General features: G+C 34.9%; 14 protein-coding genes and 6 pseudogenes across 25 annotated transcripts in view; 9 read left to right on the top strand and 11 right to left on the bottom strand.

The window, feature by feature from the left end:
- LOC120141916 overlaps positions 1-392 on the bottom strand; it is a 2,231-nt pseudogene extending 1,839 nt beyond the window's left edge.
- LOC120141960 (phosphoribulokinase, chloroplastic-like) overlaps positions 1-19,413 on the top strand; it is a 21,465-nt gene extending 2,052 nt beyond the window's left edge. Inside the window, exons 2-7 of the mRNA XM_039156722.1 lie at positions 14,559-14,563; positions 17,550-18,119; positions 18,274-18,358; positions 18,455-18,539; positions 18,648-18,892; positions 18,973-19,413. Of these exons, the coding sequence (XP_039012653.1) occupies positions 17,563-18,119; positions 18,274-18,358; positions 18,455-18,539; positions 18,648-18,892; positions 18,973-19,224 (1,224 nt within the window). The 5' untranslated portion in view covers positions 14,559-14,563; positions 17,550-17,562 and the 3' untranslated portion in view covers positions 19,225-19,413. The remainder of the gene's footprint in view (positions 1-14,558; positions 14,564-17,549; positions 18,120-18,273; positions 18,359-18,454; positions 18,540-18,647; positions 18,893-18,972) is intronic.
- LOC120141959 (cytochrome P450 76T24-like) lies at positions 9,692-13,208 on the top strand. 2 transcript variants are annotated; one of them, XM_039156719.1, is made up of 4 exons: positions 9,692-10,583; positions 10,663-11,265; positions 12,227-12,236; positions 13,180-13,208. In XM_039156719.1, exons 1-2 carry the CDS (start codon positions 9,711-9,713, stop codon positions 11,260-11,262), a joined length of 1,473 nt encoding a protein of 490 aa, XP_039012650.1. In that variant the 5' UTR covers positions 9,692-9,710; the 3' UTR covers positions 11,263-11,265; positions 12,227-12,236; positions 13,180-13,208. The 2 variants fall into 2 exon arrangements, with proteins under 2 accessions (XP_039012650.1, XP_039012652.1); XM_039156721.1 differs by lacking the exons at positions 12,227-12,236; positions 13,180-13,208 and having other exon boundaries at positions 10,663-11,273.
- On the top strand, positions 13,745-15,370 carry LOC120141958 (annotated as a pseudogene).
- Positions 19,414-20,069: 656 nt separating the features above from the next.
- Positions 20,070-21,078, bottom strand: LOC120141930 (annotated as a pseudogene).
- Positions 21,079-23,040: 1,962 nt separating this feature from the next.
- On the top strand, positions 23,041-25,639 carry LOC120141931 (protein CWC15 homolog A-like). 3 transcript variants are annotated; one of them, XM_039156688.1, is made up of 10 exons: positions 23,041-23,142; positions 23,195-23,210; positions 23,335-23,352; positions 23,552-23,710; positions 24,188-24,294; positions 24,418-24,459; positions 24,539-24,626; positions 24,904-25,000; positions 25,140-25,240; positions 25,349-25,639. In XM_039156688.1, the coding sequence occupies exons 4-10, from the start codon at positions 23,580-23,582 to the stop codon at positions 25,470-25,472; spliced, it is 690 nt and encodes a 229-aa protein (XP_039012619.1). In that variant the 5' UTR covers positions 23,041-23,142; positions 23,195-23,210; positions 23,335-23,352; positions 23,552-23,579; the 3' UTR covers positions 25,473-25,639. The 3 variants fall into 3 exon arrangements, with proteins under 3 accessions (XP_039012619.1, XP_039012620.1, XP_039012621.1); XM_039156689.1 differs by lacking the exon at positions 23,335-23,352 and having other exon boundaries at positions 23,195-23,224; positions 23,561-23,710; XM_039156690.1 differs by lacking the exons at positions 23,041-23,142; positions 23,335-23,352 and having other exon boundaries at positions 23,575-23,710.
- A 972-nt stretch (positions 25,640-26,611) lies between these two features.
- LOC120141962 (CSC1-like protein At1g32090) lies at positions 26,612-32,618 on the bottom strand. Its single transcript, XM_039156724.1, has 11 exons — positions 32,216-32,618; positions 31,020-31,172; positions 30,804-30,939; positions 30,590-30,691; positions 30,329-30,448; positions 30,120-30,200; positions 29,635-29,975; positions 28,875-29,120; positions 27,820-28,144; positions 27,385-27,618; positions 26,612-27,235 (listed from the first exon to the last, which is right to left on the bottom strand). Exons 1-11 carry the CDS (start codon positions 32,527-32,529, stop codon positions 26,855-26,857), a joined length of 2,433 nt encoding a protein of 810 aa, XP_039012655.1. The 5' UTR covers positions 32,530-32,618; the 3' UTR covers positions 26,612-26,854.
- Positions 32,619-37,547: 4,929 nt separating this feature from the next.
- On the bottom strand, positions 37,548-38,202 carry LOC120141915 (uncharacterized mitochondrial protein AtMg00810-like). The gene is made up of 2 exons (XM_039156675.1): positions 37,897-38,202; positions 37,548-37,673 (listed from the first exon to the last, which is right to left on the bottom strand). Exons 1-2 carry the CDS (start codon positions 38,200-38,202, stop codon positions 37,548-37,550), a joined length of 432 nt encoding a protein of 143 aa, XP_039012606.1.
- A 4,856-nt stretch (positions 38,203-43,058) lies between these two features.
- On the top strand, positions 43,059-57,864 carry LOC120141966 (callose synthase 5-like). The gene is made up of 43 exons (XM_039156731.1): positions 43,059-43,260; positions 43,397-43,497; positions 43,741-43,862; positions 43,964-44,060; positions 44,176-44,286; positions 45,915-46,043; positions 46,148-46,240; positions 46,444-46,535; positions 46,656-46,782; positions 46,918-47,055; positions 47,141-47,217; positions 47,302-47,374; positions 47,421-47,558; positions 47,630-47,744; positions 48,219-48,547; positions 49,008-49,060; positions 49,171-49,231; positions 49,323-49,404; positions 49,489-49,535; positions 49,630-49,716; positions 50,275-50,397; positions 50,493-50,591; positions 50,697-50,777; positions 50,852-51,012; positions 51,169-51,292; positions 51,398-51,492; positions 51,611-51,728; positions 51,853-52,004; positions 52,275-52,384; positions 52,678-52,800; positions 52,939-53,007; positions 53,405-53,594; positions 53,676-53,787; positions 53,878-53,997; positions 54,082-54,197; positions 54,320-54,403; positions 54,777-54,889; positions 54,969-55,198; positions 55,450-56,217; positions 56,801-56,986; positions 57,299-57,530; positions 57,629-57,686; positions 57,775-57,864. Exons 1-41 carry the CDS (start codon positions 43,077-43,079, stop codon positions 57,527-57,529), a joined length of 5,661 nt encoding a protein of 1,886 aa, XP_039012662.1. The 5' UTR covers positions 43,059-43,076; the 3' UTR covers position 57,530; positions 57,629-57,686; positions 57,775-57,864.
- Positions 57,865-58,120: 256 nt separating this feature from the next.
- On the bottom strand, positions 58,121-60,834 carry LOC120141902 (annotated as a pseudogene).
- A 956-nt stretch (positions 60,835-61,790) lies between these two features.
- Positions 61,791-71,510, bottom strand: LOC120141900 (putative disease resistance protein At4g19050). 3 transcript variants are annotated; one of them, XM_039156664.1, is made up of 4 exons: positions 71,420-71,510; positions 70,978-71,251; positions 62,269-63,346; positions 61,791-62,160 (listed from the first exon to the last, which is right to left on the bottom strand). In XM_039156664.1, exons 2-3 carry the CDS (start codon positions 71,237-71,239, stop codon positions 62,271-62,273), a joined length of 1,338 nt encoding a protein of 445 aa, XP_039012595.1. In that variant the 5' UTR covers positions 71,240-71,251; positions 71,420-71,510; the 3' UTR covers positions 61,791-62,160; positions 62,269-62,270. The 3 variants fall into 3 exon arrangements, with proteins under 3 accessions (XP_039012595.1, XP_039012596.1, XP_039012598.1); XM_039156665.1 differs by lacking the exons at positions 70,978-71,251; positions 71,420-71,510 and adding exons at positions 63,440-63,571; positions 63,952-64,072; XM_039156667.1 differs by lacking the exons at positions 70,978-71,251; positions 71,420-71,510 and adding an exon at positions 67,157-68,338 and having other exon boundaries at positions 62,269-62,301.
- A 2,071-nt stretch (positions 71,511-73,581) lies between these two features.
- Positions 73,582-75,986, top strand: LOC120141899. 3 transcript variants are annotated; one of them, XM_039156662.1, is made up of 2 exons: positions 73,582-73,653; positions 73,753-75,986. In XM_039156662.1, the coding sequence occupies exon 2, from the start codon at positions 74,113-74,115 to the stop codon at positions 75,550-75,552; it is 1,440 nt and encodes a 479-aa protein (XP_039012593.1). In that variant the 5' UTR covers positions 73,582-73,653; positions 73,753-74,112; the 3' UTR covers positions 75,553-75,986. The 3 variants fall into 3 exon arrangements, with proteins under 3 accessions (XP_039012593.1, XP_039012594.1, XP_039012592.1); XM_039156663.1 differs by having other exon boundaries at positions 73,607-73,653; positions 73,809-75,986; XM_039156661.1 differs by having other exon boundaries at positions 73,610-73,653; positions 73,739-75,986.
- Positions 75,987-77,963: 1,977 nt separating this feature from the next.
- On the top strand, positions 77,964-78,694 carry LOC120141901. Its single transcript, XM_039156668.1, has 3 exons — positions 77,964-78,257; positions 78,375-78,470; positions 78,552-78,694. The coding sequence occupies exons 1-3, from the start codon at positions 77,973-77,975 to the stop codon at positions 78,687-78,689; spliced, it is 519 nt and encodes a 172-aa protein (XP_039012599.1). The 5' UTR covers positions 77,964-77,972; the 3' UTR covers positions 78,690-78,694.
- Positions 78,695-90,416: 11,722 nt separating this feature from the next.
- Positions 90,417-95,034, top strand: LOC120141938 (protein BREVIS RADIX-like). The gene is made up of 7 exons (XM_039156699.1): positions 90,417-90,821; positions 90,965-91,087; positions 91,666-91,834; positions 93,678-94,072; positions 94,176-94,305; positions 94,385-94,680; positions 94,774-95,034. The coding sequence occupies exons 3-7, from the start codon at positions 91,718-91,720 to the stop codon at positions 94,850-94,852; spliced, it is 1,017 nt and encodes a 338-aa protein (XP_039012630.1). The 5' UTR covers positions 90,417-90,821; positions 90,965-91,087; positions 91,666-91,717; the 3' UTR covers positions 94,853-95,034.
- A 3,331-nt stretch (positions 95,035-98,365) lies between these two features.
- LOC120141939 (protein BREVIS RADIX-like) lies at positions 98,366-101,738 on the top strand. Its single transcript, XM_039156701.1, is given in 7 exon segments — positions 98,366-98,503; positions 100,316-100,710; positions 100,794-100,923; positions 101,002-101,134; positions 101,137-101,280; positions 101,283-101,307; positions 101,405-101,738. Coding segments are annotated over 7 exon segments (1,023 nt in total). The 5' UTR covers positions 98,366-98,386; the 3' UTR covers positions 101,484-101,738.
- Positions 101,739-102,107: 369 nt separating this feature from the next.
- LOC120141936 lies at positions 102,108-107,885 on the bottom strand (annotated as a pseudogene).
- Positions 107,886-115,913: 8,028 nt separating this feature from the next.
- On the bottom strand, positions 115,914-119,694 carry LOC120141935 (probable methyltransferase PMT21). Its single transcript, XM_039156693.1, is given in 9 exon segments — positions 115,914-116,363; positions 116,484-116,561; positions 116,678-117,350; positions 117,507-117,717; positions 117,888-118,083; positions 118,183-118,294; positions 118,297-118,330; positions 118,414-118,722; positions 119,673-119,694. Coding segments are annotated over 8 exon segments (1,815 nt in total). The 5' UTR covers positions 118,702-118,722; positions 119,673-119,694; the 3' UTR covers positions 115,914-116,140.
- A 5,845-nt stretch (positions 119,695-125,539) lies between these two features.
- Positions 125,540-128,074, bottom strand: LOC120141937. Of its 5 annotated transcripts, none has more exons than XM_039156695.1 (5): positions 127,914-128,074; positions 127,223-127,389; positions 126,799-127,089; positions 125,972-126,384; positions 125,540-125,851 (listed from the first exon to the last, which is right to left on the bottom strand). In XM_039156695.1, exons 2-5 carry the CDS (start codon positions 127,361-127,363, stop codon positions 125,608-125,610), a joined length of 1,089 nt encoding a protein of 362 aa, XP_039012626.1. In that variant the 5' UTR covers positions 127,364-127,389; positions 127,914-128,074; the 3' UTR covers positions 125,540-125,607. The 5 variants fall into 5 exon arrangements, with proteins under 5 accessions (XP_039012626.1, XP_039012625.1, XP_039012627.1 ...); XM_039156694.1 differs by having other exon boundaries at positions 127,223-127,385; positions 127,914-128,073; XM_039156696.1 differs by lacking the exon at positions 127,914-128,074 and adding an exon at positions 127,518-127,534.
- Positions 128,075-129,320: 1,246 nt separating this feature from the next.
- Positions 129,321-133,128, bottom strand: LOC120141914 (annotated as a pseudogene).
- Positions 133,129-135,899: 2,771 nt separating this feature from the next.
- On the bottom strand, positions 135,900-137,761 carry LOC120141934 (probable carotenoid cleavage dioxygenase 4, chloroplastic). The gene is given in 2 exon segments (XM_039156691.1): positions 135,900-136,684; positions 136,687-137,761. Coding segments are annotated over 2 exon segments (1,845 nt in total). The 5' UTR covers positions 137,747-137,761.
- Positions 137,762-142,334: the final 4,573 nt, after the last annotated feature.

Below are 142,334 nucleotides of genomic sequence, written 5' to 3'. Positions count from 1 at the left end.
CCGATGCTGGGCTTTCAAGTTTTTTCGTGAAACAACAAATATTGTGTAGAAAAGCATCAATCTTGTCACCATAGTCGTTGACAAGGTCGAGCTTGTATTCATCCAGGATATCTTCAGTATCGTAAGCAATCTCTCTCAGTTGCTGAACCCATACCTTGAGTTCTTGGTTACTCTCCCCCGCTGAGTCTGCAACTCGGAGGGTTGCCTTCAAGCTCTGCAACTCGTCCTTGATGTACTCTAAACCTTCGGGGATCCCTTGCAAAAGCTCCACCTCATTTTGCAGAAAAGATGCGAGTTTTTCAAGGAGAAATGATACTGCAATTTCAGCCATAGTCAAGCTTCATAATAGATTAGTTTTAGCACCTTGGGAAAATAATAATAAAAAAACTGAATTGTTTAAGATGATTTATGAGTTGAAAACCCCTTCATTTATACTAGTTTGGGATAGAATTTTCCGCCGCTGGAAAAAAGATTTGAAAGAAAGTTCAAACAAATTAGCGTACGTGCAGTAAAACATATGCTTGTGTACACGATTTCCAGACGCTATGGCCACTTTCACGGCAAATACTTGGAAATAGTTACGCAGTAACTCAAAATTTTTAATTTCAAGTATATGAAGAATTCCAATTGTAGAGGTTTTTCTACACGTCTAACTATACGATTCAGTTAATTTTTTTATTAAAAGTGATAAATTTTATTAAAATAGATTTATTAATGTTATTTATTTTTTTTGGAGAAAAATATATTGTTATTAACAGAAAATAGCGTCAGTTATAATGATATGAGTTAAACACGAAGGATAATCATAAGTAAAAGACGCTATAGAGGATGTGGAAGAAGCAAATTGAGCTAATGTGTGAGCCGCGCCATGAGCTGAGCGACGAATCAAGTGAATGCCATATCCGGGATAGAATCGAGGATGTCTCTGGCTTCCGCCAATGGGAATTAGAGTATAGATAAATTCGAGTGATGATGCAGCAACTGATTAACCACGTTGGACGAGTCACTCCGAGAATATTATGCTTATGACCCAACTCGACTGCAAGCTACAACCCGAAGCAAACTGCCTTGGCCTCTATAAAACCAGCATCACGAGGTCCTTCAATGCACATTGCCCTGCCAGCGAGCACAAAGCCATCAGAATCTCACACAATAGCGCCCATCGCTGGTACTCCGGAATGAAGCGGACATGCCCCATCAACATTAACTTTGACCACACCCGAAGAAGGCTTGCACCTGTGTGAAGAATGAATGGTGGTGAGAGAAGCAGTCGTGATGGCGTCAGTGAACTTGGAAGCATGTTCAAAAGCTAACTGCAAAGCCTTGCAAGATGTCACGAGATGCCAACATGGTAAAACGGGATACATGCACATGAATATTACGCCTATACCAAATCTGAGAGATGAGAATCAAGAGGGCAGTAAATGTCACTGAATCCAAGAGAGCCAAGAGTGATTCAAGCCATGCCCCATAACAAGTGAAAGCCCCTGCAACTATAAAGAATGAAAGCTCGGCCATGGAGAAAATCGGTTGCACCTCTAGATAGTCCCTTAGTGCATGCATCATTGTTTCCTCCGCAACTCCACATAAGCTACAACGTCCATAAGAAATATTAGCGAGAGAAAAAGACGACAACCCACTGAAAATGCCTCATGGGAAGTGATAACTCTCCTACAGAGTCATCATTTAAAGCCTTTTACTTAGGTTAAGCTTGCACTTTAATATTTTTAGAATCATATTTAGATTAATGTTAAGATATTTTGCATAATTTACATATTAAGAGCGAGTTGGTATCACACTTTTCATGCTCTTCTTCAACCCTTCATCATCCTCCATTAATTCCAAAAAAAAAAGAAGCTTCATTTTACACTTCTTCCGCCGCAACCATGGCAGCGTAATTACCATCGGGGAGAGTAACTATAGAACGTGGAGCACTGCAATCGTGAGAGCGGTGACTGGAGATCAATTGGGTGTCTTCGTGAGCGATTTGTTTTGAGACTGAGAGGGAGAAAACTCTTTGTTTAAGTTGATTGTTTTAAACTTATGATGATGTTCAACGTGGATGATCTTTGATGATATATATTTTATGGAATGCATGTTTATTTAGTTTTGTTTTAATAACTTGATTGGTGTGACAAGAACTTAATTTTTGGGTTTGTTTTTAGAGATAAAAACTGTCAGTAATGCGTTGAGAAACGAATTACAATATAAATAGTGTATCAATGTTACGTGAGCATCGTGTAGCATAGAGAGATCTGTGTTACCTGATTGTTGTAGCATTATCGGTAAGCATAGTTAGTAGGTATATAGAGATGTATACATGCTTTGTATGTCGTGGTGAATATTTGGAGAAAATGATAATTTGCTTGATTGATGTTTGACACATTAAATTGGTTACGGTAGCATTGTTAAAACTTATGTGATTGTTTAACATTTTTATTCTTTGTTTCCATCAATCCAATGCTCCATTAATGATTATTACAATCTCTGTCATCTCTATCTAGTTTACAATTTCTTTGTTATAACATTGTTATCACAACACCTACACACTTCTTAATATATTGTTATTAAGCAATTCTGATTGTATCACTAGTCTTTCGGAGATTCGACACTCGATACATTGATTTGTGTCCACTTTTAGTACTTGATTCGATAGTGTGCACTTATGCTTATTGCCATTACATCATTTATAGCATCAGGTAGGCCTTCATCTGAATAGTCGGCACGTGGTAGGGTGCAAAAACGAGAGAGAGTGCCACATGGGTGAAACTGGCGTAAAAGTACTGTGTTGTCGAGAAAGCCATTGATATCCCGATCGAACAGAATAAGAAGCCGATGAGTTCCCGCTTCATACCAAAGCATCAAAAGAAACAGCTAATATCAGACAATTCAATATGGCATTTGCATCGGCAGTAGAGAAAACATGGCAGACACGTCAACATCCCAGCAAGACTCGTAGGGTACCGTGAAATCAAATCACCCACTCGAACGGGAGCAACAGTGTTCAACATAAAAGTCTTGAAGGGCCACTAGAAAGAAGTCACCCAATGTTCACTATGAATTTGAACAGTTCTATCAATACCCACTCACCAACGAAGTCCGAGTGTGAATTCTTGTATAGCAGTGAATATACTTCGCCATATAAAGGAAGTACGATAATCGAGATTGGCATTAAGGATGTCGCCGGATGGGAAGTATTTTGCAGCAAGAATGAGAGAGAACATATTATTTTGATCAACATGTTAACAACATGTGTCGACCGTCAATCAATTAATGACTTCCATCCAACATAGATTATTTTGATCAAAAATTAAAATATTTTAAAAATAAGAACCAAATGGATTATTTAGATCAACATTAGAGACTAATTTTATCATTATGTCTTAACTTTTGTCATTTTTATACGGTAAATAAAATTTAAATTTACTAACAGAATATTAAATTATTTACTTTAGATAAACATTTTATTGTTTTTCTTTACCAAACATTTTAAAAGATTATGCCAAGTATTTGTAGTGTTCTTCGGTCTACCGGTAGTCCGGTACCGTTTTAAATTTGGTTACTATATATTAATGGCCACTAATTAATATATGTTTGAGTAATTTCTTTTTCATTATTAATTTTAAAACGTTAAAATTACCATCACTAATGTTATTGATTTATATCGAAATAGTCACTTAATTATCGATATTTATTATCGGAATAATAAAAGTTGAATATAACATGTTAAATGTACCTATTTAATAAGTTTATTCCATGTTATCCCTTATTGCCATTATCTCCACTCACCAACATTCAATTGCGCCTCAACCCTCATATTCACACCACCTTTTCAATCATTGTACTCCAAAATCAAAACCACCATTCTCAAATCTCAAATGGATTTTCTGTACAAACTTAACCATCTCAGCCATCCCCATCACCATCGATTATAGACATTATCACAACCAATCATCAAAACTTCATCAACCTGGTCGCCACATTAACACACAAAATGCAGTTCTTAACCTTTATCACCATTTCATCTGAAATTTCATCTTTTACTCATCACCGATTTCATTAAATGATCACTAAGCTCAAACCTTAACTATAACGATCAAATCATTTCCAATAATAAAATCTCAAAGACATCATGCACCGGTAGAAGAAAATCATATGCGACAATCAATTCAAATAAGGATTGATAAGTTGTCGAAGCCTTAAAAAAAATTATGCTCAAAATGAATTTTGTAGTAGTGATAAACAGAGTCGAATCCACATAGTGATGTTAGATTAATTTTAGTTCTAATATATTATATCCAACACATATTTTGACCTGTAAAATACAAAGTTTAACAAAAGATATAGACCTATAGATAATTTAACTAGATCGCTAAAATATAGGATAACTAATACGAAATATATGCAAATTAATGACTTGTCAATGATCAATGGTAAATAAATTCAAATCAAAGGAGAAAAAGATGAAATAGTAGAAGAAGAAAAGAGACTCATCTTTCCCAGGTTATTGATAATATCAGGCCACAATAATTTGTTATAATTTCTTTAAAAAAAACTAGAACTCTAACTATGACATAATATAAATCAAAATGAAAATAGAGCTTATAGACCGATATATTAGTAAGGTCCTATGAATACATATGCACACTAATGTAAATAAGGTGTACTATAAATAAAGTGTTGGCACTCCTCTAAAATGATCATAATCTACTAATGAACGAACGGTTAAACTTTACAAACTTAGTAATATATTTTCACTCTGTTATACTTCATACAGTTCATAAATAAAGAGCAATGAGTCTACATATATATAATTATGCATAGGTGTAGCATGTTTTCCAACATTCCTTATGAACCATACATTATTGTCATTATTCATAATCTAGTCCTTGTTTCTAGGACTTGTTCACACATTACTTTCAGTAGCAATGAGTTACTTGGTATCATCTAGTAATTAGGTAGTTGTTAATCAATAATAACAATCAGTCTTATATCAGTACTCACTACTCACGATACTGTCAATCATACAGCTAGTTCGTATGTGTGTACGATCATAACAATAATTGTAGACTATATAAAATCACCAACCCATCAAGTATTACAAATAGCTATAGTAATAAATGAAATTGACACCTGGTATCACTAAACAGTCAGGTTGTGCAATCATGAAACAATCTTTCATTATACGCGATCACACACGTACATAATTGTCTATAAGTCACACAGATCGATATTTTTCTTTTAAGTCAATCAATATACCATAACTACACAATTACATCCATTATTATTCAATCACAAGAAAAAGTATTTTCTCACAAGTTTTTGTGTGATTTATTTGCAATCATAGTTAATTTTTCCTCAGAACCTTAAACAAAGGCATATTAATCCTTTACCAGTTTATGTTCCTTAATAATATCGTGTAGATGATAAGAGTTTTTATGAAGGAAAAATAGTGTGTTTTCTTCTATATTCACTTAAAATTATTGTTTACAATATTGGTCTTCATAAAAAAAAATTAAGGTTTAATGTAAAAATAAATGTCCAGATTATACCTAAAGTTAACTTTAGTTGCACCTAAAGAATTTTTCGTTAAAAATAGGTGTCTAACGTTTCTAACGTTACACTTTTAGATGCTTGGTCTGTTAACACCGTTAAATCCGATCGTTAAGTGACACGTGTTAAGCATATAAAATTTCAAAAAAAAATAAATTTTTTAAATTTTTATAAGTCTGATATGTGTCACTTGACAGTCAAATTTAACGACATGTACCTAAAAGTGTAGCGTCAAAAATATTAGACACCTATTTTTAACGAAAAATTCTTTAGGCACCTAAAGTTAACTTTAAGTGTAATTTGGACACTTATTTTTACATTAATCCAAAGATTATATACATAGTGTTTAACTATAGTTATGACTACTCTAAATGTTATTTTTATCTACACTTAGAATAAGATTTAAATAAAAATACATTACTAAAAGACAAATATAAACTTAATCTTCTACCAATCACACACACGTCTACAACCTACGTATTCATCATACACTTATGAAGTATGCACTCAAATTGTGAGGAAGTTGTGACCTTTTCATTCTCATAAGAGAAATCGTATCATCTTACTCTTAATGGCATTTTAGGTATTTAATACTTAAGGAATTTCTATTATTTCCAATACATAGGGTTTTCATAACCCATTAATGAGTCCCAAAGACATCTTATACATCTCATCAAATTAAATTAAATTTTTAATTAACACAGATTAATTATATGAAAGACATGTTCTAAATATTTTTCATCACCTGACAATGAAAGTTTAAACATTGCTATAATTATTGATGTTCAAACCTAAAATCTCTAGAGTAACAATCCTTCGTTTAACCACAGGAATTATTTGGTTTGTGTCAAATCTTTTAATTTAATCATTAAGCTCGTAAATATATTTTCGTAATTTACACTTGAAAAGACATTTTAGTAAGGTTACCCGTCATGAGCATTTAGTGCATTTTAAAGATACAACTCTCATAAATAAATAAATAAATAAAACGGTGTATGCGTAATAAAACCACAACTCTTCTCATCTTATTTTGAAAACTATTTGGGTAAAATATAGTAATTTTTGTATACAGATATTTATTATGTGCAGCCTTGTGTGTCTGTTTTTTGTTGGTACACGCAGCACCTAACTTTTCTTTTATTTGATACTAACATTTATGTGTAGCGTGGTATTTAATTTTCAAGGGTACACATAGTACCTAACTTTTCTTTCAAGGGTACAATTACACATACAGTATATAATATATATTTTTTATGTAGTTTAGGTTATTTAACTGTTATTCTTTCATGAAATTAAATATTTAAGTTTTTTCTGCATTATTAAATATCTAATATGTACTTAATTATACGTATTTAATTTTGATTGGTTTATAAATATAATTTTAATACGATTTAATTAAAGAAAAATTATATTTAGCCAACTACTTTTTTGTTGATGAGGAGCTTTCAGCGGTCAAGAAGAGTTCCGGTCCTGTTACGCACTGTACTTTTCGTTGACCCGCAACAACTTAGTTGCGACAATTTGGGCACTGGGTTGCGAGGTCTTTCGTTCACTTAAGTTTTTTGTTTTTTAACCAAAAAGGAATTTTGAAAATAAACGTTAACCTAAAACGATGTTTGATTTTTATGTTTTCATTTTCACCTTTTTTTTACTAATTATTGACTTCTACACAATTTACTAATGTTAAATTGAGTCTAATGAGCATAACAGGAGAATGAATGGTTGCGTACATAATAATTTACTAATTTTCTAAAATATTTATTATTATTTTATTGGCGGCTACGGATTTTAAGATGTGTATTATATGTTATCTTCGAGAATTTACCAAAAGTAAAAGATATTATTTAATGAGTAAAATTGGATTTTAATTTAAAAAAATCAATTGTTTTGCTGCAGAGGGCTTGACCCGCTCCAAATTAGTTGCTGACAGTTGGGTTGCGTTGTCATCTGTTTACTGACTTTTTTTTTCTTTTTTTTTTTTTACCAAAAAAGAAATTGAAAATCAACGTCAAGCTAAAACGATGTGTGAGTTTCTTTTTTCATTTTCACCTATTTTAACTGATTATTGACTTCTACACAATTTACTGATGTTAGATTAAGTTAAATGAGAGAAAGAGGAGAACGACTGAATGTGTATATAATAATTTATTCTTTTTCTATAAATATATATTATTGTTTTTTTTGATGTCCGCGGATCCCAAGATGTGTATTATATGTTATCTTCAAGTGTACTAAAAGCATGGTTTCAAACCGGATCGGTTAGTAAATCGGTCATGTTATCGGTTTATTGGTTCAATCGGTTGAATCGGTCTGACCGGTCGAAAGAACCGGACGACGATATAATTATTTAAAAAATTAAATAAAAATACCAAAAATATTTAATAAAAAATAATATTTTATATCACAAGTCATATTCAAAGCAAGTCATAACATATATAAGTTAAAAACCATAAAATCAAGTGAAACAAAATGATTCAAATTAACTATAACATAACATTAAGGTAAAATATTAAATAATAAATATAATTATATAACTAATTAAAAAATAAATTTGGGGTTAAAAAATCATAACAAATTATATAACTATAATTATAACTATTTTTTCACTTCAATCAAGTTCGAATTTTAGGCTTCAATCGAGCTTCTAATTTTTTTTTTGAGTTCAAGTTTCAATATTATATTTCGAGTTTGAGTTGAAATTGATAATTTTTAGCTTGTGAGTTTGAGTTGAGTTGAGCTTACTTTTAAAGTTTTCAAGTTCGAGTCGAGCTCAACAATACTCGAGTTCGACTTGGCTCGTTTAACAAACGACGTTGTTTGGTTTAATTTTTTTAAAAAAACAAAAACAAAAAACCCGGTTTTTCCTGGTTTTCAGCCGATCCGGTTTGAACGGTTCAGCGGTTCTGACCTGTTCACTAATAGCGGTTCAACCGGTTTAGATTAAATCAGACTAAACAACGATTCCCGGTTGAACCAGCCGATCCGGTCCAGTTTTCAAAACAGAAACTAAAAGTCAAGATGTTATCATATAATCTAGAGTTTTTTTTTTTTTGAATTGTTCTATTCGAATTGTTCAAATTAATCTAAATTTATAAATTTTAATAATTAAAAAATTGAGAATTGAAATGATATTATTTTGATCGATAATTAAGAATCTGATTGTTTAATAATTTTATTAATGTTTTTTTAACTTTTTTTTGTTTTAAATCTATTTTTAATCGAATTGGAACGGCATGCTCTTCAACCAAAGTAAAATACTTATGTAATTTTGATTCTAATTTTTTTATAATAATCTCTTCTTCTTTGCAATTTAGCACTTCAACTTTATATCACTTCCATATTTCTTTTGTTCATCATTCATTTTAAATTTATTTTTAAAATTTTGAATCACATACTCTTCTACCGCTTTAGAAAAATTAAGTAACTTTAATATTTTTTGACAATTTTTTTTTTAAATTTAATCTCTCAATTTTATATATTTTTTAATTTAGTCTTCCGACTATAACTTTTTACAAAATATTTCTTCTTGTCAATTGTTTCATTTCTTTATACTCCAATCAATATTTTATCTTTAAAATTTATTTTTTAAAACATTATAAATATATTAAATTATTTTTAGATAGTATTTGATTCATTAATAATACATCTTACGCATATGAAAATGAGTAAGAATATATATATATATATTGTGTGTGTGAATATTTTATATGATTATAAAATTGTTTAAATTGGAATCAATTGGTCTAGTGAAATAATACAATAGACCCCTTAAGTAAGGTCAGAAGTTTAAATTCCGACGTTTGTGAATGAAGTAGATTGGATTGAGAGGGTCGTCCTTGCTTCTATAGTACTCGATCTTGATTTTTCAATTAATAAATCAAAAACTAGTGATTATACCAAGAAAATAATATCATAATATTATAAATAATTATATTTAAATTTAAACAAAAATTTAAACAAATATATTTTATTAAATTCAAATTTTATAAATTTAATTTTACTTAAAACTTTAAATAATAATAATTAATGTAATTAATTCTAGATATTTTAAATAAGAATAGTTATTATCATAAAGGTTTGTCATTTTTTCTTAAGAACGAACGTGGCTACTTAAAGGCCTTGATTATACACATTTCCAAAGCAAAACAAAAACAAACATGGAGCTCTACACCATCATATTGTTTTGCATCTCATTTTTCCTCCTCTTTCTCCGTCGCTCCTCCGCCGCCCACCGCCTCCCTCCGGGCCCTTTCAACTTCCCTATATTAGGCTCCCTCCACCGCCTAGGCTCTCACCCTAACCAATCCCTCTTTGAGCTAGCTAAAACCTACGGCCCCCTTATGACTCTCCGCCTAGGTTATGTCACCACCGTCGTCGTCTCTTCCGCTGAAATCGCCAAACAAGTCCTCCTAACACACGATGAGACCTTCTCCGACCACACTGTTCCCGATGCCGTCGCTTCCCAGCCTAACCACGAGTCAACCCTTGCATGGGCAGTCGGCGATGGAAGGTGGCGCAACCGTCGGAGAATATGCAACACCCAGTTGTTCACTGTGCAGAGACTCAACTCGCTTCAACACCTGCGTCACCAGAAAGTGCAGCAACTCATCGAACACATCAACAAGCAACGTGTTTCCGGATCCCAAGTCAATATAGGGCAACTCACTTTCGCTACGGCATTGAACTTGATTTCCAGTACTATATTTTCAACGGATATCGTGGACCCTGATTTCAGCACGGCGCAAGAGTTTAAAGAATTGGTTTGGCGTATCATGGAGTATTCAGCGAAACCGAACTCGTCGGATTATTTTCCGATGTTGAAAAGGTTTGATTGGCAAGGAATAAGGAAGCATATAAGGCAGTCTTATTTGAGATTGCATGTGATATTTGACGTGATGATCGAAGAAAGAATGGAAGTTAGAGCTTCAGATTCCATGACCAGAAATGGCGATTTCTTGGATGTTCTTCTTGATCAATGCGAAGAGAACGAGTCCTACTTCACTCGCCAAAATATCAATCCTTTGATCTTGGTAACAATTTTGCTTACTCTTCGAATTTTTTTTTAAAATATATAATTTCATCAGCTAAGAAACAAATACTATTAAACAGGACTTATTCATTGCTGGAAGTGATACATCTGCACTAACAACAGAATGGGCGATGGCAGAGCTCCTTAGAAAACCTGAAGTCCTAAAAGAAACAAAAAGAGAAGTCATGGAAGTCATTGGAACCGAAAGAGCTGTGCACGAATCAGACATCGATAAACTCCCATATCTTCAAGCTGTCGTCAAAGAAACAATGCGCCTCCATCCTGTGGCTCCACTTCTCCTACCTTACAAAGTCAAAAAGGATGTGGAAATATGCGGCTACAATATACCAAAGAACGCTCAGCTTCTGGTGAATGCATGGGGTATTGGCCGAGACCCCAAGTACTGGACTGACCCTCTCTCGTTTCGTCCTGAAAGATTCCTTGATTCGAGCTTAGATTTCAGAGGTCGTGATTTCGAGTATATACCATTCGGAGCTGGTCGAAGGATATGCTCGGGCATGCCTCTTGCGGTTCGTATGGTGCATTTGATGTTAGCATCTATGGTCCATTCATTTGATTGGAAACTTCCTCCTGGAATCAATCCACAAGACTTGGACATGCAAGAACAGTTTGGTACTACTCTCAGGAAAGCTGTACCACTTTGTGTTGTTCCTATTTAGTTTGTAGTATACACAAAACGAGTTAAACTTTTGGTTGTTTTTCTTTACCGAACGTATTACAAGTTTATGCCAAGCTTTGGCAGTGTTCTACGTTCTACCGGTACCATTTTAAGTTTGGTTAAATCATATTAATGACTATATTGTATATTTGAGTAAATTTCTTTTTACATTATTAGTTAAAGTTAAAATTACAGTTATTACTAGTATTGATTTATATCAAAATATTATATAACTGTTAATATTTTTTTATATGAACAATAAAAATATAATGTGACATGTTAAATATCCTTATTTAACAATTTGTTCCTCGTAGGCCCTCGATACCATTATCCCCACTCACTAACATTCAAATGAGTCTCACCGCCCATCAATCACACCACCTTATTCAATCATTGTACCCCACAATCACCAAATCACTCTTTAAATGAATTAGTTCTATATATTTAATCATCACATCGATCACCAATATATCTATTGTCAACAATCAATCATCAAAATTTCATCAAATTCACACATTAACACACAATACGCATTCTTCAACTTCCATCAGCATGTCATCTGAAATTCCAGTCCTCATTCATCACTAATTTCATTAAATGATCATCACGCTCAAAACCCTAATTATAGCGTTCTTCAATACTAAAATCTCAAGCACATAATGCACTAGTAGAAGAAAATCAAATGCAACAATCAATCTAAATAAGAATCAATAGTAAATAAATCCAAATCAAAGGAAAGACACTCGTCTTTGTCATCGACAATCTCGAGTCACAGTGATTTATTATAAGATTCAAAAAGTCAATTGATTATAGAAGTCGCAAGGACTGATATAGCTTAAATCCAAATTAATTCAACATCCATTTATGGATATCCGACGAAGTTTGATCCAAGATTTTGATTTTTATTTCATAAAGTTTGAATTTTTCTTTGAAAAATCTGAACTAGAGAGAGAAAAGAAAAGAAGTTTGGTATAATTATTAATTGAAGAATAGTGAGTGGTTACCAACTACCATAGTTTTAGTAAAATGTTATTTGGGTTTTTCATTTATAAGCCCAAAAGAAATGGCTTATGTTTTTGCATATTAATTTTTACAAAATTCAATTCATATAATTTTTTTTTGCATGGTTTTCAGAACCGGACCGGTTAGCGAACCGGTCATGCTATAGATTTACTGGTTCAACCGGTCTGACCGGTAGGAAGAACCGGACGACGTAATGATTATTTAAAAAATTAAATAAAAATACTAAAAATATTTAATAAAAAATAATTTTTTATATCACAAATCATATTCAAAGCAAGTCATAACATATATAAGTTAAAAACCATAAAATTAAGTGAAACAAAATGATTCAAATTAACTACAACATAATAATTAAGGTAAAACATATTAAATAATAAATATAATTATATAACTATAATTAAAAAATAAATTTGGGGCTAAAAAATCATAACAAAATAATATTGTTTGGTTTATTTTTTTTTTAAAACAATCTCATATGACTAAGAAACATAGAAGAGCATCCCAAAAGTCTAAAGAGTAAAAATATGAGAACAAAACAATCCCACATGGCTAAGAAACATAGAAGAACATCCCAACTAACTTCTATAAATAATAGAGATAATTTGACATTCAAAATCATGGAGCCTTTTGGTGAGCATTGAATGAATTATTCTTTCACTTCAATCAAGCTTGAATTTTAGGCTTCAATCGAGCTTTTAAATTTTTTTTGAGTTCAAGCCTTTTTGAGTTCAAGTTTCAATATTATATTTCGAGTTCGAGTTGAACTTGATAATTTTTAGCTCGTGTGTTTGAGTCAAGTTGAGCTTACTTTTAAAGTTTTCAAGTTCGAGTCGAGTTCAGCAATACTCGAGTTCAACTTGGCTCGTTTAACAAACAACGTCATTTGGTTTAATTTAAAAAAAAAAACAAAATTGGTAGTTTTTTTCGGTTTTCAGCCGGTCTGGTTTGAATGGTTCAGCGGTTCCGGCTGGTTCACTAATAGCGGTTCAATCGGTGTATATTGAACTGGACTAGACAGCGGTTCCCGGTTGAACCGGCCGGTTCGGTCCGGTTTTCAAAACAATGATTTTTTGTTCCACTAAATGTTACTTTAGTTTGTTTTTTTTATAATTAAAACAGTTAAAAAATAAAAGTTATTTTTAATAAAATTATATATATGTCCTAAATATGTAGAACCAACTACGCTCGACAATGGTTGGTATATCTTATTTATTATTAAGCTTGCTTAGCTACTATTCTAACTCTTGAATGGTTGACACATATTTTACTTGTCATTGCTGGAAATAATAATAATAATAATAATACAAAGCTTCTCAAAGATTTTTTTATGTAATTATTAGTATATAATTTATTAATCGATTAATTTAAATTAAATATTTTATAGATTTATTATCGGAATGATTTTTCTAATCTAATTTATTCTATACGATGAGTTCTCACTTTTTAATGAATATATTAGCAGCTACATCCCCTGGCTTTAACCTTAATCGAAATGGAAGTATACATATTCTTGTTTTGCATCGTCATCTTCTTCCTACTTTTCGAGCCCTTGTTCGGCCGTTCCAAGACAGGTCCGATCGGCCTACCCATACTCGGCTCCATCAATCGCCTAGGTCGTCATCCAAACCAGTCCCTCGCCGAGCTTGCCAAGATCCATGGCCCCATTATGACTCTCCGCCTAGGCTCCATCACAACTATCGTACTCTCGTCCCCTGCAATGGCTAAACAAGTCCTCCAAACTCATGCACAGCCCTTTTCCGACCGCCCGGTTCCCGATGCCATTGCTTCCATGCACAACCTCAAAGCCTCCTTGGTATGGGGTCCTAGTGACGACCATCGGTGGCGTAAACTCCGGGGATTATGCAGCACCCAGTTGTTCGGTGCACAAAAACTCAACTCTCTGCAATTCCTACGATACCAAAAAGTAGAACAACTTATTCAACATATCAAAAACCATTGTCTTTCGAATTCCCAAGTTAATGTAGGTGAAGTCGTTTTCGCTACTACTTTGAACTTGATTTTCAGTACCATGTTTTCGATGGATATCATTGACCCGGAATTTAGCACGGCTCAGGAGTTCAAAGATTTGGTGTGGAAGATTGTGGAGAGCGCTGGGAAACCGAATTTATCAGATTATTTTCCGGTGCTCAAGAGGTTTGACTTGCAGGGAGTGAGGAAGCTTGCAATGATGCATTATGATAGGATGCATGAGATATTTGACGAGATGATTGATAAACGAATGAAGGGTAGAGCATCATCAAATCCAAGCTCCAGGAACGGTGATTTCCTGGATGTGCTTCTTGATCAATGGGATGAAAACGGGTCTTTTATCAATCGTGAGACGATCAAACCTTTGATCCAGGTGAATATCATATCTACAAACTTTTCTTGGTAAAATATTTGTACCTGAACTTTTAACAACAGCTGCTAAATTTTACATGTAAAGTCTTCACTCTCGCGCTTTGGCAGAACTTGTTCATTGCTGGAAGTGAGACATCGGCAGCAACTACAGAGTGGGCAATGGCGGAGCTTCTTCGAAATCCCTAGGTTATGCAAAAGGCAAGGAAGGAACTCATCGAAGTTATCGGCACGGAAAGAACCGTTAAAGAATCACACATCAATGAACTCCCATATCTCCAAGCTGTTGTAAAAGAAACCCTACGGCTCCACCAAGCAGCCCCTCTCCTCTTACCTTACAAAGAAGAAATGATGTAGAAATCACTTGTTGCACCATACCAAAGGGCGCTCATGTTTTAGTCAATATCTAGGCTATGAACCGAAACCCCAAATATTGGAACCATCCCCTTGAATTTTCCCCAGAAAGGTTCATCGGCTCGAAAATAGATTATAAAGATGGAGCCTTTGAATATATACTGTTTGGAGCTGGGAGAAGGCTGTGCCTTGGGCTGCCACTTGCAACTCGGATGGTGCACTTGATGTTGGCTTCCATGATCTCATTTGACTGGGAACTTCCTCAAGGAATCAACCCAGAAGATCTGGACATGCAAGAACAATTTGGTATGACTTTGAAGAAAGCTGTGCCGCTTTGTGCTATCCCTGTCGATAGAAAATTTGATTAATTATTAATCAATGATGGATCAAAGGGGTTTGCGGGACAATAATCTCATAGGATTTTATAAATTTATCTTCTAATATATTTGCCCATGTAATAAACGTATTGTCACGCAGAGAGCTGGTTCATAAACACTACTCTACCACAAAATTGTCGACCAAACAAGCTTACCAAATTAACCTTTTTTTGTCTTTCGTTTTCCTATATTAAATATGACTCTTCCTTGCTTAAGGGATTGAAATTTATTAATCAAACAAAACAAAGGGAATTAAAACCTTCCAAAATGTATTCTACCCAATGGGAGACAGTCCATTTAATCAACTGAAATACTGGGTTCAACCCATAATTTTCAAACCCATAGATGCGTTGGAAAATGGACTGGATAGTAATTTAGGCCCAATCATATTTTCCATTAAATAATTGATTTGTTTTAGGGTATATTACAAGTTTCCATCACTCAATATTTTCTTATTCCTATTTTGCTGACTAAAGTTTATAATTTTGTAATTTAATCACTAACTTGTCAACCAGAGTTTTAGAGTTCATTTTAATGATTTTGGTATAAAGGGCGACAGGGATGCTGGTTTTGCATGGAATATTTCTATGATGCGGGAGAAACCCCATGGTCCCACAAAACAAAAGAACTTTATGAACCGTCCAATGTACGGCTGTTTAATCCGTTAAAACGATCGAATTGAATTAATCAAATTTTTTTTCTTTAACCGTTAATTGAATCAATTTTTTTTGAAATTATTAATCAAACCGAGTAAATTTTGATTAATTTGGTTAATTTTCGAATTAACCGAATTTTTTTAAAATTTTCTAATTTATATAAAAATTGTATATTTTTTAATTAAAAAAAAGTTTACAATTAATTTAAATAATATATAATTATAAAATAAAAATGTTATATGAATTTTTTTAATTAATTATTATTGATTTAAGTTTAAAAGTTATTAGATATTAAATTATTAATTGAGTTTTAAATGGTTTGGGTTGAGTCCATATGTTATATATAATATATTTAAAATTTAATTTCGGTTAATTCAGTTAATTAACGGTTAACCAAATTCTAGAAAATTTATTAATCGTTCCTCGAACGAACTAATTCGATGGCCGACCGAATTAACCAAACTAATTCAGTTCGATCGGTTAATTCGGTTAAAACCGAAAAATGAACACTCCTAGTCCAAAGAATGAATTTGGCTAATGAAATATATTTGAGTTAAAAAAATTAAATTGATGAGTCATATTTCATAATTTTAATTTTTTTAAGTCTAATTGAGTTGTTTGAGTTACTGCTTAAATTTAATTATAAATATTTATAATATTATTATACTATTTGATTATAATTTAAATAATTTTTTATAACTATAATATATATTTTCATATGTGATATAAATATATCATATAAAATGAGGGGTATAACTCAAATTTGAAAAATAATAAACTATTTACTATAAATTTCAAGTTATTTGAATTTATATATAATTTGACTCGAATTAAAAAAATTGAGTCAAATTAAGTTTATAAAATTATGAGTCGAATAAATTTAAACTAATTTATTTTAATCAAATTAAAAAAATAATTTTTTAGTAAAATCGAATTTTAATCATCTCTGTTGCCAAGTGCACAGTCTCCGGGTAACCTCCATCACTCTACACCCCAAACCCCCCATCGTCTTTAACCAGCCACCCTTTTTATGCCACGTGACATGACATTATCCTAACTAAAACAAATAACCACCAAGCTTCTCCATGCCCTCATCTCATGAACAAATCTTCTAATCATTTTCCATAGCTAAAGTATCCTGAATAGTCTCACTTTCTGCTAAGGAGAAATGAATTTTGGAAATGACCCTTCTCTCCACTACCAATTGATTCAAGTCCATTCATGTCCCTTTCATTCTCGCCTTATTATCTCCTTCAAACTTTGTCCAAAACTAGGGGCAGTTAAAGGAACTCACAAACAAAAGACACCTCAGCTTTTGCCATTGCTTAAGCACTCAGCACTCACTGCCATCTGTTTTCTTCAACCTTTTTCTTCTCATTTGTGTTCCAATTTTTTCTTTGGAAATCAGAAGGAGACAAGAGGACAAACTCGTTTTCATGCGGTCTTTTTTATTACCATGTAACTACCAGTTTAGCATTCTTGTCTAAAAGAGTTCTCTAAATTTCTCTTTTCCGGTGGAGAGAGCTGAAAACAATGGCGGTTTCAACTGTATACACCGCCCAATCTGTCAACTCAACGCGTTCAATCTCCAAACCAGCGAAAACCTATTTGGGTTTCCACCAAAAGCAAGTGGTTTTCTACAGGAGAACCGGCAAGATAGGCAGCAGCAGCAGCGGTTCATGTGTGATAGCATGCAGAGCTGGTGATTCACATACTGTGGTGATTGGGTTGGCTGCAGACTCGGGATGCGGGAAGAGTACCTTCATGAGGAGGCTAACGAGCGTGTTTGGTGGCGCGGCTGAGCCACCAAAGGGAGGCAACCCTGACTCGAACACACTCATTAGCGACATGACCACTGTGATATGCTTAGATGATTATCATTCGCTCGACAGAACTGGGAGGAAGGAGAAGGGAGTCACTGCACTTGACCCAAGAGCCAACGACTTTGACCTCATGTATGAGCAAGTTAAAGCTCTCAAGAAAGGAGTTGCTGTCGACAAGCCTATCTACAACCATGTTACAGGTCTCTTGGATCCTCCTGAGCTTATTAAACCTCCTAAGATCCTTGTGATCGAAGGACTGCACCCCATGTAAGTTGATTCAGTTTTAATCAAAAGAGAAAAGAGATGCATGTTACAGTATTACGAGTCTTATTTTTAATTATTTTAAGTATATTTTAATAGTTTTTTTTTATCTCTTTTACTAGTATTTATTCGAAATGCCCACCTTTGTCCTAATATATAGGTACGATGAGCGTGTGAGGGATCTCTTGGACTTCAGTATCTATTTGGACATCAGCAGTGAGGTCAAATTTGCATGGAAAATACAGGTGATAAATTTTGTATGCTAATGTAATAATGTTCTGCAAATTCAATGCCTGGATTTTGTTCATTAGCGTGATCTGACTTTGTTGAAAACGTTGCAGAGGGACATGGCTGAGAGGGGACACAGCCTTGAAAGCATTAAAGCCAGTATTGAAGCCAGGAAACCCGATTTCGATGCATATATCGGTAAAAAAAAATACTAGCCTGTCAATATCTGTGTTCCAAGTGCTTGAGCTGGTGTAAACTTTGTCAATGTCTTGTTTTGTTACATCATTTTCTATTTGGTGGATGCAGATCCTCAGAAGCAATATGCTGATGCAGTGATCGAAGTGCTTCCGACTCAGCTCATTCCAGACGACAATGAAGGGAAGGTTTTGAGAGTGAGGTTGATCATGAAAGAAGGGGTGGAGCATTTCAGTCCAGTTTACCTCTTTGATGAAGGCTCAACCATCTCATGGATACCGTGCGGAAGGAAGCTCACTTGCTCTTACCCTGGCATCAAATTCCACTATGGCCCTGACTCGTACTTCGGCAACGAGGTATCACTACATTCCTTCTTCATATTCTAGTTACCCGGCTGTTCTCAACGGAATTTCATAGCTTCATTGCTTGTCTTTAGGTTTCCATTCTGGAGATGGACGGCCAATTTGACAGATTAGATGAGCTTATTTATATTGAAAGCCATTTGAGCAACCTCTCTACCAAGTTCTATGGAGAAGTCACCCAGCAAATGTTGAAGCATGCTGATTTCCCGGGAAGTAACAATGGAACCGGCCTCTTCCAAACTATTGTCGGATTGAAGATAAGAGATCTCTACGAGCAAATTACCTCCAGCGAAACTGCAGCTCCCCGGGAAGCAACAAAAGCCTAAGATTATTAGAGATTCCTCATACATTGGTCTAGACCTTGTGTTCGAAACAAATTATCCTCTTTCAAGTTTCATTCGAGTGTTGGGCTGTTGTTTCTATCATAAGAACTGAGTATGATCCTATGTATTTACTTTCTGTTGTAATGCAGTGGAGATCTGTGATATAGAGAAACAAAACCAGAGTTCGATTTCCCCCTTTTTCTTGTTGTATGTAACCATTTATGATGTTATGATCTTGATTTTGGCCATAGAAACATGGCCAGTGTGACGTTTACCTTGAATTTGGTGTAACCTTTTTAACAAATTATTCAATATGCCAAAAAGAAGAACCTGATAGAACTTATATAGCATTGAAATCTTCTGCAACATGATGTCAGGTATACAAACTGAAAGTTCCCTCAATCTTCTGTAAACTTTACACTTGGAAGGGAAGTAACAAGGCTTTAAATTCTTTAAAACTTTCTTGGAAGAAACGATTTCAACGGAGCATCTCTTGCGAAAATAATGTATAGATAAACGCATCAAAAACATAAAAGCATGGCAGATAGATAAACTAAGATAGCTCTTCCTACATCTATGATTGACCTTCGCCACATTTAACATCTAAACTTTTGCATGTCATATGTATTTGAACTGTTCGTTAGACCTCAGGTGAACAGAGCACCTAATATATACCTAATGCCGTGTCCGGTACCTGATTTCCTGAGAAAACTGTCGTGTCCAGTACCTGATTCTTCTAATATATACCTAATGCCGTACCATGTAATGGAAAAGGAGAAAAAATGCAATGAAGTTACTTAGGAGAAGGAAATAATATCCACGCAAGTTATTTTAACAGCATCGGGCTGCCAAATGCTAAGGAGCATCCGATTCTAAGCTTTTGCCAAAGAAAGTCAGAGAAACTATATTTACAATCCGACCTTTCAGACCATCGCTAGGAAATAGCAGTAAAGTACATTCAAACTAGAAAGCAGAGCATGTATATATTTGAAAATACTAAATATCATACCCAGCTACCAGCCATCTGTATCGTTATTTGATTGTAACCAACTTGTTTGCACCATGCCTACCCCAGTGGTCTTTCAAGTCAACAGGATGAGAAAGATCATAACCTTCAGCTGCAAGTCTCAGTAGAAGTTTGAAATATGCTCCCTTGGTCATTTTTCTCCCAGCCACACGAGCACCCGGCCTGGTGGGACTCATAGGAACAGGGCATTCTGATATATTAATGGTACAACACGAGGATTGCCAACCACTGGCACCCCACTTGTAGCACACTCTTGCAACATCTGTACAAAAGCAAATGGGGGAAGGCACCCCGGAGAAATCAAATTTTGTTCCATCAAGATCGAAGTCAAGATTTTTCTTCTCACGTTTGGCTTCCGGAATGTTTGGTCCCTTCGCTTTCTTAGGAACAGAAGGTTTCTTCAATAGCTGCTTTGGCCCCAGAACCTTGGATGCTATTTGATTAGAGCCCTTCACAGCAGACTTCTGTTTCCCGACCTGTGTGGTTTTAGTCTCCCAATCACTTTTGTTCCCTGATTAAGCTGTGGGAGAAATGGTACGGATTGGAGAAACAACAAGAGCAGGTTCATGACGGATTCAAGTTCGTTGCAGAGAACTCAAGCCAGGTTTGGATGTAGTGTTGTAATGATAAAGCAATGAAAAAGGTGAACCGGTTGATCCTATTTCGGTTTCGGGCATCATGTTTTCATCGGAAAAGGACCTCATCTTCATAGCTATTAGGCTATTACTTGATCCTGCAGCAAAACATTAACAAAAACAAAATTCTAATAGACAAATGAGAATTTTCTTTGATTATCTCAAGACAATAAACGGTTTTCAAGCGTTCAAGAAGCAAAAAACCATAGCTGCACACCGAAAATATCACCGTAGCACATACTGACCACAACTCTTTGACTTGCATGCATAAACATACAGTACATCTTTTGAAAAGGAAACTATGAAAGTAAAAGGATTTTAAGATATCAATAAGTGCAAGAAACTGAAGAACAAAAAGTCAAAAGCACATTACATCCTAATAAGTTATCTCATCTTCAGTAAATGGCTAACCGGAACAGAATTTAGCAAAACTATCGAGGTAAAACGTTAGAGACAAGTTTTAAACAAACTAATAAAGAAGATTCCATGCAAACCCCATCTTAAAACAAGCAAATAAAAGGCAAAAGCCAGACCGCATTGAGATGAAACAACCCTAAACTTTATATATTAACAAAAACACATTTGAGGAAAAGCATCAAATCAAAGCAATCGTAAAAGAAAGAAACAACTGATAACATATTGCATAATCCCATATCTCAGCCTGTAAAATCCAAGGCAAAGAAAAAACAGATTTAGAGTAACTTTTTATAACGACTAACAACAGTAAAGAAAGAAACCCGTCAAGGAAAATATGGTACTAAGCACTAAAAACTGGGGGGAACTATTTATTCAGGACTGGAAGCAACTTACAAGCTTGGTAAGATCTAGGTTAGATAGTTCAAGGCAAGTTTCTGAGGTGAAAGACAGAGCAAAAAACTATTTCCAGAAGAAAGTTTCCACTTGTAATAATTAAAGGTTTCTCAGTCTGTCTAAGCAGTGACAGTGAGCAACCAAAAGCATGATAACTGAACTTGCTGCCTTTTCCATCTGTGCCTAAATATTTGATAAAATATTCGTTTTTCTTTAATTTATTGCACGAGTTTCCACTTGTAATAGTTAAAAGTTTTCACTCGAAAGACTATAAACATGTTAAGTTGTTAACATTAGCATAATATCGTAAGGATAAGTTATCATATCCACTCAAATTAATCCACTAACATATGCAGATAACAAATTAAGCATGGATTAACTGCATTTTATGGGCTCCGAACCATAAATTTTCATCTTACCAACTCCCAAATGTGAAATGTATGCAAAGGCAAATACTGCAACATCTGCAGAGAGTGCAGAGCAAATATTTGGATGAAAAACCATTTTCACATCAGATGGCAACCTGAAAACCAGAAGAATAAAATTAGTAAAACTTTGTTCAAGAAAAACCTTGTTCATATGTTTTTGCTGTAAAGAGGGAAATGAAACTTTACCCCGAACAGGTCATGTAGAATAGAACGGAGGAGGCGAGTAGGGAAGGGAGGCATGTTCAAGCAGTTGTCCCCAATACTGTAGGATAAAATATTGAACTAACAAATGATACTACTCGAAGTCGATAATTCTATAGAAGAAAAGGAGGAAGGTTTTGACATCGGCTAAGTATCTGTCATTTCTGTTTTCATAATATTTCTCACATCAGTAGCTGTAAAACCCGCCACACAAAGTGAAGCTAACCATCCTCCCCCTGCAGTAGAATGAAACAAATTTAAATTCCTGCAACAGTAAATATTAAAACGCTCTGATAGAATTCAATAACCAATGCCAAACCGAGGATTGAAACACTGAACAGTATATATCAATGAAATATATGATGTTCTAACTCAGCAAAATGGTAATGATGCAAAAGCATTATGTTATGCAAGCTGTGAATTTGTGACATGTATTGTCATCTTATTGTATGATATTAATTTATTTTAAAAAATAATTTGTGAGCATGTTGACTTAACTTTCATTAACATGTGGGCGTTTCACACCACCCATCGTTAATGGTTTAATGGTCGAATAACCAAAATGAGAGTGACTCCAATTAAAGTTTTCAATTTTTGTGACCAAAATAAAATATATCTAAAGGTTTAGTGACTACTATTGTAGTTTAACCTAAATTTATTTAAAAAAACTGTTAATAACTATGTTGTTATCTACTTTTCAAAGAGCAAAGTCTGCCGCAGAGTTTTTCATCAAATTGATAGCATCGAATTCTTTGATTCAAATAGCAAGGACATCAGCTTCGGGATTTTCAATTCAAGTTCGGCTTCACTAACGCGCGCCGATCACCCAGACACGAAGCATCTAGGTCACCGCGCCGCTGCTTTTGGTCGCTTCTAACCTTCAAACCGGTAAGTTTTTCTTGCCCAAACTCTTCTAGTTACAGGCATGTAACAGTCTATTCAACCATGCCTTAAATCGGAAGCTCTTTGCTTCGGGGATTGCTTTTATAGAAGTATAGATATGTTAAATTAGGCAGATTCTGGTTATTTGGTATGCATCTATTCATCCTATGAATATTAGGGTTTCTGTACTTGTTCCGATATGATAAAACTTTATAAATCGAACCAATTCTCCAAGTTATTTAGCTCTTTCTTCTTATTCCAAATTGTAAATTTTGAAGAAAAAAATACTTCTTTCTTAGATACCCAGAAGTTCTTTTTTCCGAATATTTTGCATTGGTCCTTATAAGTTTATATGTTTAATATTTTGAAGAAAACATGACAACTGCTGCTAGACCAACATGGCAACCTGCCAAAGGTGGGAATGAACAAGGCGGTACTCGCATTTTCGGGCCATCTCAGAAGTATTCGTCGAGAGACCTTGCAGCTCATACTACTCTAAAGCCTAGGTGATTCTTTTGTAGCTTCTCTATATTTTATATGATTGTTTTCATATGCATTAGGGTGTCAATGGCCCAAGAGTAAAATTCAGGGTATCAGAACATGTTTCTGTTATTTTGTTAGTTTTGTTTTTGTTCTTAATTGAATGTATGATGTATGCAGATAGAGGGTAATCATTCTGGCTGAAACTAAATCTTGTTTGTTCATTGAGTAGTTACTGTTATCCTGGTCTTGTTTGTTCATTGAGTAGTTACGAGTATAATCTAACTTTTCTTAGTTTCATGTATTTGAAAAATATTTGGAGGTCATATTGGCATACCTGTTTTTTAGGCGCAAGTGTCAGACATAGGTATTTCAAGAAGAAGGGAAAGTTGGAGCGACATAGTTCAAAATCCTACTTCTAGGCATTAAGAGGTGTCTTGTAGCTCTACTTATGATATAAATGAGATTACTTATCGGTTTGTTTTGCACGTGTGATAATGCAGAAAGGATGGGCAAGACACCCGGGATGAGTTGCAGAAGAGAAATCTCCATGATGAGCTTGAAGAGCGTGAACGGAGACATTTCTCATCAAAAGATAAGTCCTATAATGGTAAAGAGGGGAACATTTTAGCAACGCTTCTTTGTTTATTTGCATGAATTCTTGTCTTCTATATTTATGGTCGCCATAAATTTGCTACCATTTTGTTCTTAATATGTGAGTATATTTTTGTAGATGATAGAGATCATAGGAAGGGGAACCATCTTCTTTTGGAAGGTAAATTGTCAGCTGGCCTATTTATTATTGAATCAGTGAGCTCTCAAAGCACTTTACTAACTGTGTATGTGACTTGTAGGGGGGAAAAGGGAGACTGAAGATCGAATTGTTCCACGCAGTGTTGACGCTGATGATTCTGATGTGGATTTCAACAATGATGATGAAAGGTTCTATTTGCTGCCTCTATATTTTTATGCTAGTACAATTTGTCTCTGATGATTGAAATCTTTTAAATTTTTTGGATCATTTAGAAGGCTTGCCGTAACATGAGGTATATAGTTTGATGCTTCGTCTTACTGAAGTCAATAGAATGCTAGTACAATTGTGAAAAACTTGTAGTTACGTTGCGTGTGCAATCTATAAAAGAATTATCCTTTTTGTTTTGGTAACTTTTGGATATTGCTGCGTTTCTACTTTTCTTAAATATCTCAATTTTTTTCTTAGTGATGACGACGATGATGATGATGAGGATGACGGAGAAGCTCTAATGGCTGAGCTTGAACGAATAAGGAAAGAGAAGGCTGAGGAGAAACTTCGTCAGGTAAACTCTATACAATAGTTTCATTGCTAATTACTCTAGAGGTTCTATGCTGTTGGATATCTTCTTGATTTTACATCTATAGAATGTATTATTTAAAATATTTCATCAATAACGAAAGAAATGCCTTATGTTTGTGCAGGAAAAGCTAGAGCAAGAAGACCGGCTAAAAGCCAAAGAGGCTGAGCTTCTTCGGGGAAATCCACTACTGAATAACCAAACATCTTTCGGTGTAAAAAGAAGGTACCTTGCATGAGATATCAGAACCTCCCCTGCCGCGGTGTTATTTAACTAAAGCCTGACCTTGCGAATGGGCTTAGTTCTTTCTTGATATTTGTTTATGTGGTTTAGGTGGGACGATGATGTGGTCTTCAAGAACCAGGCCCGTGGTGAAACCAAGCCTCAAAAGCGCTTCATTAATGATACCATAAGGAATGACTTCCACAGGAAATTCCTGCTGAAATACATGAAGTAATGCACTTGAACGCTCAAGTAATTCGTGGATCAAGTCAAACTTACCGTTCTTAAGTAGTGTGCACTTTTAGTGGATTTGATGATGATTTATCTTTCCTAGATTCTGTGATTATGTGTGTTAAACCTGTGTCTCCTAATGCTTATGGAAATGAAATATGATTTCTTGAATTGGTTTAGGTCTTGCTGAAAGATCCCGGCTTTGTTAAATTTGTTATACTCTTCGCCAGTTCTATCTCAAAATCCAATAGCGAGAGGCTCATATAACTTAAAGACGTGGTGTAAATATATTAGGCTTGTAGTGATTTCCGTCCGATTATCATAGTTCTATATCTAACCTAATCACAGGATAATTATATGGTCATCAAATACTCGAGGCATATAACAAAGCATCCCATTGAGATAAAAGAGAGATCTTACCTCATGCTTCCATAAGATAATTTACTAATGGACAATGGCTCTTCATTCAAATCAAAAGAGGTGAATCATAAATCGAGAATTTGACCATCTTTTTTTTTTGTCATAACTTTTGTAATTCACTCACTTCACCCGCTGTACAACATTTTATACATCAACATTGGTTTAGTGAGTGTATATTTTTGTAATGGTGTATATCCTCGTTTAAGGGTATTCCATGTTTTCATATGTATTGGGTGTTTTATTTAATGAAATATGAGGTATTTTTTTCTTCCTTTCAATGTTCGTTAACATACTTTAGTATGTGGACGAATACGAAGAGAGTTTTTAATGAGAACTTCCAACTTTTATCAAAAAAAAATTCCAATTCCAAGAAGGTATCAACTCAAGAAGATTAAGATGACCACTTGCAAGTCTCAGTCCAACTCAAGTTGATATTAGATAAACGTAAGCACTGTTGGAGGGTGTGAAGATGTAGAAGAGAGCCCACAACACTGACATACAAGCATTATAATGAAAAAAAGTAGGGATGCCAGTGGAATGAGTATCATGAGAATATATCACTTCACATCTAATTGGGCAGGGATACGTACATGTTTCACATGTGGTAGGTCGATGATGAGATAAAAATTAGACCCGTTAAGGGTGGTGAGATAAACGTGAATATGACTTATAAACATTATAAATAAAAGGACTAAATTTTAAAAATCCAAAGAGTACAAGGACTGGAGGCATAATTAGACCTAATGGTTTCTGCTGCTGTAGAGCAATACATTTTACATTGACAAATCAATAATGTACGAACAAACGAGAAAAGGAAATCATGGACTCTGTAACTCCACTAGTAAACTATCAAAAATTACAACCAGAGGGGAAGTTCATATCTAGGAAAAGAAAATGACTCCATCATCAATGCCTAGTCCTTGGTGGTAAGTAGAAATCTCACAAACTGGTAACACTTTCTAAGCATTAGTCCCTTGAGGTCCATGGTTCTGCTTCGTAATGGTATCCATAATGGGGAGGGGAAGAGAGGTTATACTCGTATTGGGATGCGATTCCATGGAGATAGACGTCTTGCGGTGGGGAGGTGGGTTGATAGCTATGGTGAGGCGGAGATGAGTGACGATGTACATGATGCGGCGGGGAGGAGGAACTGAAATCTTCTCTAGTTTGGGCAGTTTCAGCATTAGTTTGGTGTCTGTCAACTCTAACTTTATCAACTCTGACCTCTACCATCTCCTCTTCCTCAAAAGTTCGGAATATCGGGTGCAAGTATGCGTCAGCTAAGAAAGCTTTTAAGTTTATATCAGGTTCTGTGGTCCGATCCATCAAGTCCTTTGCCATTGCTTCCTGCGAAAAGATGATAAAAGAACATCCATTCGATTATTGGAAAATATCATAGAAGTATAAGTACTGCATGGACAAGGAATGTCCAACTTGTTTACTATAACAATAGGTGTCAATAGAATCGAGTCAGCTACTCGCTCGAATCAACTTACCTCCAGTGGATACTTTCTGAATGCGGGTTCAAAGCGGCTTTTGCAATATTTATGGAAGGATAAGGTCAATACGGGTAAGATAACAAGAAGGGGAGTTGAATTGGCAGCCTTTTTTGTACTGAGAAGGCCCAGCAATAGAAGTTGAGAGATCAATAAGCTTGCTATTATGCGGCTGTGCACATGTGGCCAGAATGCAGCACCGCTCTCATACCGGGGATTGTAGACGTTAATTATCTGCATATGAACAAATGGAAAATGAGATTATTAAACTTATGATAATACAACAGAAGATCTACAACTAACATGATTTGCTAAACAATCTTCATATTAATCAACTAACTTTATCTCTCCTGAGAGTAAGGTTTTATCAGTTATGACCTGTGACTGAGTATCCTAATGAGTGAATAAATATAAAAGCATGGTTCATGAACCAACCTGATGACGGTAAACCAGGTAGGCAAAGGCAAAGAAGACTAATATGAAAGGAAGAAGGATGGGAGTAACCACAGCATACACAATTCCCAAAAGGAAGTACAGTTGGAGACTCGGGAGAGTTTCCGGATAGTCCACACTGCCCGGGTCCATTGCCTTTTCCCTGTCTCGTTCAGTCTTCACCAGAAACATGTTCTTGAGATGAAAAATAACCAATGGTTTAAGTCGGAGAATTTCACCAGCTATACCAGCCCATCCATCAACCATTATATATGTAATAAAAAAAGTGGCCTTCATCGGAATCGACACCCCTATGGTTCTAGGGATCCTGCAATAGAGTAAAAAAAGCAGAACTTTTGATAAGACATTTTCAATGCTATACACTAAAGATCACCCAAAATTTGCACTTGACGATTCAAAATATGTCCCCCAAGCAGGATGAAAGGTGACTTAACCTAAATATTGTGGTATGCTAAATTTACATGCTAGTACTATACTCACAACTAGTTCCCAGGGACCAACACTCTTTGCCGTCTTCCCAGTTAACTATTGTTCATTGCTATGCTGATGTTTGCAGCTTCATAAGCTGTTGGCCTCAGGTGGAGCCAAATTTAATTTAGCAGTGGATGTGAGTTGCACTTGTTTCGGTATCTTTAAAGGTCTCAAGGACTGCAGTATGTTACGGATTACTACTCCTTCCGTAGGCATCTCGTCCTAGCCTACTGAGGTCGTCCATTGCAGCATCTCAAGCAGCGCTATTTCAGCATCTTGAGAGGCTCCATTTACTAACCTTATAGGGTACTATAGACAGTCAAAGCACTGAAGCAGAAAAGGAACCGTTTATAGTTTTATATCAGTCAGACCTTTTTTAAGGACCATTATCGTGGGATTCCATCTAAGTTTCTATATATAGCAGGCATTCATTCGAAGATTCCTGTTCCTCTCTTCGTCTAGATCTCATGTTTCAGTAAAAGAAATTAGCAATTTAAGACGGTTCTCTAACATCTTAAGATAATAATTACAAGAAAAAAATTAAAGAGAGTTGAAAGGAACGTTACTGGGTCGGTGGTTGGTGAAGGAAAGAGTGCAATTGCTGAAAAGCTGTTCCAGTCACTATACTCCCCAAGAACACATTCACCAACATAAAATAATAGTACTTTGCTGATGCTCTTCGTTCAAGAGTTGATATAGCCATATGTCCCTCGATCTTGGACATGATCATCAAAATTGTAGGCAGTATATACAAAAAGATTTTAAGAGCGAGACCCGGAAGGAAACCTTGCAAGAAAGATTTGATGAAGCCCCTACATATTATTTTCATGTAACACTTTGTGAGTATACAAAATCAAGTTACAAAGTTTCAAGATACTAAACATTCTTTGATTACATAATATTAAGTCTGAAAGTTGCTAAAATGGTATAATATCATCGCGGGAAAGTCTCCCGAGTTGAAGAGACTGTAAAATTTTAAAAGGGAATAAACTAGCAACCTTCCAAATACAGAAATATTACTTAGAATGATTTACAATGACTTTTCTCTGCATGTAATTCAGACAGCTAAAAATGAAAACAATAACAATGTGGCACCCTGAATCCAATATGGCAAGAAAGAAAAGATTACCTCCCCAGTTTGTTGCTTACAGAACAGTGTATATAGAACATAAACAATCATTTTCTAAGTGATCTAAAGTAATAGGAATGAAAGCAAGCACTATTCTAACATTAATTTTGGGGAAAAAATGTTTAGAGCATCTAAATATAAATGCATATAGGTAAATCACAATTGTTGAATCTATAAGCTAAGAATTGATAACTTACAGTTCTATAACTGGCCTAAGGAAAGGAGCAACTCTTTCAAGACCCTCTAAATTTGCAAGAGATTGCACAAAAGCGATGGGTATCATGTAGAAAAATACCAAGGCAAATACTGATATTGATATTATTGTTTTCCGAATGGTCAATGAGACAAATGGTATAGCTAGATTTCGCCAATAAACATCACGGGGTTCTGGAGCCCAATCTGTCAACCATAGTGTAGGATTTTTGCTTTGTTGCGTCTGTGCACAAACAGCAGCCCCCCAACGTGATTTGAATGATACAAAAGCAACAGGAAGGATAGATTTGGAGTCATTGAGAACCTTCTGGCGCTCTAGTTCCATCTGAGACAGTTAAAAACGATGCAATAGACAGACTATCAGAGCCATCCAAAGGTCCAGAAAAGCTCGGAAAGAAAATAAGTAAAAACAATATTTGGAACATTTAAATACTGAATGTATTGGAATGAAACAGCAGCAGGAGCTTACTTGTTTATCAAATTCTTTTATCTGTTGTTTGTAGAAATCAATGGAATTGACATTTTCACCCCATAGCCCAAGAAAACCTATCTGAAAGTAGAAAGCATTCAAGGAAGAAAATGAATAGGTCCATGAAATATTGGATGAATCGTTAAGTAAAACCATAAAAATAGAGCTTACAACTTCTGCCACTACCATGGTATATAAGCATAAACTACCTTTTTAGTTGGTCTCTTCTCCGGATGTCTTTCAAATTTCAATTGGTGATAGTCCAGCCAATTTTGAAGCCTCTCTCGTTTCCTCACCAGTCTAGCGAATTTGTTTGCATTATATACCGCCTGCTTATCATAATGCCGGAATATAAAGCCACATAAAGCCCCACAAGAAAGGACATGGACGTTCTACATGTATATTATGCATTTGAAACTCTGATTCTAATTAAAAGCATAAGAAAATCTTACGCAAAAGGAGTTGATTACCTGGTGACAAAGATAAGTATCAGGGTGATTGGTTTTAAAGAAGTGATCCAGAGAATCTGCTATTGTGCGACCTGAAATCTGTGGCACGTTCCTCACAGCTACCTGCAAAATTCACCAAATTTTCAATCCTCAAATATTAATGGTAAAGGTTGCTTCTCAACTTTAAATATGCTGCAACTGTTCTTAATATTGTAAAATAGAATGCGCAACTCACAGTGAACTGTTCTGCACGCCTACACTCTGAGGCCAAGAAATGCAACCTCATTGTTGCTACGTTATCATATTCCTTGTAAAGCATGAAACATATCCAAAACGTGAACAAGTATTCTAATCCAATATGAACAAAAAACCTGAAACTCAACCATAGCTCGTTAGAATTGCTAGAAAAGCAGCAAGGAGATGTTTCTTAAAGATAACATGCTAAACTTACCTTATAGATTCAGGACGAACGTTGGATATTGAAAGCTTATCAATGTCGCTCACAACCAATTCTTTCCTCAGGAAAAATAATGTTCCACTTGACACATTCACCGGAATAAGGATAACAAGTGCCACAACTGTTATGGGCACGAAAATCTTTAAGCTGTAAGGGAGGAAACAACTGTGTTAGAAAAATGGTCACAGATATTAAAGCTTCTCTCTTTATCCTGAAGGTGGACATAAATGCCTCAGTAATCAAAGAAACAGTCAAGGTTCTGAAGTCAAGACAACGAAAATTAAAAGGTGAGGTAATGGAGGCCTTCTATGAATAGATTAAAGAAATTTTTATCTTTTATTCGAAGAGATAAAAAAACATTAATAGTTATAATACCCAGAGAAGATGCATAAATCATCTAGTCCACCGAGCTCCATATACAAACAAGTCCAAAATCCAAACGATGTAAAATATGCTAAACTGTAAAAACCATCATTCAGGACTTGAATGTGCAAAAATTATGCTTAATCCGTTCAGCAACCAAAGGCATCGATCATGGGAAACAGTAGGATGCTTTTTAACTCTTAAATAGTGTAAAAGAGCTGCTTCAGATAGTTCTACAACTAGTTGCCATTAGTGCAGCTTCAGCTAAATGTAACTGATATCCAATGGGAATGATATTCCTCGAAAAGTAAAAATGACAGTGATTCAAAGCAGATATAATTGCAACTAAAGGAACCCCAATCTTCACTAAACGCAACACTGCATGAATAATTCAAGACATACTATGATTTTAAGTTTTTAACGCAGGTATTAACCATATACCGCGATCAACTTAGATATAGAGTTACTGCGTCAAATGAACGGGGAAGGAGCTTGTTCTTAGTCAAATTTGATTCAAAGAATCAATCACATAAATATAATTTGAAACACTCTCTATCACAGTTTATTCTCCTTCAAATTCCAGAATTTGCTCAATAAATAAATCCCAGAACCCAAAACAAGTAGAGAAGGACCTGGAATAAAACAAAAAGATTGATAACCGTCGAGTATGGATTCTCGAGAAAAGTAAAGGTGAAGTTTCTTCATTTTGCGTTGAGACTTGAGACACACAATGTAAAAAACTTGAAACAAAGCAAATTATTGTACAAAATTCAATCTTTGTATCAAAAGAAACTGCATATTAGCCACAATCAACGAGCAAAGCGTACCCGAGAGTGTAAATTCTGAGGAAAACAGCAGAATCAAGGCCAGCATGATTGATAAGCTCGGTCTCGCTCATCTTCAAAGCTTGAGGCATCCAGTTCAAGAAAGTAAGATAAGTCTTGAAATCCAGGTTGACAAACTTCGCCACAAAATTCCCACCCCTCCTCGGACTTGCTCTCCCTCCATTGATATACCATTTTGGGAAGTAAACTCTGTCATTGATCGGTTGAATTCTCAGCAGAGCAAAAGCCAACAAGAACGCAAATGCACTCAAAATATTGATTAAGGCAGACACCCCAATATCACCAAGAGTAGCCATTGGAGACGAAAACTACAAAAAGCAGATCTTTAGGAAAAACAAAGCATATGATGTGAAAAAAGTTTTGAAAAAGAAGATAAAGATACAAAAGGATACACAAGAAGCGAGACAACCACCCCAGGCTAATACTCCAAACTAATGACTGCTTTTGTTATAACAGAAGGAAAAGTAACAGACAGAAAGTAACATATAAAATATATTTACAATAGATACTGCTATATTTTATCTTTCTGCCACTATTCAAGTGGGAAACTAATGGATTTTGATCTGTCAAGCAATAATTAAGAACTACTTTTTCCTTTTGTTCATATAAGAACTACTTATTACCACTATAATTAAATGGGTTATGAATATTTTAATCAGAGCATGACTTTTTTTTAACCAAAGAGCATGACTGTTCTTCTGGGGATTGTATTTGCTAACACTTGTTACTTATTGGGTTGGGTTCTTGTGTTGATTCATGACGGTTCCACATATTCTTTGTTTTCTCGTTAGAAATCCTTATATGTATACAAAAGTATTAGAAATTTTCTAGTTCTCCATTTTATACTCCCATCCTTTTCATAGGAAAGTCTTAAAGCAGAGATGCCTCAAACAACGCCTTTAAATCAGGCAATAGAAGAAAAAGTATGATACTTTAATGTCTTACTTACAGTTTTTAAGTAGTAAACATAAAAGGATGATAAAAGAGATTATTCTTTTCATCTTTTCTTTCTTTCCTTGATGTACAAAAGGAAAAAGCTTAGTTTTTTTTTAAGATAATAAAATCCTATTCTCATATATAATGGGATAAGAGAGGTAAGTAGTATGTTACCCTCAACGTCAGATTAAAAGCAACTTCCGTGGAAGATCTCCGTCAGTCAAAAAAATTAAAAATAAAGATAAAATATAATAAATTATGTATAAATAAATAAATAAATACAATATTAAATAAATAAATCCCAACCCAAGCCTCTCAAAACCCTAAAAAGAAATATTTAAACTTTTTTCTTCTACTTTTTTGTCGTTCCCCTAATGCTTTTTTTTCAATTGGTTTAATTCAAAAGTAAATCATATCATTTATTTAATTTAAATATTAAATTATTTTTTTGAAGTAAGTAATTAAAATTATTTTTATATATTTAAAATACTTTTGTTAATAAAAAAATTAGCTGATCCTCATTCCCATATGTAATGGGGTAAGGAGAGGTAAAATAATAGGTTGTCCATTCCCATATGTAATGGGGCAAGCGGAGGTAAGATAATAGGCTGGCCCCCCACACCAGGTTAAGAGCAACTTCCGTAGAAGACCTCTGAATTATGAAATGTACTCCGTGGGACTCGATCTCACGATCCCAAGATTAAAAACCTTGTGCTCTACCAATTGAGCTAGATAGTCATTTCAATAGTTTTTAAAATATATTACTTTAAAATAGTTTTTAAATCCTTTTCATCTAATACAAATGGAATATTTTCCATTAAATAAAAATTTCTAAAACCAAGAAAATGATCCCCCCACCCCTGTTTGGGTCTTGAAGTTTTGAGCCTATTCGGCAAGGCCGGTGGAGGAAGTGGCCTAGAGTGTAGACTCTAGAGAATTCTACTGTTCTACAATCTACTATAGCATGCCATGCGGCTCCCATATGAACACCACTTGCCTCAGTGCAAGCCGCAAGGGTAGGTTAGATTTTAGGGAAGGTGGACGTAAATTTAATTTAAGGAACGACAATGAATGCGCACAATCAAATATATTATAAAAAGTCTAATATTTTCAGTTATATATAATTTAAAATGTTAAATTTTTTAATTTTTTTAGTTGACAACGAAAAAAATTATATTTTTATAATATTTTAGATATAATAAAAAACATTACGAAAAAATTAACATTTTAAATTATGTTTAACCAAAAATATTATATTTTTTTGTAACATTTTAGTTTGCCTTCATTTACTACCATCCCTTACCAATTGGGCTACTATACAACATAATTACCCTAGGTTTTAACTTACCAGAAAAATTACAAATGTCTATAGCTTAGAATGGTAAAGAAAATTAGGAATTTTAGGTAAATCAATTTTTCAATGTGAAAGAAATTCAATTCTGGAAATAAAGAGCAAGGAAAAGTATTTTTTTTTACTTTTATATAATTTATTACAATATATTTAAGTTTTTCAAAAGAAAATATTTGCGATATATATTGATTAAATTAAAATCATTAGTTAATACAATACTAATTTAATTACAAATAACTGAAAATCATTTTTAAGAGCGTTTTTGTGTTTTATGGATTTGTATATTATTTTAAAATAAAATATTTAAAAATTTATTTAAAATCAAACATAAAACTAATTAATATATATATATTATTTTATCTTTAATTATTTATCGGTTAAATTTGATAAATAGATTTATTTATATATACATACTTTTTATTTATTCGTTTTATTAATATGTCATAATTTAATTATATGTCATAATTTATTTTTTTCAATATTTAATTTTACCAGATTTATTTTTCTTTCACTTATTTTTCAATTAATTTTAACAATTCAAATAAAATTACACGAATATATTTCTTAACTTTTTATATTAGTAGTAATTAATTAGTTATCCGAACGTAAGGTATAATATTTTAAGTTCCATTTTGAATCTGTTAATTTACACCACACGGCATGTCTTATTAATAAGGATTAGAATTATCTCACTAGATTAATAAAGAGTGATGGGATAATTTTAGGGATGAGCATGGGAGAAAAAGATCGGGTCGTTTTTTAAAATAAAATTAGATTCGGGTCGGGTCGGATCTGGTCGGGTCGAATTTGGGTTTCAGTGAAAAATATCTGACCCGATTCGGGGAAAATATAATTATACCTTATATATTTAGGAATAATTACAATAATACCCTATATATATTATTTTTCAATTAAATCATCGTTTTTATTGAATAAAAATAATATTTTTATTATTATTTCGAGTCGGTCGAATCAGGTTCGGATCATGTCCATCCCTATATAATTTTATTTTAAACAAAAATAAATAAATTATTTGTAATTCCATTGAATCGGTGGGTACCAATGACTTAAAATTCATATCGACAGGACAACAGTGAGGAGTGTCGTTTTACATGATATTAAAAATGACAAAAACAACTAGAAGGTCATTCAAATCTTAAAGATTATCTAAACATCGTTTAGAAGAAAAAAAAGAATTATATGAATAAATTATATATTAAAATCATTTTCATGAATAAATTATAAATATATATTTTTATAATATTAAAGCAAAATATTATTAATTAAAAAATCAGTGAAACGACATAGGAGAATGATGTAGGCTATTATGGATATATACGGCCTCTATGAAATTGGGTCTTTTCAAATTAATACCTATTATTCTATACAAACATGGGAGGAAGTAAATCCATCAAGGGCCCATCAGGTAAGAACTGACTAGGATGGACTTGATAAAAATGTTAAAATTTGAGTTAATTTGACTCAATTTAAATTAAAATCTAAATAATAAAATTAAATAGTACGAGGGGATTATAAGATAGTAGCTATTTATATTTTTTCTAACATGACATACATATATCTTATAAATACAGCTATTCGAATCCAAATCTTCTAAAGAGATAACATTTATTTTTATCATTGGGATCATTTAATGAATTTAAATTAATATTTATTTAAATTTAATTATAAAATATATTAATATTAATATAAAACATTTTATTATTTTTTAAATAAAATAAATAATTTGGGTTGGTCAGATGTATAAAAAAAATTAGATAATAATCGAACTTAACTCTAAACACATCTAGGTAAAAGTAGATGAAGTAAATTCTAATATTGTCCCCATTATCATTTCTAACTACAACAATTTTTTGAAGGAGCATAGAATTTTACCTCCTCGGCCACTAATGATAGTTCACCAGGAAATTCCCATTGCAACACAAAACTAACCTGTGCTTGTGAGCTTGATGGTGATCTTGCTAAGGTCCAAAGAATCGTTTCAATGATTTCCAACCACAAGTTTGATCTCATATATGCCAAGTGTGCCTTCGTTCATTGGTATGTTGGCGAAGGTATGGAAGAAGGTGAATTCTCAAAGGCTCGTGAGAACCTTGCAGCACTGGAGAAGGATTATGAAGAAGTTGGTGCTGAGTCAGCTGAGGGTGATGAGGAAGATAATGACGAGTAATACTCAACCAAATGTGTTTGAGTATGGGCTTTGTTAAGAATTGTAAAGTTGATTCAACAAACTAATGCATCATTTTTTTCATTGCTATTTTGATACAGATTACATTGTTTATATAATTTTTAGTTGTTGAACAATGAAGCAACCTTTCTAACATAATTGACAAAGATAACCGCTCCTAACAGCCTGAGATTTTGATCATCTGCAGCACAGTGCACTCCTTGCACATAAGCATGACTGCAAGCTTCTTGAACCTTCTCCATGCACGTCATACATCATTCCATGCAACGTGATCAGCTGCACAATCATTCCTCTAACATTCCTCCTACTTTTTTTCCTCCTTCCTTTGTTAGACAAACATGCACCTTCTCTCGGAATAATGCAAATGCTAATTTTGACAGCGGCTTTGTGAACCCATCAGTAAGTTGATGTGCAGCAGGAACATAGCTAATAAACATATGATTTCCAGCAATATTTTCTCTGACAAAATGCACATCTAAATCTACATGTTTAGATTGTGAATGTTGAACATGATTAGCACTTAAGGATATTGCACTTGTGTTGTCACACCATACAATCGGTTTTTCTTGCCTTATTACTCCAATATCATTCAACAATGCATCGATCCAAGTAACTTCTGCAACCATATCTGCTAGGCTATGATATTCTGCTTCCATGGTGGATCTAGAGACAACTTTATACTTATTTGTACTCCAGGACACTAAGTTACCACCAACTATTACTCCAATATCATTCAACAATGCATCGATCCAAGTAACTTCTGCAACCATATCTGCTAGGCTGTGATATTCTGCTTCCATGGTGGATCTAGAGACAACTTTCTACTTATTTGTACTCCAGGACACTAAGTTACCACCAACTAGAACATACTGACCGGACATGGATCTTCGATCATCCACACAACCACCCCAATCAGCATATGCAAATGCAACTACTCTCACTGCTAGCTAGATACCGTATTCAATAATGCCATCTAGATATCATAATGTGTTTGGCAGCCAATAGGTGATTCTCACGTGGTTCATGCATGAACTGAGTAACCTTACTCACACTATATACTATGCCAGGTCTCGTGTGGCAGGCATAGAGCAACGCTCCAACCATACTTCAAAATTTTTGAGCATCTTCAATGAGTTTTCCTGCTTCCTTTTGAAGTTTATTGGTGAATACCATATGAGTGATGGTAGGTGTTGCCTTTGACAAACCAGACTTTGCTAACATTTTTAAAATGAACTTCTTTTGAGACAACATTATTCCATCATTACTGCGCTGAACTTTAACTCCTAGAAAATAATACAACTCACCAAGGTCCTTTAATGAAAAACTGACTCTGAGTGCATGAACTACTTGATCTATTGCAGTAGTAGATTGACCAGTGATCACAATGCCATCTACATAGACAAGTACATATGTTACTTCCCCTTGAACAAGTGAGACAAATAATGATGCATCTGCCTTTGACATTTGAAATCCCATATGTATTAGACTTTCTTTTAATTTGTTGTTCCAGTTCCTGGGAGCTTGACGCAGCCCATATAAAGCCTTATGAAGCTTACATACAAGCTTAGTGCCATCCTCAGCCACCTTTTCAAAGCTCGTTGGTTGCTTTATGAATACTTTCTCACTCAAATCACCATGAAGGAATGCATTATTAACATCCACATGTGGTAGTGGCCAGTTGTTAGTTATAATAATAGATATAATAACGTTTAGGTTGGAAACTTAACTACTGGACTGAAAGTTTCTTTAAAATCTTGTCCAGGTACTTGTAGAAACCCATTGGCAACAAGCCTTGCTTTGTAATGTTGTACTGTGCCATCATGATTTTTCTTCAATTTGAATAACCATTTACAGCCAACTGTTGTTCTTCCAGTTGGTAATGGAACTAATGACCATGTTCCATTTCATTGTAAAGCAGCAAGTTCATCATGAACAGCTGATGTCCATTGAATGAACTATAGAGCCTGATGAATATCAACAGGAATAACAATATCCTCCCTAGCAAAAAACACATTTGGTTTGAAATACCATGCTTACTTCTAGTAACCATTGGATGAGTGTTGATTAAGTGTTGATTAAGGGTACTTGATCAGGCATAATATCAACTTCAAGAGAATGCTAAGCTGGCTCGGGAGCTCCTTCAGTAATGACCAGTGGAGCTGTACTGAGTTGTGGACTTCTAGTCGAGTGATATGAAGATTCATGCACATCACCTGACTCAATCACATGTTCATTCTCAGTTTGACTTGTCTGAGAATGTATACTAGTAGATTCCAGAGAATGGACCACTTTAGGAGGATATTCAGCATGTCTTCTAGGAATAATATCAAGTGTTGTTGACCGTGGTGAGGTAACCACACGAAGACCATTACATTGTTTATCAGCTACAAAAGGAAAAATAAGCTCATCAAATTTCACATGTCTACTAATAAAAATTCAACCATTTGTTCCAAGGTATTGAAACCCTTGATGTTGAGAACTGTAGCCCATAAATATGCATTCTTGAGATCATGGCATTAACTTATGAGGTTGAAACTCTCGCAGATGTGGAAAACATCTACAGCCAAAAACTTGCATGGTTTTATAATCAGGTTTCTTGGAAAATAATTTATCAAAGTGAGAAACATTGTTTAACACCTTGGTTGACATCTATTTACTAAGTATGCAGCTGTGGTTACTGCATAAGACCAAAACCTGATTGGAAGTAAAGCTTGAGCCAAAAGCACTAGAGCCAACTCTATTAGGTATCTGTGCTTACGCTCAACAACCTCATTTTGCTCGGATGAATGAGGGCAAGTGACTCTATGTAAAACACCTTCACGATCTAACCCATATGACCAGTTCATGTATTCACCACCCCAATCAGTTTGTATTGCTTTGATTGGTAGTGAGAATTGATTCTGAACCATGGTTTTAAACAATCTAAAGGCAACAATCGCCTGTGACTTTTTTCAACAGATACTCCCATGTATGCCTAGTACACGCGTCTACAAAGGAGATATAATAACGAACTCTAGCTGAAGGCTCAGGTGAAGGCCCCCAAAGATCGGTTAACACAAGATGAAATGGCATATCATAAATTGTGGTTGAATCAACAAAGGGCAACTTGTGACTTTTACCCAAACAGTAAGCACAATTGATTTGCATTACTTGGAATGTTAACAGAAATGGAATTACAAACCAATTTCAAAGTAGAAAAAACTGATGACCTAATCTCATATGCCAGAGTTCAAAGGAATTACAATGATCATGTATTGTATAAGCTTCTGCATTATTACAACCATTCAACTGACTATCCAAAGTAAACGAATAGAGAAATCTTGTATGCTTCCCTCGAAGAATGACTTTGCTTTTTACTTCATGTCGAACACTACAACCATCAACATGAAATTCAAAGTAGATGTGATTATCCTTAGCAATCTTCGAAACTGAGAGAATGTGTTTAATAATTTTAGGGACATACAATAGATCATTAAGGAGAAAAGTTTGAGAAGGTAACCTTAAAACAGATCGACCTGTTAATTTAACTGTAAGAGAAGATCAATTTCCAACAACAAGATTACCCGATCCATCAAGATCTGTTGGATAACTAATACGGGAGGCATCAGGAGTGACATGATGCGTCGCACCCGAGTCCATAATCCACTGAGTACGTGATGAATTTAGAGCTGCAGCAGGAGCCACACTTGCTTATGTAGACACAGAGTCTGCTCCAGTCTTGTTGGCACAACATGTACAAGCAACATTATCAAGGTTAACATAGTTAACACTGCTCGACTCGTCCTTGTACTATGACCGAGCACTAGTGGCAAGGACTCCTACAAAATCACGTCAAATCTGTACCATCATCTATCAACCGAATGACCATTCTTACCAAAATTGACATTGAAGTTGTGTTTGACCTCTACCACCAGCTCGACCACCACACATCGTTGAAAGCTGTTGTTTGAACTCATAAGAATTTCCAGATCTTGTAGTCCACCATGTAATTGTCCTTGAACCACACTTGCACTCATGGGAAGATTTTCAGGCATAAAAGACTGATACTCTCTTGGCAACCCTTTGAGGATACTTACTACATGTTCAACCTGCGAAACCGGACTGCCATAGGATGCAAGGGCATCATAAACTTCTTTGATGCGAGTGAGGTACACACGCATCGAATTATCACCCTTCCTTAGCTATTGAAGCTTATAGTGCAGATTCATCACTGTAGTTGTTGATTTATTGGCAAAGAACTTGATAACTGTGCTCCAGACAGCTGCTGTAGACTCAGCGCCAACAAACTGAGGTAGAAGATGAGCACTGATCGTTGACAAGAGCCACGAGGCAAGAGCACTGTCTTATGCCATGAAATCCTCATATGCCTCGTTAACAACAGATATACCTTCAGCATTAACAACGAACTCAGGTGGAATAGGCATGGTTCCATTAAGAAGTCGTTCCAAACGATGATTGTGCACCGTAAGAAGAACATGCTATTTCCATAGCATGTAATTTGATTCATCCAATACCACATTAATCTCTTTATTGGATGATCCTCAGAAAGAGGTGAGAAACTAAGCAACAATGAAAGGCAAGACCCCATGACCCTCAGCGATTGATACCATGTTAAAAATTGTAAAGTTGATTAAAGAAACTAATGCATCATTTTTTTTCATTGCTATTTTGATACGGATTACATTGTTTATATAATTTTTAGTTGTTGAACAATGAAACAACCTTTCTAAAATTATTGACAAAGATAACATCTCCTAACAGCCTGAGATTTTGATCATCTGCAGCACAATTCACTCCTTGCACATGAGCCTGACTGCAAGCTTCTTGAACCTTCTCCATGCACATCATGCATCATTCCATGCAATGTGATCAGCTGTATAATCATTCCTTAACAGGCTTGCATTTTGTAACCCAATGATTTGTTTTCTGTTATCATGTGTGTTTGCTCCAATGTTGAGTCAACTTTGAGTCTTCGAAGCTTGTTAGAAAGTTGTTGTACTTTCGTTAAATGAAAATGATTGCAATAGATTTGAATTTGGAAAACAAATTCAAAGAGTGGAAGTTTTTTATGTATCATTGGACGATTCATCTTCATCGTTTAAGCTCGTTATATGAATTCTTAAACTAAAAGGTTTGGTATGGAACAAAGACAACAACAACAAATATCAACACAATCGATTGTGTTGGTACTGTTCCTGGAGCTGCTTCTTGTATTGGTGATTTGGTGTTATTGTCGTCGGCACAAGAGGAGCGAGAAGAATTGGAAGAATAACGAATTTGCGACAAGTGTTCTTGATCATCTCCAATCAACGGTGACAAAGTTTGGGACGACAACAATAATGGTGATTAGTTTAAAGTTTATGAATTAAATTAAAAAATCATTTTTATTAATATGTCACATCATTACACTTTCGGAGATTAACAACTTGATGACAAAAAAATATAATCAGTGGCATATTTAGAAATGGGTGCACCAAGGCCATGACTCATCTTATATCGCAAAAATCCAACAAAATGAAATATAATTTAAATAAATATATATATAAATTATGTTAATAATTATATTAACTTAGTTGATACATATTTCAAGATTCAATTTAAATAAATAAATAAATATATATAGTTATTATTAGATATTTTTTTGAAAAATATATACAAATTATATTACACAAATTTCTTTTTATGTTTATATTAATTCATCCGATAAAATATTTTTTATATTAATCATTGAATAAAATGAACAAATAATATAAATGATTAAAATATAATTTTTACAAAATTAATAAATAAAATTAAACAACTCAAAAATTAAAGGGGACAATATTATTTCTTAAAGCGTGTGTCATTTTCGATGAATAAAGCACTGCATGGAGTCAGTGTCATTTTCGTAATTCCGTTCAATAGGTAGTTATTCTTAGGATCCGGGAATTCAGATGACATGCAAATAAGAGTATATAGCTGATACATGCATTCTGGTACTGATATTCTCTGACAATATCGATTTTCTCCTCGGCTACATTTCTCTGAATTTCTCACTTTTTTTTCTCTGCTCTTTCTCTCACAAATTCTCTATTCTGTTCCATTTTCTGTTAAGTGTCGCCAGTCGCCACAGTGCTATATCCTCTCCTCTTCCTTCTGTCACCGACGCAAGCACTCTCTCGGCTTCCGGTTTCCGATAAGGTAGCTTTTCAAACCCTAAATGAAATGAGATTTTGAGCTTTCTGCTCTCTCAATCTGCATCACTCGGCTACATTTATTCAATATATTTCTTTTCTGTTTTCTGTAGGCTTTTGAGTAGTAGGGAGTTGAGAAAGGCTTTGTTTCAAGATAACGAGTTAACTCGGTACGTTATGACGAATACCGAAACGGGCCCGAAAGGGATTACAAGGAGGCCGTCGCGGAGCGCTTCAACCACGACGTTCTCAATGGAGGTGTTTGACAATGAGGTCGTACCTTCCGCTCTTAGTTCCATCGCTCCCATCCTCCGCATTGCGAAAGAGATCGAACCTGAACGGCCCCGCGTCGCCTATCTCTGTACGTCTAAAACTGTGCTCCTGTTCTTTTGTTATTTCCATTTTCATGCTTTAAGTTTTCTAGATTAAAGTTCATTTTTCTGACTTTTTGTGTGTGTGTGTATATATATATATAAACTATTGCGCGAAATAAACAGGTCGTTTCTATGCCTTTGAGAAAGCAGACAGGTTGGATCCCAACTCCTCCGGACGTGGAGTGAGGCAGTTCAAGACTGGCTTGCGGCAAAGAATAGAGAGGGTAAAGTTATTCGCATTTCTTCATTGATTTGGTTTTGTTTTGGATATTCAGTTGCGTTTAGCGGAGATTTCCGTTGCCTTTCCTTTTCTGTTTCTTCTATTCTTTGGGATGAGATGATAACAACAGTTGAGCAGTGTTTCATCGGTCTGCTTTCCATGTTTCGTTTTCATTTCGAGGATAAGTTGAATGCATAATTTTTCTCTAAACATTTTTACAAAACAATGGGAAATATTTTGGACCCAGGGCGATGAATCCAGTCTTGCCTCTCGGGTTGAAAAGACTGATGCAATGGAAATTGGGAGCTATTATAAGCAATATTACGAACACTATGTTAGAGTACTAGACGACGGAGACCAGGCAGACAGGTAATTAATATGTATTTTAATTAAAGTTAAATTTCTGAGCTACAATGGTTTCCACCACACTTGATCAACTAATTCCCCCCCCCCCCCCAATTTGTTGACAGAGCTCAACTTGAGAAAGCTTACCAAAAAGCCGGAGTGCTTTTTGAAGTGCTCTTTGCCGTTAATAAAAGTGAGAAAGTTGAAGAAGTTGCTCCAGAGGTTAGTCCCGTGTTTAGTAATTCCATCATGTTTCTAAGGAAATGAAACAGCTGATTTATAATATTGTCAATTGGATTGCATAAAAATGTATTTTCAACGATACTTCCTCGGGCAGATTATGGCAACTGCCAAAGATGTCCAAGAAAAGAAGGAAATCTATACCCCCTACAACATTCTTCCTTTGGATGCTGCCGGATCTTCTCAGTCTATCATGCAGCTTCAGGAGGTAACAATACATAATGTCATGTACCATTCAGCTGATTAAGAAGTGAATAAAATCATATTTAATTAGCACTATATAATAATATATGGACACCTTAAATTATGAAGAAATTAGCATAAAATTTCAACATTATAAAACATATGAAAATCAAATACATTATTTCATTGTTTATTTGTAAATAATATAAGAACAGTTGAATAAACTTTGTTCCAAAATTGTCATCTACAGATTTTTTTCCCTATTACCCATATTAAGAGATGGACCGAAAGAAAGGGTGGGCAGTCGTCCTAAATTAGTATATATTTTAGATATATTATATATGTATTCTCTCCTTATAATTTTATAAAGTCGTTCATTCCTAAAATTTTAAAAATTTAAATTGAGAGGTTTTAACTATATATTTTAGATATTGTTGACATGACTAGTACTACTTAAAATGCTTCTTTTATAAATAAATAAATTAAGATATATGACTGTATAACCAAATAAAGTTACTATGCAAATGAAGCATAGTATTAAATTGTAAACTAATCATCTATTGCATATATAATAATATACTTATTAATCATGTATGAATATTACTCTATCTAGTATTTTCATTTATAATGCATTAATATATGTTAGAAAATAAAATATAAATATAAATGTTTTAAAATAAAAAAAAATGATAACATAAAATTCGCTATAAGTAGATATTTAAACTTATCAATAAGATTATAATTTATTCATTTACGATGAAATTTTATTGTGTTTGAGTTCTTTCAGTAAAATATATTATTCATATCTAGTGGGATTAAAGTGAGAAGAAGCATGGAGCTTTTTTCTTTTCAAAGTTCCATTAATGACCTCCTTTGAACTAACTATACACGTGTCAGTGTCATTCCAGCATTTTATTATCGGTTGTAATAATATAAGAACAGTTGAATAAACTTTGTTCCAAAATTGTCATCTACAGTTTTTTCCTATACCCATATTAAGAGATGGACCGAAAGAAAGGGTGGGCAGTCGCCCTAAATTAGTATATATTTAGATATAATAATGTATTTCTCCTTATAATTTATAAGTCGTTCATTCCTAAAATTTAAAAATTTAAATTGAGGTTTTAACTATATTTTTAGATATTGTTGACATGACTAGTATACTTAAAATGCTTCTTTTAAATAAATAAATTAAGATATATGACTGTATAACCAAATAAAGTTACTATGCAAATTGAAGCATAGTATTAAATTGTAAACTAATCTATGCATATATAAATAATCTTATTATAATAATATGTATGAATTACTCTCTAGTATTCATTTATGCATTAATATATGTTAGAAAATAAAATAAATATAAATGTTTTAAAATAAAAAAAAATGATAAAAAATTCGCTATAAGTAGATATTTAAACTTATCAATAAGATATAATTATTCATTTACGATTGAAATTTATTGTGTTTGGGTTCTTTCAGTAAATATATTATTCATATCTGTGGATTAAAGTGAGAAGAAGCATGGAGCTTTTTTCTTTTCAAAGTTCCATTAATGACCTCCTTTGAACTAACTATACACGTGTCAGTGTCATTCCAGCATTTTATTTATCGGAGTATACTTTTGGATGCTACTTGAACTTTACTTTAATACAGGTTAAGGCTTCTGTAGCTGCATTATGGAACATCTGTGGCTTGAATTGGCCTGTGGGATTTGAGCTACAAAGGAAAAAAACTGGGGACTTGGACCTTCTGGATTGGTTAAGAGCCATGTTTGGATTCCAGGCATGTTTTGAACTCCCCACACCCACATGCCAAAAGGCTTGTGGTTGAATGAATAAACAGTCTTCTTCAAATATCATGCATTTGGCTTACATTGTTCACTGCAGAGGGACAATGTCAGGAACATGAGGGAGCACTTGATTTTGTTGCTTGCCAATAATCATATAAGACTCCACCCCAAGCCTGAACCTCTTGATAAGGTACGCATAAGTGTTTAATCTTTTTTTCAAGTGTGCTAGTGGTTACTGAAATTTCTAATGGAAGATTATATATAGTTTCACTTAGATGTTCTTCTAAGCTTATGATCATGGAAGTGAATATCTGTCTGGCGTTCATGTCTGATATTCTTCATAAGGAGTTTTCTTTTCTAAAATGCCTGATTAAACATGTTTCTTATATCCAGCTTGATGAACGAGCCGTTGATGCAGTTATGAGCAAGCTTTTCAAGAATTATAAAGCATGGTGCAAATTCTTAGGAAGTAAAAATAGTTTAAGGTAAAAAATAAAAGCTTATACATCTAATTACGAGTGGATGTTTCCACACATTACTGTTGTGCTGTCTAACTCTACTCTCCATTAAACTGATACAATTTTGTACTGATTATTTATGTCTAGGCTGCCTCAAAGCTCTCAAGAAACACAACAGAGGAAGATACTATATGTAGGATTATATCTTCTCATCTGGGGTGAAGCAGCTAATGTCCGATACATGCCAGAATGTCTGTGCTACATTTTTCATAATGTGAGTATTCTTCGAATATCAAAATGTTACCTTCTGCTTCTGTTCTACAAAGTTCAGCCTTTTATTCTCCTAATGTTTCTTTTCAAGAAATATATGGTTTCTAGTGTTTTGAATTGCATCCCACTGTATTCTCAGATGGCATATGAACTCCAAGGCCTTTTGGCTGGAAATGTTAGCATCGTGACTGGGGAAAATATCAAGCCATCATATGGTGGAGATGATGAGGCATTCTTGCGGAAGGTTATAACACCGATTTACTGTGTCATTGAAAGGGTATGCTTGATAACGAATTTACCAATTGTTCTTAGACTTTGGACATTGTGTTCTAGATACAAATAACAGAGTTCAAATATTGCAGGAAGCCGAAAAGAACAAAAATGGAACTGCTTCTCATGCAGACTGGTGTAATTATGACGATCTGAACGAGTATTTCTGGTTTGTATGGTTTTAAAATCGGAATTTAATTGGTTTCAGGGATTCTTTTTTAGTTCTAACTTACTATTTCTGTATCTTTTTCAGGTCTTCTGATTGCTTCTCTCTTGGATGGCCCATGCGTGATGATTGTGACTTTTTCCAATCAACCCGTGATATGGTATTCCTTTTCTTATATAAGCTAGTGATTGTGCACTTAATTACAGCTACCTTGCCAGGGAAAGAAAACTTCTCGAAGAAAATGCGAAAGCCCAGGCAAATCCAATTTTGTAGAGATTAGAACATTTTGGCACCTATTTCGAAGTTTTGATCGGCTATGGACTTTTTATATTCTAGCTTTGCAGGTACTAAAATGTTACCTTTTCTCGTCGTTTTGATGAGTGTACATATTAATATTCCAATATTTTATATGCAGGTAATGATCATTATTGCATGGAGTGGAGCTTCATTAACAGGAATCTTTCAAAAGGATTTATTGTATGACATATCCAGTATTTTCATCACAGCAGCCATTCTGCGTTTCATTCAGAGTATGATATTCTTACTTAAATTGCAAACTTCTACAAAGTCTCTTTTTCCTTCGGGATTTTATTAAATATTCTTACTTAAATTGCAGTCTTTGTGCCTCTGGCTTCTTAAAAGACAATAGAGTCTGCTTGTTTTTATAGATACATTAAATATTCAGTGAGATTTGCTAAGACTAGAATATTACTCACATTTAAGAAGGTTGACTTCCATTAGATAATAAAGATTATTGGAGCGTTTTATATTTTATTTCCTTGAAGAATCTAAATATAATTGAAAAGCGTCTTTTTTTCTGGTTATTAATATTATTGTATAAACTAATAAAAATGGAGTCGTGATAGAAAAAGAAAATAAGAAACTGATTATTTTCTTCTCAATTTTCTGAACTTGTTCTTCTGCACGTCCTTAACGTCTCCTCTATGAGGGTAATATTAAAGTTTCTGCTTAATTCTTTATAACTTTGATTTCCTTTGTTTCAGGTGTTTTGGACGTTGCTCTCAACTTCCCAGGATATCATAGGTGGAGGTTCACTGACGTATTGAGAAACGTTCTCAAGATAATAGTCAGTATTGCATGGGTCATCATTCTTCCTCAATTCTATGTGCCTGAATTGTCTTTTGTCCCTGAGAAAGATATGCTATCGTTTCTTAATCAAGTAAAGGGTGCTTCTCCTTTATATATCATGGCTGTGGCGCTATACTTGCTTCCAAATTTACTGACAGTTGCGCTGTTCATTTTTCCAATGCTCCGGCGTTGGATTGAAAACTCAGATTGGCACATTATTAGGTTATTATTATGGTGGTCACAGGTACTGAATACGTTCCATTTCCGTATATTTCAATGTTAGGTTCTTATATCATATGAGATTCATGATTTTGAATCGGATTTTGTCAATTTAATATAGAATGGCTTTCATGAATCATATAGTGAAAGCCGTATATATCGAGAAAAACATATGACTGGAACTTTTATCTTAAACTCAGTATATGTCAAGAGTCTTGAATTATCAATCTATAAGAAAGCTGCTCTTAATCTTATATTTCTAATCTCACAAAACCTTATTTTCTTATTGTTTTAACAACATTTGGTCATTCATCTTACTGCTATAAATTTAAACCTACTTCTCTTTTTTACTGCTATTGCATGAGATATGAAGGAGATAGAAATTTAAATATCATTAAGCTATAATTTTTCAACAAAAACAAAATCATGAAGACAAGCCATCAGCTGCTTTGTGTCATCTCTTCATTGAGTTTCCCTGTGTGCAGCCTAGAGTTTATGTTGGAAGGGGAATGCATGAAAGTCAGTTTGTGCTTATAAAGTAAGTATGAAAATATATACACATTATGCCCTGGAACAACACTTTCCGCTTATGCCTCCATTTTTCAGTTGGTTGAAATTTCATCACGTTTAAACCTATTTCTCTTTCAGGTATACTCTTTTTTGGATACTACTTTTGTGTGCCAAGTTTGCATTCAGCTATTTTGTCCAGGTGATCTTGGTTATAAGTTTTATTTTGCCACTCGAAATAGACAGTTCAGTTGTTGAGATCCGTTTTTACCCCTTAAGCACTTTTCCTCCAGATAAAACCATTGGTGCAGCCAACAAAAGACATAATGAGCATTCATCATGTTAGATATGCTTGGCATGAATTTTTCCCTAAAGGTCTTGTTTCTTTTTCTTCTTTTATTGGAATTTTTTTATCGGCTTGATTTTAATGTTTTGTTAATGACTATCTTTTCATTACAGCTGAGAACCACATAGGAGTTGTGTCACTTTGGGCACCAGTATTATTGGTGTGTTACTACTTAGCTCCTTTTTTGTTCTTTTGATCAACTTACTATAGCATATCTTGTGAACATTTCATTGAAGTTTTGGAATTTCTTGCAGGTTTATTTTATGGACACTCAAATTTGGTATTCTATTTTCTCAACCATATCTGGTGGTGTTAGTGGGGCTTTTGATCGCCTTGGAGAGGTAATCCTTTGGAGTTCTTTTTATTTTTAGTTTATAACTCTTTTTCCCATCTTCTTTCTTGATCTAAACTCATGCACTGTCCATGATTGTTGGACATCATTTATCCGATTAGTTATTTTCCATTTACTTAATATTCATTCTCTTCCGTAAAATATGTGACACCGACCACGGTTAGATTACCTGGGCATCCTGTGGTCGTGCTTGATACAAATTATCTGTTTGGTGAACTGCATTTTTAGCTCTCTGTCGATAGATAGAAGATGAACCATGTTTATGATAGACTCAACCTGGATTGTGGATTATCTCTTCTAGGTTATTTTGTTTTGCCTAATTCCGTATGAATATTTTTTCCTAAGATAGAATTTGAAAAGAGTGCCATGACTCAAAACAATTATCAGTTTATATTTTCACTGCAGCCATGCAAGTTGCATATAGAGTTTTTGTAGTAACTTTGTAGTTGATCACATCAAGAGCTGACTTGTTAATGTGCATTAATTTTTCAACGCTGGCACACAAAACGTAGTGAGTTTTTTATTCTTACACTCTTCTTTTCTTCAGATAAGAACTTTGGGCATGTTAAGATCACGGTTTCAGTCCCTGCCTGGTGCATTTAATACATACTTGGTACCTACTGATAAATCGATAAAGAGAGGATTCTCTTTATCAAAGCGATTTATTGAGGTAGAACTCCTGCCTGAAATCATTATGTTGTTGCACAATTATGTAAGCGAACAGAATAACATATACTCTAATGATTGAATCATATTCATGCACAGGTAACTGCAAATAGAAGAAGTGAAAATGCAAAATTCGCTCAGTTATGGAATGAAGTAATTTGCAGCTTTCGTGAAGAAGACCTAATTAGTGACAGGAACGTTTCCCTTCTACGAGATGTTTAACACTTTAACTCGTATTCAGTTTATTATGTTTTACTCTACATGCAGTTAAACTTAGACTGGGTATTTATTTACAACAGGGAGATGGACCTTTTACTGGTTCCTTATACATCGGATCCTAGGCTGAAACTAATTCAGTGGCCACCCTTTTTGCTAGCAAGCAAGGTCCGTAAGGTCCCTTAGGCTCCCATTCGGTTTAGTTGCTTCAGTTTTTGTTGACTGTCTGTCTACTTCTACAGATTCCGATTGCATTGGATATGGCAGTTCAGTTCCGCTCGAAGGACTCTGACCTTTGGAAGCGCATTTGTGCTGATGAATACATTAAATGTGCTGTGATTGAATGTTATGAGTCTTTCAAAATTATTCTAAACATGCTGGTGGTTGGAGAGAATGAGAAAAGGTTGTTATTCTTTATTGATTTTTATTTAAAATTTTCCTCATGATTGATGTTTCATTTTCAAACCATTAAAATCTAGTAGTGTGCTACATGTATTATTGTTTATTTGTTTACCTTCAATGCTGGTTTTTCTGATTGTACGTACTTATAATGTAACAGGATCATCAGAATTATCATCACAGAAATCGACAGTAACATTTCAAGGAATACTCTTCTAGCAAATTTCAGAATGGCTCCTTTACTTGTCCTTTGCAACAAATTCGTAGAGCTTGTTGGGATCTTGGTCAGTTTGATATGAAAAAGGATAAACATAGTTATATCTTCGTTTTGCTTTTATACATTTGTAGTTAATACTTAATACTCACTTTTTTTTTATGTTGTATTACAGAAAGATGGGGATCCCTCCAAAAAGGATGCTGTGGTTTTCTTGCTGCAAGATATGTTAGAAGTAGTTACCCGTGATATGATGGTGAAAGAGATTAGGTTAGTGAAATCTGCTTTGCTCTATATAGAAGAAAACGTATTACTATTTCGGTTGCCTTTTTCTACATAAGCTAAAGTCCCTTATTATTATTATTTTTTTCTTGTCAATATTGGACAGTGAATTAGTAGAGCTTGGACATAGTAACAAGGAATCAGGAAGGCAAATTTTTGCTGGTACTGAGGAAAAACCTGCTATAGCGTTCCCTCCTGTGCTAACGGCACATTGGGTAGAACAGGTACATGTACATCATAAAATAAAATATACAAACCTGTATTATTTGAAGCAAATATTATGGTTCTAAGAACTTATATTTGAGTGGAATCTTTTACATTTTCTAACGATAGGATCTCATGTTTTAGATGCGACGTCTTCATATCGTTTTGACTGTCAAAGAATCTGACACTGATATACCATCAAATCTTGAGGCACGTAGAAGGATTGCATTTTTTGCAAATTCATTATTTATGGATATGCCATGTGCTCCTCGAGTTCGTAACATGCTTTCATTCAGGTATTTCATGTCTGCTAAATTTAGTCATTGAACATATATTCTGGACTTCTGGTTGCGCGTCACATGAATTGATTTTTTCTTTCTCAGTCATTCTGTTATGTAGGTATTTTCTATATTCGAAGGTAGAATTACTTTCTTGACATGCTACTTTCAGAGGTCATAAATTTGCCAATGCAGTTCTAAAACTTGATTGTATACTTTTGTGTTTCAGCATATATTAAGTCTTAACTTTTTTGTTAATAACTGAATTCACCTTCTTGCCATTATTAGTGTCCTAACTCCATACTATAGTGAAGAGACTGTCTATTCCAAAACTGAACTTGAGATGAAAAACGAGGATGGTGTATCTCTCATTTTCTATCTGCAGAAAATTTTCCCAGGTTTGTGATATCATAATCTTTCATACTACTACATAGTATTAAATTGCGGTTGCGGTGTCACAGTTGCGGATATTGCAGATGCACAACTGTTGTCGCCGACATGATTTGCTTCTTAAAAATACCAATATTTTTAAATTTCGGATGACGTTCGGTGCCACGGTGACCTTAAAAACCATTATGATTCAACTTACACTGCATTACAGCCTCAATTTAATACCATGTACTATAATCTCCTGCAGTTTCTTTTTCTTTCAGATAACTTGAACGCCATTACTGTTACTGGCTTTGTTTAGATGAGTGGAACAACTTTATTGAGCGACTCAATTGTAAGGAGAATGATATTTTGGAAAATGAAGAAAAAATCTTACAGCTTCGCCACTGGGTCTCCTTGAGAGGACAAACTCTGTGCAGGACAGGTACCTGATGCTTTAGTTTCTCCCTTTAATTCATATATCTCTATGCAGGAGCAGTACAGATGCTTAATGAAGTATTTTCTCCCTTGACTGATTTATCAATTTGTGTATCTCTCTCCCAATTTATTGTTGGAATGGCAGTTAGAGGGATGATGTATTACAGGCGAGCTTTGATAATTCAGGCTTTCCTGGACTTGGCTACTGAAAATGGTAAGTGCACCATAATTTTCTTCAAAGTGTTGATATAATTTTTGAAGAATTCTTATGTCAGACCCAGAGGTCTTTTTCTAGGGGTCTATGAAGCTGATTATAATAATAAGATTATATTCGGGAATTTATGGATAAGAAAATTTGTTGTCAATCATTTGATGTCAGTCTTGCCGCAAGATAAGTATCTGGCATTCCAATTCAGCACTCCCTGATGAGCTCGTTTACTTCTTATCATGTTAGCAACTCGTAGCATTAAATACTATTCTTAAGTATCATTGTTTTTTTTTCCTTTACCGGCCTTCGATCTAAATCCTGACATAAACCCTGATTCCTGATCCATAAATTTAGTAAATCCTGATTTGTTGACCTGAAACCTTGATTCATGCTGTCCAAGCAGAAATATTAGAAGGATACAAAGCGATCTTAACTCCATCTAGTGAAGATAAGAAAAGTCAGAAATCCCTATATGCTCAGTTGGAGGCAATCGCTGACCTGAAATTTACTTATGTTGCTACCTGTCAAAACTACGGAAATCAGAAAAGGAGTGGAGACCGTCGTGCAACTGACATCCTGAATTTGATGGTTAAGTATGTATCATTGTTGATAATGTATTTCTTTACATCTTTTTGTCTGGAAGTATTCCTTTCTATCTCCGTTTTCTTATACAGTAATCCTTCTCTTCGTGTGGCATACATTGACGAAGTTGAAGAAAGGGAAGGTGGAAGACCTCAGAAAGTTTACTATTCTGTACTGGTTAAAGGCGTTGATAATCTTGACCAGGTAATTATCCTTATAAACTGCAAACAGAGTAACATGTGCCATTAGAGTGACACCATAATTGCTGACTAGTTTTGTTTAACTTCTTTCAAGGAAATCTATCGAATAAAGTTGCCTGGAAATGCAAAGCTAGGAGAAGGAAAACCTGAAAATCAGAATCATGCTTTAGTTTTTACTCGAGGAGAAGCTCTTCAAACCATTGATATGAATCAGGTAAGGTCATAATTTTTTGTAATTATCGAAGTAGTTTTAATTTTTAAGTAGATCCAATAACATTTCGCAGCAATTTTTTTCCAGGACAATTACTTGGAAGAAGCATTCAAAATGCGTAATCTTTTGGAAGAATTTAATGAGGATCATGGAGTACGACCACCTACAATTTTAGGAGTTCGTGAGCATATCTTTACAGGAAGGTCTGAATGAACATTAACATTTGCTTATTTGTTTGTTTGCTTGCTTGGTTCTTGTTGGTATCTGTTGTTACTTATGGAACATCTGGTGACTTTATTTTATGCTTTGAAATCTGTATATGCAGTGTCTCTTCTTTGGCTTGGTTCATGTCAAATCAAGAAACAAGCTTTGTCACCATTGGTCAAAGAGTTCTTGCAAGACCACTGAAGTATGTTTTCATTACTAAAAGTTTGCTTTTCTATTGCTATAACTATATCAAGTCCATTATGTCGTGAGAAAAAGCACTATCAACTGTCAATTTTTCAAAACCATGTTGCTGAGAGAAAGCTTTATGACAAACGAATGGCAGTGCATTTTCATTTATAAATCATAGATACAAAAACCTTAGAGAAAAATGTAAGCACCTTACCGCAATCTTATTCGGTTCTTCCCTTTCTATGTAGTTTTATTTCGTAGGACAGCAAGCCGCATGGAAACTCCCTATATCAGCTATATAGTTTTATATTGTTAACTTCAAGTGATCTCAATGTTTGTTCCAATGTATGATGATGATGTACTTAAAAAATTATTGGTGGGTTTAGGGTTCGTTTCCATTATGGTCATCCAGATGTGTTCGATAGAATCTTCCACATAACCCGTGGAGGTATCAGCAAGGGTTCTCGCGGCATCAACTTGAGCGAGGACATCTTTGCTGGTAATATCATACATCAATTAAACCACTTAGTCTTCAGTGAATTTACAATATTATCTTTTTCTAATTGTACTTTTAACAGGTTTTAACTCAACCCTGAGACGAGGAAACATTACTCATCATGAGTATATTCAAGTTGGGAAAGGTAGAGATGTTGGGTTAAACCAAATCTCACTTTTTGAAGCCAAAGTGGCTTGTGGTAATGGGGAACAGACACTCAGCAGAGACATCTACAGATTAGGCCATCGCTTTGACTTTTTCCGCATGTTGTCCTGCTACTTTACAACAGTTGGATTTTATTTCAGCTCAATGGTAATTCGTTTTTCCTATAATGATTCAAACCCATGATTAATCTTCAATTAAATTGAAGCAGAATAGATTGTCTAGTCATCTGAATCATAACTTTGTAAGTGTCAGCCTTGTAAACATCAAATTTATGGAGTGACCCGGCAATGCGAGCTTCAGATTAATTAGAAAGTTCAGTAATTAGTAGTTTCATTTCTTATAACTCTGTTATGTTACCTTTTAAGAGCTAATCTGAATCTCTTGCTTTTAATGTGCAGTTGGTTGTCTTTACACTCTACCTTTTCTTGTATGGAAGACTTTATTTGTCACTAAGTGGTTTAGAGAAGGCAATAGTCAAATTTGCTTCAGCCAAGGGAAATGATTCTCTGAAGGCAGCCATGGCTTCCCAATCTATAGTTCAATTAGGCTTTTTAACCGTACTACCGATGATGATGGAGATCGGATTGGAGAGGGGTTTCAGAGCTGCATTAAGTGACATCATAACCATGCAGCTTCAGTTGGCGTCTGTGTTCTTCACTTTTTCCCTTGGAACAAGAGTCCACTATTTTGGGCGCACTATCCTGCATGGTGGGTCTAAATACAGAGCAACAGGGCGTGGTTTTGTGGTCCGGCATGAAAAATTTGCAGAGAACTACCGTTTGTACTCAAGGAGTCACTTTGTAAAAGGGCTGGAGCTAATGGTGTTGCTTATATGTTACAGGATCTATGGTTCTGCAGCAAGTCATGCTGTCTCTTATGCACTTCTCTCATTTTCAATGTGGTTCTTAATTTTGTCGTGGCTGTTTGCTCCTTTCCTTTTGAATCCATCGGGATTTGAATGGCAAAAAATAGTAGAAGACTGGGAAGATTGGTCAAAGTGGATTAGCTGCAGAGGTGGCATTGGAGTTCCCTCAGTTAAGAGCTGGGAATCTTGGTGGGAGGAAGAACAAGAGCACCTGCGCCACACTGGATCTATGGGATGTCTAGTCTTTTCTAGACTCTACAACAAATCAATCAATGATTATTGGCTTTACTTATTACCAAGAGTAAGAGATCGTTGAGCTTACTGATACGGAGTTTAGTTCCTCTTAGATATTAGTCTTTCTTTTGAGTCTCACGAATAGAAAAAGTCATTTGGAGAGTTTTCTCTTTTCTCGATCTGAAGTTGGACTTGACTCAAAGTATAGTTGAGATCCAATATGACGGTTGGATATTGGAAATTTTAGGGGGGGGGGGGAAGAAGAGAGTTGATTTTTGTTTTAATTGATCTTGAAATGATGATTTAGATATCACAAGCATGGCGGACATTGGTGATGGGAATAGGAATGTGGGGGTCGGTGAAGTCACTAGCAAGATGGTACGAATATACGATGGGGGTATTACTGTTTGCACCAATAGCTATATTAGCATGGTTCCCCTTCGTCTCAGAATTCCAGACCAGGCTGCTATTCAACCAAGCTTTCAGCCGAGGCCTTCAAATCCAACGAATTCTAGCTGGTAGCAAGATGCAAGCCTAAATAAGATTGTGCTTTTATGAAACTTCGGCTTTTAGACCAACGGCCGCCTTTGGTTTAGAAAAAGTAAGAAATAGCTATAGCAAAAAAACCGATTCACTATTTAAATCTGCAGGTCGTGTCCATGGGCAGAATGAAGTTCAGTGCAGATTTCCAGCTGATGTTCAGACTTCTTAAGCTACTCATGTTTGTGGGGTGTATAGTCACCATTGCACTGCTGTTTTATCTCCTTGATCTCACAATTGGAGATATCTTTCAGAGCATGCTCGCCTTTATGCCGACAGGATGGGCTCTTCTGCAGGTACTTCTTGGCCTTATTTGTCTTTTCTAGACTCTACAACAAATCAATCAATGATTATTGGCTTTACTTATTACCAAGAGTAAGAGATCGTTGAGCTTACTGATACGGAGTTTAGTTCCTCTTAGATATTAGTCTTTGTTTTGAGTCTCACGAATAGAAAAAGTCATTTGGAGAGTTCTCTTTTCTCGATCTGAAGTTGGACTTGACTCAAAGTATAGTTGAGATCCAATATGACGGTTGGATATTGGAAATTTAGGGAGTGGGGGAAGAGAGAGTGATTTTGTTTTAATTGATCTTGAAATGATGATTTAGATATCACAAGCATGGCGGACATTGGTGATGGGAATAGGAATGTGGGGGTCGGTGAAGTCACTAGCAAGATGGTACGAATATACGATGGGGGTATTACTGTTTGCACCAATAGCTATATTAGCATGGTTCCCCTTCGTCTCAGAATTCCAGACCAGGCTGCTATTCAACCAAGCTTTCGGCCGAGGCCTTCAAATCCAACGAATTCTAGCTGGTAGCAAGATGCAAGCCTAAATAAGATTGTGCTTTTATGAAACTTCGGCTTTTAGACCAACGGCCGCCTTTGGTTTAGAAAAAGTAAGAAATAGCTATAGCAATGTGATTTCCCCAACTACGTTAGATTCTTACATTTGGTTCAGCAGACCAGAATGTTAGATTGATGTGTTTAGTTGTATGAATGTAAGATTCTTTTTAAAGGGACAAAAAAACGTATACCATTCTTTAAATCATCAACTTATATTCAAATATAAAATTTTCAGCAGAACGAGATGTAGAAGTAAAAATAAATGTCCTTAAGCTCCTTTAGGAATCCAAATAAAACCTCCATAAATGGATTAGAATAATCATTGGAGTGAGGGACGAATGTGGAATTTATATCCGGATGTAAACTTAAGAAATTATATTAAAAATTTACATAGTGCGAAATTATAAAATCTCAGAGATGCGGAATTTAGTAATTTATATAAAATACAAGAAGAATACATAAAATATAAAAGAATCTAATATTTTTAGGGGTACGGCAGCACCCCAATACCCCTTCGATATAAGAGCTCGTGTATATAAATATCAGGAGTCAAGACAACCCAAAATCCATCAAAATCACACAAAAATTTCAACACTTATCACTCGACTCATAACTTGGGTGGGTAGCAGGCGGTGAGGGTTGAGGTTAATATCTTAAACAGTTAAACTTGAGCCTCTAGTGTGGTCTCTTGTTACTTAAAAAAGAAGAAAAAGAAACCATGAGTTCATGACGGCTAGGAGAAAAAGTAGTCAGGTTTATGCCTAGACTCCGCATCAAAGAATCATCTCCTAATTGTCCTGGAAGTTGCATTAAACATCTTCAAGCTATTGACCTTTACTGGAGTGTTTTTCGCATTTGTATAAAAAAAGGTGCATAGTTGGAATGGCAAAGAATTAAGAAAAACATAATAATTATTAAGCAGAAGAAGACGTACTGTAAACAGTATGAAATGCTTGAAGCATGTGTTCAGATGTGCTTCCTCCTGAAGGCTCACAATTTTCTGGAAGTGAGAGTGATAGATGTGGGCATATACACGGAACAGTCTTTTGAATATTGTCTTCACCACATCTTTGAAGTTTGGAGGAAAGGGTGAACCTAGAAATTTTGAAATGCACAATAACATATATAAAGAGGATTAAATACTAATGTCATCATACATAGATAAACAATTATCTTTCTCCAGAAGATTAATGTCCGAGTCAAGACTTCATCGCAGAGGATTAAACGCATGATATGAAGATATTACCTAGCTTTTGAGGAAATATCGATTCATCATCAAGTTGTGTTTCAATCCAATCCATTAGATATTCAACATATTTTGGGGCAGAAACCTCAATAGGTTTCTTGATTTGCACACCATCTGCCCATCTATATCCATACCTGTAAAGTTTTGTAAGATAGCAAATAATCAACTCCAGAAATCCCAGGAAATACACTTTAATTTTTTTTTAAAATGAGTGGACTAAATTAAGGTGCACAATAGTAAGCACCCAATTATTAAATAACTGATCAGGCAGTGTAAAGTAAAAGAACTAAAGATGAAAACAAAAATTTAATTATCGGACAAATCCAAATGATTATGAGGACTTCAACTCTTAGAACAATTCTAAACAGATTTTTATTTCTTTCTAACACCACCACCGAGTACTAGGACGAACGAAATCAATGAAAACATGATGCGTAGCTCACTCTCCTCCCACTAATCAGACAAGACTAAGCTATATATATATTTTTGATAGGAATGTGAGGCCTCATTAAAACCCCCCCTCATGATTATCGGACCACCAGATCGGTGTTCCATAATCAGCGGAAGGGGGAAAAGACTGCCTCGATTATTAATAAAGCATACTCGTACAAATTACTTAAAAAAATACACCTTACACACCAGCATAAAAACAAACTCCCAACACAAACTACTTAGAACCAAAACACAGACAAAAATCACCCAATCCCTTGTTTAGCCAAAGAATCTGCCTCCCAATTGCAACTTCTAGAAATGTGCCTAACAATAATCTCCCTTTCCGAAATTATAGATACAATTTTCCCAACCAAAGAACTAAAGAAAGGAGGGACTGAAGTCGGCAACATAATCCAGTCCACAGCTACTTTACAGTCACTCTCAATGATCAGTCTTCCCTCCTTAGCCCAAGCTGATGCGAGAAAAAAATCAATGTCTTTTTCTAGTGCTTTCAATTCTGCCAAAGGGGGAAGACAAGGGCCAACACTATTCGAAAAAAGACCCTAAGACATTACAGCTAGAGTCCTTTAAAATACCTCCAATTCCACCCACTAGCCCATCACCACTGACCGCCCCATCAACATTAAACTTAAAAAAATGAGTTGGAGGAGGAAGCCAACTGAATATACGTATGTATATATACTAAGAAATTAAATGGAATTTCCATGTATGTTTCAAAGAGATAAAAGAGCCTAACAATAAGTCAAGGGAGTCCCAATTTATCTTAATTCCTTGGGAGACTTCAAACATCCATCCATCATTTGAAAGAAACAATTTTAATACCAACAACATATCCAAACATAATGCAGGGATACAGAATAATGAAACATTTAAATTTATGATTGTGCAACAAATTTATTGAAAAGAACAAAAGGAATAAAAATTTATATATCATACTTGGGGCCTGCGGTCATTGTAGGACAGTTCTCATTAGTACAAAATTCAGTCAAGGTACCATAGAGCAGGTTCACCTGATTGAAGAAGTCCACAGCTGAAAAAGATCAAACAATCATGCTTTAGCAATGAGCTTTTAAAAAATGGCACCTAGAAATAGGGAAGAAAATGTACTAAAATCATTCTAGAAAAAATTGGCTAATGAATGGAACAAAAATAAATTAGCAGCTATGACTGTGAGTAACAGCATGGTTAAACTAAAATAGAACAATCATGGATGGATTATATACACAATTTTACAAATATATCAAACAAATTATACAGGATGTGCTATCTAGGTGTATGAAAGTAAAAAAGGAGGGTGAATGAAAGAGATATACTGTTGACTGCGAGCCATTCATTTAAATCCTCCCCGGGGGTAGCCTTACTGCTTCCCTTATGTTTGCGCTGCCCAGGGTAGGATCAATGTGCTTTTTAAGCTGTGCACCCTGCATTATGTCAAGATTACAACACTATGAAGAGAACTGCAAATACTAGAAGAATGTAGTCCAGAAAGTATTTTATAATGAAGAAACAATAAATAAGCCAGCTCTCAGTAACTTGAGTGGAACCTGAAAATGGTTAATCAATTATTGCCAGCCTCAGCCACACAGCATTACTAACCATGTTTAGACATAGAAACAATAAATAAGCACATGGACATTTGGAGGTCCGAACTATTATCTTCTTGAAATCTATGGAAGAACTCCTGCATCCTTTGAAACTGATCATGGAATTGATTTTTGGAAAATTAACTAGCTCCCCCGTTAGACTACATTTGTACATTTCAGTTACGTCTCTTGCATTTTATTCAACTTTCTCAACTTCATTATGCCACCACAAGTCTTCCAACAATTGCTGCAAATTGCCAACAAACCTAGTTTGCTACTCAATAGAATTCAGCTTCATGATCCGAAGCTCAGGCTTCTTAATTAAGGCAGTATAAAAAACACAAGAACAAACCGTTCTCAATTAAGGTTCTCATTCATGAAAACTATTTACATAGCTTTGAATCATGGTTCTAACGTAGAACCCACGACTCATAAGAATTCAGAACAAACCGTTCATTGCTTAACACAAGAACATTAAGAGAAGCTCAACATGCATTAAGAATCACTATCAATTTTATCAACATAATCACTGATCTGATTGACTTTCACGTGGCCGAGTTAAGAAAAGCACAGCTAGTAGTGGCTCCAACAAGACAACTGGATTGCAGTTGTTACAGTTAACAAAGGAGTCAAAGAATCAGGGAGGAAAATTATAGTGACAGAGTAAACATTTTCAAAATAGGAATTAAAATTTAATGAAGAACAAAAAAGAGTAGAATTTGCTCGCTGATATTGAATCAGAAAGCGGCAGCAAAATTATAACAGATCTGGCATACAATTTATCAGCAACGACTGGAAAAAAGCAAATAAGAAGGAATTAACGAAAAAAATATTAATTAATGGGGAAATAAGTAAGCTTTTTCGGAGAAACTTTGCAAGGGGGAAAAAAAGGAGTGGAAATTAAGTTTCACCTGCCCTGTTAGTGTTACGCTAGCTTTCTATCCGATTGCTTTAGTTTTGAAACATTCATGGGGAATAGAGATGTAATATATAAAGCACAACAGAGTAGCAGTTGATAAAACCCTCCCAACACCAGTTTAGTCTTTGGCACGAACCGAACACAATAGAAATCACACACAGACACAAGCAAGATCACAATTTCAAAACAAAATGAAAGCTTATTTTACATATAAACATAGCCAAATTAGCTCTGCTCCTCCCGAGGGTTCGGAAAACTTCGAGTCCAGCAGATGAACACACTTTAAATGAGCAAACCATAAAACTTGGCAAAGAAAATTGCAACTCCGGTTCCCAATGTCACTCTCAGTAAGCTTGAACAACCTCTCATCAAATGTTACATGAATAAATTATGGCTGTCAAGAAGGAGCAATCTGCTCAACTGCTCAAAGAAAAAAGTAAAACACGGAATTTTGTTATTGCGCCTAAAGCAGTTGGGTGCGAAACAATCATTTAGAGAAACAGGAGAAGCCGAAATGGATGAACTCACCTTTAGGATAGAATTTTGAGGCCTTTGATATGATTCAAGGATTCCACCAAATCTTTGCTGTAAAGTTTTGTATCACGCAAGTCTAGAATCCTCAGTTTTTGAAGGGCACTAAAATCTGGCAAGTTCTCAAGCATCTTACAACCTGAGAGGTCAATTTCCTCGAGTCTAGTATGTCCCCACAGATCCGGAAGATATCGTAACAATTCACATTTCTTTAGTCTCAGTTTCTGAAGGTTGCCAGCTACAGGAGGCAAATATTGTATCCGAGTTTCTGATAGATCAAGTTCTCTAAGGCTTTCTGGTCCTTCAAAGCAGTCATACATAATTTCTCTTATGTTGGTTGCACCTGAAAGATCAAGAACCTTGATGCTCGAAACCTGTCTGAGCAAGCGCATTCCGGTCAACGCAGTACACCCTTTTGACAAGACTATGCTCAGATTTCTAAGGGTCCTAATGATAGGTAATTTCTGAATTTTGGTATGGGAAAAGTTAATCACTTTAAGCTTTTCAAGTGACATGAAGCTCTTTTCTTGGATCTTTTTCAAACTTGTGCATTCAAAAAGATCAATTACCTCAAGTTTAGTGAACTTTGCCAGCTTTGGAAGCTGTTCCAAGGAAGAACACTGTCTAAGGGCGAGCCTCCGAAGATCAGTCAATTCGGAGAAGCTATCAGGTAATGACTCAATCCCAATTCCAGAAAAGTCAAGGCTCCGAAGTCGGGGCACTTGAAGGAAAAAGTCAGCCGGGAGGTATATCTTCCAATCTCTTGAACCAGATATTTCAAGAACAGTCAAGGCTCTGAGTTTTCCAACAATATTTACATTCTCCAACAGGTAAGAGCCTCTGAGCATGAGCACAAGCAGCTTGTCCGCTTTAGACATGGGAAGTTCCTCAGGGGATTCAAGCCGGGGAGGAACAATAGCAAGCAGATTGAGGTTCTGCTTATCTCCAAAGAAAGTATCATGAACTTCCCTGCATAGACAACTTCTGTCAATCGATAGTGAGATCATTTTCTCTTTCGCATCACCACACAGTGTTCTCATCATGCCACCATCCGCTGTCCCCATAAATTTTTCAACTGTTATTTGAAAACAAAAAGTCAGAAGAACAATAAAATATTATTCATCGACAAAAAATGAAAAATGGGGAGAATTTTAGAAAACAAGATTACCTTGGGCGTCGACTTCTTCATTGAACTCTTTGGTACTGCCTCGATTGCCGATCTCTATTTGGGCAACACCTTCACTGGATTCTTCACCGATCGCTGCTTGGGTATTACTCATATCTCACGCTCACGGATTTCCTTCCATAAATAATCAGTACAAATTAGTGAGGCAAATTATAATAAATGAGGAGGAAAACATCTCATATTTGTGAAGCTTTCAGTACAATCCTGGAAACAAAGGAAATAAAATCTCGTGTAAAAAATCAACAATTTGCAGTAATATCATGAATTTTTCCTGAATAATCACCTAATCAAATCAGTTTTCCCAAATTCATATGATCCCAAGGCTAAGGCATATGAAACCTTGAACATTAAGCATTCATCTTTGTTCGAAGTAATAAATGTCGCGAAATAGAAGATCGAAATCTTTTAGGAGCACAAATGACGTAAGGAAACAGAAGAGAACAAGGGGAATTAACAAGCGGAGCAGGAAAGGAAGAAAATAAAAAGAGGAAAACCTGGATGCCTTGAATCTTGAAGGATTTGACAACAACCTCAGTAACCGATCAGTGTCTTATGTTTTGTCCTTCCTTTCTTCTTACAATACTTTGTGCTTCCTTGGAGTTGAGGTTTGTTTGTTATTTTTTCATCTTTTTGGGGTTCCGATACCAAATGATATTAACAAACTCAAGCCTTTCATTTTCTTTTAGGATAAACTTAGGTTGTTTCTCTACTGCAATGATTCAAATGTTGAATGATTCAGAGACTCTAGATGAATTAGCTCTGAATGTGACATGTTGTTTGTTTACTAGTTCTGAATCATTCAGAATGTACTTTTGTGCTGAAACACTGTTTTGTTGAATCAGTCAGCACTTAATCATTCAGAGATGCGAAACAAATGCGCTAAATGATTCCATTAAGAGGTAAACAAACAACCCCTAAAGGGGTGTTTGGATTGGGGAATGTGGGATTCTCATGGGAATGGAATCCACATACCCCCGTTTGGTCAGCCCGGGAATCCTATTCCCGGTAATGTAAGATTACCAATAGTAGATTTTTTGGGGTATATTACCGGGAATGTCATTACCTCAATTTCCTTAGGTATTGTTGGATTACCAGCGTTTTGGACTAAAATGCCCTTAAATTTTTATTTTTTTTTCAAAAATATTTCTTCTGTCATCGAATAATAAAAATTTTACGAAGGTTAAATTACAAATTTATCCTTAAATTATTTTAGATTTACAAAAAAAAATCTATAATTAAAATTTTATATGAAGTTCAAGGGTTAAAATAAAATTTTACCCTTTCATTAAACTTTTTTTTATTTTTAATTTTGTAAAAAATATAAATATTATGAATTAATTTTTTTTAAAGAAAATATATAAATATTTTTCAACTTGTAATATTACACAAATATATAATTAGGACAATTTAGTCAAATATACATTCTAATAATCTTTTATTCCTTTAACCAAACACGGTAATCTTACATTCCTGCTAAGTCAACCAAACACAAAATACAACATTCCCAGTAATGTTATTCCTTGGTAATCTTACATTCCCACTGGTAATCTTATATTCCGTGAACCAAACGCACCCTAAGTGTTTAGTACTTAAATTATTAATTTTGATCTATTCTAATATCTATTTTTTTTAAATTATATCTAACGTTTAGTTTTTATTTCATTTTAGTATCTCATCGTTAAAAACTTAATAAACAAACTGACGTGGCATAGTTCTTATGGACAGACGATCAATCTGAACGGTGGACCATGAGAGAATGACGAGTCGACCAATATAGTCTAGTTTCAGGCCCATCGGACGGTGCACCATGGAGATCGAAGGATGAAAAAATCGAAGAGTTCATCATCGATTTGAGGAGATTTAGACGTTTTATGGTGAAACAGAGGCTGGAATCACGAGCAGGGGGTCAAAAAGATGTGGGTTGGAAAGTTTTGGCCACATCAGTCGAGGGATACGACGGTCGACAACTATAGACGCGGCGGTCGGTGAGCCTGTACGTTAAGTTTTTAACGATTGGTAGTAAAATGAAATAAAAATTAAACGTTAGGTATGATTTTGAAAAAAATGAAAAGTTTAGATACTAAAACGAACTAAAAGATAGTTTAGGCACTAAACGCATAATTTACCCTTTCTTAATACCTAAATCTTAATACTCAAATCCCTAAATCAAAACCCTAAATCTCCAAAAATAAAAACCAATATGCAGGGTTAGTTTCATCGGTGTTCATATGCAGGGTTAGGAGCCAAAAACAGGGAGAAAGGGCGGGGAAATTGTGGCCGGGGGAGGGGGAATAGTCGTTAGGGAGGGGAGGCACGGAATTTGAGTTTTTTTAAAAAAATAATATTTTATTTTTAAGAAAATATAAGTACAATACGTGTCAGATAACGATTTATTTTAACAGAGTTACAGTCTAAGCACCTAAAAGTGTAACGTCAGAAATGTTAGATACCTATTTTTAATGAAAAATTATTTGGGCACATAAAGTTAATTTTAGGTATAGATTGGGTACTTATTTTTACATTAATCCTTTTTTAAAATAAAATTTTGGGTAAATTATCTATTTAGTCATTTAACTATTCTCTTTGTTTTGTTTTGATCACCCAATTATTATTTTTTAAATCATAAATAACGTTACGTTTTGATTCTGTTTTGATGCCCTTCGTTAAAAAATAAACAAAACTACTAACGTGATAATTTTATTAATTTTTATTTAATAATGATGTGACATTATCTTATGGTGACACATCAACATCGCCGTTAATTTTTGAACGAAGAGTGATCAGAACATAACATTAGGTATGATTTTAAAAAAATAGTTGCATAATAAAAAAAAACCGCGAGAATAGTTGGGTGACTAAATAGGTAGTTTACCCTAAGATTTGATGGTATATAAGATACTTTAACTTTTTAAAAATAATGCATTTTTAAATTTATTTTACATTTAATATGATTCTTAAATTGGAAAAAAAAAATATAACGGGAAAAATTCCTAACGTTTTATAAATAGTTATTTTAGATCTTATTTTTTTGGAGTATTTTGACCCCAACATTTCATTTTAAGACAAAAAAACTCCTAACATTTGACTAAATAATCACTTAAACTCTTATTATTTTTAAGAACATTTTTGTCTCAATTTTTCATTTTGTGATAAAAAATGATAATTGGGTGACCAAAACAGAAACTGAGTAATAGATGTGTGTCTAAATAGGTAGTTTACCCTTACTTTTTAAATAAATTGAAAATTAATTTGTTCTTTTTCGAAAATTAATTTTTAGATAATGTTTAAACATGTATCAGATAATAATGAAAATCCAACTAATATTAAAGAAATTGATTCAGGAACAAGGTTTAGTCTACTCGAGTACGGACAACAAGTGCAACATATAAAGCACAACAGAGTAGTAGTTGATAAAATCCTCCCAAACCTGTTTATTTTTAGCACAAACTGTGGGCAATATAAAGCACATACATACACAAGCAAGATTAACTCCAGTTCCCAATGTAGTAAGCTTGAACCACCTCTCATCAAAAGTTACGGGAAGAAATCATGGCTGTCAAGAAGGGGCAAAGAAAGAAGATGAACATGGAATGTTGTTAGTTGTGTGCCGGAACAAACAATCGTTTAGTGAAATACAGGAGAAGCAAAAATGGATGAACTCACCTCCTTTAGTATAGTATTTCCAGGCTTTTGATTTTACTCAAGGATTTCACCAATTCTTCGTTGTAAAGTTCAATATCACGGAGGTTTAGAATCTTCAGTTTTACAAGATCACTCAAATCAGGCAACTCCTCCAGCATCGTACAGCCTGAGAGGTCAAGTTCCTCGAGTCTTTTCTGTCCACTCAGAACTGGCAGGTTTCTTAACAAACCACATTTCTTTAGTCGCAGTTTCTGAAGGTCGCCAATGGCAGGAGGCAAATATTGTATCCGAGTTTCTGATAGATCTCTAAGATTTGATGCTCCTTCAAAGCAATCATACATGATTTCTTTTATGTTTGTTGCACCTGAAAGATCAAGAACCTTGATGCTCTTGACGTTTTTGAGGATGCGCATTCCAGACAACGCAGTACAACCTTGTAACAAGATTATGCTCAGATTTTCAAGAGTCTTAACGATGGGTAGTTTCTCAATTTGGGTATTGGAAAAGTTGATTACTTTAAGCTTTTCAAACGACCTGAAGCTCTTTTCTTGGATCTTTTTTAATCTTGTGCAATCAGAAAGATCAATTTTCTCAAGTTTTTTGAAGTTTGCCAGCTTTGGAGGTTCTTCTAAGTTTGAACACCGCCTAAGGATAAGCCTCCGGAGCTCAGTCAATTCGGAGAAGCTAGCAGGTAATGATTCAATTCCAGTTCCAGAAAAGTCGAGGCTTCGAAGTTGGGAGACGAGATTGAAAAAGTTATCCGGGAGCTTTATCTTGCAATCTCGTGAACCAGATATTTCAAGAATAGTTAAGGCTGTGAGTTTTTCAATAAACTTTACATTCTCCAACAGGTAAGAGCCTCTGAGCATGAGCACAAGCAGCTTCTCCGGTTTAGATATGGAAAGTTCCTCGGGAGATTTGAGCCGGGGAGAAAATATGGCAAGCAGATTGAGGCTCTCCGTTTTCCCAAAGAAAGCCTCATGAACTTCCCTGCATAGACGACTTCCATCGATAAGTAAAGAGGAGATCATTTTCTCTTTCTTATGACCACACAATGTTCTCATCATGCCATCAGCTGGTGTTATTCCATCAAGAACTCGAGCTGGTGGTATTTCTACATGACCTGCTCGATCGATACCCTTGAGCACGCTAGCCAAACCAGGATCCCCTGTCCCCCAGTATCCACGGCGACAGTACTCATCCATCTTAAGTGTTGCTCCCTCCAGAACAATAAATATTGTCCTCCTGCATTTTCAGCATGTTATACTCCATAAGCTTCATCAACACAGCGTGTCCCTCCACATAAGCCTTATCAATCTGATTAGTGTGCTTGAGACAGCCTTCCATTATCCAGCTAGTGATCAATTCATTGTAGTTAACACCACCATGTTCTCTCAAGAAGTTCCAACTATGCAAGAAGCAGTCGATCATCGAATGGCCGGGCTCCCTATCATATGCAAAACGCAAAAGTTGTTTCAGACCACCAACTGCTGCCTCCATAGCAGGTTCTAAATCCTTATCATTATCCTTTGTAAAGTAACTTAAGGTCCCCGCTAACAAAAGGACTTCTGCAGGCTTCCATCTGTTTTCCTGCAATACCCGAGATACCTCTCCATACTTTTTCAACGAATAAATTTGGAAATGAGCATATTTTTTAAACAATTTGGACGCCGCATCACCAGAAAGGCGTTCGAGTTTTATCTTCTTTGCTCCCTTAGCTATATCACCATCTTCACTTTTCCTCCTTGTGATAAGAACCCTCAATTTTTCGACATTCTCTGTGTTCGATTTCAAACCCAAAATCTCTTCCTTGATGTAACGCTCAATCCCAAAGTTCTCATTTTGGTCTTTATGCAGCATATCTACCTAACCATCCAAAACCAATAGAACAAACTTTTTAGCCTCTTTAAGCTTTTCTTCCATTTTCTCCCGCAGGGGCCTTCAGTAGAGCCTCCAAAGTCACCGGATTCCTATCCTTTCTCTCATTTTCATTAGCATCTTATTCCCTTTCATCTGCACTAGTAGGGAGACAAAACTGACGGCTAACAGTGTCTACAAAAGACTTCTTATCATGCTTTTTGTCCAGAGATATCCAAATGGGCTCATCGTACTTTTTATTCAAAGCAACCTTACATATTTCTTTCGCCATCCACGTTTTCCCGGTTCCAGTCTCGCCAATGAGAATAATTTTTGTATCGCCTTTTTCGAACCAGTCGAATATCTTCCGTGCACTTTCCTCCGTAAACTTGTTGTATGAATTGCATGCTAAAAATGCGTAAATGATACGTTTGTTACATGATTTACATGCAAAAACACTTATATAGCATGCCTACTATATGTTCTGTACGTTAAAGTGATCATTGAATGTGTTCATATTAATTTCTATGCTAGAGTGCCTATAAAAAGTTTGTGTTGCGTGAAGTGTATGTTAAAGAGACCCATATGTTGTGTTGATAAATGATTAGTATGATAAAGTAACTAAATAATATGTTTTCTATATGAAGTGCATGTTATCATGTCTATATGAAATGTTTGCTAAAATGCCTACAAGATAAATGTAATAAGTGAAATACATGCTAACATGCTTATATGATATGTTGCTACATGATAGATTATAATTAAAAAAAAACATATATAAAATGATTTGTATAAGTTGGCTTGGTTATATATATTTTTAGCACAACCGATATCTGATGTGAAATGTGATGAATATATGATGTTTGTATGAAGCTTTGTGGCCTATATGATACTAATGTTTAATATGAAGTGAATTAATAACGATTTACTGAAGTCCTAAATGTATTAAATGATTTTTTTATTAGTGTGGGATGATTATAAGTTAGTATATGTCTTAAAGACTCTAAATCGTTTGACAATGAACGTTCAAATATCCCTGCAGACGGTATACTCAAACTAGAGACATCTAAGAATACAATCACTCTTTTAATCATTAAAATCATTTGATTCGTACCGATCTTAAATGAATGATTGATATGCTTTTGTTGTATATATGTGATGGTCATGAGGTAAAAGTGGTCTATATATGTGCATGTTTATGCATTAAACCATGGTTTGAGTGATTGACATGCAATATAAGTCTTTCTAAATGAACATGAAATCATTTAGAGAGTTATGGTACAAGTTCATGGTCAAGCTAGTTCAAAATAGCATGAGACTAATTTTGTCTCATTGGAGATAATTTTAAGAAAAAATTAAATATTAATTGAAAAAACACATTTTTTTAAAATATGTTTATATTAAAGTAAGATATAATTTAACTTGATTTAATATATTAATCAAAGTAATTTTATATGTAATTAATTTTTATTATTTTCACTAAAATTTACTGACTGAAAAAACAAGATAAAACTAAATAAATAAGAACTAATTAATTAATTAATAAAGAATAAATTTATATCTTCATTTAAAATTCAGTTAATAAATAAAAATCAGAAAGTTCAGAATATTTTTCATCAAACAAGAAAGAATAAGTGATTTTTGACCTTACTAAATGGTAAACTTTGTTTCTTGGTTAGATCTAGCATGGCAATTTAATTTAAAATTGATGGATTTTAATATGATTTAATAGTTTAAATTTTTTAATCTAGGTTTAAATCGTTAAATTTTATAGATGATAAGATCGGGTCGAGTTTAAAATAAAAAAAATCTCTTATTCAATCATGAGTAACAGTAAAATTTTATCTTATAAATTTAAAAAAAAAAATTGCTAAAATACATACTCTTTATATTTTTTTATTCATAAAAGTGGATTTTATATATATATATATCCGAAGTCGGGTTTACTTTCAATAGATCTCCAGAAAACTCAGAAGAAGAACAAAATATAATTCATCAACAAAAAGGAAAAACAAGATTACCTTCAGCGTCGTCGTCTTCATTGATCTCTTTGGGACTGTCTTGATTGTGTTCTTGGGTACTACCTTCAGCTTGTTCATCTTCCTGGGCATTACTACCTTCACTGGCTTCTTCTCTGATCTCTCCCTTGGTTTGCGTCTCAACTTCATCGGGTTCTTCACGGATCTCTTCCGGGGTTTGGGTCTCACCTAAATCGGGTTCTTCACGGATCTCTTCTTCGGGTTCTTCACTGTTATCTGGGTTTGAACTGCCTTTATCACTCATCTCTCACAATACCTTCCATAAAAATCAGTATTCAAATGAAAAATTAGCAACTCATATCAGTTTAAGCATTCATCTTTGTTCAAAGTACTAAATATCGTAGAAAGAAGATAAAGTCGTTTAGAAGCATAAATGAAGTAAGAAAACGGAAAGGAAGGAGCGAAGGAAGAAGAAAATGAAAACCTGTATGCTTTGAACCTTGGAGGATTTGAAGCGGAATCCAAACGATGACAATCTCTGAAATCGATCACTGTCTTTATATTTATTGTTTAGCGTCCTTCCTTTTCTTCATACAAGGCTTTAGCTATTTTCAAAAAAAAAAAAAGCTTTAGCGCTTTGAATTTTCTTGAAATCGATACTTAAACTTTGAAAGAATTCTTAATTTGATATCTATGTTTAAAAAGAAATTCAAATAGGTACCCACGATGAGTAGTCTAAATGATAACATTATTAAGTATAGGGGTGAGCGTTTTCTCCAGTCGAGTTTAAAAAAATTCAAGTTAACTCAAATAATAATCTAACAATGACTTACAAAGATAAAGTCCAAGCGAATACTAAATTATACTAAAATGACTTTTTTGTTATTGAAGTTTTAGGAGTTAAAAAATTGCTAAATCTACGAGATAATGTGTTGGAATTATTTATTTCATGAGATAACATTCTCCCAAGATTAATTGCTAAAGTAGGGCGAATTACACAGTTGGTCGTAGGTTGCCATGCCTTCCGGGCGACCTACGACGTGGTAGCTTCTGACGAGGGAATGATCGTGTGCATGGGACATGCACAACCCAACCCATAGGTCGCCATACACTCCCGGTCGCCATGCACTCCGGGCGACCAAGGAGGTCGCCATGCACTCCGGGCGACCAAGGAGGTCGCCATGCATGCCCGGCGACCAAGCTTTTAACCCTTGCACGCCCTGCATGTCATAACTGGGACGTGCAGAAATATCACATGGCCATGCAAGGAGACAAGGTCGCCGGGCGTGCATGGCGACCTCCTTGGTCGCTCGGAGTGCATGGCGACCTAGGAGGTCACTGGGAGTGCATGGCGACCTATGGGTTGGGTTGTGCATGGGACGTCTGAAGCTGCCAGGTCGTAGGTCGCCCGGAAGGCATGGCGACCTACGGTCAACACTGTGCAATTCGCCATACTTCAGCAATTAATCTTAGGAGAACGTTATCTTGTGAAATAAATAATTCCAACACATTATCTCGTAGATTTAACCGTTAAAAATAATTATTAAACTTATTGAATTATTATAAAATGATCTTTGTGAGATATAAAAAATAAATTTTGATCTCTCCTAATTTTTTTTTAGAGTTTATATTGTTTTTTATTGATCAGATCAACATTTTTAGCCGACAACAGTATCGATTTTAATGTTGGTTTCTGACCGCTGATTATCTTCTCTCTTTATTTTTTTTATAAGAATAATTATGTCTTTGGGGCACGTTTATCTCTACCTTTATGGCACGTTTTTCTATCTTTGTGGCACGTTTTTTTGTTATTTATCCGTTATTTTTTATTTTATGTTTTCTTAGGGTTTGATTTGACGACGTCACGATTGATCAAAATGACACTTATTTGTAATCTAGTTGATCTTTCCTGCTATAGACTCTTAGATTAAATTTAGATACACAATTTTTCGACCGTTGATAGTTTCTCATGACGCTCGCAATGATTTTCAGTTTTCGGTAGTCTTTCAATAGCTTAATCATTTCTTGTGGTTCGTTTGTCGATGCAGTCAGGTTTGCTTGTATATATTTTTTTCGAGTATTTTTGTTGAATTTTTAACATTTTTCATGTATGTCTTTATAGGATCTAAAATGACTAATTTTAATGTTCTAGAAAAATATCCTAATTTACGATAATAATTATGAACTCTTATTATAATTTTGGATATTCATTTTTTAATAAAACTAGTTACTTCTATTAATTTTTTTTGATAAGTTTTAATAAAACTTAATGATTATTTCATCATCATTTGAAAAATTTAATAACTATTTTATATTTAAACGTTAATATTTATAATTATAATTTAATAATCATTGATATACTTAATTTTAAGGATAAATTACGCGTTTGGTAACCATACTTTACTCTCTCCTATTTCACTCACTATACTTTTAATTTTTTTTCAATTTATAATTTTTTTGTCGCTCTGCCGTTAAATAAATAAACAACGTTATGAAATTACAACTTACATTAAAACGGCATCGTTTTTAATTCTTGAAAAAATTATATTTTAGATTAAAACGACGTCGTTTTAATTAAATACGGTCATATCATAACGCTGCAAATAATGAAATAAAGTTTCCTCTCCAAAAAATATTTAACCCTCGTGTCTTTTCATTATCAATAAAACATGCGCGAGGCGGAGGAAGGCGGAAGTTTCTTGCTCCTTGATAGACCTGGTACGCTGCTTAAGCTTTATTGTTATCTCTTTGTTGGCCTCTAAAGGAAGTCTTTGTTGTTTTCCTTCTTCTTTTGAGGCTTTAGCTTCTATTCCATAGTTGTCCACTCTCACTTCGTCGAGGAAATATCGCCTTATCTATGTCTTCGGATCCAGATAAAACAACTATCTCAGTCTCACCCATTCAAGATATAATCGATCGCATATCCAAGTTGTGCAAACTTACCGAAGAATATGCAAAGAAAGCGGATCCATCTCAGCAAACCACCGTCGACACCAACGCTGCGGCAAAAAACCAGACTGAAACCCCGCCAGATAGCTCTACCGGCGGCGAAGGGGACGGTGGTCAGGGGACCAAAAAAACGAGAGCGACAAGGGGAAAGATGCGAAAAGCGATGGGGGATACAAGAAGACGGACGCGCTACACGAGCTGGGAAAACTGTTGAAAGAACTCGATTATATGTATCGGTCGTTCCAGAAACTGGAGAAGTTCGAGAAGGATCTAAGCGATCCACTCAAAACTCTTGAAGCCAATGTCAACGACATCGTGACTGATCTGAAGAAAGAGGAGTTACCCAAACAGGTTCAGCACAATCTACGTGTGCTGAGAAACAACATCACCAGAGTCAAGATCCTGATCCCGTCGCCACATCAGGCGGCCGGATTAAATTCTGAAGGTAACCGGGGTTTGCAGACGACCGTTGCCACCGGAGATACAGGGGACCTGCCTCACTTATACGGTGAAAAGCTTTTTGAAGAAAGCTATTATTTCCAGGAAATTAAGGAAAAATATGGAAGCCTTGAAGATAAGAGGCTTAAACTCTGCTTGTTGTGTTTCGCAATTTTCCCTGAAAATTCCGAGATAAAGAAGAGGTTTCTGAGATTTTGGTGGGTTGGGGAAAATTTAATCCCACCCCAAGGAGAAATGGATGAGAAGGACATTGTAAATGAAACTCTCAAGATTTACGTGGAGAAGGGACTTATCCAGCCGGTTTTGAAGAAGAACAGATTAGAGCCCAGAAGCTACAAGATGGACCCGATTGTTCGTTCGTGCTTGATCAGTTTCGCCAAGAAGGCTGTCTTCTTCGACTATGACCAAGAGGGAAAACCCACCATGGATTTTTCAGCCTGCAACAAGGCATGTATGGTGAGGTCTGAAGGAGCCGCTGCTCCCTGGTTCTCTACATATCTTAAAGGAAGTGACAAGGATGAAGATGATAAAGAATCAAACAACTCTAAAGAGAAGCAGGGGCAAGGAAAGGAAGGAGAGCAGCAGGAGGAGCAAGAAAAGCAGCTACCTGTAGATCTGGTGAAGCTGCAGATGTTTTTCAATTTTCCTGACAGGGGAACATTGATGAAGGCTAGTCGGCAATTTGACAAATTGCAGACATTGTTCAATTTGAGTAAGCAGTTTCCAAGTTTACCCAAGGAGTGGTTTTCCAAGATGACGACCCTCAAAGTTCTTTACATGGGCAAATGGGAAACCACGGCGGGGCGGCCTCGGCATATCGAAGTCGAAGACATCGACTTCTTAAAAGCGTTGAAGAAGATGAAGAATCTCAGGCTTCTTAGTCTTCAAGGTGTTTCAGGTATCCCAAAGATTCCCGGCGCTGTTGGGCAGCTTGAAAACTTGAAGATCTTAGATCTTAGAGCATGTCACAACCTGGAGAGATTACCAGACAAGATAGGCCTACTCAAGGAACTGATTTACTTGGATTTATCTGAGTGCTATCTGCTTGATTACGTGCCCAGAAAGCTGAGTGAACTTAAGAATCTTGAAGTGCTTAAAAGGTTTTGTGATTGTGGATACCAAAAATTCATGCACTCTAGTCGACTTGTCAAAGTTAGAGAAACTGAGAAAACTAAGCATCAATGTCAACACCACGAGCTTCAATATTAATGCTGAAAAGGAGTCTCTGGTTAAGTTTAAGGAACTAAAAAAACTAAGGATAGCGTGGGGATCAAGGGGAATGCCGATAAGTAGCAACGAACAGCCGCCACCCAAGGCCAAGAAGCAGCAGAAGACAAGTATTTCAGCAACAGACCAAGACAACCGGAGGCGGCCGAGAGATGTTTTCCGAAATGCAGTCAACAAGGTTCGGGAGGAGAATGCCAAGCAAAATGGTGTTTTAAAGTTTGCAGTCGCCAAGTTTATGGAGGCTGCTGCTTTGCGGCGAGCGGGAAATCAACAACAGGATCTTAAAGGTCTTGAGAATCTGGTGAACTTGGACCTCCAATGCTTCCCTTACTCGAAGCCACCGGAATGGCTGCTACCGTCGAAAATGGTGAACCTGACGAACCTGTCGATTAGAGGCGGGAAACTGAGTTACCTGGAACAAGATCCGGTAGGGGAGAAGTGGAAGGTGGAGACTTTAAGGTTGAAGTTCTTGATGGGTTTTAAAATGAACTGGAAAGAGATGCAGGATAGGTTTCCGAGTTTGAAATATTTGGAGAATGTTAGAAGCCCCAGGATCACACTCTGCCCATGCGATCTGAATGGAATCTGGCAAGCTCATTCCAATTAGACTTCAACTTGTCTTCGTGTTCTGCATTTCTTTCTTCTTTTTGTTTGCCAAAGTGTGTTGCGTTTTTTATTTATCTTCAACCATGGGTGATCTTTCAATCATGTATTTCTTGTCTTTTCTTTCGTCATTTGTTGTAATGTAATCATTCAAACATGAACTGTTTTTTCTCTTGTTTTTACCAAAATTGCAGAATTTAGTCGTTCAAATGTTATCAATAACATGAAAACAATTCATTCATACACTGTTTTTAAATATCAGAATTCAGTATTATATAAACGCATGCTAAAGTGACTCACTTTTATATAAAATCAAGTAGACTAAACCTGATTCCAGATGAATATTTCAGCTATTTGATTGGGGTGCTTCGAAAGTTTCAAACCAAACCACCTTAGCCAGATGCCCTCATCCACTTTTTATTTATTATTTGCATGAAGGAATCTGATGTGTATAGATATCGGAATGGGAAATCACAAATCCAACTCATTCAATTTACATAGGACAGGCAGGGACCACCGTCTGTCTTTTATCTTGTCCTTTTCCCCTGATTAATAAGATAATACTATAATGAATTGAAACCTGAGGCTGAGACACCACCAACCAATGCTTGTTTAATAAATCGTCAGCAAACAGCCAAAAAGTTCAATTTTTGGATAAATTATAAGATTGATTATTTGTAGCAGTTCTTCACCCTCTCGTTTTCGAGAATGGACTTGCAAAGGGTTGTTTTTCCAACACCGGGCTGCCCGACGACTTCGATTTTCTTTAAGGAACCGACCCTCTGTTCTTGGAGAAGCATTATTTCGAGCGACATCTCGTCTTTTTTAAAACCACGCACAGCGAGCTTCGTCTTCGTATTCCTTTCCGAATCTTTTCTTCAGTGGCGACCTATCTTCAGCCGGCTTGTTTTGAGTAGTGGTATCTCCATTTGGATCTGCTGCTGATGATTCATCTTGTTTCTTATGTTTTTAACGGAAGAACTTGCACTTGCTGCTCTTCTCTGGGGATTGGGAAGGCAAAGTCATTTGGAGTTCTTCGTACAGAGTCCATATCTGGGACGGATGGCTTCAGTAAAGCTTACCCACTGTGGTTTATGCAAAGCCAAGGTCTATTTTGGAGCATGCAAAAATGTTGCACACTCAAACTTATATTGGGCTTAGCTCTGATAGTGTAGCATTGGTTCCACATGTACCTTGGTCGATATTACAAGGATAAATTACCCCCCAACAGTCATTAAATTATGATTTTTTACATTTTGGTCATTTTATATTTAAAAGTTATAAAATAATACTTAAAACTAATATATTACTCCATGATTTTTATAATTTTAATTTTTTAAATTAAATTATTGATAATATTAATATTTATATGTGGTTTTTTTAATTAAAAATATAATGTGTTTATGTATTTAAGGTTCAGGTCTAAGTCGATCTAAGTTTGAGAATGTTTCGAGTTTAAGTTTTTATCAAACTCGACTCGAGCTTCAATTTTTAATTTCACATTCGAGTTGAGCTTTATTTTTTGATTTTAAGTTTAAATCGAATTTGATAATTATAAACTCGTAAATTTTCAAACTAAGTCGAAATAAATTTAAACTTCCCAAATTTAATTAAGCTCAACTATACTCGAGCTTTGTTCCTTATCCCTTTGCCACAAAAGTTACCAAACAAATTTGAGAAACAAACCCCGCCAATCCGTTAGCACTAAAAATATAAGTCAGAAGAAACTCAGTTGAAAGCAAGCTCGCTGACCGCAAACGAAAATGCAGAGGAGAATCAATCGAAGATTGCCATTGCCAATGGCATCTCCTGCCCCAGAGAAAAACCAGTCCCCGCCCAAACCAATCATTTTCAACAAAAGGAAGAGGAATATAACTAACGCCTCCCATTCGAAATCAGCTTCCGCTTTCCTCAATCTCCAGTCCTCACTGCCTAACAACAAAACCCTAACCAGCATCTCCGATCTTAAGGAATTCGCATCTTCACAGTTGGAGGATATGAAGCGGAACCTCATCGATCGCTCTCACTCTGAGATTCTCATGGATTTCGACGCCTCTCAATCTCGCCTCCACAAGCGCTTCAAGGTCTCTCTCTGTCTCTCCGTTTTCAGCTTGATCCGTTTTATTATTTACATGAAATAAGGAACTGAATTTGAAATGCCGTTAGAAGTATACTTTTATTGTTTTTTTTTAATTTGACAGATCCAGACACAAGCATGCCAACAAGTAATGGAGGAAGCTGAAAAGGAATACAAGAAGATATCGGAAAAGATTGATAGCAGCCATGAAGCAATGAAAGTAAATATTCCGATTCTTAATTATTTTCTTTCCAGTTCCTTCATTGTTACGTAATCCATCTTTCTTTTTGTTTAATTTCAGGCTTCATATGCAGAATTCATGGCAGATACCCAAGCCACTGCATCTTGTGGTATTGTTGAGCTACTTCTTTTCATTGCTAGTGTTATTTCAACGAGGTCTTTTATTATTATTGCCATGTTTTACATTCTTTACGCTTAGTTGAGTGGGCTGATTAGTTTAAATTTAATTTGACCCTAACGAAGAATTATGAAAACTAATTTTTATTAGGTTGCTCATAAACCTGTGGATCATTCATCTGGTTTTACTATTCAAAACCATTTTTCATCATCTTAACCTTTGAATTGTGAAATTTCATCATCTTATTGTCTTCTCGTATTGATATCAGTTTGCAAAACTTCCATTTCTGAGCTTTCTAAGTCATTTGAGATAGGAATTGATGATCTTCGCAACCGATTTGGAACGCCATCCGTTTACAATTGATTCCAAAACCGGAAGACACTTCCCCTGGATCTTTTTTCTGGTACTTTCATCACTAGTGATGTTCTCCCTTTTCACTTTTTTTTCTTTTTTTTAGTATAATCACCGGTTTCCAATACTAATCCTATATTGGTAAGGCGACGTGTATGTGTGTATGTTTGCCATTTTCGTTGATAAGTTGGGCAACGCTGATTTTTCAGGAATTGTTGAAAAGCAATTTGGCTTCTGCAGGTCTTGTATAATTGGAAGGGCAATGGAATTTTACTGTTGGGCAAATGGTGTAGCGTAGTATTAATTTTCTCGTGGTAGCTAGCTGTGACTATTCTGAAACATGTAGGCTTTGTTAGCTAAAACAAAAGTACAAAAATGGATTCTTTAGTTGTTCATATCAAGTAGCGCTTGACGATCTTGTATGGATTCTACAAACAATTCTAGGTGGGCAGCTTGAACTGTTGATTATTAATCATATCATCTTGCACAGCCATACATACTTCAATGAAATACTCCATTTATGCCAACGTACTTTACACTAAGATGGTTCCTCTCTCTTACTTACTAACTATATTATAATTATTTAATTTCAGGATAAAGTGCACCAATGATCTCTCGAATATATGATATTATTTTGTTTTGTCCTTCAATTATTGAAAGTAATAAAATAGTCCATTGACTATAAGGTGTTTTTTGTTGAGTCTATGTCTATTAAAAGTTACAAAATAGTCATCCGACTATTATTATCTTTCAAACTTGTCATTTTTCGTTAAAAATTGGGCACCTGTTTGAGTTGGACGTTAACCTACTCACTGGGATATGATAAAATCTTATTTTAAAATTGTTTGAGTTGTATTTTGTTGATCGAATCTTTGTCTACATTATGTCATTGAGTCAATGCTTGAAACATTATATCGTTGAGCAAGTACTTGAAAGGAAAGACAATGCCAATACACATCATTAAAATATGATTTTATCATATCTAATCAGTATATTAATGTCCAACTCAAATAGATGTTAAATTTTTTAATGAAAAATGACGAATTTGGAATATATGAATAATTGAGTAATCATTTTGTAACTTTTAATAATCAAAGAATTCAACAAAACAATACCCTATAGTGTGAGGAGCATTTGTATACTTTACCTTTAATTTTAACTTCAAATCTACTTATTTAAAATTATTTAATTATATGTACATTACGGCGCTTCATGTTACAGACCAACTCAAGATCTTATGATAGAAGGGATAAACTTCTAAAGTTTTAGAAGAGACAAATTTATAAAATTATAGGAACGAAAATAAATTATCAATTGAAAATATAAAAAAAAATTCTAAAATATAAGACTATGTCGACCCATCCCTTTAGTTCATCCCTATTTAAAGCCTCATCTAAACAACTCTTCTCCTAACATACAATCTCTCACATTTTTTCAACCTCCAACCAATGTATAGTTCCTCCATTGTGTATAGCCTAAAGGAAAGTGCATGGGTTTATTTTGAAATAAAGGAACATTTTCTGTGAATTTCTGTTAAAGAACCAAGATGTTTGAAATTCCAAGTTCTTTGAAGCTTTCTTCGCCGTTCTTAGGAAACCTTGCCTGCCTGCCATGCCTTTTTTCACTTACAATATCAACTTTAATGGGTCATGTAGGTATGGGTTATAAACCAGTTGAAAACTAGGTGTCCAACTAGGGATCGACACGGGACTTAAATCCGACGGGTTCTGATCCGATCGGGTTAGGTTTTTTTTTTAAAAAAAAAATTGGGTTTGGATTTTTTAAATGTGATATTCGGGTCGGGTCGGGTTTAGGGTAAAAAATATCCGACCCGATCCGAAAAATATATAATGTTACCTTATATAATTATGAATAATTACAATAATATATTTTTATATATTATTTTTCAATTAAGTCATTGTTTTTATTGAATAAAAATAATATTTTTATTATTATTTCGTGTCAGGTTATTCGGATTTTTAAGTTATATATCGGGTCGAGATCAGTTTCGGATCGGGTGAAACCTTGTTTTGGTCGGATCTCGGGTGAAAGATTCTTTATTCTAAAGTCGGGGTCGGATGGACCAAAAATCCGACCCATGCCCATTCCTATTGAAAACGGTGATTGCAGGTGAGATCTCATCATCATAGATTCTACTAATTCTTTTCAATCGTTTTTCTAATATAGATTCTCAAAGAGATTATAAGACATTCGTTATATTTATTATTAGGGTACACTACACCCATGACCGCATAACTATGGGGAAATTTCAATTTAACCATTGATTTTTCAATATCACTTAATAATTCAAATGTTAAATGAGTTGACATGACAATTAATAAATTTGATATAATTATACATTTGGTTCTCAATACTTACACATTCTATCAATTTGGTATAACAGAACTTGAGATCAAATTGATAGAATATGTAAGTATTGAGGATCAAATTTGTAAGTATTGAGGATCAAATGTATAATTATAACAATTTTATTAACTTCACCATCAAATGTTAACGACAATGACTTGACTGACATCATTTATATAGTTAAGTGATCTGATTAACAAAATTAAAAGATCAATGGTCAAATTGAAATCTCCTCATAGTTATGTGGTCATGGGTGATGGGTTACTATAGTTTACCCTTATTATATTATTATTATTATTATGGAGATGAGTAATACGAGGAAGTATGTTGTAATGCTTTGCCAACGTACCTAATAGCTACATGCAATGCAAGATCTTTAAAAAGGTTAAAAAGACAGTAATATTATGGTATGAAACAACAACAAAGTTGTTTGTCTCTTCTTTTTAACACATAAATAAATGGATGTGAAACCCGAACTCAAAAGAAAGAAGTGTAAGTTCAAAGTAATCAAACACTGGAAATGGGAAAAGAGTTGAGGACTGAGATCTACTTTAGAATATACCACTAATCACTTTATAATCACTTTTCAAACCACATTCCTAACGTTAAAACCCCAACCTCCCCCCTTTGTGCCATAACCCCATAAATTGGGATGATAATAATTATAAAACCAATATGGTGGCCCTGGTTCCTGGTATTTGTGTCCAAGCGCACTCGAATTTAACATCTCTTAAATATTATAATAATAATAATTAATTGAATTAATACACAATCAACTCGTAATATTATGGCACATGTTATGTCTTTGATTTGGGTGACTTGGTACATGTCATATCATTAATTAAACACATGTAAAAATGTCACATTAGTAATATGTGTTAAATATTAGTTAACTAATAATTTATATCAAACATAGACTATTTTAATAAAATTTTTGAAATGTTGAAATTATAATACCTTAAAAAATAAAGAATAAAATTACTATTTATTTAAACCTTAGATACTAATCTTGTCATTATATCATTTTGTTTTGTCCCTCCATCCCAACAATGCTTAGCTTAAACAAGGTTGAAGCTAAGGACAAAACACAGTTGAGTTAAAGTTAAAAAGGCTCACATGCAAACAAACAAACAATACAGTTGCCCATAAATCCCAAAACTGACAACCGACAATAGCCAGTTAATATTTCTCAGGGTTAAAGTTGTGCATCTGCCCAAAAAAACGCTTCCCAAAGGATTAGCGATGGGTCACAGCCGGTTTAGTTTAGTCTAGTCAGTAATCTCTGAACATCAATGGCGAGGGAAGATTTCTTTAGTGGCCAAAGCTCAGACAAATAAGAATATATACCATAGGTACCCTAAACCAAAGAAACACCGTTATTTCTTTTGTTTTGTTCAAATAAATTTAGGATTTCTCATTAAGTTATAATATTTTTTTGTTATATACAAAGTTTAATATAAAAATAAGTGTTCAAACTATATTAATTTTTTAAAATAGTGTCAAATTATTGTTAGGTTAATTCAGGTAACTAACATTACGAATGTTATCACTTTAGGCCTTGCCCCGTAACGGCCGTTAAAAAAATATTAAGTGACCCATATTACTTTCAAGTAATTTAAAATTTTTATTTTTAAAACTTAAAAATATTATCATTTTTTTAAAAAGTCATAACTTCTCTTAAATTACAAAAAAAATCTCAAATCCCTAATCATAACCCTAACCTTACCTCCCTTGTCGGTTAAAATTGTCGCCACCGACGTCGTCCTCACCATCTCTCTAGTCAGAAGTCGCCATCCTCTTCGTTGATTGTCTGTCGAGATTGTGTGGGGTCGTGATTTGTAGCTTTGTTCTTCTCTGGGGATTGTGTGATTCGTCGTTTGTTGGCTCCTGTTCGGGTGGTTATTCGTGGAGTTATTGGTCGTTGGGTGGAGGGCGGCGGCCGACATGAGTTTAGTGATTGAAATAAAGATTTTAAAAGTTTTGAGATTTTTTTTAAAATTTTCAAAACTTTTGAGATTTTTTTCAAAGAAAATATATTTATAAGTTTTTTTTATTTTAAAATTATCAGAATGTGATACGTGTCAATTAATGAAAATTTTTAATGACCATTACTGTAAAAAAGGTTCCATGGTGGTAGGAGATTACCGGTGGTGAGGAATGTAAACGACTAGTGTTTAGTAATTGACTAGAATGAATATAGAGAAGAGAAACATAAAAGGTGTATTTTGAATGAAGTAAATTGCAATACAACCTGATAGCTCACTCATAACTATTGGGTTTATATAACCCAAAACCATAACCAACTACTAATAAATCTAACTAATTAATTAATTATAATTGAATCAATCTTATACTCTAACATTCACTCTACCTCTTCAAGTTATTGATCTTTTTTTTTTTGTAGTTTATTATTGAATAAAAGATACAAACGAAGTGTTGCAATGAGTTGCTGGTTCTCAGCCAAGAAATGGAAAGAGCTGGTTCTCAGCCAAGAAATGGAAAGATCTGGTTCTATGTAAAGAAATAAATTCTCTTCATTCACCATTATGTCTTTCTTTCTTCACTCTTCCATATAAAGTTCCTTAAAAGATCTCTTCCTTTCACTTACGTGATTCATCGAGAATCGAAAGTGCGATGTCTCCTTCCGTTCTACTTTAGACGATAATTAAAAGTGCGATGCCTCATTCCGTTCTACTTTAGACGAGAATCGAAAGTGTTATGCCTCCTTCCGTTCTACTTTAGACGAGAATCAAAAGTACAATGCCTTCTTCCGTTCTACTTTATTCACTTTTCTTTTTTTTTCTTTCATGTTGTTAATTTCTTTTCTTTCATGTTGTTCATATCCACGAAACTGGCAAAAAACCATGAAAAATGCACAATCCAGCATAACCAGCAAAACAATAGAAGCACCAACTCAATTCAGGAGTATTAACCACTCAATAGTCAACATAGAATCAAACCATCAATAATTTGTAGCAACAAAAGCACAATACGAACGAATAACACTAGCAGCAATGAACTAAAGCAACCAAATATTTACTAAAACAGCAGCCAAAAAAATTGACATCTACAACAAACTCCATTGAAAACCATCAGCAAAACTGGTCATCAACCAAAGCACTAAAGAGAAACATAAGATTAGTTTGATCTCATCCAGTGGTTACGTTCATCTGATAGCCGCCAACAAGTTCAAGTTTGATTGAACCACAACCAAGAGGAGACAGTCCACACCAATCGAAATTGAAACCAGAGAAATACGTCAACACAAGACACGTAGAGGGAAAAGCTAAGCAACAAACTTCAGAGTAACTCATTAAGACATTTCATCGACCAGTTTCTAGGCATTCAGATTGATACGCATCAGTAAGAAATCCAAAAAGCCATCATAGAACCATGCCATAACAGAGCACCAGCTTTCAAGAGCAGCAGGACAACAAATTCAGCATAAGCCAAATAACAACAGTTGCATGCAGCCAAGAATCTGAGATCTGATGCATCCATATCATCGATGCAGTGCATGCATGCTAAACTATAGAAATAAGAGAACTAATATGAATCACAATCATGTGTCGATCTCAAATTGAAAGGTAAATGACAATATAATTGTGGAGGTATCTCTCAAACGTAAGCAAGCTGGATTGAACTGAAACTATAGGGAAAAACAACAACATAAATGTCCAGTACAAACCAGATTATAGCTCCAAGAACCACACTCGAAAAATAAAAAAGAAGAATCAAAGTGCAACAACGCTAAGAATAACCATAAAGGTTTAGATCTCACTGAAGAAACAAATCGACGATTTCATATCGCAGAAATGCAACATCAGTCGTTGTGGCAGCAACGATTTGAGAGGAATGAACTCAATCATCACGTGACAGTGCGGATGAAGCTCGTGCTTGAAGAAGCCGATCATCGACCGAGGAAGTGCAAATAACCGGTGGTGGTAAAATTGGCGACAAATCCAAAAGACAACAGCGAAAGAAAAACAACATTAGGATCGTTGACAAATGATTCCATGTGAGAAATGTGTCATGGTGGCCAGAGATTACCGATGGTGAGGAATGTAAACGGCTAGTGTTTAGTAATTGACTAGAATGAATATAGAGAAGAGAAACAGAAAAAAGTGTGTTTTGAATGAAGCAAATTACAATAAAATCTGATAGCTCACTCACATCTATTGGGTTTATATAACCCAAAACCATAACCAACTATTAATAAATCTAACTAACTAATTATAATTTAATCAATCTTATACTCTAACCGTTACGGTCAAAACATCTAAATTGATAAATAATATAGTTCGAAGATTTATTTTTATTTTTACATTAAGCTTGTATATAAACTTGTGTTTGACAAGACCGGAGATCATCCTGTATTCCAATTTGGATTGGTTAGCAGTGTTGATTCCTTCACACGATGTTGGGCACCCAAGTACAGCACGCCCTTCTCTCTGATTGGACCATCCATCCATGCACTCCAACCCTACTTGTCTTCCCTACAAAAAAAGAAAGAAAAACTAGAATTTAATATAAATGCATATATAAGCTACAAAGTTTGCTAATTATTTATATTTGTTTATGGAAAGATTGTAGTTACTATATATGTTGGTGGTTTTTTTAGCATAGACGAAAATTTATGGTCTATGATTTTACGAATGAAATGTAGAGTGAGTTTATTTAAAGATGATGAATATTATCATCGACTGAGAGATAAGGGTTTAAGATCTCTTCTTCAGTCATGTATGGTAGGTTTGTAAACGAGACAAGATAGGTCATAAGTTATTTAAAATCGATTTAATCAAAACTTGATAAATATTCAAGGTCGAGTCGAGTTCTTAACGAGTTAAAACGAGTTACTTGATACTCGATTTGAAAAGCTTGCGAGCAATTCGAAAAAATAATATATTAAAATTTTATTTTAAAAAATAAATTATTAATAATATTAACATTTATGTGTTAGTTTTTTTAAAAAAATGTAATATAAGGTTTTCATGTACTTAAGGTACAAGTTCGAGTTTGAGTTTCAACTGAGTTAAGTTTAAGATTTTTTTTGATCTTCAATTCTTGGTTTCGAGTTCGAGTCGAGCTTGAAAATTTTAGGATCACGAGTTTTCGAGCCGAGTCGAGCTTCATTTTAGAGTTTTGAGTCGAGTCGAGCTCAACAATACCCAAACTCAAATCGGCTCGTTTACAACACTAATGTTTGATGATTTATATACTGATCTTTAATATTAGTGTAACGCCTAAGGTGATGATAGTTATTTGTAGGTCGACATATTAAATAGATTTGATTGTCATATAATATATTCACATACAGGGAAAAACATTAATGAAAATACAGTTTGCGGAGAAGATAAGAAGGAAAGCCTTCTTATTTTGCATGTGCGCAACTAAACTAAGCAATATATAATCTAATGATTATTCTAAATCCAAAACTTAATGTTAACCCAAGATTCTATACTTGATGGGCTTCTAAACTTTACTCATCACCTTTTAAGACAATTTTTCATTGTCCTGAATGAGTCACTAATCTTTTGTATTTATATCCTCAAAGCAAATGATTTGTTTTTTAAAAGATATTTGCAAAATTAGTTGATCAATCTAAACAACTAAAATTTAACTTAAATTTGGCATTAACTTTTCCTTTACTCATCAACTCTATGACATGAAACATTTCATGTCTTCTAGAGAAGCTTGTTACAGACATTCCATTTGATGCAACAATTTTTTTTGTAGATCTGCAACTAATCTAGGGTGATACACATGACCGCCTTGTACCCAGGTTTGAGCTTGTCCCCCGAGCTTCACAAAAGCGCCCAAACGAAAATATGTAGTTTTTACCAAAGCCGCTATAGGTAAGTGACGTGCACCATTTAAGGTTGAATTGATTGTCTCAGCCAAGTTGGTCATCATTTGTCCATATCGATATCCACCATCATATGCGTTCGTCCACATTTCTTTATCAACGAGGCTGATGTAATCGTATCCTTCATCGTTTTTCGCCCGCAAATCTTGTAACCTGATCAAAAAATGTATAACTTACTAACTTGCTTTCTTTGCAAAATTAAAATGATCGAAAGAAAATAAACTACATCAGTTTCACTTACCCATGCGCATAATTAATTGACACTCATCATTCTTCTTGTACCTTCCATGGTAGTTCGCAGCAATGTGTCGGAGACAATACCTATATTGGACAAAAGGTGGTTGACACATTGGACCCAAAGACTTCATTGTTGCTTTGATCACAGCTCTGCGATCTGAAACGACACATATTTTTTCCCTCGTGATAACATGTGCACGTAAGTTTTGGAGGAAAAAAACCCAAAAATCTGTATCTTCTCCTTCAACAAGAGCAAAATTAACTGGAAGAATGTTGCGATTGCTATCTTGGACAACTGCCAATAATAAAACTTGCTTGTATTTTTCATACAAGAAAGTCTCGTCGATCTGGACCACAGGCTTACAATATTTGACAACATTAACGCACTGTGGGTAAGTCCAAAAAACCCGATAGAATGAGCATTGATCGCGAAGAACTCGATCGTTATGGTATGCATAGAAGGTTTCAAAGTCCACAATTTTCCCAGAATTCAACCTCCGCACCAGCCTAAACCAGTCTGGAAGTTCGTTGTAAGATGGATCTCATTCGCCATTAAGTTTGACAATGGCATTTTGTTTTGCCAACCAAACTTTTTTATAGGAGACAGTGTACACATACTATGATTATATAGCTGGAATCAACACAACAACAACTATATGAGAGCTTGCTTTTACCATGGGCATGATGGCTCGACATATCACTTCAGAGTCCAAGTTTGGATGATTTTGGTTGACCCCTCCAGCACAACATGTGTGAGGACCGTTGTACACTGTTAGTTCCCATCTGTTGTTTTTCCTCTTCCTCTTCGATACGCGAACCATTCAATTGCATCCGTTTTCGCGTCGGGCATATAGTAGCATACATATTTTTCTATCGTGGAGCGGTTGACTCTCGATTGAATAGAATTACGAATATTATAATTTTTATAGCCATCATCGCTTCTTCTTTGCTTGAAAACTTCATGCCTAAAGATAATTCACCATTATTTATTGATGAGTAATATCCATAGTTACCGAGATGAGACATATTCGCAAATTCTGGCCCGTACATTGCACCATAATCAGCTTCATACATATGTGCTGGAGGGTCAGTTTGTGCCACATTTGATGGAACTTCATCTACATTATCATCATCATCGAAGTTGAATTGCGGTGATTCTGGGTGAATGAATAGTCCAGTCTCAGCATCATCCGCACCAGAATCACGAAGCGGTTCTTCTGGTGGAGATGATGGTTCCTCCATGCTCTCCGCATTTAGGTTGAAGAACCTACTACTTACACGTCTTCCCCTTGAACTAGAAGGCATTTCGACATTGAGATCAAAAAAACTCGTAGTTGAATGCCTCCCACTGGAGCTTGAAGTCATCGTGTCAAATGGAAACTGCACAGATTGTTGCGTCGATAACATCTCCATATTAAGGTCAAAAAAATTTGTAGATGAATGCATTCCCCTTGAACTGGACACGATGTTGCCATACAGATTGTTCGTGGACCCACTTCGGTACATATCGTAAGGAGTTACGGATGAATATCTCCCCATTGAAGTTGATGTGATGGCACCATGATGCGGATTTCTCATTATGACATTAAAATCATTACATATTATTGTAGTCGGGTTGTCAACTTGATCAACTTGTTCAGCCAACCCATAGTGAGAACTTAATGACTGACCCCGAACAGCACGCACTTGAACAAACTTTGCATACATCTCAATATCGACGTCTGAATAATTACTTTGAGAACCAACCATCATTTCAACATCATCATTGTTAGATAGTTCGAACGTTGTATAAGTTAATGGCAATAATGATGTTGGAAATCTGTACTGCAACGACGACATTCTTCTACCACTTCCAACATAAACCCTTCCTCGAAATCTTCATTATCAGCTCCTCAAGAGTTATTTGAATGATATTTTAACACGCTCATTTGATACGAAAACAACGCCAATTTCATCTTCTCGAATTTCTCCATCATAATAAACAATAGCTGAAAGTCGACACATTCTTAGAGTTTAAAAGTGCGACAATATTATATCTGCAAAAAAACAACTGAAACAAACATGATTAAATAAATAATATATGAACAAAAATATAATACAATAAATTTTTTACATAAACGTAAATAATTTAAATAATATAATTTTATATTATTACTTGCACCGTAAAAATATTTCGACGTATGCTCCCGCATTCCCCTTGAATTGACACATAAATTAATTGAAAACAATTAGTATAATATTTTTTCAAATAATCATAATAAACAATAAGTATAATAAAAAAGTATTATAACAAAAGTACCTTATAACGAAAGATCGAAAAACTTCTGAATCAATATAAGAGGATTGTCGGATGTTATTTACTTATTGAAATGATTGTTGTATTATTTTTTTGATTTAGGGGGAATTGTGAGAGAGTTTACGGGGAGATGGTTATTTATAGCCGAGAGATGATGCTTTAAAGCGAGAAGTTCGGGTAAATTATGCAAGGAGTGATCCCAGCATCGCATTGCATTATGCATGTCTGATAATTGAGCATGTGATAATTGAAAAGCGCGACCCCTGTCCCGCGCTATAGCCCTACGTGACGTGAGGCGCGCCGCAGGAGCCGCTTTAGACACGTGTATCCATGTCAGCATAAGACGCGTTGCAGGGGCGCCTTACCCCATGTGACGTCAGATCAACGTAAATCGCGCTGCAGGGACACGCCTTACTACAAGGATGTTAGATCAAAAATATAATCTAAAAATGCATGATAGAGAAATATATAAGGTATAGGTGATATATCAGGAAAAACTCTATAAATTAGAAAATGAGGTTAAATAATTTTAATACTATTTTTTTCAATAAAATAGTTATATAAAATTTTCTATTTTTCTCAGCAAAGTACATCCCTCGCCTGGATGTTCTTCCCTCTCCGGTCAGGTCCCGATTCCGTTATTTAACGGCAGAATCCACATATGCCGTCAACCCCGTTTTCTCAGTCTGTATAAATACCGCGCCCTTAATTTGTTTGGTCTCTTGTCTCTCCGAGTGTTTTTGTCTCGATTTCTTTCTTCTTCTTTTTTAATTTTTTTCTATTTTTGGATTCATTTGCCAAAATCTAAATCCCCGAGCTTTTCAAATCCAAAGCTTTCCGTTTTTGGGAAGGTCTCGGATTCTCGGCCGATATATCGCCTGCATTTTTGTCACCCTATCGATATATTGTTGTACGTTTTCTGCTTATCATTTGTCTTCAATTTCTCAAGATTGTTCAACTCATATTCTTATCTGAAATCCATTCAAAGATTTTAAAGCTTTTTCTGATATTTCAAGCTTTAGAAGAAAGAAGAAAAATTTCGTCGTTCAATCGCTAACATATTCAATGGCTTTACTGTGTTATTAAAGTCGGCCAGGTAAGTGGGTCTTCTTCTTCTTTTCCCTATCTTTTTTTTCTTCTTAGCAGCCAAACAGAGCATTACTTTTCCTTTATGCTTTGCATCATTTTATACTGTTAGTAAAGCTATTCATTCTGAGTACGTATTTTTATGAACGAAAGCCCATCAGTTTTGATTCGTAGCTGTGCAAGAAGAGGAAGAAGAAGAGCAGAGCAGAGGAAATGAAATTAGAGATATAAAGAAAGACAGCTAAGAAAAGAAAACAGCGTTTGAGAGGATCGAGGGTAAGTCGTTTTCGAACAATAAATGATGCCAAATGGTAGCTTTCAATGTCCAACACGTTGCTGCTGAATATTCTCGTCACTTCGAAATAGTTCCATCTTCTTCTTCCTATGGGTTCGATAAAAACTGACTGAAAAAGAAAAAGAAAACTACACTACTTGTCCAATGTTTTGTCAGAAACATCGGCTTGCTTGAACAGAGCATTGTTTTTATTTTGTTTGAATCTATGTTTGTTACGTTAAAGCAAAGCATAGATTCCAACCTTGTTCCTTTGATCAATTAGGTTACTTTCCCATTATGTTTCCTTGTTCACTTTTACGATTACTGACTGTATACTTTTCAAAATATAACAATAACAAGCACCTTGTTTTTTCTATTCATTTTGTTTCTCTCTTATCTTCACACCATCTGCAATTATGTGTCCCCTCTCTAAACCAACCAGTGCATGCAAAATGTTTCATTCAGTTTTGACCATCATTACCCTCGAAAAAGATGTACCCTCATAAGTCCACAATCCAAACATGGAACACAACATAATCTTCTTAATTTGAATTTATCTATTTTTGTTGGTTTCATGCAGACGAAGACAACAGGAAAAGTATAAATCAAAAGCAAAGAAAGAAAGAGAGAAAATGTTTACGTGCATAGCGTGCACAAAGCAAATGGCCGATGGAGGGGAAGAAGCAGATGGAGCGCGTGCAAGTGGCACGCCTAGCACTAAAGAGGCTGTCAAAAGACTGACCACACAGGTTCTACTTCCAAACATGAAATACAAACTAATGTTATTAATTTGAATTTGTATTTATAATATTATGATATTAATTAATATATTTTAAATTCATTCTATTACCATATTTATATATATATATGTATATATATATATATATATTATGTGTTACATATTATTAATCTTCTAAAGTTGATAGACTCAACTCAAACTTGAAAAATTAATCTACTAATATTTTTTTATTCGTTATAATCTTAATTTATAACTTAAATTTTATTTAAAATATTTTCGAGTATAGTCAAATTTATGAAATTATTATTTTAGTCAATTGAGTCTAACTTTTTAACCACAAATCTAAAAAAATATTTTTTTAGATTCGAGTCGAATTTTATTCATTTCTCAATAGATTTTTATGATTTACGTGATCCAAAAATCAAAAGGATATTAGGATGAGAGTAAATTGGTGTATGTGTTAAGGGTTTAGCAGCTTGAATGAAGATATTAAGCTGAGGATTGCACTTTTGAAAACCAACAAGTCAAGCAACATCCTTGAAGAATCCATTGGGCAAAGAGGGTTTTAATAAAAGTGGCTAAAAGTGAGAAGCTTTGGAGTAAAACGGCGAGGATGCAGTCGGCTTTATATTCGAGTAAACTGCACTGTTCACTGGGGCTATTAGAAGCTAGGCTCGTAGCTATTTCCGTAACTTAGAGCAACAAGAATCCTGCCCCAAGCAAAGTCCCCATCAGCCGTTCCACTTGTTTTTATGGCCTTTCTTTAGGAATAGGTCTCTAGGACCCTCGATATTAGGCCATATGCAGACAACACTTCCGCTTCATATGGGTTACATATTCTGTAGATTCTAGTTTGGATTTGAATGGATAAAATCACTTCCACGATTCCTGCCCAATATCCTGCCTACTTCCAGTTATTACCCAGCTTCCGTCTAGGTGTTTAATAGGTACATTAGGGGTGTCTATTATCCTATCCTAAACTTCATATATCTTAAAATTCGAATTATTCAAATTAAGATCTGTATTTGATCTACAAAAATTACATAACTGGTTTTTTTATATATAAATTTTAGATCAGATATTCTTACATCCAAATCCTAGTATGTAATTTAATTTGGCAAAAATTTTAAATATAAATTTCATATTTTATGACTTTATGCAATATCCTTTATACATCTATATTTCTCTCTCTCTCTATATATATATAATTATTCACGCACAATAAATAATTAAACATCCTAATTTTAATGTATTAGAGGCTTACTTGATTAATGAGTTACTCACTCACTCAGCAAGAGGATGTCTAAACTTTAAAATTAAATTTTTATCAATTTTTAGATGATCCAAGAATTAGGCGTTCAGTATCCAATTTGATTATTCGTTTTAGATATTCGAATTAATAGGAAAAAAAACAGATGAAATATTTGAATTTTTATATCAGATTAACGTATTGTATAAAATATACCGAATTTTTTTCACACTACTAAGGGATATCTGACCACTAATTACCTAAGCAAATGTATTAAATAGGATAATGGCCAATAGGAAGTGGGGTATCTTTAGAAAAGACACCCCCAAGTGTCGTGGGCCTGACCACCATTGAATTCTTGTAGATCCACTGTGTTTGAAATGTAGGCATATGGGGAATCAAAAGAGAAATCTATGCGTTTGAATGTGCAGTGATATGATACACATTGACAGCTAGAACAGCCCTTCAGATGGTAGCAGACAAGTACATTTTATCAGTTCAAACCGTTAGAAAAACAGTGTTTGTTGTAGTTTGAAATCGATGATTCATAACAGACCAACAGTATTTGGCGCCTCTCATTAGCTTGAATTCTGATAATGTGCAGATCAAGGATATGGCATTGAAATTTTCTGGAGCTTACAAGCAATGCAAGCCCTGCACAGGCTCCAGCAGCTACAAGAAAGGAAGTCGACCGTATCCCGATTTTGATGCCGCTTCGGAAGGGGTTCCATACCCCTACATGGGTGGAAGCACTAGTTCAACGCCTGCATGGGACTTCGTCAGCGCCAATCATCATCCAGGAAGATCAGACTCGAGATTTACCGGCGCATTCAGTGGCGATAGAACTCCGGGATATCCAGAGTCTTTCTCCGCCCAGGATTTGGTGTTGGAGGATGAGGATGAGCCTAAGGAATGGATGGCACAGGTGGAACCTGGTGTTCATATAACTTTTGTGCCCCTTCCTAATGGAGGAAATGATCTAAAACGGATTCGATTCAGGTATGCCATCAACCATCCATGCCAGCAATGATTTCGGTTTCGAACCACATAGATATGTATATATATACGGACATTGACGTTACTTATGCTTTGAATATCGAAGCCGGGAGATGTTCAACAAGTGGCAAGCACAACAGTGGTGGGGTGAGAATTATGATAGAATCATGGAGCTCTATAATGTACAGAGATTTAATCGTCAGGCATTACATACTCCCCAAAGGTCTGAAGACGAGGTAAACCACCACCTTCCTGTTAACACATTTTGTTACTTAATAATCAATTTGGTTTACCTTTGTGATCTATACACTGCAGACGCAAAGGGATTCCTGTAATTCAAGGATGGGATCTGCGATGGAAAGTCCCATGCCTCATTGGACGCCAAGAAACAACTATAAACCTTACGGTGCAGGGCATAGTGGTGGCACAAGAGGTGATGCATCGTTTGATGCTGCACGAACGACAACCTCGTCGAGAGACGATCCTTCTGTTTCGGTGAGCAATGCGAGTGAAATGGAGGCTGAATGGGTTGAACAAGATGAACCCGGGGTTTATATTACCATCAGACAGTTGGTAGATGGCACCAAAGAACTCAGGCGTGTCAGATTCAGGTGATCAAATTCATATTTGTTATATCATCGTCTCTGGCAAACAAAAATTCAGATATGTATATGGTTTATAATTTGACCGTTGAAATTGGGCAGCCGCGAAAGATTCGGAGAAGTAAATGCAAAGCAGTGGTGGGAGGAGAACAGAGATAGGATACAGGCACAATACCTTTAAATTTTGTAACAGTATTGGTTACAAATGGACGATCAGCGGTAAATGCGTTTAGCATTTAGATGTTCCCTCTCAATTTTGGCTGTGAAAACACGTAGTGGGTAAATAGTACTACTACAAGGCAACTGGGGTTTTGTCACCTTTGCTTATGACAAAAACTCTCGACTAATAATGTTATTTCACTCGACACTAGTCTCTGTCAGTTTTCATACATGGTGACAACCCATTCGGGCTTTGTTTCCCATCTGCTGCTGGGGGCAACGTTGTTCTCGGTTTTTTTGTTTACTTTGTAATACAAAGCATTCGAGATGACGAGCTAGAAATACATGTTTGTTTTTGTTTGTTTGTTTTTAAGAAAAACACAATTATCAGAGATGATTGAGATCATCAACATCACTTTCCCAATCAACGTTCGAAAAATACACAAGAACTAGTATTTGACTCTGTCGACAAGAAAACTAAAGATCATAATTAATTGTTTCTTTAAAGTATCTCGAAATTCTCTCTATTGTTGTCCAATGAACATCTTTAGGCCCCTACATGAACTAAGCAACCTTGTTGATAGCAAAAGAAATATCAAGTCTAGTAGGACATATATTATTGTAAAGTTATAACTACACTACTATATTCATGAGGGTTACTTAGCTTTGTCCCATCATGCTTGGTAAATTTTAGAGATCCAATCCAACAATTGAACTTGCAACATATTTCGCATCAGTAATGTGTCTTTTACAACTTGGATGGACCGAGGGTGCTGGGATGCGGTCGCATCCCTTAGAAATTTTAAAATTCTATATAATTTATATATTTTTATTGATAATCTAATTTTATACCTCTAAAATTATACGATTATGCACCCCTAAATTTCTAGCATAACGTTCTAAATACAAAATTAGTAAAATATCACGCAATAGTTATCATTTTTATTTTATTATACGAGAGAGATATACATTATCATTTTATAATCGAATGACAAACACATGTTGAGCCGGAAATAAATAATAAATATAGAATTTCGAGTATGAAAATTTGTATATAAACTAGAGAAAGGGAAGGGATCTTAAAAGGAGATTTGGAAATGAGTGATGAAATCGCATCCATCTGATTTAAATTAAATTCGCATTGCCTTTTTCTTTTTCTCTTTTCTTCTTTGTTCACTTGCCTTGAGGCAAAGAGGGGTGTTGCCCATGCTTTGACAGGTTTTATGACTTGGTTCCATGGACACACTATTCTAACTTCAAATATTTAATTAAAGACAATTTGAATTATAATATACTCTTAATCATAAACAAATTCCTATATGGGGTTCATGGTTTAAGTTATTCACATCAGGAATAGCTAAATTAAAAAAAAGTAAAATTATTGTTTTTACTAATAAAATATTCTTTCAGCTTTAATAAATGTAGGAAAAATAGAAAGAGTAGAAACACTGTATAAAAGTCTCCTTTCAATAATATTCACTCTCTTTTCGATGCTAACAATACTTTTTATCCATTTTTCAAAGAGCAAGAAACTAGATTTATATTAAGGGTTATTAATATAATCATATTTAGGGTAAACTATGGATTTAGTCATTAAATATTCTTACGATTCTGTTTTGGACATCCAACTATTTTTTTTAAAAATAGTTATGTTTTAGTTTGATTTTGGTCACTTATCGTCAAAAAACTAACAGAAATGTTGATGGGGTAATTTTTTTAATGATGGCATGAGATTTACCCGTCATTATGGTAACACGTAAGTATCAATGTTAACTTTTTAATATAAGTTACCAAAATAAACTAGAACGTAACGTTGTTATTAATGATTTTGAAAAAAAAAATGAGTGACCAAAACATAACCAAAGTGATAGTTAAGTGATTAAATACTTAGTTTGTCCTAATATTTATGAATATGAAATGGTGATGGGACGGTTGATCATAGCTCATATACGCAGTCAAACTCTAATCACTATCTGATGATAAAATCCCAGCCAATATGATAACCCAAACCTTTATTACATCAGCAAAACACGTGGTCCCTACATGCTCTCTCCGGTCCGATCACTTGCCTGTAACAACAAACAAGACCAAAATTTTTTGTTTCCGTTATTTAACGGCAGAACCCCACAGATGCTGTCAACCCCCTAACCCCGTATCTCAATATCGGTCTATATAAATACCAAAGCCCTTTGGTTTGTTTTCGTCTCCTTGTCTGTACGCGTGATTTTCTATTTTTGGATTCATTTGCCAAAATCTAAATCGCTGTGCTTTCCATATCCAAAACATTCCGTTTTGCTGAAGGTCTCGGATTCTCGGCCGATAAATCGTTATATTATCGTACGTTTTCTGCTCATATTTTTTTTCTCAGCTCGTTTTCTCAAGCCAAATCCATTGGATTTTAAAGCTCTGCGCTTTTTTGTTTTCCAAAATTTAGAAGAAAGGAGCAAATTTTCTTAGCTCAATCACTGAGAATTTCATAGGCTTTACTGGGTTTTGTTTAAAGTTGAGCAGGGTAAGTGGGTTTTCTTCTTTTGCCTAGCTTTTTTTTTCTCAGCAACCAAACAGCGCAGTACTTTTCCTTTATGATTTGCATTGTTTTCTACTGTTATTAAAGGTATTCGTTCTGAGTATGTGTTTTTATGAATGAAAACCCACCAGTTTCTGATTCGTAGCTGTGAGAAAAAAAGCTGAACAGAGCGAAGCAGAGAGCAGAGGAAATGAAATTAGAGATAGAAAGAAGGACAGCTAAGGAAAAGAAAGAAAACAGCATTTAAGAGTATCGAGGGACGAGGGTAAGTCGTTTTCTAACAATAAATGATGCCAAATGGTAGTTTTCAACCGAAACAAATCTTAATATTCTCTTGTCTCTTTGTCCATTCATTTCTCGACACTCGAAATAGGCTCATCTTCTTCTTCTTCTTCGTCGTCTTCGAGAAAAACAGATTGAAAAAGAAAAAGAAAACTACTCTACTGCTCCAGTGTTTCTCTATTATATTATTCTTTTGGTCGCTTTGTTTTTTTATTCAACTTTATTAATTTAAATTTTGTCAAAAACATAGGCTTGCTTGAACAGAGCATTGTTTTTTTTTAAATTTTGAATCTCTGTTGGTTACGTTAAAGCAAAGCATATATTCCAATCTTGGTCCTTTGATCAATTAGGTTACTTTCCGATTGGTATGTTCCATTATGTTTACTTCTTTATTTTGTTTTTTTCCCAATAATTGACTGTTTGCAAGCACTTTTGTGGGGTGTATGTGGCCTTACTTCTCTGATCCCGAGCTCGCTCTTTTTCTTTTTGTTTCTCTTTTCCTTTTAGTCATTGTCGAAACAAAACTCTTAAGGGATGATGCTGGTGCAACACTCACACTTGTTGGATTGTTTTCTTGTATGAATGTGGTTTTTCTTTTGTTCTTTTCTTGCGTGTCAAACATGTTGGTCTATTGTTCTACTGCAACAATGTCTCCTCATCTCAGTGCATGAAGAATGTTTCATGGATTCATTTCAGGTACAGTAAGAGAATAAGTAGAGGAGAAATCAAAAGAAAAGAAAGGAAAAAATGTTTACGTGCATAGCGTGCACAAAGCAAACGGAGGATGGAGGGGAAGAAGAAGAAGGAGCGCGTGGAAGTGGCACACCGAGCACTAAAGAGGCTGTCAAAAGCCTGACCACGCAGGTTCTACTTCTATCTATCTCTTCTCCTTTGTTTCTTCTTTGGTTCATTCATTCAATCTATCTTTAGCTTAGGCTTTGCTTTTATCAGTTTACTTTTTTCTACTTTAGGATTTTGTTTGTGAAAATGAACAAAAATCATAATCCCAATTAGCTGATGATTTCCTTTGCCTGGGGACCACTTCTTCTTTGGCATCTTTTTCTTCCACGTTTAGTGCTGTAAAAGCTGTGCATGGGGTGGGGGTATGTAACCTGCAGTAGATGGGGTAAATTTGGTGCATTTGGTGTTTAGGATTTTGCCATGAAAACCAATAAGTCAAGGCAAGATCCTTGAAGATTGAAGATACCAATGTGCAAAGAGGGTTATAATAAATGCGGCCAAAAGTGAGAACCTTTGTGTGGTTATAGTTTAGATTTGAGTACACTGCACTGTTCACTGTTGTGCAGGGCTATGGGTAAATAGGATTTGAACGTAGGCAGCTTTAGGCTGTTGTTAAATGCTTAAGAAAATGAATCCTCGTCGGTGTACAAAGATCCCACCTTTTCTTTAGGACCAGGTCCTCTAGGATTGTGAACAATAGGCAGATGCAGAGGACACTCTCCCTTCATATGGGTTACATATTCTCTAGGCTTTAGTCAAGATTTTGATGGACAACATCCTCCCCACTTATTAACTTCTTTATCTATGTTTATCATATACATCTCAAAATATAGATCTTTTCAAACGTCTTTTAATTCTACGTCGAAATTTGGACACTTTAACAAAAAAGAGGGAACAGCGTTGCTTTTATTTACTAAATGTCTTACAGAAATAGCTTAATTTAAAAATTAAGTATTTAATTTTTTTTCCTTTTTTACTTTAGGTGATTAATATTCTTTTAATATAAATATTGAAATTTTATTTTATTAGTATTTTTAAATTGAATCATTAAATTCATTATAAAAAATATATATTATCCAATGTATATATCACAGTTAACATGAATTATAATTACTTTTCATTTTTTAATAAAAAATAAATACCTAAACTATAATTATTCTTTTGGATTTTTTATTTGCGAAGATGGAAGAGTATGAGATAATCAGTAATGGGGGAAGATCTCCGACAATGGAAGGAATAGACGGTAGTGGTTTCAACGACAACAAAAAGATTTTATGAAATTTTTAGAAATTAAGCATTTTAGGATCTTCAAAATTAGAGATTCTATGGGTTTTTTTAATATAAAATAAAGATTAATTAAGCATGAAGTTATGGATTTACTGACTACTCATTTTAGTTAATCCTAGAGAAATAGTATAATATGGTGTTTTAGGATGGGGTTGTTAAGAAATAAAAAATTGTGGGAATAGCCAATAGGAAGTAGTGAGGGGGTATCTTTAGAAAAGACTATTCGGTGTATATTAAAAAAATACACCCCAAGTGTCAAGGGCCTGACCCACCATTAATTCTTGTCGGTCCACTGTGTTTGAAAAGAAAAAAGAAAAATCTATGCTTGCAAATGGGCACTGGTATCATACAAATTGACAGCTAGAACAACAGCTCTTCAGGTGGTAGCAGACAAGTACATTTTATCAGTTCAAACTGTTAGACCAACAGTGTTGACTGCTCTTGAATTTTCACAGTTTGACTTGTCTTTTTCCTTTTTTGGGGTGGAGTCTATGCAGGTGAGCTTAGACTTTGAATAACGACTATGAAATAAACAAGTATTTTTCCAATATGACATGATCTTGTTGAAGCCGAGCATATTGATGAACATGGAGTTGTATCTTGTCTACTTTGTGTTTCTCATTGACATGAATTCTGATAAATGTGCAGATCAAGGATATGGCATTGAAATTTTCTGGAGCTTACAAGCAATGCAAGCCCTGCACAGGCTCTAGCAGCTACAAGACAGGGAGTCGACCGTATCCGGATTTCGATGCTGCTTCGGAAGGTATTCCATACCCCTACATGGGTGGAAGCTCTAGTTCAACGCCTGCTTGGGACTTCACTAGTGCCAGTCATCGTCCAGGAAGATCGGACTCGAGATTTACAGGGGCATTCAGTGGTGAAAGAACTTCGGTGTATAGAGAGTCTTTCTCGGTCCAGGATTTGGTGTTGGAAGATGAGGATGAGCCCAAGGAATGGATGGCACAGGTGGAACCTGGTGTTCATATAACTTTTGTGTCACTTCCTAATGGAGGAAATGATCTAAAACGGATTCGATTCAGGTATGTCATGAACCATCCATGCCACCAATGATTTACCTTTGTATATTATACGGAAACTGACATTAATTAGGCTTCGAATGAAGTCGGGAGATGTTCGACAAGTGGCAAGCGCAGCGGTGGTGGGGTGAGAACTACGATAGAATCATGGAGCTCTATAATGTAGAGAGATTTAATCGTCAGGCATTACATACTCCCCCAAGGTCTGAAGATGAGGTAAACCGCCATCTCACATTTAATACATTTTGTTAATCAAGTTGAAGTTCCAGAGAGAAAAAAGTTTATATACTGCAGACACAAAGGGATTCGTCTTATTCAAGGGTGGGATCAGCAATGGAAAGTCCCATGCCTCATTGGACACCAAGAAACAACTATAGGCCCTACAGTGCAGGGCCTAGTGGTTTTTGTCCGGGTGGCACGAGAGGCGACCTTCGTTTGATGCTGCACGAACGACGACCTCGTCGAGAGATGAGCCTTCTGTTTCGGTCAGCAATGCCAGTGAAATGGAGGCCGAATGGATTGAAGAAGATGAACCCGGGGTTTATATTACCATCAGACAGTTGGCTGATGGCACCAGGAACTCCGACGTGTCAGGTTCAGGTAAATCAAATTCATATTTATTTACCAACACAAAATAAGAATGCATCTTTGCCTATGTAGACGATTTATTTATAATTTGGATATTGAAATTGAGCAGCCGCGAAAGATTTGGAGAAGTAAATGCAAAGCAGTGGTGGGAGGAGAACAGAGATAGGATACAAGCACAATACCTTTAAAAATTATTATACTATTGATCCAAAGCGGTGGATCTAAATGTGTGTTGAATTTGGCTGTTCCCTCTCAATTTTGGCTATGAACCAGACACGTCCCGTACGCAAGTAGTGGGTAAAGAGTAGAGAAAGAAACAAGTTGAGATTCTACGAGGCAGCAGGGTTTTTGTCATCTTTGCTTATGACAAAACAGTGTTAAATGTAATTTCACACAAACACTAATCTCTCTCAATTTTCATTCATCCCAGCTGCTGCTGGGACTCCCCCCCTTCTCTCTATTTTTTCTGTTGGTCTGGCAGCTTTGTTTTCAGGGGGCCTTTTTTTTACCACCTCACGAGACCTTCCGGAGGCATTTGAGATTTGAATATTTGGGTCGGGAACTATGGTATCCACTGTTGTTTTGTTTGTTATTTTGTAATACCAAATTTGGTAGTTGGAGAAATGAAATTCAAATTGTTGTTTTGTTGGTTATAATTACTACAAATTTGTGCTTACATATTACACCAAACCCTGTCTATGACTGCCAAGGCTACTATGTTCTTCGGTTACCTTTGAAGCTGGACCTCTGAGATCTCTTATTTCCTCAAATCGCAAAGGAGAAAAGAAAAAATATCAACACACAAAACAAGATTTGACAAACTGGAACTTTATTTATCAAAGCAAAGGTCAAAGACAGCAAACTTGTCTCTTATTTGTCAAAGAAAACACTCAAACGGAAGACATAAAACCAACACTCACTCGTTTCGATATTTGGACTCCATCGATCCATAATACCAACGATTATTTATTATAGAAACCATGACGCTAGGGCACAACAACATTATATGCTGCTACTTTTTCCTGGTGATTCAAGTATCACATGAATAGGGTATAACAAACGGATCATACACCACAGTCCACTGAACCCCAACCTTTATAGGAGTGCCTCAATTGCGCAACATATGGCCGCCGATGCCCAATTGTCACATTTGCCAACTTATCCTCTACATCAGCAGCTCCAACGGCATTCCAATCCTTGTTGATGGATGCACCAACTGGACCAAAAATTATATTTTCACGTCAATTCCATATACCAAACCACACAGACTAACAGGAAAAAATTTCAAGATCCAACCATAATATTATTCAACACCCAAAATGTGTATATCATTACAGAAACTGAACAATTTTATTGCTATCAATAAGCACAACTATGGATCAACTTTAACCCTATATATAGTCCCATTCCCCTTGTTACCAAAGGGGTGCTAATATACAGAGACAAATACTCGTAGTCACAATATGATTGAATCTGGATTAAAAGAAAAGAAAAAAAGAAACAATGACCATTCAATATAATATAATATGCTTACATGGACTCTTTCTTCCTGGTGGCAGATACCTTGGTTGTCTGCTATAGCTCTTCAAGGACTTGTCATTCCTTCTAAGATCCTTTAATAAAGAAGGATCATATTTAGATGCAATGTACAAAAACACTACTAGATAAGCAGAAAAACTAAGGCATATAAGATTACAATTACCTGATTAACCATGTCCAGCGGGCGTTGCACACCTGCAAGAACCAACCATTAGTAGAGAATCCCACCGTATAAAATCTTAATGGGTTACAATTTGGACAGAGTAACAAGGTAATGATTAATTGCTCGATCAAAAAAGCAATAGTGACAATTTAATTGCTAAAACCATAACTGAGCAAGGAGACTCAAACTAAATGCAGAAGAGCAGTTTGTTTATAGCCATATTACAAACATAGCAAGAAAACTTGATGTATTCATCATGTGCATGTACTATATCCAACATAAAAAATGAAGTATTTAGGCATTATCACACTCTAAATTCCATTACCTGTGCCCAAAGATGCACTTGTCTTCACTCTGGAATGATTGTCAGTTAGCTTTGCACTAGGTAGAGACCCAGAGAATCTCCTACTTGATTGTCGTTCCAATGTTCCTTTCTCCCCAACTAAGCATGCAATTTAAAAAAAACAAATAAATTAAGCCAGACAACAGCCTCCTCCAAAAGAAAAACCAAAGGGGAGCAAATTGGTGAGTCTCAAACAAACCTGATGGAGGAGTTCTAGACACAGCAGCTCTGGGACGAAGAGAGGGTGGAACATAATAACAACTCTGCAAATCAAGGGGAAGTTATTTTAGGAGAGCCCTAGCTACAACATGATTGTCATTCTGACTTCATTAAAGAACATCACAACAATATTAAGAACACGCGAGTAACTATAAAAGACACACAACCTGAAAGAATGGATGTCGAAGGGCCTCAGCAGCCATTGGCCTTTTGCAAGGATCCCATGAACAGAGAGACTAAAAACAAGCAGCAAAGCAACAGTCAATTTCCCATGAAGCAATCCCATCAAGAGACACAAAAGGCAACAGAGAGCAGAAATGCACTTAACAGTAATAAGGTTAATTGCATCATCACTTGCTGATGGTACCAACGTGGACAGATGCACACCAGGGAGCTTCAACGTTCAACAGTAAGATTTAAAAATATCTTAGATTACAGTCACTCATAAGAAAATCCACACTAAGTGTACATTGGTAAAGAAAACTTCAAATTATGCTATGAAACTAATAACCATGCAATCACAATTCAGGGAGAGTAAGACCTGTGGGAACCGGTAGTTTATAGCTCTTGCAAGGTTAAGACCATCAGACCACAAATCCTTAGTTGGAGTACCTATTACACTGCAAATTTTGTAGATTTCATCTGCTTCGCTGCATGCATAATGAAAGGTAAGCATCAATCCTGTGAACAGCCAGGCAAATACTCGTAGTTTCCAAACAAATAACAAAAGATAAATAGATAAAACTAATGCATATCTAAGCTCGCTGCACAATCTCAAGGAGGTGTTCACAGCACAAAAAGAAATTATAAGAACATACCTGGAACCAGGAAAAAGAGGACGTAACGTGAACAATTCAGCCATTATTGCACCCATTGCCCACATATCTGAAAGCAAAGAGAAAAAATAATCAGGACTGCGAGCATTTCCACTCTTAAGTGAATCAGTACTGATTGCACTGAAAACTCACCAACTTTTGAAGAATATTGGTATGATTGAAGAGTATTTCAGGGGCGCGATACCTAAAGAAGTCAACACTTGGTTGTAATAAATATAAAAAAAACAGAAAAGGTGGAAAATCAATTAAATCCTCAAGTATCAAACTAACCAGCGTGTTGACACATATTCAGTGTATGGAGGATCTGAACTAATTTCCCGCGCAAGACCGAAATCGGCAATTTTGATTATATCTCTAGTAACCAACAGATTCTCTGGAAAGAACATGGCAGTTAGTTGCATAATATTTCTTTGAGAAAATATAAGATAAATAAACATGAATTCTGCAGGCAAAATTTACATCCTGTACCTGGCTTTAGGTCACGATGAAAATATCCACACTGGTGCATGTATGCAAGACCTTGAAAGACTTGGAAACACCAATTTCTGATTTCAACTTCTGAAAAAAGCTTTTCTCTGTCTTTCATAAGTTGGTAGAGATTGAATTCCTGGAATATTTGCATGTTTTGAGAAAAGTAATTAAAGCCCCAAAGAACATAGAGCAAATTATAACAAAAACACAAGCTGTCACTTACCATATATTCAAACACAAAGTACAGAATGTTATTTTCCCTGATGACTTCCTTTAGCTTTACAATATTGGGATGACTCATTCTCCTCAGTGACTGCCAAATGAGAGACTATCATGCATATGAAAAAGAAGAGCAAAAACAGAAGAAAGTGACTCATATTACCTTAACTTCTCTCAGATTCACACACTCTTCCCATGTGTGATATTTCTTCTTCATTTTCTTAATTGCAACCTTCAAAACAGAATATATTAAAAAAATAATGCATCAGAGTCAACACATTTAAAGATATATGTTTTTACAATTTTAAATAAATATGATTGTTGCATACTCACAACTTCACCAGACAGCTTATTAATAGCTCGCCATACACTACCAAACGTTCCGTCACCAACTTCCTTAATTATCTTGTACCTAATACATTCAAAAGTGATAAGCAGAACTAGCAGAAAATAAATACTATTTAGGCATCCCAGATAAAACAACATACCTCTCCATTTTCTTGCAGAAGAAAAAGTAGCCCTTGCTTTATTCAAGAGATGTATAAGAAACAACGATAATCGTATGGAATATATCTTCAGTAGAAGATTTTTTGTATTAGAAACAATAGAACATTAACAAACTGTGTTGCTGGTCTTCTCAGTTAATCGATTTCCTCAAGCAACATGCAAAAGCATAAAACCATAAATATTATGGTTGATGGGATTCATAGCTTTATTTGTTACTAAATCCATATCTTCAAGTAGAGAACAGGGCATCAAAGGAAGGAACGGATGAGCTCCGCACAACATGCTTACAGGAAGCAACCAGAATGAATGATTTGCTTTATTAAACAGGAATGATCCAAAGTTCAAGATACTCTCACTTGGTTTAAAAACTTAATCGCCGTCAACTCATCTAGGCTAAATAGAAACTGTTGCAGAAAGCTCAATACACCGATATTCATTACTAATCAGTATCCATCAGGAGCAACAACAGAAAATTGATTGCGAACTAAGCTGCTAAAGTTTAAGATGAAACTTTCAACAGTCTACCATGAGTGTTCAGACCTGTGACAATAGAAGAATGATTAGAAAAATAAGTTAAAGGTTATAAAAGGCACAAATAGTTGATAGATATAATAAAACAAGATTATGCAAAGATATAGAGCACCTGAAAGGCATTTTCCCAAAATCTTCAACCGGATGCAGTATCATCAATTCACTGCAAATAAAATATTTAGATCCTACCTATATGATTTTTAATCAAACAGATGAAAAAACTGCTTACTTGAAGAAGTTTGCTAAAGATCCAACACCTATCTCAGAAGAAACTAGCATTCCAACTCCAGTGTTAAGTTAAGTGTTAAAAAGATATAGGGGACTAGGTGCAGTTGACAAAGGAAACCAAAAGGAAATCTCCATGAACAAGAAACCGCCAATCGCGCACTTCTTGGACTGAAAACACTCGGAAAAGGTAGCAATTTGACCAGAAACACACTTTTTCCATGTCTTGAAAAGGAAAGTAAATCACTTTAAATCCAACTCAGGTAAAACCTAACATTAAAACAATATAAATTGAAACTTTTAGTTAAGATATATCTAACCAGGGCACACAAACAAATATGATACACTAAATTCTACTACAAAATGAGAAAATAACACAATCTCTCGTGAACAATACTGAAATTGAACGTATGACTGCTTGTGAATAAAGGGATGGAAGAAAAGTATCACTCAGAAAAGAGTAAATGCTAATTCAAGAACACGATTTGCATAATGCAACTGTGTACAAAAAAGTGGAATAATATTCATCTTACAAAGAGAATTATCCACACAAAAAATAAAAGGATGAGGTTAGGATGAATAGAGCAATATTCAATCAACAATTTTCAAATTAGCCGCAACTCAGCAGAACAGATAAATTATACCCAATTCTAGATAACAACGATGGCTCAAGGGTTGTTGGCGCCTGGCGTTTATGATATTAATGATGATTTATGAAAAATCAAACATGCAGGAAATCCCGTATAACAAACATCATGAAACAGCAACGAATTAATTTAGGAAGAGAACAACAAATCCCAATATATTTTCTCATAAATCAAACAAGCAAACCCTTATCGGTAAAAAAGCCTAAAGAATATGAATCCGTAATTATTGCATGCGGGAAAACATAGTATAGATACGCATAAATCAATGGATAGATCCAATTGAAAAGAGCCCTAATCTACCCCAAACACGAAAAAAAATAAGAGGAAAAAAAAAGAATGAAAAGATTTAATATTGGCAGATCTAGGTCAAAAGAGATGACGATGATGATGTTTCTAGAAAACAACGATGGTTCAAGGTTTGTTGGCGGTGATGATGTTAATGATTATTTATGAAAAATAAAACATGCAGGAAACCCCGTGAAACAAGCATCATGAAACAGGAACAGGAACGGATTAATTTAGGAAGAGAGCGACAAATCCCAAAATATTTTCTCATGAATCAAACACGCATGCCCGCATTGGTAAAATCACCTAAAGCAATAGGAATATGTAGTTATGACATGCGGGAAAAACAAAGTATATATAAGTATAAATCGAAGAATAGATACAATTGAAAAGAACCTTGATCTACACCAAACGCGAACAAAATCAGAGAAAAGAAGAAGGAAACGATATAATCGTGGCAGATCAAAGTCAAAATAGATGAACGGAGAAACCTGAAGATGAAGCGGTATAAACACCGTCGCCAAGGACGGGAGGAGGTGGAATCCAGAGCGTCGGTACTTCTCTGTCGCAAAAGTAGAATTTTGTGGGAGTTTAGAATTATGACGCAAAATATTGAATCGCCTTTGCTTTAATACTGCAATTCGTTGAGGCGGGGGTTCGCCTTGGGTGTGAACAAAGAAAAAACTTAATTTTGGGGTCATTTTATAAAATTTTATTATTTAAGGAAACACATAAGTGGTCAACGAAGTTTTAGAAAACTTGTATTCAAGTCACAAACCTTTAAAATTTATAATATCATCATTGAATTTTTAATTCGCTTTCGTTGAGATAATTGCTGTTAAAAATTACCGATATGATACATTAGAGTCATCTTCTTCCCCAAAAAAAATTAATTTTCTTAGGCTAACGGCAGTCGCTAATCTCTTTTTGCATATATCACCATCGTTTGACGTTCTTTTTATCTTCGTTGTCATTGAACACAATACTCATCACCATATTCAAAAGCTTCACTATTATTTTATCCAAATCTAAAACACAATTAAAACTCCCTCACCATCCAACCCCATTAGATTTCAACAACTTCCACTTTTTACGTCAAAATTATTCTAATAAAACTTCAATAGAATGAAGAGATGTAATAATACAAATTTGATATAGCCCACACAAATTACAGTGTTGGTGCTCTTTCTACAACTTTTATCATAATTATCTTACAAATAATATTAAATGATTATTAAACGGTTTTATCAATTCTAGTAATACCTCATTCATTATTCAGTTACGACAATCATTTACGATGTCAAGAAATCACAAATTGTATCTTAGTAATTTTTAACGATAGTGATCATAATGAAAATGAATTAAAAGTTTTAAAAGTTTAATGGCCAAAATGCAAAAATCATATAAATTCGGAGACCATTTACGTAATTTATCATATATATTGAAATTGTGTGTCATTATTGCGTGTCACTTTCGTTATTCTCTACGCTACGATGGGCTTTCCTCCTATGATTTTTCCCGTATTGTTTGGTACTAACTGTTATATGTACAAATCATTTCCATCTTAAATAGTATTAAGTTTTATTCAGTCAAAATTTTGTATTTATTTATCTGATATTATTTTTAAATGTTTTAAATTATTTTTTATTCTTTTATAATATATTAAGAAGGAGATGGAGAGGCGGGGTCGAGGTCTGAAATGGCATACGGTGTTCGTGATAATGTGAGCAAAAGGATTCACTCTGAATCCCTAAAGGAGTCGTTCTAGGCCTATGGAGTGGTGATCGATGTCTTTGTAGCGTATAGTAGCAGACGAAGAATTGCAGCCGATTCACCTTTTGCTTTTGTTAGGTTCAGAAGCAAATATGAAGCAGACTCAGCTGTTCGTAGAGCTGACGGTAGGATCATGGACTGCTTTAAGATTAGAGTTTTTCATGATAACAAGGGAGCTTCTAAATTTTAGAGGTTTGAGGCTGTCAGAAGCAACAAGAAAGTTTGGAAGCCTTCGTTAAGGGATTCCAGGTCTTTTAAGGCAGTAGTTCGAGGGGCTGTCGTAGGGAGATCTAAGGAGCATGTTGATGTTATTCAGTAATCTCTCTCTTCAGGTCTGAATAATGTGATTCATGTCATTATTGATGATGGTATAGCTTCGAGGGCAGTTCCAGAGGATGGTGAGGTTAATAGATTAATCAGTATTGCGAAGAAGGAGGTTTCGTGGAGAAATTCTTGTCTGGTGGGGAAATAAAAAGTATGTACAATGTAGATATTATTAAGACAGCTTTTAGTGTAGAAGGGTTTGACGTGAAGGTAAGTATTTGGCATGATTTGCTGGTTGTCATTCAATTCAAACATGAAACTGCTCGTCAGGTGTGCTGGTCCAACAGAGAGGTTTGGGTTTCTCGGTGGTTTGATGAGCTAGAATTGCTGGAGGGTTATGAGAACAAAGGTAGATTCAATGTATGGATTTTGTTGTCGGGTGTTCCATTAACAGTGTGGAGTGAAAAATTATTCTTAGAGTTGGGTAGTTTGTGGGGTAAAGTGTTGAAGATCGATAAAGAAACTAGTAATCGATCAAGGTTTGATATTGCAAAGATTTTGTTGGAAGTTCAATTCGCTTCAGATATTCGGAGAAATTTTTCATTGTTTGCAATGGAAGAGTCTATTCCATCAAAATTGCAACGAAATATTAGGAGGAAATTAGAATGTTTATAGATGGCTCGATGCCGGGCGGAGGCGAGTGGTGCTCAGACGCAGTGGAAGCGAGTTTAGTTCCATCGAGAGAAGAAGAACATGTGCATAGTATTGGTTATGAGGCTGATTATAATATGGTTTCTTCCCATACTGCAATCTGTCAGAGGAGTCAAATTTCCAACAGACTGGAGGTAGGTAGTAGGGGGCTCGAGGAGGATGAGGTGGAAAAAGGGGTTGTTGTGGTCGAGTCTCTGCACGAGGTTCCCATTCTAGTTAATAATGGGCCCAATTTTATGTATGCAAATGATAGTGTTGGGCTCATGGCCCTTAATCATGATGTTGGGCACGAGTGGCATAATCAATCTTTATCCAACAGCTCAAGGCTTTTGGATATTCCAATCGAAGAGGTATCTTCTTTGGGATTAGGGGGTGAGGGTATTTTTCCATCTTTACGCGGGACGTTTTTGGCTCAGTCAGTGAAGCCTATTCAGAATTCTTCCATATCAAAAGACTTTGTTTTTTCTTCAAGTACTGACGAAGGTATCATTGGGGCAGAAAAGTTTAGTATTGCTAAAAGTGTTGCTCCAAAAAGAAAGAAGAAAAGTACGAGAAGGTGTCATGTGACTCAGTCAGTCAGAAGGGGTTCGGGTGTACGAGGTTGTTCGACGAAGGAAACTCCTGCTGATCCAGTGGGCTTAGAAAAAGAAGCGATGGAAACGTTTTCTGTTGGTGAGGCTCTGGGAGTTGTTTTTACTGGTTCAAAAGAGAAGGTGATTCAAAGACTGGAGCAGATTGAGCTCTCGGGTAAGTTCTGATTTTGATTGGGTTTCTGTTATATTTTTCCGTATGTGTGCTCGTTTATTATGGATTGTAGTTTTTCAGTTATTAGTTGGAATGTGAGAGGTTTGGGAAAAAGTCTTAAATGTAGAGCCATCAGCCGAGTTTTAGAGTATAATAAGCCTAGTATAGTGTTCCTTCAGGAATTGAAAGTGGGCGTGATCTCTGATTCAGCTGATCGGGTGTTTAAGGGCAGAATTGACAGGGGTCTTATTTTTGAGCCATCTGTAGGAGCCTCGGGAGGTATTATATCTTTATGGGATCGAGATATTTTTGAGATGAAGAGCAAGGTTACCCATAGGCGAATTGTTACGGTTAAAGGCAGCCTGTTGATTAACAATATGGAGATTGGTTTTGTAAACGTTTATGGGCCTAATTCTCAAAGTGACAGATATGATTTTTTCGACCAAATTAATTATGTAATTTCAAGCTTAAATTGCCCAATTGTTGTGGGAGGGGATTTTAACGTGGAAAGGTTTGTCTCTGAAAGAATTGGGGCTTCTGATTTTCCTGTTGCGAGGAGAATTTTTGAAGATTTCATCTCTCGGTGGGAGTTGCTTAATGTTCCAATTATGGGCAGTCGATTCACTTGGTTTAGGGGCGGGCCGGTTACAGCTGCGAGTAGACTGGATAAAATTTTGATTTCTCCTGAGATTGCTTGCTTATTTCTGGGACTGGTGCAGTTCACTCTTCCAAGGAGTGTATCAGACCATAATATGGTTTTCTTGAAAGTTAAAAAACGTAGAAAAATTATTCGGCCATTTAAATGGTTCAACCATTGGAGTGAAGATTTCATTCTTGTTGGTAGAATCAAGGATGTATGGGAGTTGAATAGAGGCAAAAACATTATGCAGTCCCTGTGCTTACTAAGGTCGTGACAAAAGATAGAGCAAGATCAGTTCGTGATAGTAATCTCGTCAACGTGGAAATCATTGGGAAACAAATTAAAGAATTAGAAAGTAAATGTATTTCGAACCCCTTATCTAATTCTGTTCAATCCGATCTTGTTGCTTTGAAGGCTCGGTTGTGGGCCATTTTACGGAAAGAAGAACGAGAGTGGCTCCAAAAATCGAGACTTAGGTGGTTCAAAGAAGGTGATAGAAATACGAAGTTTTTCCATTTAACTACTTTTTATAGAGCAAGGCAGAACCATATTAACAAACTGAAGGTTCATAATTCGGTGTTAAAACGTCAAGATAGGATTCAACATGCTTTTGTTTCATACTTTAGGGGTTCCTTCAATGATGTGAAGACAATCCCTGTAAAGATATGGGATATTCCGGTTAAGAGATTGTGTATTGTCTCTAGAAGGTTCCTTGAAATCCCCTTTTTTGAAGAAGAGGTTTGGTTCGTAATTAATTCGTCAGATGGCTTGAGAGCACCTGGCCCAGATGGCTTTACCTTGGATTTTTTCAAAAAATTCTGGATGGTTATTAAGGAAGATGTCATGTTGTTTTTTTCTGACTTTTACTGGGGCAAAGTTGAGGATACTACTTTTAATAAATCTTTTATCGCCCTTATTTCGAAGGTTGGTGAGGCAGCTAATCCAGAGGAATTTAGACCAATTTCTCTGGTGGGGAGTTTGTATAAAATAGTATCTCGGATTCTGGCTAAGAGAATGGCTTGTTGTCTCAAAGAAGTGCTTGGGGAAAATCAGTTCGCCTTTATTTCAGGTAAGCAGATTGCAGATTGTGTACTGATAGCTAACGAAGTCATTGACGACCTTTCCAAGAGGAAAAAAGAATTTGTGCTATTTAAGGCTGATTTTAGTAAAGCGTATGATACCGTCGATTGGAATTTCCTGAATTTTATTCTTAAGAAGATGGGTTTTGGCAAAAGGTGGATAAGTTGGATTCATTTATGCATTTCGACCTCTTCTATTGCTGTTCTTGTAAATGGTTGCCCTTCGGACAATTTTTCAATAAAGAGAGGCCTTAGGCAGGGCAGCCCCTTATCTCCTTTGCTTTTTAATATTGTTGGGGAGGCGCTAAGTGGATTGTTAAAGAAAGCGACAGAAATTGGGTTGTGTGAAGGTGTTGGAATTGGGTCGGGAAGTATAGATATTTCTCATATCTAATTTGCTAATGATTTATTGGTATTTTCTTCTGCTAACGTTTTGAGCTTACAAAATTTCAGTCGTGTTCTAAAAATCTTTGAGCTGGCTGCAGGTTTGAAATTAAATATGAAGAAAACTAAGATTTTTGGTATCAATGTTGACGATAGCAGGATCTCTAGTTGGGCGTCTTCAATTAATTGCGGATGTTCTTCTCTCCCTACGACTTACTTGGGTCTTCTGCTAGGGCACAAAAGGAATTTGAAGTCTCTTTGGCATCCAGTGCTGGAAAAAATTCAGTCTCATTTACAAAGTTGGAAATCTAAAGTTTTATCTTTTGGGGGCAGCTTACTCTTATTAGATCAATGTTATCTAATCTCCCTGTTTATTTCATGTCTTTATTCCCTATTCCTAAGGGCGTTGCTGACTCTATTGATAAAGTCATCGCCTCTTTCGTCTGGAAGGGTAATTCGGAGAGAGAAATTCATTGGTTAAATTGGAAATCTGTTTATGGTCTGAAATCTCATAGGGGTCTGGGTATCTTTGATGCTCTAACCAGAAATCGAGCTCTGTTAAATAAGTGGGTTTGGCATTTTAGCGAGGAGAATGATAGCCTTTGAAAAAAAATCATAGTTGCTAAGTACAATTACGGTCCTTTTGATATTTTGCCAAAAGAGGTTTATTCGCGTAATTCTTCTTGGGTTTGGCGTAACATTGTCAATCCGGTGCCTTCTCATGTGGGGACTGTGTGTGATGATTTTATATGCATTATGGGAAATAGAGAGAAAATCGATTTTTGGAATGATCGGTGGTCTAATTTGATCTCTCTTAAAGCATCCTTCCCCAGAATTTTTGGATTGGTTGTTAAAAAATCTGGAAAGATATCTGATTTTGGGCTTTGGATGAATGGTGTTTGGGAATGGAAGATAGATCTTAGGAGGGGTCTTTTTGATTGGGAAATTCCTCTTTGGTCGCATTTCTTGGAGGTTATTAATCTAGCTGCTAGTTCAGCTCCTGCTCACGATAAATTAAAATGGGTGGGCTCCGCTGATGGAAGATACACCCCAAAATTTTATTGTCATTCTGTTACTTCCGAAGGTAAATTAGTCGATCCAATTTGACAAGTTGTATAGTGTAAATTAGTTCCTCCAAAAGTGTCTGGGTTTGTTTGGAAAGCAGTGCATCAAAGGTTGCCGGTTATTCCTGAACTGGTGAAGCGGGGAGTTCATGTTTCTGATCAGATTTCTTGTTCATTCTGCAATAGTTTTCCAGAATATATTAATCATATTCTGGTTCATTGCGAGAGTTCATGGCAGGTTTGGCAACGCTGGTGTTCCGTGTGGCATATTTGTATGGTTTTTCCTTCGAATGTTAGAGATTTGTTGCAGGTTTGGTGTTCTCAAAAAATTAAAAAGTCTTTACAGGATCTATGGTCTATCGGATTCTTCGGTATTATATGGAATTTATGGTTGTGCCATAAAAGCAGGTTCCATGGCAAGTATTTCTCGGCTGATCAGATTTTCTTCTCGGTTATGGTTCAGATAGGTGTGTGGGCTAATGTGCTTTGGCCCTTGTTGGTTCCGAGCATTCAAGATTTTGTCCGTTGCCTCGATTCTATTTTGTTTGGTTGAAGATGTTAGTAGTGGGATTTTTCTGATATGTGTTTGTTATGATAGTTATTCAACTCTAGTTTTTTGTATTGTGTTTGCTGGTGGACGTCTGCTCTGAAACGTGGGCTCGTTGTTGGGTTCGTGCGCTCTCGGTGCTGTGGCTGATCATTTTCGAGCATGCGTCCTGGAAGCTTCAATTTCTTTTTCTCTGTGTGGTCGTGCATTTGGTTTTCTGGTGCAATTGCTAGTTGATTTGTTATCCCTTCAATCGTTGCTGTTTTTCTTTTTCTCGGTTGGTTGAATTGGGTTGGCTGTGTTGTCTTGAGCAGTTTTTTCTGTTGGAAATATGGCAGTGGGTGCAATTAGGGAGCTGGTGTTTTGTTGGATGTTCTTCTAGCTCCGTTCTGGTTGATGGTGGTGGTTAGTTCAGGTCGTGGGTTGTGTGGAAGGGTCTGTTGCTTGTGTATGATCCTTTCGATTTTCTTTTTTCATTCCTGTCGTTAGTTTAAGTTGGAACGGTTCTGAACTGGCCTACGGTTCGTTGTTTGGCTAGAGTTCGGATTGTTTGTTGTTAAAGTATTGTTTGTTTTTAGATCCTTTCCACCTCAAGGTATTCTCTTTTTCATCCATTTAGGATTAGGAGATTTTTTAATGAGGTCCTTGAGGTGGTGTATTTTGTACCCTTTTATACAAAGTACCCTCTTTCAATAAAAAAATTTAAATTTATACTCGAATATCAATATATAATATTTTATTGCATGTAATTATCTAATTAAGCATATTCGCATCCATTATAATCAAACAAACTATAAATATATAAATGTGCAAAAAAAATAAAATAATTGATTTTATATGACAACCTGAATCCAACTAAGTATTCTACGTGTAGCTCTGTAGGTATTCTCTCGCCTTACAAATCAATACGTAATTTACCCACTTGCCGGTCGGGACGGCGCAGGACTTTGGCTCCACCACAATGGAAGAATTGTGGTTTAGTCCCTTCAAATTTTATGAAATTTATGTTGATACAATAGTAAAATTACACTTTAACTTCCTTAAAAGTCTATAATTTAAATTTGACTCCTCCATACATATTTCAGGTTAGCGCTGCTGACGACGACTACTGGAACCCAGGAATTGTCAATTCTGAACCATAAATAGACATAATGACAAAAATTACTCATAACATCCTACTATATTCATTTTAATTTTTATTTATTTTTAGAACATTTTAACTTTAACATTTTATTTTAAAATAAAAAAAAACTTTTTCGTGAATAAAACTAAAATATAAAACCAATATAACTATTTAAAAAAAACGTTAAGGATATTTTTTAACATTATAAACAAATATAAATGTTCAGAAAGCAGACGGTGTTGACTTATACTTGAAAAATCACAATGGGGAAGCAAGTGACCAAATAACAATATCTCCACAATCATGGGAGAAAGAAAATAAGGTCTATATAAAGATAAATCATAGGCGAGGACTGTGAAACAATAGATGCCTTAGAAAGAATATATCTATAACTAAAGTAAATCATATTATTGGGAGTCTAATTCTCCAATTGACGAATATGAATTTAGAGGTTCTCCATTTGTATGGATTAAATGTATCATGGAACTTCCTTGTCAGCTCCAATGCTCGGAAGAATAACACCATTTTCGGTCATCTCGAACTGCTGTTGGAGGAATACCAGAGCTTTTTCTGGCAAACTAATACCTTCTCCTTGGTTACGCCGTATTCGGTGTCTTCTTTGCGGCAGCTCCACCTCAATCCCTTTGCAATGTTGGCAATTGCATCGACAAAAAAGCTGGATTCCCGAATTAACGCATACCCCTTTGGCCGCAGGATTCGGTCCATCTCCAGGAGCACATATTTCATATCACACCTGGCAAAACCAACAATGTTTTGAACCCATAACCAAGTGCAAAATGCAAAGGGAGTTCATTAAAAGTAGTAGCATTGGATCTGAAAGGACATCGGATGGGAAAATACACTCGATATCTACCTTTGGCTCTCGGCAGTGAAGAGGCCATCAAGGTGAAGAAGGTCATATGTCCGAGGATATGTTGAAAATGCTTCGCACCTGGAAAAAATGTGCAACAGATTAGACACCATGACGAACAATCGTGTCACGGCATCCAAGCAATCCGGTAATGCATGCCTAGGATTCAGATTTCATATAAGTGCATCTGAAATTACCAATCATGATAAGTTCCAATAAGACCCCGATCATAGACCACTGGAAGTGTGTTGGCAGCATAGGAAGAGACAACATTCATGACCCACAAGGGATCGTCGATAACAGCTGCAGCGAAACCTCCGTAAACTGTATTCATGTCCATAACATTTCGTATCTCTTCGGTCCCAAGTGCAGGAAGTAACTTCTTGTAGTGCTTGGCTCGCACCTTCCACTTGCTGTCATCATGCTTTAAAGCACTGGCACTCCCACCCGGAATATTCGAGATGCGTTCAGGTGCAACTTGTAACCTCTCTGGCCACTTTGGCAGGGACCCCAAGGCTGATTTCTTAAGTTCTGGCTTTGGAACTACAATACACGGGCGGAGCGGAGTGTACCATGCTGAATCTGGTTCGAGACTGTCATCACACTTGGGTGGGTAGACATCCTCTGCAAGCTTATTGTAGCAGCTATTATCTGAAGATTTCTGCCACACGGCAATATTGTCCTTCTTGGCATACATTTTAAAGCACATTGAACTCAACAAGTCCAGCAACTTCTCATAATCCGATTTCTGCTCTTCAACAGTTGTGTTCCATCCACGCCAGCGGTTTTCGTAGTTTACAGGAGGACCAGACAAGACCCAAAAACCACCAGGACGGAGTATGCGATGAACTTCAAGGAGATATATTCCACCTGAAAGCAAGAGCATTTATTGTTTCAAAACTACAAGTGAGAACGCAAGGAGTGGCAGGTCGATATGAAAAGCAAAGCAAAGCAGTGCAAACTCTCAGGCCATCAAAGGAATATTATGGAAACAAATTTTAAGCTGAGCAGAAAATGATTATTTACCAAATTCAGTCCATGGGATGAGGCATCTTGAGCAATGAGCCATATCAAATGAACTTGAAGGGAAAGGAAGCCGCTGGGTAGAAATGACACCGAGGATCGCCGGTATTCCACGTTCTAGAGCAAACTGCACCTGAGCTTCATGATTATCTCTCGGCGCGAGTGAAACTGTCAAAACCCCGCGATCTAATAGATCACCTCCCCAACTAGCAACCTGTAAATACATCAATTAGAAGAGCATGCGGGAATTGGGAAGCAAAGAGATGGACAATCTGTTGTCTCCATAAGTCAATTTTAAATGCAGACAACAAATGCAACAGAGATACAAACATGTCTGGTTCGGGTTTAGAATGAGAAATCAACGAAACTAGAATTGCAACTCACCCCACAGCCAGTGTCAATAGCAGTTCGAACTGTGCCATCTTTAATTCCAGGAATCAGATCTTGCATCAAATCTACATATGCACCAACTCCTCTAGGGAACATAGTACCACCACCAGGGAACATGAATTTCTCCCCTTGTTTCCTCAACCAGTTCTGATTAGACTTCTGTTTATTAATCCAATTATACGGCACATTCCTGAAACCACATCAACATGTTAGTAACCACGTAAACTTAAGGCAAAGCGAATCAATCCTCTCAACGGAAATTAGCAAAGCTAGAAACTAGGTATAGTACCTGTACCAACATTGATCACGGCTCTTTGGCCATCTTATAGGTGGCTTATACCCATCAGGAGGTGGAACCAAGCATTGCTTCCTCTCTAACATTGGAGGACAATGTCGTTCAAGAATGTAAGCCGATGCGTACTATACTTTCTCCACCTCTGTAACAACCAATACAACTCATCAGCACAGCAATCTAACATTAAGCCGCACCAACATTATTAAACGAACAATCATGTTTTACCCTGGGATCAGTGCATGGAGTGTAATCCTGATAATCAGCGCTGCATTCCGGGAAAGCGACCGGTTTGATTTGAAGGGGGTTTACGGCAGGTTCCTTTGGAGAAGAAACAGTCTTGGAAACATCCTGCACTATCTGGCCCTCCATTCGGTTTTTCTCGGAACAGAAGATTCCACCAAGATAGAAAGAAAAACCACATAGCACAAGGACAAGTAATGTTGCAGGGACAATCTTGAAAGACTTGTCAGGTTGTACATGATATTTTCCATCTTTTCCATCTTTAAGCTTCATGGTTTCAGAAATAATTACTTACTGCAATTCAAAAGCACCAATCAGTCAAAAACAGAAAGAAAACAAACAAGTAAATGGATCTGGTTTGAACAAATTGTTTTGCAAAAACTTCAAAGAAACTCCATCAAATATGTGACATGAGGTGCACGTAATGATGATGGGTTAAATTTACAGTTGAGAAGGTCGAAAACCCAGAAAATTCTCAATCAGCGAAGGATGAAACAAATGTTAGCTTTCTAGTAGAGATCTGAGTAATGAGTACAAACCACACACCACTTCGAACTGCAATAATCAAATTTAATGTAGATCATGCTAGCAGATCCAGACCATAAAGACAAGACCTTGAAACTTGAAAGCCGTAAAACCAGAGATCTGGTGCCAACTTCCACCGACACATAATGCTACGCAAGTCACGCTACATTTATATATTTCACATGATATAGGGGCCCAACCCATACATAGCTTGGCATAATCATATTGTTCCGTACATTCTACATACCGATTCAAAAAGGCAACAGGGAAACTATGGATTTCCTACCCAGCATGGAAAAGAAAAAGGGTTCCCCCAAACTTTTTTTTCTTTAATCATTTACTTGGCATGGAAGAAAAGATTCAAATGATTTCATTGTCAGTGCAGGCCAATCACTTTTCTTTTCTTTCTTTTTTTTTGTTTTTTTATGACCAGAATTATCAATGGGTACATTGATCTAATGAACAGAGTACCAATGGGAATCTGCCATTATGCAGACCATGAACTCAGAATGCAAAACACCAAGAAAATTGGAAAAAAAATTCCTTGTAGTTTAGATTAAGTATAAGGTAAAACCAAGTCTCATCCACCAGCAAAACAAAAAAAGGCCAGATCTTTAGAGAGAACCCAGAACAAGAAACATCAAGTACAAAGAAACCATACAATAAAAAAAGGCAAACAAAGAGAGAAAAGAGTGAGTATCATGAGAAATTGTCTGTACCTTCAATCACTCTGCCTGCATTGAGTTACAAAAGAAGAAAAAACAAGAGAAAAAAGAAACCTTCTTTTGTCAAAGAACGACTATGACTTTGATGCAGAGAATTGCACTAAAAAGCCCTATGAGATGAAACCACTTGTGCTGAAACTTATAGGGAAACACGCTTATGCTGAAAGGGAAAAACAGCTCAAACCTTTTTTAAATAAGGTGTTGTCTTGTGAGGTTTCTACTCTCTTTCTCCCTTTGTTTCTGCCTCTCTGTCTAATCCCCAATCTTTACCACTTTTATTCTTTTCTTTTTTAATAATTGTACTTTTATTCTTTTCTTTTTTACTTTTATTCATATAATTTTCTAAAATTTTAAAGCTTTTACAAGTAAGATTACCAAATTTGAATATAATAATTGACATTAAATTTTAAAAAAGTTATAAGAGATATTCAATGAATACAATATTATTAATAATTCTATATTCATTTACGTTCAATTCAATAGTAGTTAAAATAAATAAGGAATTAAAATAAAATAATTTTAAAATAATAAATTAATATACATATGTAATACTAAAATAATCAAACAATATTGAAATTTATGTTATTTAATATCTAAATACATAATCAAAAACAATATAAAAATGAAAGAAAAAGGTAACATCTAAAATTTTATATCTAATCTAACCTTAAAAAATTTAAAATAATCAAAATTTTAATTTTAAAAACTATTTATTCAATTTAATTTAAAATTTTATTTATTTGATCTAATAAATTTCTTCCTTATCTTCAAAATTTTAACTGCTCATTAAATTTGAATATGTAAAAACCCATTTTTGGCTAAACCACCTATCAAGGACTCATGCTTTCATCCATCTTTTAGTTCAGCACTTTTCATTCAATTTACAAATGGTATTATCGCACTACAAGGCTCTCACTTCACAAAGTTTTGATTTTATACCTCAAATATCACTTTCACTAATCACTAGTGTATGACAAATGAAATGTTTTTATAGTTAAAAAATAAACTACGAATTTCATATACTTTTAAAAATTGTCTTTTTTTAAATTATTACGTAAAAATATTATAAGATACTAAAATAAAATTTTAGTTAGAGTGGAGGGGCCAAATGAGATATTAATTTTAATATACCATGTCATGCAAGTTAATGACAATTACATAAAGATGTCCATTTTGTAATAAAATTAAAAGTTTAATATTTATTTTATCATTTGACTTCTAACCACCGACATTTGTTTATTTTTTACTTTCTTCTAATATTTATTGTGCTTCCCTACGCGCATTTTAATTTTGTTTTGCATATCTAATAGTAATTAAGATTTAATTACCAACTCAATCCCTGTACTTTTCTATATTAGAAATTTAGTTTCTATATTTTAATTTTTTAATAACATCAGCAGTAGACTGTGGTTAAATTGAATTATGCCAATATGAAAATAAAAAACATTTATTCAATTAAGTATGGACGTAAAATTTTATGTTAGGGGACAAATTTATGAAAGTTTAGAGATGACACAAATAAATTTTTAATAAAAAAATCTAAAATATATAAAAATTTAAAAAATTTAAGAGGACGACCATTCTATTACCCTGTTGACCCATCATGTAACCAATATTTCACAGGTGAAACATTGTACATAGGGTTAAAGGCTGTAACTCATCCAATTTAGGGATGGGTATGGGTCGGTTTGGGTCAGGTTTCGACTAACCCGATCTGACCTGACCCGAAATAATAATAAAAATATTATTTTTATTTAATAAAACAGTGATTTAATTTAAAATAATATATAGATGGTATTACTGTAATTATTCATAAATGTATAAGATAAAATTATATTTTTTTCGGGTCAGGTAAGTCGGGTATTTTTCACCCTAAGCCCAAATCTGACATGACCCAAACATCACATTTAAAAAATTTAACCCGACCCGAACCTGATTTTATTTTTTAAGAAAACCCAACCTGATCGAATCAGATCAAGTCAAAATCCTTTGAATTGGCTCATCCCTAATCCAATTATCCTACCGCAAATGGTATTAGTTCTGCATATATGTGCCGACAGCTTCAAATTCGTTCCTTTCTTAATTTAAAAAGTAACGTTATTATTTATTATTGTAAAGTATTCACAAAGCGACAGAAACACAGTTAACGTTACTTGTCTTGTTCTGCCCACTTGGCTTTTATGAGTATTCACTTTTTAATTTTTTATCTTACCATGTAGTTGGTGCCCATCTTTTAATTCCTCCGACCCATTCTCTGAAGCGTCATCGGATACTATAAATAGAGATACACCACAAGTTTATGTCAAAAATACAAATTTTAAAAAAGTTATATAAAAAAAATTAAAATTATTTTTTAATAAAAGTTAAATTCATAAGAATTTAAAATTTTTAAAACTGTGATTGTTTCTCAACATTTTTCGGTCCATCCTATGAATATAAATGTAGTAAGAAAATTACAAAATCGTGCCGGTTAATAATAATTCAGCTAAATACCCTGTTTATTAATTCATTGTTATAGTTCTAAAGTTTCCACCGACATGATTAGCATGTGAAGCCATGGATTAGATCTCAAAAATACAAATTAGGAAACATACTTGTATTTGTAAGTGCTTATGTCCTAAACATTGATGTTGGATTATTTTTTTATAATCATCGGTATCTAATCTATTGAATGATTAATTCGGATTGAGTATTAGAGACAAGAAAACTCTCCAATTTAATTTGTTCCTTTTGTAAATGTCACGATTCGAACTCTGACTTACTTAAGGGATTTAGTATCTCATCCTACTAGATCAACTGGTTGTGGTCGTTGAATTATTTTAATATCAAATTCAATCTTTTAAAAAGTCAATATATTAGTTTAGAATTTTAAATTTTATGCTAGCGTCGTGAAAAAAAGTTTAGTTTATTCATAAAATAATAATTGAGTATTTCAATATTTTATTAATTAATTTATTATTTTAATTACTATGAAAATTTTAAGAACATTATTTTGATTAAGTTAACATTAAACACACAAAAATTAACACAAAAACCAAATGACGAAACTTTAAAATCTCTCCCATTCCATTTTTGGTCTAATTTTGATCTTAGTCCTTGTATTTTTCACATATTTCAAATTCAGTCCATATACTTCAATCTCAATTTCTTGGGTGATTACAAAATAATATAAGTTCAAAAATCTCTCGACCATTTGACAATGAACGTTTAAATACATCTGCAAACGTCGTACTCGGACCTGAAACCTCTAAAATTAACAATCATTCTTTTAACTATTGAACTCTTTCGATACATAAAATTATCCTTTGATTTCCATGTCGACCTACCCACTCATCCTCATAAGTCATAAGTTAGATATTAGAAATAGAACCGAAATGTTAGGTCTTGCATATTGTTTTTTTTAATTAATCCAAGATATACTTTAAATAGGCAAACCTTGAATCGTGATGGTACCAGTTTTGACTTTATTTTAATATAAATAATTTGCATTCCTCATTTTCTAACTACTTGTCCATAGTTAGGCTTAAAACGGTCGCAATCTGTATGATTGAAAGCTAATGGTATTTGGTAGATTTAATTAAACTTGTTTCCTAAGTGTCTTTCTCATCTTAATTTATCATTATTTGCACATGAAAGATAAAAGTGTCTCTGTCACTTTGATCTTAATATAGGTTTTATATGATTTTTCTTAATTTCGATTCAATTCGAGCACAATATTAATATATTTGATCTAACCCAAATCAAAATATTAAATTTATATTTAATTTTGACTTTAGTTTTTAAGTTACATATTTAAGTTATATAATTTAGAATCCCTAACATAAAACCAACACTTACATCTGTCTTGAACTCTATCTGAACGGACCATATTTGTCATGGTTTTCTTATATTTTCTCACTCATCCTCGAATTTCTCTCATTTTCTCACTCATCCTCGAATTTCTCTCATTTTCTCACTCATCCTCGATTTTCTCTCATTTTCTCACCAACTAAAGAAAACCACCAGCATTCAAACTTTGACTCAAAATTATTTTTACTTTTTTTTAACTTTAATTTAACCAAAACGGACTTATAAAAAAACAAAAGTAAATAAAACACAATTTGAGAATAAATGGAGAGGAATTTGAAGAATATGTAGTAATTAAGGGAAAAAATGAAGATGAATTTATGTTAACTTGAATATAAGATGGCATTTTCGTAGATAGCATATACGATCAAACTTTTATAATTATATTGAAAGAGATTGCTGGGAAATATATATATATATATATATATATATATATATATATATTGAAATGGAAATGAAAGGATACTTTAAGTTATTGGATATGGTGTATTGTGTTATTATGTGACATGAAAATGTGGTGTTTGCACTGAGAGAGAGAGAGAGAGATGGATAAGAAATTAGTGAATGAATTCACATGGGTTTAGGGAATCGGTGGTCCAGAAATGGACAAAAGCAAGTAAAGTCCAGATAACCACTCTTTTGTGACGGTGTGGTTGTCATGAACTCGTTAGATCAACACGTTCACTAGTAAACAAATCAAATCAAAGAGAAAGGAAAATAAATATCCATGCATGATGCCTGCCTACTATCACGTAATTCGCCGTCGCTGTATATATATATATATATGTATGTATGTATAAAATATCAATTTAAAGCATATTATATAGAAAGGGCAAGCCACCACATGCATGTGCCTCCGCCTTGCCGGCTCAATAATTGCCCATCTCATCACCTGCTTTCCCATTTTTCTTTGCCTTTTTCCCTTTTCCAATTGCCAGCCTATAGAGGTTTCCATGCGGGGTAATGAGTGTTGACTATGGCAATATTACTCCAAACTTTTACTTCTTATACTCAATTTCTGCAAGTTGCATGCATGTTCTTCATGTCTGCATTTCGTTTGATCTGAGGAATGTTTGCTTCTATCCAGTCATGTTGATAATTTTTTAACCCCGTGATCATCATGGTCATGATCCATTCAAGTATTTACAGACAAATATATATAATTTTCTATAGTTTATTATACTTCCTCCGAATCTACATCACCGATCAAAACCTCCGAAAGAAATCCTTTCCCCATAAAATTTCTAAAGTTTTTAAAGACTTTAGAAATATGTTGTTCTTCCAAGGGTCGCAACCCTTCGATTTGATTGCCGTCGATTCTATCATCAAAAAGGTATATCGTAAAATGATTAGGTTAATTCAGTTTACAACTTACAAATAATAATCATAACCTTGAGTCTAACACTAACGTTAGCGGTCAATATATAAATCTCCATATATAGTTAGAAAATGAAATCGTCATTCTTCGAAAAGAATATCGACTATGATTTTTCATTTAAACTAAAAAATATATAAACTTCCTAGAATTGTCACAATCTAAATATAACCGTCAATAAAGTTAAAATTCATGATATTTTGATTAGTAGATGCAAACTTTTACAGGGAAAGATCATTCAATTGTTTCTATGTTAATTGTGTGAATATGAAATGAAAGCAACAGCTGACATGTACCTGTTCGGTCGGTTCCTACTTAATATATATATATACTGTGTATTTTATTTAAGAGAAAATCTCGCTCAACATGCTATTTTCAACAATGCATTTTCACCTTAATTTCCGGAGATGATTATCACTATCCTATATTAATATTATATATGTATTTGTCAACCGCGGAGAACTTTTCAATTTGATCCCCATGTGCATAAATTACTTCCTGGTCAATGGCAGTAACATAATATTTATATATATATATACACACACACACAAGCTTAAAATCATCAGGTCTTCTTTTACCACTGGGAAACTGGAAAGTATTTAATAAAGATGAATAATGGATACTGTTCTTATTTTACAGAACTGTCTCCAGCAATAGGGTATTTTCTTTTATTTGATTATTTTAATGCACTAATTGCATCTACCGATGTCAATAGCAGACATTGTTTGATGAAGCGGATGGTCGACCAGCCTTCACCGGATTGGGTCCCCATATAGTTCCTTCTCTACCACAGTGGCTTACAGTGAAAGGATCCACCTGACTTAGATCATTATACTCGGCCACGGAAGCAGCAATGGCTGTTTCAGCAGCCACCTTCTCCCTTTCAGCCACGGCTTTCAGTCGCTGTCTTTCAGCTCTTGAGCCAATAACCTGCCCCAGGATAGAAGCTCCGTCCCACCTTCACCTCCACATCATACTAGATCATTTACGCCACGGAAGCAGCAATGGCTGTTTCAGCAGCCACCTTCTCAGCCTTTCAGTCGCTGCTTTCAGCCCCAGGATAGAAGCTCCGATGGTCAAGGCCATAGCTGTTTTAGGCATTAAGACAGATTTCCGAAGCATGGCTATGAAGGGCACAGCTGCGTGCACAGCTACAAACCATGATAAAGAGAACTTCTTAGTGTGCTCCTTCCAAGCACCCAAAGGCACGTTTGCCGCCATGCCCAGGAGAGCAATGACAAACATCTTTGCAGGCAGTGGCTGAGGGCGTAAGTTTTTAACAAGGGCAGTGCGCGCTAGGGCAGCCCTTGCAGCAACTACAGCAGGGGGACATCTAAGCTTAATTCCAGGTGGGGGCTGAAAAGATGTAGCCACAAGTGGTAGGACATGACTTAATACTCTGTAAGATTTTGAAATTGGGCAATTCCCAGTTTGTAACCACTCGTTTCCAAATGCTTCATGGTTTGATGAATTTCCTTTCTGAAAGATCATAATACATCTAAGAATCAGTGTAGTTTGCAATGATTATCTTGTATCTAATGCATCATTCAATAGGTATCTGGCAAATTACATTTGATATGCCGGTGCTTATAAAACAATTGATTTTCTCCACAAGACATCAACGTATTTCAGAATTAATATAGATGGAGCCTAAGATAGTATACTGAAATATATTCAGACTAAATCTTTCACAGTTTGCTAAGGATTGTTTGCTCCAAAGTTGATTTTGAGACCTCACAACATGTTATATTTAGGGTGGTTCGGTTCTTATTAGTAAATGCAGTCTTGTGCAAATTATACTTTCATTCATCTCTTCATTTTTTTTTCTGTTGCCAAATTCTTTGAATGACTCCTCTATGGTAGAACATCGCATTTTCTATAGAAAAAATGTGTGATTACCTGACAGGGTTCTTGCTTGTTAGATGAGTCAGGTTTCTTTTTTTGGTTCTTCCATTTATCCCAGAAGGGACCAAAGCCGAATGGCCCTCCTGAACTAAAAGCTGACAGACTGATTGTTGCAGTTCTGGCCGCTAATGGGTTAAATTGGGTGGTAGGCTCCTGTTTCACTCTATCACAGTGAACATCAGACCTCCCTGAGAGAGGCACAACGCCATCCTTCCCATGAAAAACCTTAAATGCCATATCAAAATTTGGACCATCTTCAAATATAGGACCTTTTGCTCCCTGTACCTGCGGAAAGATATAGACGAAATCAACTCAACGGCAAGGACTACTTAACAGCTCAGAATATACACACACACACAGAGCCAATGCAGGAATCATACGAAAAAGAGATGATATTAAAAGGAGTAGAAGAACTTACAGGCGCGGGGAAATTCAGCGGGGAAAATGAAAAGTTGGTGGGTTTGTTAATGTTATTAAGGAATGGACATCTCTGAATGTTCGACTCATTAAATGAGCACTCAGACATGTCCTCATTTATTCCCTTCAACCTGAAGTCCATTGTTTCTAGTAACCAAAACAATCTACCTGCAGCAAAACCTTCTACATTTCAGAAACCAATGGTTGGATTGACATAAAGGGAGGGCAACGACCTTCAATTTTGAGAATACAATGAAAAGCAGATACAAAATAGATGGTTGCTGAAGGTTCCTTCCTAAGCCAAGAATATTGATTGCACTCCTTTGAAGAATCAAATTTGATAAACAGAATTTTTTAACTAATTGCAGAAATTATAAAGCTAGAAGCAATTGAACGCTAAAAGCAGAAAACCCTCTTCATTACAACCTTTAATTCGAGCTGTAAACGTTTAATTTTAAATTCATTAAAAATAGGATAAATAATAGAAAGAGCAGCGAGTAAACATATACTACTATCATAATTGGAACTGAATGGTTCAAGCAATAGCAATTCCAAGAAGAAGAAGAATAAGCAATTATCAATATTAGTGATTCGGATGAAAACAATACTCGCAATTTATTTATTCATAATGACAACAATCGCAATTTAATTTTTTTCAAAATTACAACAACAACAATAGCAGTAGAAATTACCAGATGAAGGATTTCCTCGATGTGTTGAGCAGAGCCTGAAACTTGGAAGCGGAGGAGAAAGGCGAAATTGCTGCAAACAAACAAAAAGAGAGACAACGTGTGGCTGACACAAACACTAATTACACGATTCGAGAAAGCGGCTCTGTTATTATCTCTGGGCTGTGACTTTCAAGCAAATGACCGTCACATGCTATTTTGCCACGTTGCCTTCGTTCGATTACCAGTCAAGTCTACCGCAGCCAATATCGAATGCGGTAGCGAAATTTAACATTCTATTAACAATTCAATTAATCCAAAAATTTACAACCTCTATCAAATTATATGCTACAACAACTATAACAAAAATAATATTAAATTGGCAAATATCTGCCATTAGTTACAATTAAAACTCATTTGTTTTAATTTATTTTAAATATAAAAGTTTTCCTACAAAAGATAATTAAAAATATTTTATTTTATTTATAATAAATAATATATTTATGGGTAAACTACACTATTCACTGAACTTTTCTCTCCCCTATTTCACTCATTATACATTAAATTTCTTCAATTTACTCACTGAACTTTAATATTAATATTTTTTTAGTCACTCAACGATGATATAGATTATTTTATTATTTTTTCATATGACATATCATATTTTTGTTAATATTTTAATATTATATATGATTATAATAAAAAATAAATTTAAACATATTAAATTTTATACTCAAACTCTAAATTCCCAAATTATACCCCAAACTAAAATCAACACTCTCACGACAACACCTTCTCTCAAGTTCTTTTCTCAACAGCATCACCTTCTTCTTCCATTAAAGTTGTCATTCAACATTTGTTAATTGTTATCGACCGAAGAGCGAGCCATTATCTGTTGATGGTGGCTGAACCTGTTAACGGTGAGGGTGAGTGGATTGTAATTTGGATTTAAGGTTTAAGATATAATTTGTAAATTTATATTTAAAATTTATTTTTTATTTTAATCATATTTGGTATTAAAATATTAATAAAAATATGACATGACAAAATAATAAAATAATCAATCTCATCATTGAGTGACTAAAAATACATTCTACAAGTTCAATGAGTAAATTGAAAAAATCGAAAATACAATGAGTGAAATAAAAAAGAGAATAAAGTTGAGTGATGAATGATGTAGTTTACCCTATATTATTTTTGTATCAGTTTGTCAGCGATGCAATGCAACTTGGACATTTCATGATAAGGAACAAGCCATATCTGTAGTTATAAAACAAAGGTTCACGGTACAACCAAAGATTATACGAAAATCCCATTCTTTTACATGTAGAAAATATAAAACCCTGTATTTGCAAAGATGTAGATTGAGTTGAAAATAAATACACCAGAACCACAATGCCTGAAAAGCTACCCTTTTTCCATTTGCCAAGTTCACCAGCCTTTTTGCATCCATATGTGCACAGCATCAAAAGTTTCATGCATGCCAAAAGCAGAGCGCTTTGCCGATAGAGCATCGGACTCTTGCATCTCAAATATGGGTATACATATAAAAATTCCATGCATAGGAAATTTCATCTGCCATTTACTCGTAACCAAACTACATTACAACCAAAACAAAAAGGAGAAATGGGAGCAAAATGAAAGTCCAACACCCAAAGTGAAAACAAATCACTTTAAGGTTGTCAAAAACAAACTCGTGGAATGGGTACAATGACTTGCCAAAAAAATATGGACTGATTTGAGGTTCAATACATTTTCAATAGACAACAGAACCAGCACCCTACCTGTTGCCTCAAAACACCTCCATATCTCCCAGAAGAAAAATCAGTGCCTCAAAGGTAAAGGACCTGAGTTTAGGCAGTCTCTGGCCCAATGTCCAGTTTGATGGCACTTAAAGCACTCGCCAGATCCACGGGCAACACTTGTCTCGGAGTACATTCTATCAGAATAGTCCCTACCAACAGACTGTACTGGACCATTCATTATGGTAGGACAATTTGTAGAACTATGACCAGTAACACCGCAACTATTACGGAATATATTCATGCTTGAAGCAGTTTCTCTAAGCCTAGAACCACTGTAATGGTTTCCATATTGACCCCCTTGGTTTACCGGCAACCCATATTCTCTACTAGCAGTTGGTGGTGCAATACCTCTGCTTCCATCAATCCCAACGCCAGCATAATTCAAACCAGGATTAGGAGTGTTGAACTCTGCCTTTGATGCAGAAGGACCAAAATCATTTGTTTTAATCTTCTCGATCAAATCCAAAAGGCACTTTGAATTTGATGGAAATTTTACTTTCTCTACTTTCACCACTGTTGATTTCACACGCTGTTCATCACTAAAAATTTCTTCCTTCACTTTCAACTTGAATATATATTTATTAAACATAACTTGACGCGTGATTTCCATGAACTTTTCATCATCTTGGTTTTCATACCTCAAATGGTACAAATCTTTTGCAGACACCCCCATTAGTTCCTTACCAGATTCCTGAAAAGCAGTCACCCATGTTATGCCTGTATGATCCTGTATCTGGAACTGAATTATATACCTATAATCACATTCGTCCACAGCCCTATCACATTTATCACACCACCACTTCCCATCTCCATTATTTGTAACCTTTTTGTTGCATTGACGATCCCCATTCATGATAGGACAAGCTGTATAGCAGAAATTGTCCAACTTGATATATGCAATCCTTGCTACTACTGTAACCCAATCTGGCTTCTCAGAAGTTCCTAGCTTCTCATCTTTGATTTGTGATAAAGTTTTTCTATTATCTGCTCTACTCACACTTGATGTTTCCCTGGAAATAGATACAGAAGGAGTGTTCCTCCTGTACTAACAAACCACTCCTTTAACCTGTGAGCCTCGGGAAAATCAGGATCTATAAATAACTGGGTTGTAGAGATAGAGCCCACGGCCTTCCCATTAAATTCACTCACCCTACCAGCTTTCACAGCCAGAACTGGAAACTCTCCAGAATCACACAAAGTTTGGAGCTTCTGTCCTTCAGCATTGCAAAAAGATCCCCACAGAGTTAATTCAACACTTCGACCAGACTTGTCCCTCAAATGAAGGGTTCTCTTCTGAGTTTCTATACCATTTTTCCTCAATATTGAAGCAGCAGGACTGATAAATGATACCACACCAACTATATCCACCATAGTATTGTTCTCCATACCTTCAATTTCACTTATGGTACGGAAATTAAATTGCTGCTGTGGAATTCTGTTGTCATCCTCATAACATAGCTGTACTGTTGATGTGCTATCAAGAAATATTTCATGCTCATTATTAAGGTGATTAAAAGCCTTCTGAGCAGGTTTTAGACTTCCCCTAGATATCAAATAAATCTTACCAGCTTCAATCTGGTTATAGAACTGGTCAACCACGGCATTAAAGCAAGTCACTCGTATTTCCCCACCATCAGAATCAAGAAGATCAAAGGAGAAAACTTTACCTTCACCACGAGCATTATTATAGCGCCTAAGTTCTCCCTTGGCTGTTACTCTGGCCTTTATTGTCCACCTGCCCTGATATGGATTCAGAGCAGAAATTGGGATTATCCTGGGTGGTGCTTCATTCTTGGCTACTGGACCTCTGTTACCGTACATTGGAGATGGCTGCTGATATGTGGGTATGGATTGGAAGTTAGAGGTGCTTACAGGACGTAAAGCTGCTGGCCTAGGATTATTGAGACCAGCACTCCGGACACCAAATGATCCAGGAAAACCAGGAGAAGGATCTGCTTTAGGATAAAAGGATGGCGCATTAGCAGCAGGACTTCTTATCTGTTCAGATTCATTCAAATGAGTACCGCCTTGCCATTGGTTCATTGTAGGCTGTTGCAGAGTAGCCCCAGCTGAGTTCAGCTTATTAGCCATGCTGCCACCAAGTGAACTTCCTCCTAAAGAGTTGGTGTGTGCCATCACTGCCCCGGGTTGATCAGTAGGGGCTTGTGTGAGCCTGGAAGATCCTGGTGCTGCTACTGGCTTCCCAATAATATCATATTTATCAACTATCACCTCCAACTCGATAATAATAACAATCCTGCATGAATGGAATTGAAAATATGGTCATGAAGACAATTAGCACAATAAGCTACGCACATATGCCACATAAATCACACATCTTGATTGAAAAGCTAATCTGGAACCCCTCATCAGAGTGTAGGGCTGATAAATTCATTACATGGAAAATTAAAATCAAACTCAAGAAGATACGAGCCAAATCAAGGGTTAGACATATACATGTGCAGTACTATACAATATCCAATATCCAAGCATTTGAGCCAATGACACATGTTAAGATCCAACAAGTAATTGTCATCCCAACTAAAAATCAACACTAAACACTGCAAGAACAAAAATTGCAGACTCGAGTAACTGTAACTGTAGAATTGAATTGCTGAAATATCAAATAAATCAAGTTTTTAATCACAATTTACAACAAACACAATTCTAGAAATACATTACAAGAAATCAATCAAATTACACCCAAATCCAGCACCATCAATTAACAAGGAAAATAAGAAGAAATATACGCATCCGCCTAAAAACACAACAAACAGACAACTAATCACGTCTCCACGAGTTGAAAACCAAAGAAATATAACTTCTTTACATCCGAAATGGATCAAAAAAGAAAAAAAATAGTAATCAAGAAAAATAATTCTTCTTCTTTCACATAAAAACATATAAAGAGAGAAGAGAGAGAGAGAGGTATACATGCGATCTTGGATTACGTTGCAAATGTACTGAGTCAATTGAATAACGGATCCAATCTGCAACTTTGAGGATTTCACAAGTTCGTTCTTACTGGTAGCGAGCATTCATTGCTGGGTCAACGACCCATCCGACAGCAATAGCCTGTACCTCTCGCTCTTTTTCGGTACTTGCTGCTGCTGCGGATTCTTCGACGTCGTTTGAACCTCTTTCAGTTCTATCACTTGAAGCAAAGGTTTCAAATCCCTCTCCGTCGACACTTCTCTGCTTATAATCCGAGACACCGCCCCCGCCGTCAGGTTCAGCTCCATCGAAACCGCTAAATTAGGGACTTTTGGGCACCAACAAGCAGTTTGGGAATGATGGGTTGAAATCTTGAAAGAGATTGAAGGAAAATGGGGGGGGATGAAAAATCTAGGGCAAAAAATTTTGAGGGCCACTTCACTTGGCAGTTTATTGAGAGAGAGATAAAGAGCGCCAAGTCTCGAGTTTCGGAAATTTTGATTCCAATTCGCGGGAATTATTTTTTTTCGAAATGCGTAACGTGTCCTACTTCGACGGTAGTGCAGTGCTGCACAAGTTTTTAAGACATGGCTTTATTCAAAACTGGCCCTTGAACTATATCTTATTTTCAAATTGATCCCTAATGTTTGTTACAAGGGCACTAACTATCAATTTGTTTTTGTTTATTCGGAAAAGAAAAAAAAACTAATAAAAATGAAACACATGATCGGGTTCTATTGGATATCGTACTTTTTTGAGAAAAAATGGGAACACAATTGGTAGTTTAGATATATTCGGAGTATAAATATAAATTAAATTCAAATCTTGATTTCACGAAGTTAAAAGTTTAATTTTTTAGGGTTATTTATATTATATGTCTCTAAACTAATACTATTATTTTAAATTGGTCTTTAAATTTTTAAATATTTTAATTTTATCCTTAAATTATGATTCTCATTCTAAATGCATCCTTAAACTTTTGAATATTCTAATTTCATCCCTAAACTATGAACCTTTTTCTAAATTAGTCCTCAAATTTTGAATATTCTAATTTTATCCCTAAATTCATGCAAATATGTTGAGTTGCTATAGTGAAAAGTTTAGTTTTCTGTTTTTTGTTTTTATTTTCTTTAAATTTTTTAATCATATTTTCTTTTAAAATTTTGGTCATATTGTACATAAAAAAACCACTGATCATATCTAAAAGTAAAAAAAAATGAATTTAACTGATTTCAATTTTATTTGATTTAATATATTTATTTTTAAATCGAATTTTTATCAAATCAGAATAATTTTGTTTTAATATTTTAAGATTAAATTTAGTGATTTCTACCCTTCCCTGACCCTTCACCCCGACTCTTAAAGACTTATTTATATCGCATGTCAACTCTATCCTGTCATCAATGATTTCTACCATTCCCATTGACCACACTCTGCTAAAAGAATGGTGATCGTATCATGGTCTTCCAGTGTCCAGAAACTCTCGGAAACTTTGATTGATCAATAGCGGCTGACCCTTCACCCCGACTCTTAAAGACTTGTTATTTATATCGCATGTCAACTCTATTCTGTCTCTCAAAGACATATTTGAGCATATAATCTATATTTATTTCATCTATGACTATGTATATCAATATAATTCAATATGAGGCAGTTCATACTTGAAATAACATTCATTATATAACATCATAAATAAACTAAATATCGATGCATTTTATATTAACTTTTGACATATTTAGAACAAGTCAAATATATGATTAATGACATAAATATCATATCAATATAAATAAAGTAAATTCGTCGCATCTTACTAATGATGTATAAAACATCCATGTATCATGTTATGTATGCATTGCACTCACTTTAACATTTTTTTACGAGTCAAAATATAAGTCTCACTAAGCTTTAAGCTTAATCTTTTTCCTTTCCTTTGTTGTAGTTAGATCCGTTTTGATTGATGTCTATAAATACATCAAACATATAACTCAAATAATCAAAAGCACATGTTAAAATCCATCTAACCCATGCGCATATAGTGTAGGAAAAATTCATAATATTCATTTTAATACAACATTGTAATTACAATGTTTCCTATGCTTCATTCCACCTTAACTTACTTGAATTCACCTTTAAAATTACAATTTAATTACTCAGTTAAATTAGTCTTCATCCTCCATCCATTCTAATTGATGGAGTATAATAATATTGAATCGGGTACAATCTACTAAATTTTCTCCTTAAAATTACAATTTAATTACTCGTAAAATATTGTTACAAGCAAATCACTTCTTCAATAAAGAATGAAACAAACTAATTGATATAATATTAATTTTGGTCCCTACAACTTATACATTCTATCAAATTAGTCTTCATTTAAAACAATTCAATAAATTTAACCTTAAAATGTATAAATTTTAGGGACTAAAACTGTTATTATATCAACCATGACTAATGTATAATATTTTAATTAAGTGATTAAATTATAATTTAAAAAATAGGAGCTAATAATTGATTGACTTAGATGTATTTTACCATTGTTTTTATTAGTTTGCATAAGCTTCCCTTTCAAAGAATAATAGCGGAATTATAATATAGGAGTTGCAACCCTTAGACTTGGCCTGGACGTTATGTTTAAATCTAGGAGGTCACATATCGTATTTAAGTTTTTTTATATTTAAAATAACTTTAAAATTCATATAACAATATGATATAAAATTTATTCATAATAAGGATTCATACGATAAAATATATATATATATACATATATTAGAAAACCGTATAAAATATTTACAGAACAAAATACCGATAATACGTATGAGATATTTTTGTATTTTAACAAAAAAATCGAGAGATTTGTCCTGCTTGTTTAATTAATCATAATAATGGTGTATTAATATTGTGCCCAAATAAACTAGATTACCCAAAAGTTACATTTCTCTATCTTATGTCTTTGTTAGCCTTAGCTGGGGGGTAAAGTAAACTGATGGGGGGACCAATTGGGACACGGCAATCAAAGCTGTCCTCTTCTATGGTTGTCTCTGATTCAGTTGTCATTTCTGTTCTCTAAGAATCTAAGATTAGAAGGGATAAACATGAATTTCTTCTTCTTCTTCTTAGGCTGCAATTAAACCGAAAAACAAACTGTTTAAAAGTTGAATCTATCTGTAACAAATACATCTAGGTACTGTTTATCCAGTGTTTTAATCACCTTGTAACTTCATCTGCTATGGTGTATACACTTACAACTACACGTATACATATACATATATATCTACAGCTTTTTCAGATCACTTTCCCTCACGAATAATCCATGGAAGCCGTAGGGCACCCTACGGGGCAACCTCACAGCTGCCACTATGTCAAGATCGGGTGATTTTGCGTCCATCACCAAGAACCTCGACTCTCCTGTGTTTTCATTGTGGACATATGAGATCACATATCCGTCGTCCTCGTCTGCATCTGGATTCTCTGGTTCCTTGGCTACAAAGAATGGCTCCCCACCAAAGCAACCTGGCCCGTACATTCTGCTAGCCACCGTGCACTCTCGCCGCGCTCCGTTGGACACATCCAATTTCACCACCCCTGCTATTTTTGGCATGGGGTCCCCTACCGCAGCGTACATATATTTGTTCTTCTTAGCAACATAAGCTGGGTTCAATACTGCGAAGTCCAGATTTCTTGCTGAAACTGGATGCCTTGTCACTATCCCTGTTCTTAAGTCGATTCTCACCTTCTCCACTAAAGCATGAACAAGCTCCATTCTCTCCATGGTATGCTCTACTGATAGAATGTTGGGTGCCAGCATGACTATGGCGTTCCCATCATCTTCGTCCCATGCATTGATGGCGTGTATTAGGTTGAAACCAGGAACGTCGAACCACCTCATTTCGGACTCATCTTTTGCGTATCGAGGGATGACTCCGATTCTAGGTACTTTAGCCGGGTCTGCACCCACCGGAGATCCACCTCCAAAGATCATGTCCATGGGGTTCATTCCTATCTGTATATCCGCAAATATTGCATACTTGTTTGTAATTGCAAAGTCATGGAGAAAAAAGGACGGGTCATAGAGAATATAGGCACGTCTGGTTTCTTATTTCCATTAGCATCAAAGTAAAAATATGTTAGATATGGAGGCACGGGGCCATATCGGAAAGCAAAAGCCTCGCCAGTGTTGGCGTCTATCTTCGGGTGAGCAGTCATGCTCATGAACAACTTTCCATCAAAATCAATGCGACCCAATGTTTCTACGTCCCCTGTGGATGTTAAGCGAATGGAGTAAGGTAGATCTGACTCACCGAGTGCGTAGAGCCGGTTCCCAAAAAAGGCCAAGCTAGTGTTTGCAAGGCCAATACCGTTTGCAGGATTGAACTCGCCGGTTAGAATCCTGATGGCGGAAAGAGCACCGCGTGTTGCAGCGGCCGTTAGGCCGTTAAATCCGGAGAAAACGTTGGGAAGAACCGGAGAACCATTTTGTTTCTCAATGGAGTACTTGTAAGTCTTGACATATCTGCTACACAAAGTGGCGTTGCCGTTGGAGATTCGAATGGAGTGAAGCATACCATCACCATCGAAGAGGTGGTAGGGTCCCCGAGGGAGGAACTGAGGGTTGGGGCCATTACGAATATATGCACCGTCGAGGCACGACGGGAGTGATCCTTGTATGACTTCACACGGCGTAGGAGGAAGCTCATCGACAGGAGCGAAGTTGTGGGAGAGGACGTGCCTGGGGTCGACTGAAGGCCGGATTGGTGGGTCTATGAAGTTGTTTATGATGTCGTCAAATGTGTTGAAGATCATAGTGGCCAACTTTGGCTCTACTCTTTTCTTAGCGACGGCTGACGGAGAAGCATATGATGGCGGTGGTGGTGGTGGAGGCTGAGTTTTTGGAAGTTGGGGTGGTGGAGTTTTGGTGGTGGTGGTAGTGGTAGTTGGAGGCTTTTCTTCAATTCTTACGGAGGAAATGTAACGGCGAGGAACATAAGATGGTGGTGAAGTAGATCTGGTGACAGTTGTCGGAGACCGGAGTTCTGTTGAAGGTGGTAATGTGGAGAGAAAGGAAGAAGAAAAGACGTCCATCACTGTGATATTGTAATTGTGAACAAACACACAATCCATCGTATGGTTAAATAGATTTATAATTCCACACTCCAATAATATCTTCATCGGTAGGATGGATATGTGATGGAAAAACAACAATTGCAATACATTTATAATTTGCATGGCTTAATTAAATATATTTAAATTAATTAATGAATTTTAAAAATGGATTTAGATTGCATGTCCTCTCTTCCTCTGTTCAATACAATAGATCATACTTTTATGGTTGGAGCATTTTAATCCCGTACAACTTTACAACACTAGTTGGGTGTTGTCTTCCATTTATACCCCTTAATCATCGTTAAATGGTTGAGTACAATAGACCTTACTTTTATGATTGGAGCATAATAATTACAATTAATTTAGACGTTGATTATCTTAATAAAATTTTGTAACAAGAAAATCAAAAGTAAAATTATCATGTGTTTGAGTTTTTATTATCAAATAATCGAAGATTTTTAGAAATATATATTATATTGTAATCGACTAAATGTCTAAAAAGAATATTGTGTTTTGTAGTCAGTGTTAACACAAGGACAAAGTTAAAATCTATTTTAAGGTGTGAAATTTATAAATAATATAATTTTTTAAGTGGATGAAAATAAACAATGAGTGTCAATTTATGTTTAAAAATATCAATATTTTTTTAAAAAAATATGTTTATTTTAATTTTAAGTATTTTTATATTAAATTTATAAAAAAATAAAAAATAAAATGTTATATGACACCCCTCGTGGTAGGCTTTGTCATTATGTTAATATGTAATACACATATTTTTCTGGACTATTTTTATTAGTTTAAAATTGATTTTATTTTTTTAGTCACTCATAATCGAACATATGTGATTAGAAGAAATATAAACAACAAATAAAAGAATCAAAATCTTATCATCAGGCGAGTGAAGCGTATACTGAAAGACACCCGCCCAAGCACCTGCTCCGCACTCCCATATAATATCTTTAACAATGGGATGGGGACGTCATGAAGAAACAAAAAATCTAATAAATTTATAATTTGGATTTGTTTTAATTAAATATGTTGGATTTGAATTTATCAATTTTATTAAAATCTTGTAATGGGAAATTGAGAATAAAATCGTCATATGATGATTTTACCCTTTATTTCCTCATCACAAGCTTAACATTTAACGATTTTAATAATTAAAATAAAAATACTTATTTTTATAAACGATTTTAATAATTAAAATAAAAATACTTATTTTTATAAACGATTTTAATAATTAAAATAAAAATACTTATTTTTATAAATAAGTTTTTGAGAATTCAATTTTAAATTTTTTTAAGATGTTTAACTAATTTACAATAATTACTTCTATCATTTATTTTTCTTTTTATCTTGTAATGTGTGTATATATATATATTAAAATCAATTTCTTTATGACAACGTGACTTTGTTAAAATCATTAATATTTGAGAACATTAACAATTATAATAAAAAATATTATTTTATAAATAAGTTTTCGATAACTCTTTTTATTATTTATAAAAATAATATTTATTACTTTAATCGTAATTACTTTTATCTCTTTTTTTTGTCTTCTAATGTATATTCATCTTTTATATTTTTAAAATCAAAATAGCTTTATTAATCTTTTCTGTTGGAAAGAGAGAATACGGTTGAGTAAGCTGCAACTATCCCAGTAGAGCGACATCTACAGTATCACATGCAAAAACCACAACACTTCATCCGGCTATGCATGAACAAGGCTCATGTTCTTAGACACTGCTAGTAGGACGGAACCAAACTTAAATATTGGTAGGGATCGAATATTATACTATTTTTAAAAAATATAAAGATTTATTAGGTATTTAAATTCGAAATTCATCATGGACCAATCGACCTTAGTAATTAAGGGATTGTTGTTATTCTTGAGGTATGGAGTTCAAACACGTATGTAAGGGTATAAGCGTTCATTGTTAAATAATTGAAAGTCTTTGTACAAATATTACCTTACATTCACCCTTAATTAAAAAAAACTCAAAATACAACTTCTATTTTGTCTAATATTTAAAATTACAATGACTTAAATTGTAATTATACCAAAAATTTGAGAACACAAACTTGTCATTCTTTAGTTCGACCCCTACTTGATTAAATATTTAATATATTTTTATATTTTTTAATTTTAAATATTTATTTTTACACGAACCAAAATATTATTAAATTAAAATTTTATCAAATATAAAAATTTTAACAGGGACGAACCTCCTTGACCACTAAGTAGCTCGGTCCTGACTGCTAGTACCGCTAAAACATCGGCAAGTTGATTTCCTTCCCCATAGCAACATATATGATCGGATTATTTAAATATTATATTTGTATAATTATTTTATTTGTTTAAAACATTACATTTTTAAATAAATTCACGGGCAAGTGAATTTTATCTGTTTATAATTTTTTAAATTTTTAAAATAATTTACCTTTTAATATAAATTTATAAAATTTGACGCTAATCACATATTATTGGCGTAGTATAATTTTCATTTGATCAAAGTCGGGCAAGTGATTTGTGTAGGTTAACAAAAAGCGCTGCAATGTTTGCTTAAAAGTAAGGCATGACCCTATTCTCATATGTAATGAGATAAAAGGGGAGGTAGGTAGTATGCTACCCCTAACGTCAGGTTGAGAATAATTTCCGTGAAAGACCTCCGTTATGAATTACTCTCAGTAAGACACGATTTCACAATTACAATGTTAAAAGCCTTGTGCTCTACCAACTGAGCTAAATTGACAATTCAAAAAAGTAAGACATGAATGATGGATCCCAAATTATTAATACAATTGTGGATGAAACGAAATTGAAGGTCACACCTTGCACGAGTAGCAACACAATATGAGGTCGCAATACATGATTGGGACTGGACCCGTAATTTTATTTTCATATTCGCTTTCATGCATTAATGAAGGGCCCACTCATAAATGCCAGCGCTATTTTATTTTTTCAAAATGCAAAATAAATGGTTGAAAAAGCAAGTACAAAAATCATCTGTGTAAAGCGAAATAATTCCAGGCCCACCCTCAATTTATCCACTGCTCTACCAATCCCTACCTCGCAACACTAATCGTCAACTTGCTTAAAAATCATCACCAAAATAAATAAATAGATATTTATTTTCAATTATATAGAAATCGGCAGGGAAGATAAAAGATATTAAATTTTGAGTTTTTATATTCTAATTGATATTTCAAAATCAATGTGGACATTAATCATCGAATATTTGAGTTGTTTTGATTTTTTGAATGAGAAAATAATTTTAGTAGTCGAAAATGTTTTATAATATACGATTTTAATTAATTTTTTTGGATTTTAAAAAATGATCAATAAATTCGCAACGCGAACTCTAATTTCGCAACACAGGTTCCAAAATCGCAATGATAATATGTAAATCATAACGCTAATTACCGATATAGGTAAACAATACTATTACAACGAGATTTTCAAATTCGCAACGCTAATTATTGATATAGGTAAACAGTACTATCGCAACGAGATTTTCAAATTCGCAACGCTAATTATCTATATAGGTAAACAGTACTACCGCAACTCGATTTTCAAATTCGCAACGCTAATTACCGACATAGGTAAACAGTACTACCGCATCGCGATTTTCAAATTCGCAATGCTAATTACCGATATAGGTAAACAATACTATCGCAACGCGATTTTCAAATTCGCAACGCTAATTACCGATATAGGTAAATACAACTATCGCAACGCAAATTTCGCAAATCGAATTCGCCAATTTCGTAACTTAATTACCGACATAAGGAAACAGTACTATCGCAACGCGAATTACCGATATAGGTAAACAGTACTATCGCAACGCGATTTTTAAATTCACAACGCTAATTCTGATATAGGTAAACAGTACTATCACAACGCGATTTTGGAAACTGTATTTCGATTTACATATTCGCGTTGCATATTTGAAAACTGTGTTGCGAAATTGGAGTTCGCGTTGCGAATTTATTGGTCATTTTCGCAAATCCAAAAAAAATTAGTTAAAATCGTATATTATAAGACATTTTCGATCAGTCAAATTTTCTCTTTTTGAATTTGATTCAGCATCAACTGGGCTGGCCCCCTCAGACCAAAACCCAAAGCGTAATTTCCAAGCCCGTTCAACAGCTTTGTTTTCAATTGCGAACCCCACTATCGTAATGGATTTATTAAATTATAAGATTGATTTTATTATAATTATTAAATATTTTTTTAATCTAGTTATTAAATATTATTTCATCCGTCCTACTAAATTTATCCGTTTTGATTTTTAAAATTGTATAATTCAAAATGTATTATTAGAAAATCAACAAATAATAATTTTTATATTTTTTTATCCTTGTCTCAATTTTTTACACATATTAAAATAAATCTATCAATTATATTTTAGAGATAAATTTATCACTTGCCTCATTTTATATAACTTAATACGTGATCAAACTTTTCTCTTAAAATTATGTGCTTGATTAATATGAGACAAAAATTATGAGACAGAAGAGAGTAATTGTTAATAATATTATTGATATAATAGTCTTATCTTATTGGTTAAAGAAATCGTTGATCTTCCTAAAAATTACGAGTTCT

Source organism: Hibiscus syriacus, unplaced genomic scaffold, assembly GCF_006381635.1.
Source record: "Hibiscus syriacus cultivar Baekdansim isolate YM2019G1 unplaced genomic scaffold, ASM638163v2 tig00110816_pilon, whole genome shotgun sequence".
NCBI lineage: Eukaryota > Viridiplantae > Streptophyta > Magnoliopsida > Malvales > Malvaceae > Hibiscus > Hibiscus syriacus.
Note: the sequence above shows the minus strand (reverse complement) of the source record. Positions and strands in the feature narration are given on the sequence as shown.

Excerpts from the sequence above, each read along its gene's own strand:
- LOC120141959 (XM_039156719.1), top strand. The coding sequence starts at position 9,711 with ATGGAGCTCTACACCATCATATTGTTTTGCATCTCATTTTTCCTCCTC. Across the intron at positions 10,584-10,662 it reads ATATCAATCCTTTGATCTTG|GACTTATTCATTGCTGGAAG; the intron begins GTAACAATTTTG and ends ACTATTAAACAG.
- LOC120141931 (XM_039156688.1), top strand. The coding sequence starts at position 23,580 with ATGACAACTGCTGCTAGACCAACATGGCAACCTGCCAAAGGTGGGAAT. Across the intron at positions 23,711-24,187 it reads CATACTACTCTAAAGCCTAG|AAAGGATGGGCAAGACACCC; the intron begins GTGATTCTTTTG and ends GTGATAATGCAG. Across the intron at positions 24,295-24,417 it reads AAAAGATAAGTCCTATAATG|ATGATAGAGATCATAGGAAG; the intron begins GTAAAGAGGGGA and ends ATATTTTTGTAG.
- LOC120141962 (XM_039156724.1), bottom strand. The coding sequence starts at position 32,529 with ATGGCTACTCTTGGTGATATTGGGGTGTCTGCCTTAATCAATATTTTG. Across the intron at positions 30,940-31,019 it reads GTTCGTCCTGAATCTATAAG|GTTTTTTGTTCATATTGGAT; the intron begins GTAAGTTTAGCA and ends GTTGAGTTTCAG. Across the intron at positions 27,236-27,384 it reads TCAGAAAGTATCCACTGGAG|GAAGCAATGGCAAAGGACTT; the intron begins GTAAGTTGATTC and ends ATCTTTTCGCAG.
- LOC120141915 (XM_039156675.1), bottom strand. The coding sequence starts at position 38,202 with ATGGGATTTCAAATGTCAAAGGCAGATGCATCATTATTTGTCTCACTT. Across the intron at positions 37,674-37,896 it reads CACCTACCATCACTCATATG|CTAGCAGTGAGAGTAGTTGC; the intron begins GTATTCACCAAT and ends TACGGTATCTAG.
- LOC120141966 (XM_039156731.1), top strand. The coding sequence starts at position 43,077 with ATGACGAATACCGAAACGGGCCCGAAAGGGATTACAAGGAGGCCGTCG. Across the intron at positions 49,232-49,322 it reads CATTCAGCTATTTTGTCCAG|ATAAAACCATTGGTGCAGCC; the intron begins GTGATCTTGGTT and ends CTTTTCCTCCAG. Across the intron at positions 50,778-50,851 it reads CCTTTTTGCTAGCAAGCAAG|ATTCCGATTGCATTGGATAT; the intron begins GTCCGTAAGGTC and ends CTACTTCTACAG.
- LOC120141900 (XM_039156664.1), bottom strand. The coding sequence starts at position 71,239 with ATGAGTGATAAAGGCAGTTCAAACCCAGATAACAGTGAAGAACCCGAA. Across the intron at positions 63,347-70,977 it reads TGAAGACGACGACGCTGAAG|TTGAAAAATTTATGGGGACA; the intron begins GTAATCTTGTTT and ends TTCAAATAACAG.
- LOC120141899 (XM_039156662.1), top strand. The coding sequence starts at position 74,113 with ATGTATCGGTCGTTCCAGAAACTGGAGAAGTTCGAGAAGGATCTAAGC.
- LOC120141901 (XM_039156668.1), top strand. The coding sequence starts at position 77,973 with ATGGCATCTCCTGCCCCAGAGAAAAACCAGTCCCCGCCCAAACCAATC. Across the intron at positions 78,258-78,374 it reads GCCTCCACAAGCGCTTCAAG|ATCCAGACACAAGCATGCCA; the intron begins GTCTCTCTCTGT and ends TTAATTTGACAG. Across the intron at positions 78,471-78,551 it reads GCAGCCATGAAGCAATGAAA|GCTTCATATGCAGAATTCAT; the intron begins GTAAATATTCCG and ends GTTTAATTTCAG.
- LOC120141938 (XM_039156699.1), top strand. The coding sequence starts at position 91,718 with ATGTTTACGTGCATAGCGTGCACAAAGCAAATGGCCGATGGAGGGGAA. Across the intron at positions 94,073-94,175 it reads CTAAAACGGATTCGATTCAG|CCGGGAGATGTTCAACAAGT; the intron begins GTATGCCATCAA and ends TGAATATCGAAG. Across the intron at positions 94,306-94,384 it reads CCCAAAGGTCTGAAGACGAG|ACGCAAAGGGATTCCTGTAA; the intron begins GTAAACCACCAC and ends TATACACTGCAG.
- LOC120141937 (XM_039156695.1), bottom strand. The coding sequence starts at position 127,363 with ATGGACTTCAGGTTGAAGGGAATAAATGAGGACATGTCTGAGTGCTCA. Across the intron at positions 127,090-127,222 it reads CGCTGAATTTCCCCGCGCCT|GTACAGGGAGCAAAAGGTCC; the intron begins GTAAGTTCTTCT and ends ATCTTTCCGCAG. Across the intron at positions 125,852-125,971 it reads ACAGCTATGGCCTTGACCAT|CGGAGCTTCTATCCTGGGGC; the intron begins CGGAGCTTCTAT and ends GTGAAGGTGGGA.